Raw genomic sequence first — 121,896 nt, forward strand, 5'->3', positions numbered from 1 at the left:
TCGGCCATCAAATTTTTCGCGCAAAAGACCCATTCTTTCGATAGCTGTGTGACAAATGGCACTGCCCTGTTGAAACCACATATCATTCATATCCATATCTTCTAATTCGGGCCACAAAAAGTTCGTTATCATCTCACGATAGCGAACACTATTCACAGTAACTGCCTGACTGGCCTCATTTTGGAAAAAATACAGCCCAATGAGGCCGCCGGCCCATAAACCGCATCAAACAGTCACTCTTTGTGGGTGCGGAACCATGGTGGCGGGTTTTTGATGATTTGGACCACTTTCGGACATGGTGGAAAGTCTCCAATTTGTTTTTTTCCGACAAGTACCAATACAGAATTTTATGTTGAAGTATTAGAGGATGTTCTCATTGAGTTTGCGGGAAACATATACGGAGACGACTGGATTTTCCAGCAAGGTTAGGTTAGGTTGGTATGGTTGCCCAGGGAATGAGTACACTTGGACGAGGAAAAACGGATTCGTCCTTTGTGATACCATTATGAAGGAGGTGAGGTGAGAGAGGAAGACCGATTTTCCAGCAAGACAACGCCCCAGTCCATATGGCTCGTTTAACTAAAGCCTTCCTATTGTCAGGAAAAATTTAAGTTCAGGATTGGCCAACACTAAGTTCCGATTTAAACCCGATGGAGGACCTCTGGGGAATATTGTCGGCCATCACTAAGTTCCGATTTAAGCCCGATGGAGGACCTCTGGGGAATGGTCCGCAATTTGAGACAATCAAAGACCTGAAAGGTGCCCTAGTGAAAAAGTGGGATAAGGTAGTTGATTCCACTTTTCAAAACTTGGCAGACTCCATGCCTAAACGTAATATATAAATGCTGTCCTTTCTCAAAATGAAAAACATATGAATTATTAGAAAATCGAAAGTTAGAGAAACGTTGAAAAAGGTGCAAAGAAAGGCAAATGCACATTTACTTATTTCATATGAAGTTGATTTAATTTCTTTTTTAATTTGATAATTTTAGTCAAGTTGAATTTTTTTTTGTATAATTTTTTGTTCGTATTTTTCCTAAATATCAGGTCAGTCCATAAGTTCGTGCGTATTTTACCCATAATTTCACTTTTGTACGATTTTTGCATACAAAAAATTATTCGCGGAATATAACGGAACTATTTATATTTTTTTGATATATTATGCATTCAACAAGTGATTTTAATCGCGGATAGAAGCACTTGTTGTTAAAAAATAAAATGAAACCTCGAACGCGTATTCGAGGCATATTTTGTATTTTTTTTATAAAAGTGGTAAAAATGCAAGAACTGCTGCTGCAGAAATAAACACTGTTCACGGAGAGGACACCGTGAGTGTAAGGACTGCGCAAAAGTGATTTTCAAAATTCCAAAGTGGTAACTGCGACGTGGAGAATGCCCCGCGCGCTGGTCGTCCTGAAGTCTTTAACTTCAACGCCTCGTGGAAGCTCGAACTCGTGGAAGCTGAGCCAAATTTAACAGTCGATATGATAGCTCAGACAGGCACCTGGTTCAGTTGGAAAAGCTTTCAAAGGTGGGGAAATGGGTTCCGCACAGACTTTTCGTCGCCAACCTTCAGCAGAAAGTGAATGTGTGTTCTCAGTTGCTGCAACGGCTTGAAAATAAAAGTTTTTGAACCGTATCGTTACTGGTGATGAAAAATGGGTCCTTTACAATAATCCTGCTCGCAGACGCCAATGGTTAGATAAAGATGAAAGACTAGAACCGACCCCTAGAGATGGCCTTCACCCCAAGAAGATTCTCCTGTCTATTTGGTGGGATATGACCGGTATTGTTTATTATGAACTTCTGGAACCAAACCAGACGATAACTGCTGATTATTATTCGCACCAGCTATCAAACCTGAATGAGGCACTTAAAAAAAATCGACCGTCTTTAGTGAATAGACGCAAAGTTTTGTTTCACCACGACAACGCAAGACCTCATACCGCAAGGCAAACATTAAGAAAGCTGAACGAGCTCGGATGGGAGCTAATGCCGCCTCGACCATACTCTCCAAATATTGCACCTTGTGATCATCACCTTTTCTGTGGACTTCAATCCCATATGAGCAACAAGAACTACTCCTCAAAAGAAGCTATAAAATGGGATATCGAAGCGTATTTTGGCTCCAAGAACAAACAATTTTTTGAGCAGGGAATTAAAAACTTGCCTAAAATTTGAGAAGACATTGTAAATAATGAAGGAAAATTTATTTTTGATTAATAAATACTATAAAATTTTTTTTTAATAATTTTAAAACCACCTTTAAAAAACGCACGAGCTTATGGACTGACCTGATATATATTAAAATTATTGGTTGAACCTTTCTTCTGCTTCTTTATAGTTTTTCATTTGAAAATACCGTTGCACATGTACTTATTTCTGTGAGGTATTTGAAGTAAAATTTGAACTATTTATATATATATATATATAATTGGTGCGTACACCCTTTTTGGGTGTTTAGCCGAGCTCATCCTCGTATTTGTGGTGTGCGCCTTGATGTTGTTCCACAAATGGAGGGACCTACAGTTTCAAGGCGACTCCGATATTTTTATGAGGCGATTTTTCATGGCAGAAATACACTCGGATGTTTGCCATTGCCTCCCGAGGGGCGACCGTTATTAGAAAAATATTTTTCTTAATTTTGGTGCTTTCACCGAGATTCGAACCTACATTCTCTCTGTGAATTCCGAATGGTAGTCACGCACCCACCCATTCTGCTACGGCGGCCGCCTAAAATTAAACTATTTACTCGTATGAGAAATATTCAAAACTTTTAGAGGGTTTTTTTTGAAAATCAAAAATCTATCTCAACAAATTTAGTGATTTTATTAAACTCAATTAATGCGCTAGTAATATGAGCATTTAGAGCATAAAGATATTTTGGAGAACAACATAGAATACCTCCGAACTATGCAGAGCTCTGGCCGGAACATAAAAAAAATCCTCGGAAGAAGCACTGGTCAGTTAATAGCCCCACGAATCAAGTTAAAAATGAGAGAAAAAGAAGGGATTATTCTGCTGTTCTGAAATTATTTTAGACAAAAAAATGTGCTAATAAAACATGCGCAGCACACAAAGAGAGTGCAGAAAGTGTTTCAATAGGCCTTTGAAGGAGATTAGTGAAAGCCGTTAAGGGATATATACAGTTAGAAGGCGAAAAAAGGGAATTTTCCAGAATTTTTTTGAGAAAACTTTTAAATTTATTGATTTATGTATATGCTATTTTTGAATTATATTTTAAAACTTACCATTAGCAAAAATATTTATTTGGAAAGAAGCTACAGTTGATCTCCGGGAGCTTCTCTCAAAAAAGACGTTTTGGGGTGACCACTATATCTCTGAACTGGATCCTCGGAAATTAAAAAACCAAAAGGATCTCGTTGAAGTGGTCTTAAATCTAGTAATTAATCGAAGAAATAAGGAAAATACATTTTTTTGACAAAATGGCGGTTTCTCAAAAAACAAAAAAAAAAATCGATTTTTGATCAAAATTTCGGCCTCAAATTTGTGAGAAAAAATTTTCGATTAATTAATAAAAAATGTAACTCAATTAGTCTTATTTACCTGCTTCAGTTCTTTGACTACACGATTTATATTTTGTTTAGTTAAATAATAATTGTTATTGCAGTCGCAGTGTTTCGAAAACTCAGGACAGCAAAATGTGAAATAAAATGCACTCTTAAAATTTGCTTATCACTTTTTTGTTAACTTTTCCCAAAAATATAAAAAAAAAAAAATCTCTACCTGATTTCATTCATCTGGTTTTGATATTCTTACATACAAAATACTATTGAAAAATTCATAAAATTACCAAAACTGTTGGTTAGTTAGTTTTGCATTCTTTCTGAATGGTAACCCAATAGGCACATAGCTGCAATTTATTTGCTTGGCAGGTGGGCGATTTGAGTGAATTCACAAGGAAAATTTTTTTCTTTTGTAGAAATTCATATAAAAAACTGAAATTTTTGAAAATATTTTTCAGTCCATAGAAATCATATAATTTCGCCTCTTAATTTCGGATCCATTCACTATTTTGAAAAAAAAAACAAATTAGTGCGCGAATAAGCATTTTTTTATGCATTGCTTTGAAAGTAGCCCAATGAAATTTTTTTTTGTGAAATTTTTGAATTTGCTAATCTGAATTTGAGCTTACAAAATAAAAATACGAAAACTTAATATTTGGAGGACAATCAAAAAGCTTTAGTTATTTTAAAGAGATTTTGTTGCATTCAAATCTGAAGAAAGCATCTGTTTGTCTATATATCATTGGCCATATGGCCACGAAAAGCTTAAATTAGGAATTTGACGCCTTAGGATAGGCTATACTCTTCTCTTTCCTTGAGTTCAGGGGACGTGCATTTAAATAAATACATTTTTTCAAATAGTTAGGCTTCTGCGAATATTTTATAAGTTGTTGTTGTTGTTGAAGTGGTTGAGTATTTCCACTGAAATAATCCTAATTAGTGATCAGCATCGTTTTACTACCACCGTCCTCGTAGAATGATGTTTGTTTTTTGTTTTGTTTTTTTTTTTTTTTGTTCTAAGTCAAATCCATTTAGTGAGGTCCAAGTATAGCAGCAAATTCTTTACCTTGATGTCTGAGATCTCATTAATTTGCTGCAAGAAAGGCTTACGCAGTTTAATTTGTAGTCAATATCAATTTTTTTGGGAGGGGATTTAAATTCTGCTAAAAAAATGGGAACAAATTCTAAACGGTCTAAATAACTTCGGGTCATAAGTTTGAATATTCAGAATTCGGTAAAGAAAAATTAAAGTAGATAATTTATGTATACCCAAAGTAGGTACTGAAATTCTGTAAATTTATTCCCACATTTTCGGATTTTCAAAGTAGTTTAAAGAAAAAAAAAATTTAAGTTTTCATTCAGAGACACAGTTTTTTTATAAATAAATAAAAATTTAATAAAATAAATTTTTTTTTCACTTATTTTAAGGTGAAATATTAATATTTACAGGGTGGCGTAAAATTAATAGGCCTATCGGTCGATTTATAATTTTTGCAAATGTCGTCGTAAGCCAATAATATTTGAAACCTGTGAAAAAGACAGCTGCAGCATACAAACATACAAGCAGTTGAGTGAGTAAAGGTCAAAATAGAGATTTCCATCACTCAAAAATTTTATTTTTTATTTAGTCAAAAAGTTATTCAAACCAATATTGGATGATTAATTTTGCGCCATCATCAAGCACACTGAAAAAGGGTGTGGCGCCAATTACATATATATATATATGTATATATGTAATCTCTAGTATATATATACATACACCGCACCATGCGCTCCCCACATAAAATACCGGGCGTAAAAAAAACACTTCTTCTTCTTCTTTGCCCTCTTCTTCGCAGTAAATTTCTTCGGCAAGTGAGTAATCATTCTGCTTTGATAGCTCTTTCGGACTCTCAAATATGTGCTAATAAAAACTTCACTGAAAAAGCACATAAAATGTACTTTCGCTGAGCGCAGCAGTTGAAATTAGTTTACTCATGAGCACAAAATAAAAGCAGCTCAAGCAAAAACCTATCAAATTGATTGGAAGTCCTTGGCGAAGTGAAAGTAAAGTAAAATAATGGAGTAGTTCTTCATATTCATTGCAGGCTACTTAGATATGCTCTTTCATGACAGCAGTTAAATCAAAAATAACAAAAACAAAAATAAAATAAAATTTTCAACACTTACTTCGCATCGCAATTCTGCTTAAATTCGAAATTTCTTTACCTGCAAGAGATTTTGGTCCGCATTAATGGCAGATGGTTTTTATGGCAAAGTTGCAATCTCAAGTGATTCGATTGTGGTGTGATGTCCTTTTTATGCTGCAGTTTAAACTTTTTCTCTTTGAAGATGCAGTTTTGGAGGGGCTCTTATCTTTAAAATTCGAAGTGTTTTTGTTTTGGAGTTAAATTAGTTATAGCCAGTGTCATTTTTCGACATGAACTGGTAACAATGTATTTATTAAATACTAGCAACCATCCCAGCTTCGCACGGGTATAAAATATATATCCTATGTCACTCACTGAAAAAATGATTAAAATCGATCCAGTAGTTTTGGCTTATTCATTATTGCCCGTGGCCCGCACGCGTTAAATTTGGAGTAAAACAATTCTCCTTTCTTTATAGCATGAAGATTTCCTGCTATCTTTGGGATATCTAAATGCATACCCTACATTTTTGCATATTAACTTTTTGCATTTTTACATATGTATTTATTTTATTTTTACAACAATTACTATATTACAGAATGTCTTTATATACAACGTTCATAGCCTTCTTGTCATTAGACAATACAAACATGTTTTCTCTAGAGGTTACTCTTGAAAGAGCGACATACAGTTGGCCATGTGAAAAACAGTCAACACTCAAATCTAAGCCTGCAACGTTGAAGGTTTGACCCTGAGATTTATTAATGGTCATTGCAAAAGATGTCTTTACCGGAAATTGTAAGCGTTTAAATTGGAATGGTAGATCCGATGGTATCAGAGGGATTCGGGGAATCAATACATCTTCTCCGGTACCACATCCTGTGAGTATTGTGCACTCTATTATGAAAGTTTTCAGTGATTTTACCAGCAAACGCGTGCCATTGCAAAGTTTAGGTGGACTTAGGTTTCTTAATAAAATAACAGGACAACCTATTTTCAGCTCCATTTTGTGAGGAGGGAGTCCAGACGGTTTCAAAGAATTTAGAAATTCTGTAGGAAATTGAACAGCTTCTTCCAAATCGAGAACAGTATCGACCGAGTAGTATATTTTCGTCGGCGCATCAATCTTTGAAATAATCAAGCTATTTACTTTATCTACTTGTTCGTTAGTTGGTGACAGAATAGCTCTTTCTTTAAACCAAGATATTGTCTTATACCTTATGTTATCAATGTCTGGATAGACATTGTTGACTAACTCTTGGATGTTTTCTATCAAAACACAAAGGTTTTCTAGGTTAATCCTTCCCTCACTTTGTGTAAATTCTCCATTGCCAACTTTTAGCAGCATCTTTGGAAATAGCCTGTTCTCACGTGAAGATGACGAAATCCTCATATTAGTTTTAAGCTCTAATTTATTGACATACGACTAAAGGTGGGATCTTTTTAGCGAAGCATTTATTTCGTCAGCACGTGTTCCTCGAGTCACAACTGGTAGGATTTGACGGAAATCTCCTGAGAACAGAATTATATATCCACCCATAGGTGCATTTTTGTTGCGCAAATCGCGCATACAATAAAAACTATTCAAAAACTGTATTTTAATTATGTGCGATTTACTAATATAGAACCTGAAAATAGCGTTTTATTTCGCTGTAAAATTGTATGTACATATAATTACATGGAATTCAGTACATACATAGATACATATGTACATATGTCCGAAATGAAACAATGCGAGCGATTCGTAAATACATACATACATACGTCACCATACGATGTAATTCAACATTAATGAGGTGTGGTGAGATTATCGCTTAACGCCTGTTGCTTCATTCGGTTGACAGCGAACACACACACAAACAGCTTTTTTTGGAAAAAGAGCTGCTTTTGTTTAAACAATTTTGGTTAAATAACAAATAAATCAATTATTTTTTTTGATGCAGAACGAAAGTAAATATTTTAAAGTTAAACTTCAAGAAAGTTTCATTTTAATTGGTTGATTCGTTTATGATTTATGGCCGTGAAAACAAAAAAATTATGTTTTTTTGCCACATTTTGACCGATTGCCACGCCCCCTTTATATATTTCTTCACATTATATAGATATAAACCTTCCTCTTCAATCAATCTATCTTTAAAAAAAAACCGCATCAAAATCCGTTGCGTAGTTTTAAAGATTTAAGCGTATAAGGGGACATAGGGACAGAAAAAGCGACTTTGTTTTATAATATGTAGTGATTAGCCATGGGAATGTAGAGGAGCTAAAGAGGCAGTGCTGAGATGATTCTTTTTCATACTCCAGGAAGCTGAAGCTACTATACTTTGCCAGAAAATACTAGTCGACCACCACCTATTAAAGGGGTTGCACTTTGAGTATCTCACATATCCTTGAAAATAAGACGAACTGCTTTTGATACGTCTTTTAGGGAGTAACTCTGAAACGTCGTATAACCATGTCGGTGGATGGAAATATGTAAAAGGGAAACAGCAGCCAATGGAAACAGCAACTCACACAATGAAGAGTTGGTCTCAAACGTAAGGCAAAAGGAAATAAGTAAACTCAAAGAATAATGCAAATTTCTTCTTGAAAAAATTATCCTAAAATAGAGCCTTTTAAGTAAAGGCAAAAGTGTGGACAGCCGGCTCTAACAAAGTTTTGCTTGAATGCTGGAAGGACGTTTTCTGTGTGCCTCTCAGAAATTTGTGATAATACGATGAGTTTAATACCTTTTTCCTCCAAAATCAATCGATAGCCAACGTAGTCACTGAGTGGGTATATGCGTCACTACAATTCGATTGTTCCGGGCTTGATGCCCTTTGAAAACATGAAGCTTGTTCACCAATGATAGAAAAAAATTGTCTGCTAGTAATGGTAAATCTCTGAGAAACTCTATAATACAAAACAAAAAAGCAATGACAAGTAAAGAGGGCAAAAAAGATGCTGAGCGGTATTACTTTTAGAAAAGCTGATTGAGCAGCGCTTTTTGGGTTAAAAAGATTCCACTGATAGAGATCTTCAAGAAGCAGAGGTCGAAAGGAACTCATGCGGTTGGACCCGATACTACTTTAATGTGAGCTTAGGTGAGGTGATATGAGATGAGATGCGATGAGATGAGCTAAGGTGGGGTGAGATGAGATGCGATAAAATGAGATGAGCTGAGATGAGATGAGTTGAGATGAGATGCGATGAGATGCGATGTGATGAGATGCGATGCGAGGAGATGAGATGAGATGAGATGAGATGAGATGAGATAAGATGAGATGAGATGAGATGAGATGAGATGAGATGAGATGAGATGAGATGAGATGAGATGAGATGAGATGCGATGAGATGAGAGGAGATGAGATGAGTTGAGATGAGTTGAGATGAGATGAGATGAGATGCGATGCAATGCGATGAGGTGAGATGAATTCAAGTGACGTGACTTGAAGTAGATTCAGGTGAAGTTAGGTAGAGTCATCTAAAAATATATTTTTCTAAGCTGCTCTGCATTCGCGAAGCCAAGATTTAAACACTTTGACTCAAAATTTTTTGCGCGATAGACCCGCCAGCAAAACTTGCCTTACGGCGCGCAGCTTTTCTGCTGTTGAAGCTTCAGCCGACGTTCAAAGATTTCTCTAACCGACAAACTTTCATTCTTCTTTTCCCACTATAGGGATAGCTCAATGGGCAGTGTATTAATGCTTAAAAGGAACTATTTGGATGAGGTCACCTAAATCTAATCTAAGCTAATTTATCATTTGATGATATACTCAGTGTGCATCAAAGATTCGTTAATGGCTCCACGGGGCCACCAACTGTTTTTATTCAATATTTTATTCGAGTCTCTAACACTAAACCTACCGATACTTTATGTATTCCTATTCCTACCAAAGTGGGTCAAATGACCCGCCTTTAAAATGTTATATATATTACTAAGTCTAGCGAAAAATATATCAATTAGGCCAATTTGGTACATGAATGAAACAATTGTTTTCAATTAATGATTCAAAATAGTTTATATATTAAATTTAAAAAACATAAAAATAGTTTATTCTTTGCTTTGTTTTTGCTCCTGTTGAAAATCTTCTTTCGGCAAGTTCTAAAGCTAATTAAAATAAAAATTGTTATCTAGAGGTGTTTTTGCCGATTGTTTCTCTATATGAAACTCTTGAGTTGATTCCAGCCAGGTCAAGAATATTGAAGAAAATCTGCGCAGGCCGGTCTTTTTCTCGTCTTCGCTTTCTTTACCTTCGCTTTCTTTACCTGAGGACTCACATTCATCTGTACTGTCAAATGAATTATTATATTGTAATATGTTATCTACTTTACTTTCAGACAGTTGCTCCTCACTGAATTCCAAACACTCTTTATCTATGTTATTTATAACATCCAATGATTTCAAATATCTTGAATGTTTTGACATTTTTGGGATAAGAATTATATGTAAAATTATCAAATAAGAATTTTTGATTCACAAAATAGCACTATAACTTGAAATTTTTACTGTAACGCTCGCTTGTAGTAGAACGAAAAACGGTAAAACAATTAGCAAGAGTGGAGTAAATTTTGAAAAATACATTCGATGTATTTTTTAATAAAAGTCGTGAAAGAAAACGGCGATTTAATAATGTTATTTCCAAAATCTTCTGAAAAAAAGTTTAAAATGGGTCATTTGACCCGTCATGGTTGGTTTAGTGCTAATGCAGTGAAATTATTGAAAAAAAGTCCAATCACCAAACATCAACCGCCCGATCATTTAGGGGACATGCTTGAAGTTTTGATATACAGATCCAATTTTTATATCAATTTTCCGCCAAATACTTGACAGTCAAATTAAATTGGCCAATTACAAGAATTTGAATAGTTGAATATTTGTGTTTGTATGTGTGTGAGTGTGAGGTAAACTTGTTGACAAAACAAGTGAATAAACAAACATTTAGGAAAAATCTGAAGAATAAGGGTGATGGCTAGCATGAAAGAAAATACGGAAAAAATTAGTGGCAGGGAATACTGCAATGAAAAAAAAAAATTAACAAATTTCAGAGCTTGCAGTGCAAAATGTAAAATGAAATAAAAGAGAAATCGGAAATATGAAAAAATAAACCGAGCTGAATAATTAATGAAAAATACAGCAAACAAAATAGTGAACACAAATAAGAAGTGAAGGCACACAAATGAATGTCAATGTTAATGGGGGAAAAGGGCAAATATGCCATTAAAAGGCATTGAGAGAGAGAGAGAGAGAGAGAGAGAAAAGAGGGTTTGGCGTATCGTTTTTTTGTCGTCGAAGTGACCGCAGCATGAAACAATTTTTCGCGAATATTTCATTTGCTACCATAGAAATTGTTCATATGCAGCTGTCACACTGTCGACAAGCTTTCGAATTAGTCACACTAACAAATACCAATGCATATCGAGGTATGTATGCACTTACATAAATAAAATCTCATGAACTTGCTGGCAGACAATTGATTTTGTAAAGATATTTTCATACTTGTTTTTTGTTTTGCAATAGCATGGATGTTGCTGAGGTTGTTGTTATTGTGCGATAGTTGGATAAAAATGGCTTGTCATGTTCGTGTTATTATTGGCAATCAACAAAGGCTGACATGGTGAGCCGAGCAGCAGAACATATGTAAATGAATGAATGTGAGTTATAGAAAAGAAACTAAAAAGTTCGACCCATATTGGGGGACATCAGAAATCGTTTTAGAGGTATGGTTCCTTCGGCAAAATTTCTTATTCTGATCCCTAGAATATGATTTTCACAGAGCAATGGGCGATTTTTTTGCCTTCCCACAAATCGACCCGGTATAATGTACAGTAACCTTGAACAGGCAGCTGCGGTTGTCGAGCATTTAGAAACATATATTTACATACATATATGGGTGCAAACATATTTACGGAGCCGCGGGCACTCGACTTGACAAAAATTGAATGTTGGCAAATAATTCTACGCGAAATATTCCAATATTGACTATTTTCGAATTGTCGAGAAAATTAGCATATGGGCGGCTCGTTTTATGAATGAAAGTATTTGCTCTTAGAACTATGAGCTCGAATTTATAAATCAATTTTTTGATGATGAGTTTTTGTTGCACAGTACAATAGTTGAAACTGTTCGGCGCCGCCGCGACTGTTCAGCGCTATGGCAACTAGGATGATGGCCGCTACGCCTGCGCCTATTAATGCATTTTGTTCTTGTAGTCGCTAGGCATAGAATTTTAGCTTTGGACGACATACGCATTTACAGGAATAAAGTGAGTGGCCTGTGTGTGCGGTTGTATGTAGATGCATATGTGTATATTAATAAGCATTGTTTTGCTGGAAGTTCAGAACACAAATATGTATGTACGTACATAGGCTAGGCCATAGTATAGCATACATACATATGTATTGTATAAAAAATTCAAACCAAGCGTCCTACGAATGTTTGCGTGTATGTTAGTACGTCTGTGTATTATACGCATTACGACGCTCATAATAGCAACCGCGTGTGCTGTATTGCGTCCGTATTTTTATATTCGTAAATATTTTCATTTTTAAATATTTAGCGCAATTATGCCGAAAAATAATGCAGAAAAGTGTCGTGAATATCGACAGAAAAAAAACAAAAAGAAAATAAAACTAAAAAAACCGCAAAGACTTCAACAGAACGTGTACGTGAATTTCGTGCACGCCGAAAAACATTACGAAATGCGCAACCACTGTGCAAAATAGTGAAAACGATCATCGTAAGTACTTTAATATTTTCTAATTAACAAATTTTTGTGTATATGCTCATAGTTTAAATGCATAACCTACATGCACCATGTGTATAACCTTATTTGTCATTGTCTTTTCAGACGATTTCCGAGTGGATGTATCACATGTGCAAGGCAATGCTCCAAATGAACATGATATTGAAAATGTTCATTGACCGCTCCTAATGCTGCTTTCGTCTCATTCTCTCTCAGTTTGTTTTACGGAAGGTTTCACTTCTATCGCGTCTAACCGTTAGACTGGTATTTTTTTTATCAAAATTAATTTAATGAAAATTTCAAAAATTTAAGGGGCCAAATATAGTTTTGGAAATCAAATATATTTAATGGATTTTATATATATTTCTATATACTTGAATCGCTAAATAACGTAACTTGCAAAATAATTTTCTTTTGCCAAAAATTTTAAAAATGTCAAAATATTTTGACAGAGGAAAATGTTTTTGCAAGTTATGGTATTTAGACATTCAAGTATTTAGGCGGCTAGGAGAGTAGAATTTTCCCATTTCATATTTTGGCGAGTTTAATCAACTTTTTCAACTAGACAAAGTCGCTATCCAAAAAAAATTTTTTTTTTATTTATTTTTTTATAACTTTTATTTAAATTTGATATATACTTACATATATCATTTGATGTGCACAACGCTGCCGAAGTCACCCGAGTGCAAGTAACGCATAAGCCCATGAAATAATCAGACCTTTTCCGCTCTTACCTTTTCCTTTTTTATTGCTTAAACTTGATTTTTTGATGTTGAGCCAAATTTGAAGTTTTTCAATTTTTTTTTTGTATTTGTTGTGTTAACATTTCCGATCTTGGTGATGCAATTCAAATCTTTTTTTTTCACATACCAAAAAAAAAAAACAATAATATTTGTTTACCTGATTTTGACAGATTCTTTTCTGTTCCTCTTTAGTGCTGTCAGCTATTTGCTAGTGTTAAATAAAGTTGAATTTAGCAGATCGTTAAATTTGACTGCCTCTTTTATGGTTCCCACATTAGCAGGCAATCGAGAAAACGATTCTTAGTGTCCGATGTTGAGGTGTTTAATTTTGTTTCTTCGCCACTTTCTGGGTACGCAGCCATGTAGATAAAAAAAAAAAGAAAAAATAAAAATAAAATATGGAGAAAGATAATTTGCGTTTGGCCGACTTCATTGATCTCACTTCATGCAGCGTCTTCTACTTTTATATCTGTATGAATTTATTTATGTTGATCAAATACACAGATATTCAGACCGCAATTCTAAAAGTGACAAAGTATGGTAAAATTTTCTACGATACGTGCAAAATACGCAAATTAAAAAAAAAAGAAATTAACAGACAAAATAATTCTAAATATATACAAATACATATACATATGTATGAATATACCTTAAAGCGTCTTTGCTCTATTATTGTTCCGAGCTAAACAGGAAGTGGTAATTGTAAAAAAATATATAAAATCAAAATATTTCATTGTTGCTCGAATTAAATTCAATAATACGGGTATCATACAAAGAATCATTTTGTGGCACATTTCAAGTGGCAATAGAAAATACAAACTAGTAAACAAATTTACTAATTGGTTCTTGACTGGCAAAACAAAAGAGATACAAATTGATGTGCAGTTGCAGAGCACACTAGGGATGTCACTACCGAAAACACGGGATTCATAGATTGCGGGATCACGAAATTATGTTGAGTCTAAATTTTTTAAATCAGAAGTAATTAATAAAATTTGCATCACAAAAATTTTATAATTTTCGGGATCCCGAAAGCAGTTTATTTAAATTCCGAGTGAAATAAGTAGTGAATGCATTTCTTTCCATCAGAAGAAATTAGAATTTTCATAACAAAAAACCCACAATTTTCGGGATCCCGGCACTAATCTACTCAAACCCCGAAATTGTTGAGAATACTTTTTTAAATCAGAAGTAATTAATAAAATTTGCATCACAAAAATTCCACATTTTTCGGTATCTCGAAATAAGTTTATTTAAATCCCGAGTGAAATAAGTGTTGAATGCATTTGTTCCATCATAGGGAATTAGTAGAATTTTCAACACAAAAAACCCACAATTTTCGAGATCGCGGCGCTAATCTACTCAAATCCAGAAATTATTGAGAATAACTTTTTTATATCAGATGCTAAGTAAAATTTTCATCAAACAAATGCCCCAATTTTTGGAATCCAGGGACAAGTTTGTTTAAATCCCGAGTGAAATAATTGCTGAATGCATTTTTTTACATCAAATGCAATTCGTAAAATTTTCATCACATTGATGCACTGGCTTTCGGGATCCCGATACTAGATTTTTTAAATTCCGAATGAAATAATAGTTGTGTATATAACATTTTTTCGCATCAGATGTAATAAGTAGAATTTTCATCAAAAAGGTTCGAAGATTTTCGGGATCCCGGAACTAATCTATTTACATTCCGAAATTTTGAGTATAACTTTTATACATCAGAGGAAATTAGTAGATTTTCATCACAAAAATTCCACGATTTTCGAGATCCTTGGATTAATCTATTCAAATTCCGAAATTGTGAAATATGTAAAGGGTGGTTAAATTTCAAGGGCCGATATTGAATGTAAACTGCACCTAAACGTTAAGCATTTTATTGCATTGCATTTGACATTTTTCAATCTAAGACTAATTAAATTTGAACCATGGAAAGATACACAATCAAGCAACGCGTTAAAGTTATTCAGGTTTATTATGAAAACAGGCGCTCAAATCAAAATGCATTTCTCGCACTTCGGGATTTTTTCGGTCAATTTAATCGTCCAAATTTGCATACAATCGGAAAAATTGTGCAAAAGTTTGAGCAAACCGGGTCTGTAGGAGATGTGGAAACACCAGTGCATGCTCGTACAGCTCGTACAGCAGAAAATATTGCTGCTGTTCGCGATAGTGGGGTCGAAGAGCCGTCGACCTCAACTCGTCGTCGTGCCCAACAATTGTACCTCTCACGCTCGTCGTTGATGAACATTATGCATAAAGACTTGCATTTACACGCTTACAAGGTGCATTTGACTCAAGAACTAAAGCCTCTTGACCATTTCAAGCGTCGTCAATGGTCAGAATGGTGGCAGGAAATGGCAACAGTGAATGACCAATTTTCGAAGAAAATCATCTTCAGTGATGAGGCACATTTTCACCTCAATGGATTCGTCAATAAGCAGAATTGCCGCATTTGGGCGAATGATAATCCAAAAGAGTTTGCCGAAAAACTAATGCACCCACAAAGAGTGACTGTTTGGTGCGGTTTATGGGCCGGCGGCATCATTGGGCTGTATTTTTTCCAAAATGAGGCCGGTCAGGCAGTTACTGTGAATAGTGTTCGCTATCGTGAGATGATAACGAACTTTTTATGGTCCGAATTGAAAGATATGGATGTGGACGATATGTGTATTCAACATGATGGTGCCACTTCTCACACAGCTAACGAAACAATGGCTCTTTTGCGCGAAACTTTTGATGCCCGAATAATCTCACGTCGCGGCGATGTCAATTGGCCCCCAAGATCATCTGATTTGACACCGTTGGTCGTTGGGGTTATTTAAAAGAAAAGAAAAGGTGTACGTCGATAAGCCAGCAACAATTCAAGAGCTAAAGGATGAGATAATTAGGCACATTAACGGCATAGAACCTCAATTATGCCTCAGCGTCATCGAAAATTTGGACCATAGGATGGAGGTGTACGTAATTGAACTATACCAATATTATCATAATAATGAGAAATTACAATAATTTCCTAAAAAAATTGTAGTTTATTCAAAATCAACACCAGGCCTTGAAACTTGACCACTGTTTATAGTTTTTTTACATCAGATGCATTAGTAAAACTTTCATTATAAAAATCTTTCATAATTCACCACATTGCATTGAGTAACAAAACTCACAGCGCACTCTGCCAAGTTTGTGGCGAGGAGGATGAGACGGTGTACCACTTTCTATGCGTCTACGCGGCCTTCGCTCGAATCGGGCTGGAAGTCTCTGGCACAGATGTGTTAAGAAGCGATCACCTTGGCTCCTTGATCTGGGATCTACTCAGCTTTCTTCAGAGGTCGGGTAGATTTAAAGACCATTAAAAAGGAAACACCCGAGTCCAATACAATGTACGTTTAATTTGTCTGAATGCTGTAGTTCCAAGTTGTCCTTGTCCCGACAAAAACAAAAGTCTTCATTTTGGATCTTAGAATTACAAAATAACATCCTAAAATTCTCGGGATCAGTAAAATCCCAAAAATTTACATCCTTGTTACATACAAAAGTAACTGCATGAGTTGAATTTGCAAAAAGCGCATCAAGTAAACAAAACAAAAAAAAACCTTAAAATTTGAAGAGCTCCAAGGAAGCCACTGCCGGTTTGATAAAATACGTGCGTATTAACTTTTTTATTGTAATCGACAATTGAACTAAGTGTTATTTTGTGGTAAACATGAAAGCAGTTTTCAATTAAAACAATCGCCTGTATTTGGTTTTTATGTATACAATATTTTTTTTTACCTAGAAACTCTATGCAAATTTCAACTAAGTTGTAAAGATTTGAATTTGCATGTTTTCATTTAACAGGAGCTAACATTTTTCGCACAGAGCCATTTTTAACACATACCTACAAGGCTCTTTTTACACAAAAACACAAACAAATAAAAAAAAAAGAAGAGACAACACATTTTATTCAATTACTTCATATTTTATTGCATTATTTTGAGACTCTGTAGTTAATTAAGGTAGAGTACTTTGAGCCCTATTGTATTATTGTATCGTGCAATGCCTTCTTGATTTTCTCGTGATATTATTTTCGATAATTCAATTGTACTTGTTTTACCCAGATTGAAGCAATTGAGATTAAATTAATCTAAGGTAAATAAGCGTAATTGAATTTTTGTATTATTTTTGCCACCAAAATTTGGTATGCTTACAAACACAAAAAAGATTTCAGCTGAATATATCTCTGAATAGGTGGGGAGAGTCGAATATATTTGCATAAGATTTCAATAACACTGCAGTGCAAAAGTTAAGCCACTCAACAAGTGTTATAGTTCGTGAACTGGTATTTGATGGCAGAAGTTAAACTAGGCCGAGAGTGGCTAGAATAGTACCAGTTGAAAAATGTACAATTAGAGGTGAGTACAAAGCAGTTGTTTTTCGATAGCAATAAATGAAAATGCGCTTTAAACGTTACGTATGCACAAAATTAGGAGACAATTAGTATAAATGTTAAAGTAAAGGGTGGTTAAGTTTCAGGGGCCGGTATTGATTTTGAATAAAATACAATTTGTTTAAAAAATTATTGTCATTTTTCTTCATTATGATAATACTGGTATGGCTCAATTACGTATAAAGCAAAATATCGGCCAAATGACCGCTCTGGCCTTGGCGGTACACCTCCATCCGATGGTCCAAATTCTCGATGACGCTGATGTATAATTGAGGTTCTATGCCGTTAAGGTGGGAGCCTGCTTAAGAGGCTTCAAAAAATTGATGTTTTTTTTTGAATAAATGTCTTCCCAAACTATTCAAGAATGTGTCCTCAAAGTTTCAGAAGCAAATTCAAAATATTTTCGGAGTTACAAAATTTTTTTGGGTTTTTGGTTTCAGATGAAAATTGCGACCTGCATCTTTCCCGCCGCACGACACATGCACACTCGAGGCGCCTCGGCAAAATGCTTGTAACAGACATAATATGACATATATTTTAATGAAAAAGATTGAGAAGACTGTTGAGAAATATTGCAATAAAACCTGAGAGTTTTGTTTCAATCGAATATTTCTTTCCTTCCCAAAAAAATCCACGAAAAAATCGATGTTTTGAAGCCTCTAAAGCAGGCTCCCCACTTAATGCGCCGAATTATCTCATCCTTTACCTCTTGAATTGCTGCTGGCTTATCGACGTACACCTTTTCTTTCAAAGAATCCCGAAGAAAGAAGTCACGGTGTCGTTGACGTTTAGGTATGGTTCACATTCAACATCGGCCCTTGTAATTTAACCACCCTTTAGTTAACTAACTCCTCTTTTGTCTATTGTGAACCAGTTCAGTAACTAGTATCACATCAATGCGTGGAGTAAGTAGTTCGCTAAAAGCTATGATGTATACCCATAGGCTGATAATTGTCGTAATTTCTACAGCATCCTCTTGTTGAAATACCTGTTGCTGGCATTGAAAGAAGGTATAAACTGTACAGCTTCAGCTGTTCAGCAAACTAGTAGTGAGGTAGGTTTGACTACAGGGTATACCTACTTGTAGCTGTACTTTTATATGGGTATAAATGTTTGAGTGCGCTGATACACTAAAATGGGATGAGGCATTTCTACTGAGGTATTTTATAAATATTTGCTACCACACGCCATTTCATAAGTTCGCAACCGTGCGCTTATATTGTGGGCATGCGATAAGAGCAGATAAAATTGTAAGTAGCTATCTCGCATATGTGTTTCTGTTAGAGCAGAACAGTGAATAAAGACTAAAAACGAGATCAGCAATTTTTTTTCGCGCTAGGAGCTCTGGTCAATATGGATACTGCGTCCTTTCGAAGTGCAGCTTTTTTTCAGAATTAAAATTTTTTTACAGAATTTTCGAAAAATTGCTCGTTTAATTTTAGCTGAATAAATTTTAAATTATATTCATGGATTTCTGTTGCACAAAAGAGACATCGTATGGAGTTTCACCACACATCTTGAGGACCTTAACTTCGCCGAAGACTTCTGTCTTCTGTCTCCTGTCTCACAAACTCACTGACATGCAAGCAAAGGCGGACAGACTACATAGTTACGCTGGCATGCATTGTTGGACTGGTGGTCAACATTGCCAAGACCAAGGCTATGAGAGTTAACTACAAGCAAGCAAGACCTATAATGAATGACGGGTGTCCGGTGGAATTTGTCGAAAGCGTCTGCTACCTCGGCTGCATAAACACGACAGAAGGTGGAGCAGATAAATATGTTAACTGCAGGCTAAACAAAGCAAGCGCGGCGTTCAAGTCAATGCATACAGCATCGGCGAGCTCGGAAATCTCCAGGCGCACTAAATTGCAAATATTCAGCTCAGATGTGAAGTCTGTACTGTTGTACGGAAGTGAAATATGCCTGGTCTCCAACACCATCACCCAGAGGCTACAATCCTTCGTTAACAAATGTCTCCGCATCATCTGCAGAATATTCTGGCCGAACATTAGCAACGACCCGCTGTGGGGAGCAACGAATGAGGAGCCCATTCATAGGCAAATCAAATGCAGAAAGTGGCGATGGATAAGTCACAGCTTAGAAAACCACCAGATAGCATCGCGAGAATGACACTGGACTGAAACCGCAGAGGTCGCGGTCGGCCACGAACCACTTGGCGAAGGTCGATTCTATACGACAATCTGCAAGGTTTGAAACACTCCGGATGACTTTTGGGCTCTTACAACCGAAAACGATTTGAGGATTGTATAAGCTCATCTAAGACCAACTTAATACTTTTCGTCAGAACTTAGGCTAAATCATCACCTGAGTAAACTGGAAATTTATATGCGTGAAATCGGCAGATTCTCCAGAATGGGCTGAGAAATTGCAAAGCAAATACTCGATCGAGCAATGCCATGCGAAATAATCTTAAATTTCAAAGACTTAGCACAAAAATATATACTAAGTAATTCCTAATTCCTAAACCCGAAAGAATTAAAATCATTAAAAAATCAAAAAAATGCCGGTTTTGAGAGCTTAAGCTAGACAATTTTCGAAAATAACTATTTCGACTTGGGAGACACACTTTTCACTGAAGGTGAATCGCGCATTGAGGATTTTTCAGCAATGCCGTAGAGCCTTTGGTAAGACTTAGGGTCTGAAACCTGCTGTGGTCCTATGGATATACACAGCACTTATCAGACCAATCATCACTTACGCTTCTGTGGTCTGGTGGCGACGGAGCATGGTTAAGTCCACAATCCGGGAACTATACAGGCTGCAAAGAAGTGTATGCTTATGCATCACGGGTGCCATGAGTACAACCTCTGGTGATGCCCTAAATGCTATGCTTGATTTGCTCCCCCTGGATCTTAAGACTCAACAGGAAGCAATAAAAGCAATGCGTAGACTCCATAAATATGGTTTCTGGCTCGAAGACGGAACTTCGTGACACAGAGAAATCTTTAAGTTGCTATCTGAGCAGTATCCACTGTTTCTATCACCTAAAGACGACCTGATACCCACAGTTTTATTTGGTAGGAAATTTGTTGTCAGATTTCCATTGCGTGAGCAAAACAGGAAACACTTCGGTGTTCAAGGAAACGAAATCACCGACGAAGTGGCCAACCGTGGATCAGCGGTGCCTCCACAGAGGCCAGAGCCAATAATCGGAATCAATTCCGCAGGAATCATGAATTGGATCAGCGATTATGTATGCAATCTGCATAAAGAGCGATGGTCCGGTCTAGAGCGCTGTAGAACTGGAAAGGGTTTGGTGACAAGTCCGAACGGAAACTGTCAAACTTTCTACTAAAACTTGGAAGGAAAGACATTCGGTTGATGGTCGATATCATTACAGGATACAAACCAATGGGGTCAGCATATGACCACTATTGGAATCATTAGGAACCCAACGTGCCTGTCATGCTTGGAGGAGGTGGATAGCACTGAGCACTTTCTCTGTGAGTGTCCTGCCTTTACTAGAGCACGGCTACGAGTTTTGGGTTCTGATGTCGTGAGAATGAGTAATATTCGATCTCTAAAACTGGAGGATATTTACAGATTTGCCAAAGAATCTGGAAAATTCTCACAGGACTAACTATCTCTACCTCTGTCTCTATTCTTTTATATCTATTTCTCTGATACTTTTCTCCTTCCCTCCTTGACTATTCACCCCCTTTCCAGAGTTTTAAATACAATGGGCTTTTTAGCCTGAGTGTTTTAGGAGCCACCAAATCTCCTGGTGCTCCTTGTCTCGACCTTTTCAAATTTCATTTTCAACTATTTTGCCTATCACTTTTATGCTCAAAGCCCCTTCGAGTATATTTTCCACTAATCTATCCAACATATTTGCCGAAAGTCATTTTCTATTAAAATTACACATCATTTGTTGGCATAAAAGTGTTTCAAAAAAAGTTGTGTATTTTGCAAGTGAATAAAAATCCAACACTTTCTTGTCAACTCTGATGCAACATCCTAGTTATAGCGGAAAATTAGTTGTTGTTATTCCCGCAACATTTACAGAAAAGTATCGACATTTTTTTTTACACGTGTACCACTTATTTATGTGAGCGCCACTATTTTTTCTATTTAATTCGTCTGCCAAAAAAACTGCGATTTCTACAGCTTTACAAACTCAAAAGCCAAGTTGTTAAAGGCAACAAAGGGCTGTCTTTTAGAAAAGCAATGGCAAAAAATAATAAACCTCATGCTCATTCCGTAGTTCATTTTCCCTGTTATAGTCTTTAGTGGCTTCAGACCCATTGTCATTGGGTCATTGCCCAAATAAATTCTTCATACCAAAAAGTTGAGTTCGTGCCAAATGAATGTTCAGGCTTGCTATTACTACTGAAGCTGCACTCTGTAAATTTCACTCTCACACATTTTTTCAATATTTTTGCAATTCAATCGCATGCTTTGCTGTTTTTTGTTTCAGGTGCATCAGTCAACAAATTAACGAAAGTTTTGCCATTACATTTGTTAGCTAAAAAAATTCAATCACTACCAGCAAATTTCGGCACATTTTACATGTCAACAAATTACCACTACTTGTTTTCTGCGCTGCCTCTGCCTGGGTAATAAGCACCAAACGCCAACATCAATAACAATAACAACAATAGCAAGAATTGTGAGCATTGCAAAAGCATCATCAACCTTATCATTGTCATCATTGTCAAATGTCACTCATACGCCACGTCGGCAATAAATCAAAATTCTGTTTATTTGACATGAAAGACGGTGGAGTAACAAATTTTCATAAACTCACACGCACGCACACACACAAACACAAATATTTGCATAATATTAGCAAAGTGCAAATTGGAAATACGCGAATGTAGATTTGCGAGCGAGGACGGGGGCGTGTCAGGGCATTTACATATGGCAAACAACAAATTAATGCCGGACACTATAGCAAATTTGCATAAAGCAAATGCAAGTCCATACAATGAACGCTGAAGAATTTCCAAATTGCTATTTAGAATAACAAATTATGCTTTTGTTTATGTTGCTGCTTCGAGTTTATGTTGTTTGTGGCGTTCAACGTCAATGATGTGACACAATTTGGCATTTTGTTTATTTGCTGCAAATGATGAATTGCCCACAGGCTAAAAGTGCACTAAATGCATTTGCTGCGGGAGGCTAGCGAATATATGTGTATGTAAATATGTGTAAGTGTACAAATGTATGCACATTATCATTCTACTGGGTAACTGGGTACATACATACATACAAGAGCGGTTCTACTGTGGGCAGCCTTTGGGGAAATTGAAATTTTCGATTCGAATAAAAATTTCGCAAGTTCTAGTAGACTTTCTTTCCATCATTTACAAATTGGGTAGGCATTTTCAATTTTTAAAGGATACGAGATGGCTTGTAAGGGGATATACTTCATGGGGATATGCCTCAGCCTGTATATGAGGAACCATAGCGGTGCCAGTGAGGCAGAACTAACGGCAGTGAAGAAAGTCGTTTTTTGACTCATAGAATCCAACATAGAAAAATAGACTTTTTCCATTTATTTCGATCCTCAGGCTACCATCAAACATCTACTTTCTAAAACAGTGCTTTTCATAATTATAGTACAGGGAATTATTGACAAGTTCTCAGATTTAGCATGTTTCTTATTTAATTTAAATACTTTTTCAAAGCAAATATTTTTAATTCTTTTTTCCATATAAAAAAACAAAAAGATTGCCAAGTTAAAGTTGTTAGGTCTGTATAGATGTGAAAACTTCAATGGCCAGGCTTGATGCCTTTGTGCCATCCCTTCTCTTCAATTGTAGTGCGAAACCTTCTCTCCCAACTAAAGTACGGAGTCATGTAGTCTGTGCAACCTGAGCTCCACTTTCCTATTGAGTTGTTTAAAGTTGTTAAAAATCAACACAAAATTTGAGCCACTCTAATCTTACACTTTATTATGTTGACCTTAAATTCATTAGACAACTGCGTACCTGAAATTTTTCTTAGAATACAGATGAAAAAGTGTGAAAGTTTGATGAACATTTTTTGAATACGCGCAGAGTTTCAAACCCGAATTTTTACTCGAATAGTTACGGGAATTCCATTAAAAAGTTTGGAGGGTTACATAGCAAAAATCTGAGCTATTAATAAAAAATTAAGAGCAAAATCTATTGACGACTGTTTTCTAAGTATAACAAACAAACTTTTCGCCGAAAAATAATGCTCAAAAAATATAAAAAAATGAACAAATTAATATAATTCTTACTCAAAAAAAGGCTCCTTCAAATGGTATATTTGAACTTAAAAATTATAAAAAAAAAATGTAAGGAAATGTTTGTAAGAATCGAAGATATTTCACTTTAAAAAACACTATGCCAAAATTTTTAACATTGAATAAATCTGAAAATTAAAACAAATGTTCTAAAATTTTTTCAGTTGACTTCTTATAAACTCTAGAGCTCTCAAATAAACAAAATCTGAGAAAAATTGGTAAAACATCTGAATCGATTGACATGGCATCGCTCCAATGATAAATTGAAAGCGCAATAGGTGCTAGACTATGTTCTTTCCTCTTTAGTGAGTTGCTGGATCCACCACTGTCTGTTCGCTATATTTGTCTACGCACTAGCCAGTGTTTGCTCTTCCTTTTTCAATGCGCTTCATTTTGTTTTTGTAATGCACATAGTGAAAATTAGATTGAAGCGTATTTAATGAGTTTTATGGTAATTTTCACAATGCGAATGCCAATCATAGATATGAATGGGGAGCAAATTCGAATTAGACTTCAAATTCGTAGAAAGTTTAAAAATGTAGAAATTAATTTTCCAAAGAGGTGTCAGTAAAAAAATTTCCCAACGTCCTATGCCAATGGATGGTGTTATTCTGTGATGAGAAAATACTTTTTGGAAAGCAGGAAAATTGGTATCAGGTAAATGTTGGGAAAAAATGGTATTTTGTATCTCAGATAGTGAGTGCGATTTTGTGTCTTATAGGCTGAATAAAAAATTGTTAATATTTGGGCGTTTGACGTTGTAAAATGCAAACAAAAAATAAGATAAAATATATGTAATACAAATAAATTCAATAATAAAAATAAAAAAAAAATCTGATTTTCCCGCTGTTTGTCAATAGATACCGCCAGCAGTGTGCGCTAGTGCGATTCTAACATAACCTAAATGTCATAAACCAAGCTTAGACATATGGTAAACAAACTGCGTCGATACATTAGTGATTTTTTTTTTGGTATTATATACTTTTGGTTTTGTGAAAATGTCTGATTTTGTGCCGAATAATCGTCATTTGCGGGAAGTGTTGATTTTCCTCTTTCATTCGAAAATAACGGCTGCTGAAGCGCATCGAGAGCTACAAAAAGTTTATGGAAATGCTGCTTTAAGTGAAACAACGTGCCGAGATTGGTTCCGTCGCCTCAAAGACGGTGATTTTAATGTTGACGACCGCTCGCATGGAAGAGGGCCAAAAACCTTCGAAGACGCTGCATTGGAGGCATTGCTCGATGGGCAATGAGCATCCGTGTCGAACGCAGGAAGAGCTTTAATCAGTACTAGGAGTTACCCGCCAATCCATTTCCAAGCGATTGCATGCTTTGGAAAAGATTCAGAAACAGAGGACTTGGGTTCCTTATGAATTAAAACCAAGGGATGTTGAACGTCGTTTTTTTGCCTGTGAACAACTGCTCCAGCGGCAAAAAGGCAGGGAGGAAGGCTTTTCTTCATCGCATCGTGACGGGTGATGAAAAATGGATTCATTAAAGAAAACCAAAGAAAAGAAAGTCATGGGAACTGCCCGGTCATGCTTCTACGTCATCGGCTCAGCCGAATATTCACGCTGCGAAGGCTATGCTATGTATTTGGTGGGGCCAAGTTGGTGTTATTCATTATGAACTGTTAAAACCAAGCGAAGCCATCACTGGGGATCGGTGCCCACTTCAATAGATGCGATTGAGCCGAGCACTGCGCGAGAAGCGGCCGCAATACGCGGAGAGGCATGAAAAAGTTATTTTACAGCATGACAAAAATTGGCCTCACGTTGCCAAACCCGTTAAAACCTACCTGGAAACACTAAAACGGGAAATTCTACCCTACCCGCCATATTCGATCAATGGCACATGGCCCAGCTGACCAGCAATTCCATTCATATGAAGACATCAAAAATGGCTTGAACCGTGGATAGCCTCAAAAGATGAACAGCTTTTCCGTGACGGTATAACAGATCTACCAGAAAGAGGGGAGAAAAGAGTAGCCAGCGATGGGAAATACTTTCAATGATTAACTTGCAACCATTTTTTCAGAATAAAGCTGTATTTTTATCAAAAAGAAAAACAACTAGAACTTAGTTGCACATTAGTAATGCAATTTTTTGCAAGATATTTGAATAAAGCAGCTAAATCAATGCGGAGGGATGTGACTGGTCTTCATCTCTATCAATTTATTGTGGCAAAGGTTTGAATGATCAAACAATCTCAAAAACTTCCTACCTGTCAGTTGGCTTTCTATAATTTGCAATTTAATAAATTGGGGCTACTTTTTATTGGGACTAAGTCGAGAATCTTATAAGGAAACATTTGAAATGTTCTTAGAGAGATAAGGCCGGTTAAGCTAAAAACTTCATAGAACGCTTCATAGGAATGACCAGATGGGCCCAAGGAAGTGCAATCGCGGTAGCCATACAACTGAAATTATTTGTAAATAAATAAAATTTTAAATAAAATAATGTAAATTTAAAAAATAAGAAATGAAATAAAATTTATAAACAAAAAAAAAAAACAAAAAAGTTATAAAAATTAAAAATTAAGAAACTTAAATAAAATAAAGTTACATTGCATTCGAAAAAATGAAATTCTTTTAGTTTTAAAATTTATTATAGGACTATGAATAAGTTCGTGCGGTTTTTTTTTCGAAATTTGAAACTTTATTGACGTAAAATGGTTACAAATTTAATATTCAAAATATTGTCCATCGCTTACTACTACTTTTTCCCATCTTTCTGGCAATTCACGGATTCCCTTTGTGAAAAATTCGGTCGGTTTTGCCGCAATCCACGAATCGATCCATTTTTTGACTTCATCGTAATTACGGAAGTGCTGGTCAGCCAGGCCATGTTGCATCGATCGGAAGAGATAGTAATCGGATGGCGCAAGGTCTGGACTATACGGCGGGTGGGGTAGGACATCCCATTTGAGCGTTTCTAAGTATGTTTTGACCACTTGTGCAACATGTGGCCGAGCATTGTCATGTTGCAAAATAACTTTGTCGTGTCTATCGGCGTATTGCGGCCGTTTTTCTCGCAGTGCTCGGCTCAAACGCATCAATTGTCGTCGGTAGACATCCCCCGTAATCGTTTCATTCGGTTTCAGTAGCTCATAATACACAACACCCAGCTGGTCCCACCAGATACACAGCATAACCTTCAGGCCATGAATATTCTGCGCCGACGTCGATGTTGAAGCATGGCCAGGGTATCCATACGTTGCCCGACGTTTTGGATTGTCGTAATGGACCCACTTTTCATCGCCAGTCACAATTCGATGCAAAAAACCCTTTCTTTTGTGCCGTTGAAGCAGTTGTTCGCATGCCATAAAACGGCGTTCAACGTCTCTTGGCTTCAATTCATACGGCACCCAATGGCCTACCTTTCGGATCATTCCCATGGCTTTTAAACGTTTGGAAATGGTTGATTGATCAACTCCCAAAGTTTTTGCAACCTCTTCTTGCGTTTGAGCCGGATCTTGATCGAGCAATTCCTCCAATTCGGTATCCATGAACTTTGGCGGCGCACCCTCGCGTTCTTCGTCTTCCAAGCCAACATCACCACTTTTAAAGCGTGCAAACCACTTCTGGCACGTTCGCTCAGATAGAGCATGCTCACCATAAACTTCCACCAAGATACGATGACTTTCGGCTGCTTTTTTCTTCATATTAAAATAATGAAGAAGAATTCCCCGCAAAAACACATTATTTGGCACGAAATTCGACATTTTCAAGTGTGGTAAAAATATTGTTGTTTACGCTTCAAATAAAAAACTTATACTGACGTTTGTGCCTTACGACAGTAGCTCTCCAATGAATGTTTGGAAATGTGGATCGATGGAATAATAATCAAGTTACGCCATCTGTTGTAAAACCGCACGAACTTATAAATAGACCTATTACCTTGTTATTAGATTTTATTAATATAATTTAATTAATTTTAAAAAATTAAGTGTGAACCGATGTGAAATAAAAAATTAAAAAGAGACTCAAATATAGTAAAGATTCACAAAAAAATAAATTAATAAAAACAAAACAAATTAATATAATATAACAAAGGAATAAATTTAAAACTAAAAAATGTTAACTAAATAAAATTTCATAAATACGTAAAAATTAGCGCATGCAGTTGCGCCACCTATTTGAGTCGTTCGCCTTGATGTTGATCCGCAAATGGAAGGACCCTACAGTTTTAAGCCGACTCCGAATGACTGATGGTTTCTTATGAGGAGCTGTTTCATGGTAGAAATACGCTTGGAAGCTTGCCTGCGGAGGGGCGACCACTATTAAAAAATTTTTTCTTTTATTTTTGTTCCGTCATGTACGAAGATTCCAACCTATGAAATCCCGAAGGGTAGTCACGCACCATTCCATTCGGCTACGGTGGCCGCTAGGGTGATTAAATTTGCGCCACCTTGTACATATGCTTCCACGGTTAAGATAAATTATTAGGCAACAGTAGAACAAAGCGATATAATTACTCCCCTACCCCAATGAACACTAAAAGGTCCAAGGTCGCTGCTGTCCTAACCGTTGAACTATTAGCTACACGTACATGTTCCCTTCTCGAGGAATATTGAGCTGGATACGGAGGTTAACGTCTCCGTGTACGAAGACCAGGTGATGTAGGCTGAGCTTCGGTGAGATATCTTCTCAGTAGATCTCTCTGAAAACCTGAGCACAGGTTTGAAGGGTGTTTCCATTCACTCCTCTCGTAGATTCTTGTGTAGAACCTTTCTTCGAAACAAAAAGTTCGGATGGTGTTTAACAAAATTTGCCGGAAAGGTGTGTAGAACTTTAGCATAATCAAATCTAAGATCCCTCCGGATCTGAATAATAGTTTTACCTATCTTGCTGTCGCTATGTGCCAGATATGAGTCTATTGGAAGATTAGTTTAGGTTAACCTGTCTGGCTGAAACCCATCACATAGACCTATTGATCGTTACTGGTACCAGATGGTAAGTTCTTGTAATAAGTCTGCGTCTTTTGCGAATCTAAGTAAGCTCTGAAGCTCTAACCCCGAGAGACATTCTAACCTCTCATATTGTAGAGCTCCTAAACATTTAATTCGGGTCATTGCGAGTCTATAGGAAGAATATCTAGAATAACTACTAGAATCTTAGTTTGAATTAGTTTGCAGTTTGCAGTTTGCAGTTTGCAGTTTGCAGTTTGCATGGAGAGTAGTGCAACTCTGGCCAAAGTGGCTGGCTGCTCTCTTTCCATTTCACTCCAGATGTAGTTTTCTATACCAGTGTGCCATACGTTTTTTAGCTACTTGTGACGTTACTTCAATACCAATTTTAGAATATCCATTTTCCAAATAATATAGAATATCCATTTTCCAAAAAAAATATGCATAAAATTCGAGGCCTACATTTGGTTTGCACATTCCAATGGAAAAGCTCATAAATAATAATAATTAGAGCAGGGTTGGCAGGGTTGGCAGTGATGGCCAAATGGAAAAAATTTAAATAAAAATTTATATAAATACCAAAAATTTGTAAATAAAACTATAAGCTTAAGTAAACATATCCACATACGCACATACAATTTTCAAGTGCAACAAATTGTGACGCCATGTAAAATAAAATTAGAATAGCAAAGTCGGCGGAATGTTTGCTGACTCATTTTGTGAAGAACACTAATCGCAACAATTATGAGTAATCAGGTGTGAGGTATGAAGATTTTGTTTTTATATTTAGAAGATTCGCTTATATTTTGTCTGCTCTGCTATGCGTCCCAATATATGTACAGAGTTATAGAGGCAATGAAATGGGTAATGACACGCGAATAAAATATTTTACGGAATTAACAATGAGTCTGCTTGAGAAATTCTAAAAGGTGGTATAAATGTTTCAAACAAATATGAGTAAATATCAGTACAGGATGCAAAATGTGCTCAAAATTTGCTTTACTATTATAAGAAAATTATTATTGTTATTAAAAACACTTACTTTTGGTACTCAAGTTGTATTCTGAGCATTGGAGTATTAAAGGGCTTATCATAGAAGTTAATGACAAATATTTTTGTGGTACACTTTAACCCATTATAAAGGGTGGTTAAGTTTTATAAGCCGGTGTTCATTTTGAATAAAATACACTTTTTTATGAAATGATTGCCATTTCTCTTTATTATGATAATATTGGTATGGCTCAATTACGTATGGAACAAAACATCGGCGGCACACCTCCATCCGATGGTCCAAATTTTCGATGACGCTGAGGCATATTTGAGGTTCTATGCCGTTAATGTGCCGAATTATCTCATCCTTTAGCGCTTGAATTGTTGCTGGTTTATCGACGTACACCTTTTCTTTCAAATAACCCCAAAGAAAGAAGTCCACCGGTGTCAAATCACATGATCTTGGCAGTAACTGCCTGACCAGCCTCATTTTGGAAAAATACGGCCCAATAATGCCGCCGGCCCATAAACCGCAACAAACAGTCACTCTTTGTGGGTGCATTGGTTTTTCGGCAATCACTCTTGGATTAACATTCGCCCAAATGCGGCAATTCTGCTTATTGACGAATCCACTGAGGTGAAAATATGCCTCATCACTGAAGATGATTTTCTTCGAAAATTGGTCATTCACTGTTGCCATTTCCTGCCACCATTCTGACCATTGACGACGCTTGAAATGGTCAAGAGGCTTTAGTTCTTGAGTCATTTGACCTTGTAAGCATGTAAATGCAAGTCTTTATGCATAATGTGCAACAACGACGAGCGTGAGAGGTGCAATTGTAGGGCACGATGACGAGTTGAGGTGGATGGTTCTACAACCACACTATCGCGAACAGCAGCAATATTTTCTGCTGTACGAGCTGTAATAGCATGTACTGGTGTTTTCCCAACTCCAACAGACCCGGTCTGCTCAAACTTTTGAACAATTTTTCCGATTCTACGCACATTTGGACTTTTAAATTGACCGAAAAAATCACGAAGTGCGCGATATGCATTTTGATTTGAACGCCCGTTTTCATAATAAGCCTGAATAACTTTAACGCGTTGCTCGATTGTGTATCTTTCCATGGTTCAAATTGAGTTGGTCTGAAATTGTAAAATGTTAAATGAAATGTAGAAAAAAAATTGAAGTTTAGGTGTGGTTTACATTCAAGATCGGCCTTTTAAATTTAACCACCCTTTATATCTCGGTTATGAGTACTTTTAGCGCGTTTCAGCAAAAGATACACTAAACAGCCATCTGTTGAGGAGTTAGAGGGTTAAAATGTTGCAAAAAAATATTTGTCCTTACAATTCCTGAGAGTTAAAATTTTGGTATAAGAATTGAAAGGTTTGCCCTTTCTTTTACAACGGACTAAACAACGTTCAAGTAGCCAAATAGTCTAGAAAATTTCTAACAGAAAAGTTAGCTGGTTCAAAAATTATTTTTAAACTGCATAAAATTTTTATAATTTTTTTGTTTTTTGGCTCCCAGTTTTTTCACCATAATCTTGAACCCAAGTCTCCAGGGATAGCTATTTAGGTATTCCCGGAGTTCCGCCTATTTTTCTTTCTTGTTATTTACAATAGCGGTCTTAGCTGCCTCTTTCCACTCTTGTTGCTGCTGCGTTCACACTATGAACGTCAGGCTCTCGTATATTTCGGTCTAAGGCGAAGACAGTCACGTCTCAGTTCAGCTATTTTCTCCGTCCACCGTTTTTTTCGTTGTCATAGTCGACATCGCTTTATTACAAGGTTGTTTGATGCGACGCATTTCAGCTCCCAGCTCCCACCACTTGTGTGACGCTTTTAAGGGTTGTGTCTTCGTGGTAATGTGCATCAACGGTGGCTATTAGCACTTTGCGATTAAGCTTTGATACATTCTACTTCCGTATACCACTTTTCCTTATATTTGCCCGGAGTGCTCCCTTATGTTCTACTCTGAACGAAATATATTGGTGGTCGCTGCGTGTGAAGTCCTCGAGGACCTTCCATGCCATGTGATGTCTGGTGTTGTTTCTTTTGCAACCGGGTCTTTTAAACATGGTTACATCTCCTGTGTTCGTGATCGTAAATACGAGCCTGGCCGCAATATCCAGAACCCTCCTGCTTCTTAAATTCATAGTTGGCATTCCCCCACTCGATGACTTTGCAGTTGAAATCTCTGGCTTGTCAGCTTCCTCTTTTGTTAAAGTCACGTAAACACGAACCTGTTCTCTACTGTTTGGTGCTGACAAGTTTACGCCTACCTCTTCCGTGGTTATAGTGAGGGTCGTCTTTAGAGCCTATACTACTTCCTCCTTTGTAGTAAGAGAATTTAGGTCTCGTATCTCTACCGTACTTTTCGGTTAAAGTCTTTAATAACAGCCGATCCCTGCAGAGTGGCTTTTAGTGCCTCGCAGAAGGTGAATTTGATCTGCTCACCTTCATTTATATGTGAACACTTATGTATGAACCACATTGCATAGGAATGATTTATCATTTTTATATAAATAAAGGGTGGTTAAATTTCAAGGGCCGATGTAGAATGTGAACCACACCTAAACGTCAAGGACTCCGTTGGACTTGTTTCTTTGGGGTTATTTGAAAGAAAAGGTGTACATCGATAAGCCAGCAACAATTCAAGAGCAAAAGAATGAGATAATTCGGCACATTAACGGCATAGAACCTCAATTATGCCTCAGCGTCATCGAAAATTTGGACCATCGGATGGAGGTGTGCCGCCGAAGCCGCGGCGGCCATTTGGCCGATATTTTGTTCCATGCGTAATTGAAGTATACAAATATTATCAGAATAAAGAGAAATGACAATAATATGCTAAAAACATTTTAGTTAATTGAAAATCAACACCGGGCCTTGAAACTTAACCCCCCTTTATATCTATCATTCAATTTATATACTTTAATTTCTTGTTCGTAAGCAAAAATTTGTTGGTTCGCATTTCCTTTCATAATGAACTACTTCCTTAATACCTCTTTTGTACAAAAAAGGCACTTAAAAAAAGACCAAAAAAAAAAAGAAACAAGCCACAAGCGCCCACTGGCCTGAGTAATTAACCAGCCAACCCGCTACCACAGCAGCAAAAAATTCCATACTTGTAAAAAACTATAAAAAGTTTAACCGCAAAGTCTGCGCCATTGAACTTTTGCCAATTAATGTTACATATTGGTGGTATCGCTTACTTTCGTTTTGTGGCAGTTCACACGCTCTTACAGGAACTCACACCCGTCGCCCTGCTTCTCTAACCTTTGCCATCTTTGTGCAGTAATTTAATTGTCGCCGCCACAGTAACCGCATTAAAAAGAATTAATGAGCAATTCGAGAGCGTGTGGCGAGGCATGTAAAATTTTATTAGCTGCCCGCAAAGCGAGTAGTGCATGCAAGTTTGTATGTGTGGCTATGGTGCTTTGGACCCCTTCCCGTTCTCATCATTCCCGTGCTCCTCCAGCATAGCAACTGAGTAGAAATATGCGGTTTATGGTTGCTCTTTTTTTCGGTTGCCTCATTTCCGTTTGAAAGCTTGCGAGCTGGCAAAATGTGAGTTGGCGAAAGGTAGCGGTATTTGGCGCCCTATTACAACAACACAATGTACACAAAGTGGACAACACAAGCGATGAAATTGAGAAATCGAAAAGAGCAATACAAACAACAATGAAACTATTACATTATGAGTGCCGCGAATGGCCGGAAATTGTTGTTGGAAGTTTGCAACGCCTTTGCAATTAAGTGGCGCTGGAGCGCTTTTCAATGAGTTTGGAATTGCTATTAACTTTTAGTAGATGGACCTATGCATTTGATCGGAAGGCGTGCAACTGGCTACTTGCAACTTGTACAACTCATTTCATTTAGTGTGGTTATGGCGAAAAATTAAAATGCAGTAGACGAAAAAAAATGGCAGAGGAGCTCAAGAGAGGAACTTGTTATAGTTTAATTTGCTATATCTGCTAGGAAGTTTCTTCGATTTCATAGTACACGAGTGTATGTTACAGTTTATTTTGATTTGTAAGGTGCAGGGTAACATAGAAATTGCAGAAGTAGTGAAAAAACTAGTATTTTGTCAACGGTTATTTTATGTTATGCTATGTAGTGTCAAGTTGTGTTGTGTTAAGTGTTGTTTTTTTATGGTTTGTTACGTTATGCTACATTGTGTTATGCTAAGCTATTTTATAATGTGGTAAGTTATGTTATGTTATGCTATGCTATGTTATGTTATGTTATGTTATGTTATGTTATGTTATGTTATGTTATGTTATGTTATGTTATGTTATGTTATGTTATGTTATGTTATGTTATGTTATGTTATGTTATGTTATGTTATGTTATGTTATGTTATGTTGTGTTATGTTATGTTATGTTATGTTATGTTATGTTATGTTATGTTATGTTATGTTATGTTATGTTATGTTATGTTATGTTATGTTATGTTATGTTATGTTATGTTATGTTATGTTATGTTATGTTATGTTATGTTATGTTATGTTATGTTATGTTATGTTATGTTATGTTACGTTATGATATGTTATGTTATGTTATGTTATGTTATGTTATGTTATGTTATGTTATGTTATGTTATGTTATGTTATGTTATGTTATGTTATGTTATGTTATGTTATGTTATGTTATGTTATGTTATGTTATGTTATGTTATGTTATGTTATGTTATGTTATGTTATGTTATGTTATGTTATGTTATGTTATGTTATGTTATGTTATGTTATGTTATGTTATGTTATGTTATGTTATGTTATGTTATGTTATGTTATGTTATGTTATGTTATGTTATGTTATGTTATGTTATGTTATGTTATGTTATGCTATGTTATGCTATGTTATGCTATGTTATGCTATGTTATGTTATGTTATGTTATGTTATGTTATGTTATGTTATGTTATGTTATGTTATGTTATGTTATGTTATGTTATGTTATGTTATGTTATGTTATGTTATGTTATGTTATGTTATGTTATGTTATGTTATGTTATGTTATGTTATGTTATGTTATGTTATGTTATGTTATGTTATGTTATGTTATGTTATGTTATGTTATGTTATGTTATGTTATGTTATGTTAATATATGTTATGTTATGTTATGTTATGTTATGTTATGTTATGTTATGTTATGTTATGCTATGCTATGTTATGTTATGTTATTTTATATTTTGTTATGTCATATAATGTTCTGTTATGTTTGATATATTTTGTTATGTCATATAATGTTCTGTTATGTTTGATATGTTTTATTATGTTTTATGCTTATCTATCTCCAATTAAGTATACGCTTTTGAAAAATATATGGCTCCTTTGCTGGAAGAGTGTCGAAATCAAAAAAACAATTTTTTCTTATGCAAGTTTTCAGAAATAATTACCAGCTCTCCTTTATGTCATGTAAAAAATGTATGGCTACATCTATTGATAGTATCTTAGTAGATGAAAATATGTATTTACTTTTACTTAGGGATGCGTAAGGAACTGGCAACCTTACGTCCGCGCTGCTCGCCAATTAGTTTTTTTGGATTATGGCACTCAAATATAAGATATTCGAACGCCTTAGTGCCCGTAAGATTATAAGATATTCTTATATGTTTATTATAACTACGTAAGGAGGCCGGCATAGTCACACGAATTTGGCTGTGGGTATTAAATATTTGTGAAATATCAGCTGATTAAAGCAATATTTTCTAATTACTAGTTCCGCGGAATAGCATTGTAAGCCACTGAGCGCAGTTCTGCAACGAAAAAGCTTCGTGTAACACAAAACATAATCTGAAATTCTGTCATTTGTAGAGCAACAATCCTAAATTGAAGGATAAGCGCAAGTAAAAACTTAAAAAAGTAATGTACAGTAGGTTCTGTTTTTATGCGGTAGATACGTTCCGCAAGAAACAGCATAAAAAAACAGCATAAAAAAAACAGCATAAAAAAGCTACTAGTTCTATAGTAAAACTATAGATACGTTTCAAAAGTGCTAAAACCGCATAAATCTGAAATAATGTAATAAAATCGCATAAAAAAGGGTACTAGTCCCATATTATAACTATAGATACGTTCCATAGACCGCATGAATCTGAAATAATTAAATAAAATCGCATAAACAAAATATTGTATTTTTGAAAAGTATATCTTTATTTAAGAAACGTCAGAATCGAAAAATAAATTTAAGTCAGAAATAGAATCAGACAATACCCACATGTTGCGCGTTCTTTTAGGATTTGGCGTAAAATCACTTTCGTCACTTGAGGAAATGTACACGTCTGATCTAGATAGTTATGCAGGCGGTTCCATACTTGTAGGGTTAGCATTTCTGATGTAATCTGTGATGAGTTTTTCTTAGCTGGTTTAGAATCTTGTTTATACGTACAATTCCCGATAGGTCGACATGCATTTTGTAATTTAAAAAAAAAACCGCACTATTTCAAAACCGCATAAAAAAAAGCCGCATAAAAACAGAACCTACTGTACACGACATTTCCATGCATATAGCCGTACGAGATATTCATTCAAAAAAATAGTTTTAGCCAAAATGTGATAAAAAGTCAAGCACTCATATCTGCAAGCTTGAAAATCGGCGATGGGAAGATAAAACTAAATGCCACCAAGAGTGGCACGCACAACTATACTAACCACACCATACGTACAAACATGCAAACATAAAAATTGCTGGCGTAAATTCAAGCAAATACTGATATGCATATATATTATATGATATATACTTACTTGTGTATGTTGCAAACTTTCTGCCATGGCGTATGAGTAACCTTCAAAGCGCAAGTGTCACTCAGAACAATTTAATGCAAATTGAGCATTTTCGCTATTAGCGCTAATTTAAGCTAAATGCGTGTGTGTGTGCTTGTGTGTGCACAGCGACAAAAGGTAATGGGATCCGACAGTAGTAATAACAACAACAATGTAGTGCGTTCACCAAATTAAATTCAAATTTCCTACAATGAAGGAGAGCCACGACCAAAAGCGAAGGCAGTAAGTGGCAATGCAATTTAAAAGGCATATAAAAAGTGAAAATAGAAAAAAGTGTATCAAAAAAAGTATATAAAGCAACGAGATGGAAAGAAGATCTAGCGGTTTGCAGTTTTTCGACAAGGCAGAAGACAGTGAAAAAATGAATTTAGATCTCTTGAAAATAGATATCTTCCTTCCTTCATCCATCGCGTTGCTCTTACGACTACAGCTTCTCACACACATGCATACCAATAAAGCGACATACCGGCAGGTGCGCAGCGCAAATAATAACACTAGTGGGGGCAGCAGCTATAGCTGGTGGCAGAGCAGCTGCTTATAGCTTCATTAACATCATCGACACCAGCAGCACCAACAAGCAATTCACCTCAGTCAACTTAAATGCGCTCGCACACTAAATAACCTAATTTTTACGTTGTTTGCCATCACTACAGCAAACCACAAAAAAAACACCTACAACATTGTTATTAGCATTTCAAATGAGAGCAGGAAATGCAAAATTAAAAAAAAAAAAAATTATTTTTGAATGCGAAATTTCAGCGCGTACACCAGCAAAACCATCCAACCAGAGCAATGACGAGCGAATATAACCAAATGCGCATTAAGTGCATAAATTGCAGATATAAAAATTTCGCGCATAAACCAACTACTTGCCGGCATTTCATTTGAGGTGCACATAAATACATACATTAGATTTTATTATGCACTCAACTTAAAGCGCGTCTACCCGCTAAGCACATTCCGAGTGCATATAAGCTGCTAGTGGCATACGTATATATGTATATGTGTATATATGTGTAACATAGTATAAAATACACTTACAAATATTTTTATGTGCATACATTGCTATAAATGGCGAATATATATTCACTTGTAAACTCATTTAGAGGTGTTGGCAAATTAATTTTATACCCGAATTATTTACGTTTTCCTCAGTTCAGCGCATTTTCGCTATCTTCTGCATCTTAATGCTACTTGCCATTTGAATTTTATTTTATAGTTAATTTAATTTTTGCATAATACATAGAAATTCATATGCGCGTTTTTGCAAGGGAAATTAAAGCTTTGAATTTCGTTTTCATGCAAATTTATATTTTTTATTCCTCAGTTATGTTTTCTTTTATTAGACTGTGTGTAGCTAAAAAGCTGGTAGTAGTGCCACTTTTGGCATACAATAGAAATTTGGTTAAAATATGTGCTGTTTTTCACTCGTAAGTCGCGCATATTTGCACCTTGCAAAAATTTTAATTTTCATAAAAAAAGTGCTGCAGCAATTCAAAAATATATTCATAGGGAAGGGGAAGGACCAAATAATATTAGCAGGAAGAAAAGGAAATAAAACGGAGTATAATGTATGGTAAATAGTATTAAAATTTGCAGAGTAGCTTTATATAGGGTGCTCCAATTATCGTTTGGAATTTGAACTATACATTTTTTTTCATTTTGGCTGCTAAGCGAACATTCATGATGTGCCAGAAATTTAGTTTATGGTTAAATGAATGAATGAAATGGAGCTTAGCACTTCACCTTTAACATTCACTGCAACCTCTACTCTGTGATGAGGAAAGAGCACAAACGGCCATGAGGTCGAGGTGCTAGCCTCAAATCAATCTAGTCTAACTTCTACTCTTCACATTAACTCATTTCCGTTCCCACTTCTTTCAATAAACCAAAGAGCTGGGCTGAGCGTATGTGCCTCTTTTGTGGGCCTACCAAGCCAAGAGGCTCACTTCTTCTTTTCTATAGGGCATTGCCATCGAGAAGCAAATCTGAGGCAGGTTGTGCTCCATATCTCCGACCCGTTCCTTGATGATGTATAGTTTAGGGCAAAACATTCACAAAATGGTTTGCTTTTCGTTTGATCTAAGTTGAGATATACATATGAAGATTGAATATCGAAAATCCTGAAAATAATAAGCTGGCCGCCTAGAAGCTGCAACTTGCCTCCATTACACAATTTTTTATTAGGTATAAATAGGAATAGAATAGAACAGATTACTGTTCACTGGCGAAATAGGTATGAAAAATAATTGAAATAATATAAACATTTTATCAAATGGAAAATATTTAAAAATATTTTAATCCAGAAACATTTTTAATTAAGGTTAACGTCTATCGAAAAAACAAGTTTATGAAGTATAGTTGTTAAGTGGTTTATTAGAAGTAAAGCTCTAATCTAGACATAATTGAAAGCAAGGTTGCCACCTATTAAAAAATATAAATTAAGTAAATATAAAATTTAACTACAAGATATAATATTATGAATTTATACCAAACGCAACTTATTTAAGGATTCCTTAGTATAGGAAAATGTTTGAGCTTGCCACCTATCTAAAAAATAGTTTTATAAAATAAAAGTGTTAAACTGCTATCAAAAGCTTTAATTTAGACATAACTAATAAAGTGGTGACCTATAAAAAATCGGAATTAATTATAAATAAGGTTGTCACCTATCTAAAAAAATGAGTTTAAAAAATACGATTGTTAAATGATACATTCTAATATTAATACTAAGTAAAAGCTTGAATATAAAGATATTTTTGAATAAGGTTGCCACCGACTAAAAATCTAAAGTAATTAAATATAAAATCTAAGTAAAATATAAGGTATTAAAAATTTATACCAAACGGAAGTTATTTAAGAACACTTAAGGTAGTAGACCGGTGTGACGGGTTCAAAAAACCAATTTTTTTTTACATTTTTCGGAAGAAAAACATCTTAAAAACGTACTATAAAAATTTCAGACAGAAATTTTAATTATTTTTAAAGTTATAGCTAAAATAAGAGAGCGCGCCGTAGTGTGTATGAAAGCGTGTGACACGCCAGCAGCAGCTGTTGTCGAAACTTTAAACGCGTTTTTCGCAAAACCATGTTTTCGAAATTTCGGGGAATCACTGACTCAAAACTATTCAACCGATTTGGCTAAAAATTTAACCCGTTATTCTAGACACACATATCTAGATCCCGGACCTTTAAAACGTTTTTAATAATAAACTATTTAATTTAAACAATTTATGAAGAAAAAAAATTAGATTTTGAGAACTTTTTTCACAAGTCCGCCATTTTGTTTTTGCTTTTTAATTTTTATGTATATTTTAGATTCGGGACCTAAAGTAATAACTACAGAATAATAATCTCTTAGTATTTTTTGTTTCAGATGACTTTGGAAGGCTGCGTGTTTCCCCGAACCCACTCATCCTTTTATTTAAGGACTCCACTTTGACGTAAAAAATTTTAGCAAATTAATATAAAATTAACTTTAAAACATTTTTTTATATACTTCAAAACACCATTAAAAACATGTAAAAACTTTAAAACGATCGCATTTTATTTTCTTTTTAAAAAAGATTCATGAAAAAACGTCGAAATTTCGGTCGTTATACCGGACTACTACCTTAAGTATAGACAATTTTTTATGTAATGTTGCCACCCGTTTAAAAATGAGCTTAAAACACATTATTATTAATTGGTGATACCAAAAAAAGGAAGATAGACACAATTTTAAATAAGGTTGCCACCAATTTTAAAAGTTAACTTACTTAGATATAAAATCTAACTAAAAAATTAAAAGATTCATATCAAACAAATGTTATTTAAGAACACTTTAATATAGAAAATTCTTTAGAGAAGGTTGCCACCTGTTGGTACCAAAAAAAAGCTTGATTATAGACACAGTTTTAAATAAGGTTGCCACTTATTTGAAATTTAAAATATTCTTACCAAACAAATGTTATTTAAGAACACTTTAATATAGAAGATTCTTTAGAGAAGGTTAGAAGAAACGTGATTATTAGATGGTAAACAAAGGCTTGAATATAGACACAATTTTAAATAAGGTTGTTACCTATCTAAAAAAATAATTTTACAACCTATAATTGCTAAGTTGTATATTCTAATATGGGTACCCATAGAAAAATCTTTAATATAAGTATAACAGACATAAGACTGCCATCTATTTAAAACAAATAAAATAAATTAAATATGCAATCACACCAATTACAATATTAAAATGTTGGGATACATTGCAATACTGGTATTAAACTAAAGCTTGGGAGTAGAAAATTTTTAAAAGAGCATTGCCTACTATTTACGAAAATAATAAAATAAATAATAAAGATAATGATGATCATTTTCATTCAGGAAAATTGTAAAGTAAGCTACTTTAATTAAATTTTTCTAATAACTGGTTTTTGTTTAATCATTAATCCATTAAAAAATGAGCTATCAATAAAATATACTTCAAGAATCTTTATTGTAACCTCTTGACAGGCGGTATCTATGTTTGTAGGAAATAAAGTATTTCTTAATGCAGTGCTAAGCTTATCCAAAAAACAAAAAGAAAAATTCAATTCCAATTCACTAGCGCCCCTAGGCACTAGTGCTGCTGTTGTAGAAAGTGGCGGCACTGCAAATAATTCAATTCCGCGTTGGCAGTCATTGCAGACGACCTCAAAATTCAATTTTCGATTGTGTAAAGCAAGGCAGACGAGCAAAAAATTATGCAGATGCAAACAAAAATATTTACATTTACACCTATACTCACACAATTGCAGATAGCACATTCACACTCAATTATTGTGGCACACTTGTTAGCGAGAGGCAGCTGTTTTTTGCTTTGGGTTGCGTATTTATGATACGGATTATGCTTTGTTTTCCTTTGCGTAAATTTTACTTGCAGCGGTGAATGCACGCAACGACCCAATTTTAGAGTCGCGTCTGTGGAAAAATGCAACAATTTGTTGCAAGTGCAGATAAAAACCAAAAAAAAAAAATAAATTGCTGTTAAACAAATGCAAGCATGCAGGCATGGATTTATTCTCATGCACGTGTGTATATGTATATATATGTATATTTATGTATGTATGTACATACATATGCACGCATATAAAGGCAACAGTGTATGCGTTTTGTACATATTTGTTGCGAGACAGCAAATGGCGTCAACATTTTGAGTGCGTCGAAATGCAGACAAGTGGATGTGTCTCAGTTTGTATTAATGTATATGTATGTATGAGTGTGTGTGCAAGCGGCGAGTGCACAATTATTATACGTGGTATGGTAACTAGTGTATGAATCGAGCAACTTAATGAGCTTGTATTCATGGTTTTTCATCACTGACGCCAACTAATACAAGAGATACCAGGTTCACGGTGGCGTATGAGTAACCGAGAGGTGTTTCGCTGGTTTAGAAATTATTTAAGATTATTTTAGTTTCAGAAATTAACCACGAAACTATTATTTGTTATTTAAATTGTTGGAGATAGTGTACTGCAATTTCTAGGATCTATTGGGCCCCCTTCAAGGATTTAGAGAACGTCTTTTAATTCTACCTCAGATTGGAGCTGTAATATGGATCCTGAGACATCGGAACAACGCAGCGAATATTTTGTTACTGAAATAATTGTGTCTGACGTAAATAAGTATTAGTGCAAGTATGATGTTCGATAGTCTTTCTGGCATCTACTAACTCTGGCAATTGACGCCCCTTTGATTTGGCATCGGTTTAGCATTTAAGTGGTTGCCGATCAACATGAATTGCGTAGCATAACTATAGTACATGGACGTATTGACAAGCTTTGGCATTTTTTTTATTTAATTTTAATTTTTAATATTTATGAAAATATAGTTTTCCTAATACAAAAACCATATAATTTAAGTTTTGCATTTTGTGTACATTAAAAAAAATGTAGTAAATTTCTATTAAAATTTCAAATTTATTAATAAAAGTTTGTAGAAAAATGTTGGGTTTTCAGTTTTATAGTAAATTCTGATATAAAAAAGTGTAGCCTCGGTAGCCTAGCGTAAGTGCACTAGCCTGCCACCCCAGAGGTGGTGGGTTCGAATCCCACGTAAAGCACAGTACTCGCACTTTTGCTGTTTCTAAAAAACAAAAACTCATTCCTCAAACCCAAAAACTAGTCAGCGCCTTATTTTCATTGTGGCTGCTAAAACAAGCAAAAACAAAGAAAACTACACAGTTACACATTGCATCAGTGGCGGTAGCAAGAGGAAGCGGGCAATCGCGGACACACCAAATTTAGAGAAGTTCTCAACCATCTGTGCGATCCTTCTGCCAGAAAAATGTGAGACACAGATGGGGCTTCAAGCAGTAAGAAGGCGTTGTTCCTAAGCAACGACAGGTGGGCATTCCCACTACTTAGGACTGGTAGCGGCAGGCTAATTACCTACCCTGTCAGAAATCAAATAGATTAAAGAAACCAACACAAGACAAGCCTTGTTGAGGAATGAAGGAGGAAAAAATGACGTAGCTGAAAAATCGCACTGATTTTTGATATTTGTTTTCTGAAAGAAAGGGAGCATAGTACCTCGCGGAACCATAGGAAAATAAATAAATTTAACATAAATAAATTTGTATTTCTATGTGACTTTCATAGATGTAGAGTTGTAAGACCACGACAACAGCATTCCACTATGCTGGAACAATAAAGCAGAAACCAAAAATTGCCCAGGGCTTTCCAAAAAATCGCTAAGGACGAGGTAATCGAATTTTGACAAAATGTCGCGAAGGAGTTGAATAGTGTGGCCCACCGACCAAAGATGTAACAACTGCGAAAGGGTAATAAATGGCTGTATACATTACCCGTTTGCATAGCAGATTATTATTTCAGATGTGGTTAGATTGGAAGGCTCATATGAAGCAAAAATTGACCGAAAATAAGAGGGAGCAGCATTTAGCGGATTCTCATTTTATGTGCAGTTTAAAAAGTAGCAAGCAAATTAATTCGAAATTTATAGTCTAACTATTTCGCACTACAGGGTTGCCCATATTCGACGGACCCATTTGGCAACCCTGTATCTTTTGACAGAGACGTCAGATCGCTTAATGACATACAGCGTTGGAAGCGTCAGTTCAATCAGATTTTTACCATGGAAGAGTACACGCCACGCGAGCGCTTCCAAATTGTTGAGATTTACATTCAACAAAAGAAGTCAAAAGAAGAAGAAGAAGAACAAAATCATCATGTCCGATGAGGCTCATTTCTTATTGAATGGGACGGTAAACAAACAAAATTGCCGTATTTACGCCACTGAAAATCCCCAGGAAATTCAAGAGGTACCTCTTTACGACGAAAAAGTCACTGTTTGATGCGGCGTTAGTGCGAAAACGATTAGTGGGCCGTTTTTCTTCGAAAATGAAGATGGTCAAGCTGTTACTGTCAATCAGGAGCGTTGTCGCGATATGATAACCACTTTTGTGATGCCAATTATTCGTCGAAAGCGTATGAGCCTGTTCTGGTTTCAACAAGACGGCGCTCCACCACACACAGCTCGCACCACAATCGATTTTTTGAAGAAATTGTCTCCTCGTCATTTGATGTCGAAAAATGGCGACTTTGACTGGCCACCGCGTTCGCCCGATTTAACGCCACCGGACTTCTTCTTGTGGGGATGTTTAAAATCAAAGGTTTATATTAATAAACCAAAGACCATAGAAGAGCTCAAGAACAACCTCCGTGAGGAAATAGTCGCTATTTCAGCCGAAATGTTAGCTAAAACTAAGGAAAATGCTGAAAACCGGGCACAATACGCCGTACAGGCTCAAGGCGGCCATTTGAGAGATATCATATTCAAAAAGTGATGTCAACAAATTTACTTGAACCAAATAAAATGATTATTATCGTCAACATCAAAAAAATTGTGTTTTTCTTTGATTTAAAAAAAAACCACATGGATCCGTCGAATATGGGCAACCCTGTACTTTCAATCATGGCGTTGATACTATAGTTAGTATTCTTTCCGGTTGCAGTAACAGAGTTAATTTTTAGTGGGTGAAATTATTTTTATATGCTAGAAAATCGGTATTTTTGGTAGAATTCTATTTTGCTTTGCCGTTTTTCATGTCGAGAATGCCAAGGAAAAACGGCAAAGCAAAATGGAGTTCTACCAAAAATACCGATTTCCTACTATTATTTTGTGTGTGGATGGACCGCATATACAAATAATTTCGCCCACTTAAGATAAATTCTTTTATTGCAAATGGAAAGAATTCGAACTGTAGTATCCCACTGAGGGCTAATCTCGACATGAGTGCCAAGGAAATTTTCGACCGCATATAAATACAACGTGTGTGTCCTCTAAGACACACCTAATTATAAACTGATCCATTGGTATGTTGAAATCTTTGCCAACCCCGTGCTGATACTTCCTATCTTCGTAAACAGAAGATAATTGGAGCACTGGAGTTATTTACACCGACCTTGCTGAGCTTGCGCTGTCTTCAATAAAACTTAGAAAGTATGTGAAAGTAGCTCTATTTAGATTGAGATTTGTAATAAACTAGTTTTAAATCGTATTTTAGTAAACTTTAACGAAAAGGCAGATATCTATGCACATTCGTTCGCCCATATCGAGAGAGTTCCTTTCTTCTCAATTCTGAACGCCCGTTTGCTGTGTTCACTTTCCGCTTCCATTAAGATAATCGCACACATAAGCAATTGCATTTAAATTTGGAAATTTAGCTGAATTGGTTAAATATATAAAAAAAATCAAAGACTCTGTTGTAAAAATATCAAAATATGACACTTGTGTTTGACAGCACTTTTTTGAGTTCACATCGAAATCAGGATTGCAATTTTTTCATATTCGTGGTAGACGTCCACGATTCGAAGGTTTTCTGGGACGGATACTTTGGTAGTAGTCCTGAATGTCTCACTTGGTTTAAGTGCCCTCATTGTTTGCAAATTTGTAACTATATTATATAACATTTTTTAATCCCGCTCTTCACCTTTTCACACTGCGCTAAGTATCGACAACTGACCGTTGGCTCTAAAATTTACATGCGTTCATTTTCAACTTAAATTTTCCTTTGCTTTTGCTGCTTAATTTGCTAGCCGCTGCGTCATAAGTCGCCGACATCACAGCATGCACAGTTGCACACATATACACACATGCAAATGTGTGAATATTTATGTATATGCATAGGTATTTATGATAATCAAAATGCTCGCTTACCTTTTATGCTTGCTTTTGGCTGCACATGTGCGCTTATTTGTTGTGGCTTCATTAAAATTACAAAAACAAATACAAAAACATACGTGAAAAAAAATGATCTCCCCTGATGTTTATATACCAAATACGAGTAGTTTTGCGCATCCAATTTAATGCTGAATTTGCGTATATAAAATGCGTGAAATGCGTATAGCGAAAGCAGGTGGTGGGAATATATGCAACATTCACACATACAAGAACACACCTACAGTCCAACATGGTAGCACAAAAGCATAAATGCAAAAATCATAACTTACATGTTTTGCTATAGTAAATCATAAATAAGGTACATGCGGGCGCCAGGATCTGCAGCAAGAGAATTAGTAGCAGGGTGATACTATGAAATGGCAACAGCAACAACGAATGATTTGCTTGCATGCTGCTGCCAGCTATATTAATTAAATTAATGAGCAGCTGTAGCTGTGTGTGTGAGTTGAGTTGTGTTGAGTCACTAATGCCTGTCTGGGCTTGCCTGCCTAGCTGGGTAGCTGGGTGGCTGATTGGGTGGTACATGGCGTATGATTAACATGCTTGCAATTTGGTGGCTGGTGCACTTGCGTCTCAGCTACTCAGCTGCTGCTGCTTTGATGGCAATCTCTCTTACACAATTTTGTGGCACACATTTGGCACACAACAACAACAACAAGCGCACAAACTGAATCATACCAGGCGTGGTCAGACTGACTTTAAAGCATTTGCCTTTTTCCACCTCTTCCTCCGTTTCCTTTCACTCGCCCATTTCGCTGTTTGTATGTCACTTACTTAGTGTTTTGTGTCATATGATAGATGCTGATTATGTGGCTGCCGCAGCAGCTGCTGGCAGTTGTGTACAAAAATAAATAATGGCAACAACAACAACAGTGTAAAAGCAACCAACAGCTTACCAAAAGGTGCTTTTACTCAGTTGCTGCTGCAACCAAAAAATTTTTGAATTTTCCCATACTTTCTAATTTTTGCCTTTTTTTATCCTTTCTTTATATTCACTTGCAGTTTTGCTTACTAAATACTATTGAAAAGCGAAAACATAACTACTTACTATCTTTTCAAATCAGCAAAAAATATTTAATATGAAGATCCATTGAAGAAATCTACTCCAATTTTCCCTTTTGTCAGCATTTTTGCATCAAAGGCCTTTTGCTGTTTTGACACGCGCTTATCATTCGACTTTTACGTAGGAAATTTTCTATGAACATAAATATTTGCATGCGAAGGTAAGTTTATAGGAAGGCTTGGAAAGGCAGTTAAAACACGTGCACTGATTTTGTGTGTCAGCAGGACATTTTTCTGGCTTTTAAGCCGTTTGCCTAACTGCTCAGCTCTGCCTCTCTCCACCTCTTAAGACTTTTGTTACTCACACAAACTACTGCTCTGCGCCACCTTTCAATCCTACTTCTGCTGTTCTCCTGTACTGCTTTTGACATAATTGTGCTTCAGTTTTACTTTTCAAGTTACTTGGCAGCTGATGAGATAGATCACTAAATGCATCGTACTTTGTTTACTTCAGCTTCGCCTATGCAATTAAATGTGCTTTTCATTAACAGTTGTTTGCGCTTATCTGTCAGGTGAGTTTTTGTTCCACTTCTGGTAACAACTTGGCTTAAGAAGAAGCTTTCAGTTGGGAAAATATTTTAATGAGTATTTTGCTTAACAATTTTTATAAAAATGCTGTCGTTAAGAGAAAATTGTATGAAAGTAAAGAGTGAATATAATAATAAAATAGTAAAATATAATAATATCAAATAAAATTATAAAATAATATCCGAAAATATAATATAAACCTATTTCCGCTAATAACTATGCGCTGAATGCCTGGAATTGCACTGAGTCTGTGGCATTTTGAAGTCAACCTCTCCTGAAAGATTCTTTTTGACTTCAATTGCATAAAATTACAAACGAAGTATGCCTGTGAGCCAAAACGTATTGAGGGGACAGGTACCTGTAAAATTTCAAAAACAATTTTTTTCGCAATTTTGTTTTTCATTTTTGTTCTATTCATATTGAAATTATGACAGTAATAAACCAAAAAAATATTGATTTTTTGTATTCAGGTCTCTGACGCCAATGCTACAATGCCCGCCGCTTGAGAAGCCCCGCTGCGACCTTCCTGAAAGAATTGAGTGTACATCCGCCATTTTAAATGATTAAAATAAAAAAAAAATTTATATTATTTTAATATATAAATGAACTGTTTGTCAATTTTGAAAAAAATGTATTGACTTCTTTATTTCAAATAATTTTAATGAAAATCAGTGCAAATATGGCCGTTTCTAGGTATCTGCCCCCTTAAGGAACCTTTCTGGTATAGGGACGTGAAAATTAAAGGAGTTGAAAATTGAAGAAAAACAATCGGTATGAATCGAAAAACATTTTTATGCATTACATCAATTCTTTATTTATAAAAAAAAATATTTTTTCAATGACAATAATAAAAAAAATTGAGGACGCAACTGATTGAGCTGTTCAGGTACGCCAAAAAAAAAAAAAAAATCGGCCGATTATTCATCAGGACATAGGTATGTCGCTATGGTGGGTAGCAGATTTCCAAAAAAAAAATTGGTCTAGATATTTTATCTGTTTATTGGAAAAACAAAAAAAAAAAAGATTTCTTTCACGTTCTCGCTTTAAAAAAAAAAGAAAAATTGATTATAAAATTATAATTCTGCTACACGCGAGAGCCACAACTCTGCTCAATATTATATTGAAAATTCAAATCAATCATTACTTTTTGAGAAATTACCAACACCAACTCGGAAAAAACAGTTTCAAGAAAAACATGACGCGCTTATACCTGGGCGTCGTACTCCGAACCGGTCTCGTTTCAAAGGACTGTAACGTCTAAGCTACAACGAATTTCAATATAAAAATTTGCTAGTATATTTTTGAAAGCATAAACTATTTTCTAACTGTACCCAATCAAAAATTACTAGTTGAGCTTAAGATTCATCTCACAATTTCGAACTTAAGCTAGATTTAATGTGAGTCCATTTCTGAGCCGATTTGAAAATCCCATCTCTTTACTTGCATTGAAATGTTAAACAAATATTATGAGCTTGAGCTCTAAGGCATAACCTTAAAAACGAAAATTTGATTTATTTTCTTAGCGTGAGCTCCCACTTTATAAAGAAATACAGTAAATAAAAAGAAAAAATCAATAATTGGCGCTACGCCCGTTTTGGGTGTTTAGTCGTGCTCGTCCTCCTACTTGCTGCGTGCGTCTTGATGTTGTTCCATAAATAGAAGGACATACAGTCTTAAGCCGATCTTGAACGGTAGATGATTTTTATGTGTAGCTTTTTCATTAAAATACATTTTCAGAAATACACTCGGAGGTTTGCCATTGTCTGCCGAGGGATGGCCTCTATTAGAAAAAATTTGTTTCATCATTTTGGGATTTAATGTACGGAGGTTCGAGACTGTGCACACCCAATCGGCTATGACGGTCTCCTGATTTCAATTAGCTAATAATTCAGTATCTGCAGTATCTGAGGGAGTTTGGCCTCTGGAGACAACTCCCTGTTGGGCATAGCAGCATCTTGAAGCAGATCTCCCCTTCCTTCTCAGATATTCGCACCGACCTCTCCATCCGCAAACTGTGCTTTGAGGGTTGTGCTAGGGCTATCTTTCCGAGCAGGCAAGATTGGAAAGAGGGGAGAGTTGTTGCAGATATAGAGGCCTCTGTTTTCACTGACGGATCCAAAATGGAGTCTGGAGTGGGAGCGGGGGTCTACTCCAAATCAGCCAACATCTCGGTCTCCTATAAATTGCCGGAGACAAGCAGCGTCTTTCAAGCAGAGGTCTTCGCGATCCTGCAGGCATGCAAAATGCTTCGGGATCGCTGTTGGGAGGGAGACATAAATATTTTTTCCGATAGCCAAGCTGCAATCAAGGCACTGTCGTCGCCGCACTGCAGCTCTCTTCTCGTAAACTCCTGCAAGGAGGAACTTAAACGCCTCGAACGGGCAGGAAACATCTCCCTCATCTGGGTTCCTGGGCACAGGAATATAGAGGGAAATGAAATTGCCGATGAACTTGCCAGGAAGGGGGCGGCAGAACCGAGTCCAGCTGCCCTCTTCTCCGACATCGGTATCCCCTTGGCCGTCGTTAAAGGGAAACTACACAACTTCTTTCTAAGAAAAGCGCAAGACAGATGGAGGTCTGTCTCATCGTGTGCCATTTCAAAAGCACTATGGCCTCAATACGACATAAACAGAACGCTTAAGGTGATGGGAACCCCCCGCCATTCAATTTCCAAACTCATCGCGGTGATCACTGGCCACTGGGTGATCGGCACTCACGCGGAGAAGCTTGGAATTCCGTACAACCCCCATTGCAGAAGCTGTGGGGATCCTACAGAGAAAGAGACTGTGGTACACTTTCTCTGCAGATGTCCGGCTTTGGCGGCTAGGCGCTTGAGATTCCTCAGCGTTCCCTTTGGGGATGACTTGACGAAATTCTCCAGCCTAGATCCCTTTTCTCTCCTCCGCTACATCAACAGCACTGGATGGCTGTAGACGGTCTTATCTCCTCCATTAATCCTTTCACAGGTAGTGGTCCACTCTATGGTATCAAAACGGCACGTAAGTGCTACTTGTAGCGTACCTGGGGTACTCTTGCCATCTTACCTACCTACCTACCTACCAGTATCTGCACAGTTTGACGTAACAGTAACAGAGGAAATGACAACCTTTAATTTCTCCTTATCGGTTTGCAGCTTATACAGCGAGTAGGGAAAGGCACGTTCACTTTTTTTGGCTTGCTCGGCTATTAGGTTTTGTATACTGAGCATTCCGATGGCAATAGAAGTTTGTATATAACTGGAATGAAATGAGCGAAAAATTTAATTATATAAATTTGCTCCAGAATCTCATAGAATCCAAAAAGATCACACGAAAAAAATAAGCAAATAAGAAAAAAAAATATTCTAAATGCTTATTTCCACTAAAAAATTAACTGCAATGAACTACTGTGTTAAATTTTAGAGATAGCAAAGGCACAAAATAAATTCAAAGAGCTGCTGTTCGCTTACATTTGAGGCCTGCTGACAACATACAGTTAACAGCGCCGGCGACATTTCTATGTAAAGAGGATGTTTCTAAAAAATGGGGGTATTTACTTCGCTTATTATAAAAATATATATAAATAATGGAAAGAATAATTTCTTGTACAAAAATTCAATCAAAAACTTCAATTATGATTTCCTGCTCATTTGCATAGCTACGGCTATGGTTTCTCCTAACATTTGTATTGCAGCTATCACTGTAGCATAACATTTTCTGTTTAGCTGCGAGTATCAAAGAGAGTGGATGATATTCTGAAAGTGAATATGGAGACGCAATATACTGTTAAGGTTTGGTGAAAAGAAAAAGAAGCAAGGTTTATTTTAATAAAAAGTTTTAGGTAAACCTCAGCCACAACATCGCTATCCAACTAATTGCTGGAATTCCGTACATTCTCGCTTAGGGTCATTCTGTCTTTGTACTTTTTAATTGATTTATGACGTATTTTTATTATTACTTAGGTTTGACTTTGCACAACTTAAATCTCAGCAGCAAAAGGCAAGCAAAATTATGTTTTAAGTATTTCAGTTTTTCAGAAGGGCGTCTCTCCCAAGGAAAGCAAACAAAAATACTTCGCAAGTAGTAAATTCAAAGATGTATTTTAAAGATTAAAAAATATTGAAGAGCAAGAAAAAATATCTTAGATTAATCATCTACCAATACACACAAAGAGAGAAACGAAAATTCGTTTGGGTATAAAAAAAAATAAAAGAAATTTTGTCTTTTTCATGTTTTACATTCACCTTGAACGCGCACTAAAGACATTTCGAGCAAAGTAACAAAAAAGTGGAAGAATGAAGACAAGAATAATGCAGAGTTCGAAGAATCGAGAGAAACGAGGAGAGAACTAAGTTGTGAATGATGGCATGCAGGCGGTCAATGACGGCGTTGCGATGTTCATTAACAGCATAATCAACAACAACAGCAAAAAAACTAAAAAAAATACAAAGCTCGACAACGGACAATGGAAGCAAATAAAAGCAATAAAAATACAAAAAATAAACATTTTTGGCGACAAGACAAATAACGAAAGGCAACAGTTGGCAGCTACAGCAGAAATGGAAATAAAAAAGAGAGAAAGAGCAAGAAAGCAAGAAAAGCAGAGTGAGTTAGATGAAAAGAGTGAGTGTGAGTTGTGGTGAAAGTGGAGAGGGAAGTGAAGAGTAGAAATGTCATTAAATTTGCATGTAGACAGCGCTTATGGCTTTGTGGTTTAATAGGGCGTATGAGTTATTTATTTACGTTTTTATTTTATGCATCTTCATAACATTTAAACGTTAATGCATAAATGTTAAGTGTTAATGCATACTGGTGATATCAATATTAACAGTAATAATGTACCGGCATCATGGGATAATTTTATGCAGTTCCGGACACTCCTGAACGAAAATTGATTGAATTTGTACCAAATTGAGTAAACTATAACTATAACAAATTATAAATTTCTTAAATCTAGTGAAGATTTTATAAGCCGATTTCGGAACGATAACTTACTTATATCCCGTAAAAGTGTAATACACATTCACTTTATAAAAATTTAAGGCATTTTGCCTCAGTGGAAAATACATTTCCTATCTGCATACTTCAATTTGAGTGTAGCCATTTCGGTAAGATTGAAAAATTTACTATTATTGGCAGAATTTCAGCCTAAAGATCGGAAGTTTGTGATTCACTTCATTTAAAATGCGTCTGTAGGAATATCAAAGTGCCAATCGCAAGCCAAATATATTGCAGAAAGTGAAAGGTATATGCGCTCCGATTCTCAGTCGAGTAAAGATTTTTGCTTGGTGACATAGTGCAGATGGAGGGTAGATATTTTTTTCCCCAAAGGGGTTAAAGTTTTTATAAGGATGCTGATAAATGTTCCATTTAGTTGCTGCGTTATCTGCGGCAAGTTCTTTCGCTAGTATCTTTATGTCATTGCAAGTGATATAGTCAAATGTGTGTAGAGGTTTCTTATTCGCCTCTTTCGCTCTCTTGTCAGCTTTTTCGTTACCATTTATCCCAGAGTGCCCAGGAATCCACATAATTTTGATTGCACCTGTGTGTATTGAAATTATATTGCGGATTTTTGTTATCATCGGGGTGTCATTTGTGGGGTTTAAGATAGCTTCGATTGAGGATTTGCTATCGGTGCAAATTAAGTGCTTGCTACATTTCTGGGAGGCAAAGATTACTGCTTGAAGTATCGCAGCTGCTTCAGCTGTAAATATTGAAGTGAATCTTGGCAAAGTTCCGGCATAGATGGTAACACCTTCTGCGTTTGTCACTGCAAACCACTCCCAATCTTTCTTTAATGGGGAAATGGTTTCGAGAAAAATCTGGTTGTATTCGTTTGTATTAGTGGAATCTTTTAAATGTTTGGATAGATTGTTCAATATCATCGAGTTGGGAACGACCCACGGTGGATGTATTGCAGGTTCAACAAGTACTGGCTGAGCAATGATATCCAGTTTTTCGGCTTCTTTTAGAATGATGGAGATTGTTGATTCCCGGCTCTTTCTGTTTAATTTTTGAGTACTCGAGTTGATGTGTTTTAACAAAAGTCTGTTTCTACATTGAATTATCTTCAAAATACTTGTCCTTGTATTGTTGACCACCCTTTCCGAGATGGTGGGAAGTCCAGCTTCCGCTAAGGTAACGTTTATGGGGGAAGTGGGGAAGGCTCTGATGCTTCTCCTGAATGCAGCATGGTAAGGTGCTTCTAGGCGCTTTAGATGAGTTTTAGCGCAGTGTCCGTATATAACCAGTCCGAAGTCAATTTTAGATACGATTAGAGATTTAGTGATACTTAATAATGTACTTGTATGTATCAAACAGTGCATTGATAATAATTATTTAACTACGTTTAGTCTAGATAATAGGCTTAACCTAACGTATTCACAATGTTGCTTATAAGTTAGTCGCTTATCAAAGATAATGCCTAATATTTTAAGTGTGTTGGTGTGGGGGATTATGTTATTGGAGAAGGATATAGGTGGGAATATGCATTTATGCTTGCGACATATATGGAATGTAGAACTTTTATTCATAGAAATACTGGCTCCCGAAGCTTGTGACCAAACTTCGAGGTCCGCAAGGATACCGCTAAATGTACTTTTAACTTCTGATAAATTTTTGGTATTTGAAAAAATTACCACATCATTAAATTATTGTTTCAAATTGTTCTTATGCATTAAAATAAATACAGTAGTCTAGAAGTCATATCAACTCATTTCGGGATTTTCCATATTTGTTTATCGGGATCCCGTCATTTCGGGGCAAATGTCTCTAGTGCTTAGCTTTTTATTAAGTTTTTTTTTACATAGCCTTTAACTACATATAGTTTTTAAGTTTATTTTGGAATTTATTTTTTTACGCATGCCAATGAACACTGCTAAAAGCTGCTCCCAAGTGAACTCTTTCGAAAAAAAACAAATCCCACAAGCTTTAACAAACGAAACAAATAGAACTTTGCAGCAAAATAACAAATTAATGCAAAGAAATGATTTAGTGCTGGCCTCAATGGCGTGTGCATGGAATTTGGGGGTCAGTCGGACAAAGTGCTTTCGATCATAAAATATATATTTATTTTTTTTATAAATATATATTGGAAAGTGTGATAGGAAAACAATACAAATAAGAAATGGAAAAAATAGTCAAAATTTGAGAATAGCAATAATTTTGATATTATTGTACTTAGTTAGGCGCAAAAGGCTGCCGGCCTTGATGTTAAATATTATAAGAATTGGAAATAAAAGTAGTGGCAAAAAAGTGTTCCATATGACAAGGAAGAGAAGGGAATAGATGAAAACGGAGTAGAAGAACACAAGAGCATAAGTTGTTCAGAGAAGAAAAAAAAACGAAAATGCTTACAGAAAAGTGAAAAAAAATTGTGGCAAAAAATTGCAATAAAATGAGTTTTAGCAAATTTTTGAGCAGAAGGTTAGTTAGGTATTTTCAAATTTAATAAAAAAAAGCATAGCTAAATTCACTAAGTACGTGAAGTAAAATCTGTAAATTATTTATACAGATATTAATTACGAATTACTAAGATGAACTTCGTTATGTTAGACTAGGTTAGGTTCGCCCATTTGCTCTCCAATCATGAGTTTACTCATGCGTAAAGGCCCATTGTGATGCTCAGAAAAACAGTTCCCTGTGGCCTATCTTTATATGTCCTTAGTCTAACCCAACCTTTTCGCAAATGCAATCAGCCCTTTCAACAGAGCAATGCCTAAACGGCTAAATTCCCTAAGGAATGGCTTCCCATAAATATGAAGCCCTTTGTTTGAAGTGCGAGGCATTTACACAAGAAATGCTGAATGGATTCTGCATCTTACTCAGTTCTACATCTTCTTTAGAAATCGTTACGTGGGGCTTCGAATATGGTGACCGTATTGCTTATAGTCCAGTGCTTTACTATTATTAAACAGTACGTTTGGTTCAGGGAGCCTAAGAGCAAGTCTGTTGATCGAGCGTTGGTCAAAATGAATGCGATGCTCTGCAGCCTTCTTCCCAACCTATGAGGATGGTTATGTCACGAGAAGCTTATATGAATGGATTTATTTCCGTCAGATCCTTAATTCCGTGTCAGATCCTTGCGAATTCGTCGTTTGTTGTTGCTATAGTAAATAATTCATAAAGCCTTTATAAGGTGGTATAGTCAGCGGTCTTCATTGTCTATCTCATCTCACGACAAGCCCAGGAAACATACTGTTTCGTCGGGTTGGGTCTAAAAGGACAGCGGCGTTGGGTGAGTTGGTTTAAGGGTCATATACTAAAAATAAATGGTTGGTGTCGAGCTGCGTATCTTCATATGCCGAACTATATTGAGTATGGCGGGATCAATTCTGGATAGGTACGAGTTTAATCTACTATAATATCCTGAACGCGATTATGCCAAGATAACGCGGGTTTAACGAGGCAGTTAAAACTCTTCGTCCGCGATAGGTGGTGGGTGCACTTCAATGACGGCGGGGCCAGGAGTCTACGATGATGGGAAGAGACTCTCGATAAATACCGTTCAATACCTGTCTGGAGGATGTCCAGTCTTACATCTCGCAGTGTAGTTGAAGTGATGCTTCCTGTACATTAGTAGATTCCTTTATTTCTCGGCATATCACTGTATGGAACGGCGGTGTGTTGTGGAAGAGATTACAGAAGTCTTCGATATTGTCGAATGCACAGCAAGTTAGACGTTGTGGACCAAAAAGTCAATTGCATAGATACCAGTTTGAGAAGTAGTGTAGCAACCGGGAAGCCAGTAAGCTTCTATCAATAGGATTTGCTAGTAGAAGTGGATAGACTGCTCCATCTGTGGAGTTTTAATAGAAATCTCGTAATTGTTTAGGCTGATATCAGATTTTAATCTTTCACTTCTGCTCGGTTACCGCTCTTTATTAGACGCCTTCGGGCTTGGGGTACTTTTAGCTGAGTCGTTAAGCAGACTGCTCATATACCTATGCCTACAAATATACCGTTGTGACATTTTTCTAATTTTATTTTAATTTTTTAGGACAAAATATAAAATAATAATGAACAAACTTTTTTTCTTTCTGATTGTTTTTATTAAAAATATTGTTTTGTTAGTAATTTTGCTTTTCGAATTTTTTTAACTTTTCAAAAAATATGTTGTTTTGGAAGAAATTTATATATATTTTTAAAGTTAAAAAAAGTTTTATTTGGAAAAAATATATATTGTTTTAATTTCCACAAAAAAACAAAAAAATGAAATTTATTCTATGTTGACAATTTGGTTATGGAGTTTTTTAAATTGAAACATCTTCGGTTCTTTTTGACCTTTTTCAAATTTCGTTTTGATCTTTTAGGACAAAATATAATAAACAAAAATTTTATTGAAAAACAACTATTTATAATAAAATTTTTGTTTGTTTTTTCCTTTTCTTTATAAAATTTTTTTTTTTGATAATTTTGTTTTTCGAACATTTTCTTTTTAATTTCCAAAAAATATGTTGTTGCGGAATAAATTTATGTATATTTTTTAAGTTAAAAAAAAAAAATTATTTGGAAAACAGAATATATTTTGTTTTAGCTTTCAAAAATAAAAAATTTAAATTTATTCTATGTTGACAATTTGGTTATGGAGTTTTTTAAATTGAAACATCTTCGGTTCTTTTTGACCTTTTTCAAATTTCGTTTTGATCTTTTAGGACAAAGTATAATAAACAAAAATTTTATTGAAAAAAGAAGTTTTGTTTTTTTGTTTTCTTTATTAAAAATATTTTTTTGATAATTTGGTTTTTGGAATTTTTTTTTAAATTTTTCAAAAACAATTTTTTTTATTAAAAATATGTTGTTGATTTTTTCTGGAAGTTTTTGTTTTTTGTTATTATTTGTTAATTTTTTTTTGGTTACCTTCAACCGTCGAAGACCCGGAAAAGATTATGAAGCTCATTCGGGTCTGCAATCCGGACATCCCAACGCAGGAATGGAGGTATGTCAAAACTCTCACCAACAAAAATAGCGCGGAAGAATCGAAAGAGCAGAAGCGCGCCACCATGCAGGCTCTCCTGCTCCTCACAGAGAACTCAATCGAACCATTAGCGAAATGCGATGGGCAACTGAGATACGGTTTTGTAAAGGTGAAGCTTCACATTTACAAAACCGACACAGATGCAATTGAGTTCCTCGCCACTAAAGAAGGTGAAAAGCACATGGGCGAACTAGAACCCATGAGCGAAACCGAGCCAATGAGCGAAGACGACCGGCCCACCGAAGAAGAATACGCCTCTTCAGGCTCAGAAATGGGCTTAGGGAGGCTGTACTTCGAACGGGAGGGTAAGTACCACACACAACAGCGTAAGTATTCCGAAAGGGAACTTTTATGCGAAAGCAAAGAAGACCCAGACATAACGTTAACAGCTGATGCATCTTCTACAGATAAACCTACACCACTGTAAAGAAGCCTGCCTTGCCCTCCTGGATCGTCTGGCAGAAGATCAGCCGGATGTAGTCCTCATCCAGGAACCCTGGGTACGGAATGGTGAAATCTGCGGTCTGAGGACATCAGGTTATAAAGTATACCAGACCAATTGTGAAGGTACTAAAAGAGCTTGCATAATGGCAAAAGCACATCTTAATATATTTATGATTCAAAATTTCAGTAACGCAGATACTACGACGGTTAGCTGGGAAGTGAGTGGAAGCAACATCTGGCTAACCTCGTTCTATTTTGCCGGAGACGACACAGGTCCACTGCCGTCGCCGCTAATAAGAAGCCTTGTGGAAGACTGCAAAGCACACAACCGCAAACTAGCCCTAGGAGGTGATGCCAATGCCCACCATACCGTATGGGGGAGCTCGGATACAAACGAACGAGGTGAGTCTCTCTTTAATTATATTATATGTAGTAAGCTTTTAGTGTGTAACAAAGGCAACGAACCTACATTTATTACGCGCAATAGACAAGAAGTTCTTGATATTACGCTAGTTTGTCAAACCTTCTACGAAAAGATGAGGCAGTGGAGGGTTCTGAATGAACACTCTTACTCCGATCATCGTTACATAGAAATAAAATTTGGGGGAAACAACCCACGGGCTCCACCCGCCAGCAGGAACTTGAAAAAGACCAACTGGCATATATATAAACGGGAACTTAAGGAACGACTTCCAAATTCCCAAAATATTACTATTGAAGACAGAGAATCATTGAACGAACACGTACAAATCCTTACGGAGGTCTGTAAAACTGCGCTAAACAAGGCTTGCCCCTTAATTAAGTATAAGGGGAAGAAAAAGCCGCCGGTGGTCAGAAGACCTGTCTACACTAAGAAACGACAGCAGAAGACAGTTTAATAGAGTTTAATAGAGCGAAAGCGACACGAGAGAGTAAAGACTGGGACTGCTACTACAGTAAGCTAAAAATTTACAAAAAAGAAGTTAGGAAAGCGAAAAGGTCTGGTTGGAGAACGTTCTGTGGAGAAATCGAAGGAACCACAGAGGCCTCCAGACTGCGTAAAATCCTTTCAAAAAACACTATACCACCGGATACCTCCAAAAACCGGACAGGAGTTGGACTACTTCGAGTGACGAAACTCTAAAGTTGCTAATGGACACACACTTTCCCAGCAACGAATCATCTAACGTGTTAATCAACAATGGTACAGAAAGACCAAACTCTGACATTGAAGAAATAATCACTGAAACTAGGATAACCTGGGCAGTGAACACGTTCAAACCATTTAAATCACCGGGCCCAGATGGATTATTCCCGGCTCAAATACAACATTCACTCAACTACATCATGGAGTGGCTGACGGCCATATTTAAGGCTGCTCTGAAACTGAAAAGTGTCCCATCAGTATGGAAAGAGGTAAAAGTGGTCTTTATCCCTAAAGCGGGAAAAAGTTCACACACACCACCTAAAGATTTCAGGCCAATTAGCCTATCCTCCTTTCTGTTAAAAACATTAGAAAGAATTTTAGAAGATCATATTAAGGCTAACATCAGCCCTAATAAGCTCAGCATCTCACAACATGCGTACTGTAAAGGGAAATCAACTGAAACAGCACTTAACTCACTTGTTACAGAAATCGAGAAGTCAATGGATAATAAAGAATTCACACTGGTAGCCTTTCTAGATATCGAGGGCGCATTCAACAACATCCTACCGGATACCATAATAATGGCACTGACGGATTTCGGGATCTCTGGCGCTCTGGTTGAGTTCATCAAAAACATGCTCTTGAGCAGATTTGTGATCGCAACCCTAGGGGCCTCAGAGATCAAGAAAAAAGTTAGCAGAGGAACACCTCAAGACGGTGTGCTGTCCCCTCTCCTATGGGTGCTGGCACTAAACTCATTGCTAAAGAGCCTAGAGGAGAGAGGACAACACGTCGTAGCATATGCGGACGATGTTGCAATGGTAGTAAGAGGGAAATTCCCCAATACACTTAGAGAAGTCATGCAAGATTTACTAAACATGGTTGAAAACTGGTCAAAAGAGTCAACCCCAATAAAACTGAACTCATCCTATTTACCAGGAAGCATAAAATTCCAAATATAGCTCCTCCGACCCTAGGTGGAACGGCACTGTCATTTAGTGATGAGGCCCACTACTTAGGTCTAATACTAGACCGAAAGCTAACTTGGAAGGCAAATGTCGAAGATAGAGTAAAAAGGGCGACAATAGCACTATACTCTTGTAAACAGCTAATAGGACTAAGTTGGGGTCTCTCCCCATCTATCGTATACTGGCTTTACTCGGCAATTGTCAGACCAATCCTAACATACGGCATATTAGTATGGTGGCCAGCTTTAGATAAATTGTACATCAAAAGAACCATGGCACACGTACAAAGAATGTCCAGTCTTTGCATCTGCGGGGCCCTCAGAACACACCCACAGATGCACTAAATATTATGCTTAACATTTTACCAATAGAGCAGTACGGTAAGCAAACAGCTGCCAAAGCAACTTTCAGACTAAGAGAAATCGGCCTACTCAGAACGTACCAAAGAGGGCACTCCTCAATTTTAGAACGATTCCCCTACATTCCCAGCACAACGGATTTCTGTAGGACCAAGGACATCAATTTCGATAAATCCTTTGTCACAGTATTTCCCTCCAAAGAGGAATGGATAACGGGCTCATTGTTAAGATAAATGACTTAAACATCTACACAGATGGCTCAAAACTGGACAACCAAGTAGGTGGAGGGGTCTACTCCGACAAACTCGGAGTAAGCCAATCATTTCGCTTACCTAATCATTGCAGTGTATTTCAGGCGGAAGTCACTGCCATAAAAGAGGGACTTAAAGAAATAAAAAGGAGAGTATTATCCGCAAATGAAGTCTTCATTTACTCGGACAGTCAAGCAGCAATAAAAGTGCTGGAATCAAAAACACACTCGTCAAAAACAGTTCTAGAATGTTTTAAACTACTAGATGACGTATCTAAGTGCTACAAGGTGCACCTTATCTGGGTACCAGGCCACAGGAAATTGTAAGGCGGATGAACTTGAAACAACCGGTACAACGCTCGATCTCGAACCGGATAAGGCGCTGATACCCATGCCCATAGCCACTTGTAAATTACTTATAGACAGGTAAATATAATCTGGCAAAACCTCACAACATGCGAACTAAGCAGACAGACATGGCCGAACTGGAACAGCGGTCGATCGAAGATCTTGCTAAGATTCAACAGAGAATCTAATATATAAGAAAAATGATAGGTGTTTTAACTGGTCATTGTTTAATAGGCAGCCATGCTAGAAGGTTAGGACTCCCTTACTTCGATTTCTGTAGAAGCTGTCTTAATACAGAAGAAGAGGACACAGTCAGACACCTTTTATGTGAGTGTGAAAGCATAGCTATGAGAAGGCTGCGCACTCTCGATACAGCATTTCTAATCGATGTAGCGGACATAGCCCATCTAAAACTAACGAAGCTCTGCTCGATTATTAAAGCAACCAGATGGTTTGAAAAGGAACACGTAGAGTAAGGATAAGCTCCAGTGGTATCACAATGGACCTGCCGAAGGTCTAAGTGTGTCTTACGACAACCACCCTACCTACCTACCTACCTAATTTTTTTTTGAATTTTTTTCTTTATAAAAAATATTTTTTTGATAATTTTCATAAAATATTTTTTATTAAAAATATGTTGTTAATTTTTTCTGGAAGTTTTTGTTTTTACTTTTGAAAAAAAAATTTCGTTTGGAAAAAACGTATATCTATTGTTTAAGTTTAAAAAAATTGTTTTTTGGAAAAATACTATATTTAAAAAAAAAAATTTTTTTGTCATTTTTGCAAAAAAAAATTTTTCAATAGTTTCTTTTATTAATAGTTGAGACTATACTCAGTAATCCCTTCAAGTCACAAAATGGGCTTCTAAGAATTTTCTGGGATTTATATTCAAATACGTACAAAAATCCTGTGAGAAATACCGGATGCCTGCCTACCAAAGTAAGTAGTAATTTCAAAAATTTTCAAAAAAATTCAAAAAGATTAAAAAAATACATTCTTCTGTTATTAAAAACTTCACAGATCAAAACGAAAAACTAATTTAAAAAATTTGGTTTTTATTTTTAAGTATTTCACCATTTTTTTACTATCCTACTAAGAAGTGATATTTGCTATCAGCTTGATTGGGTTTGCTGAATCTGTTGGAAGTAAGATAGTCCCTAGTCTGCAGGCCCACTATCCTCTTTATCACTTCGAATAGAAGCGATAAGAGTTTGATCGATCGGTAATATTTCGAAGCGTTATGATCCGTCTGACGGAAGGATTTAACAATCCATGCCAACTAATTTGAAGGAAAGAGAATAGTTTTCCCAAGTATTATAATTTTAATACCATTCAAATATAAAGTCGATATGTGCCGAATAAAAAAAATATTTTCCTTTTCCTCGAAATATATTTTACACTTTCCATCAACTATCACATTTCACATTTGGAAAATTTCTTCTTTTCATAATTCACTTCTATTTACTTGAACTTTTCATTTTTCGATTTCTCATCGAATTTCCGTCAGCTATAAATTAAACAACCTGTCGGTTAGTGAATAAATTAGCCGTAAAATGGCGAAGTGAAAATCATTTTCTATGACGTACTATGCACACATATATACACAATGCAAGCTAAAATTTAGAATTTTGCAATTTTCGCATTTCATTAACATTTCACAATGAATTTTCGTGTAAATAATATTTGGACGCTGCAAGTGGGAAGTAAAATGCCTGCCACGTGGCATCAAAGAATTTCGTAAGTAATTTTTTTGATTTGCCTGTTACGCTGTTTGTTATGATTGTCTTAGCCGAGCGGCAAGCGGGGGATTTCATTAAAACAATTTGAATGAGCTCAAATGATTTGGATTTTATTGTAGTTTCTGGTTGGTTTTTCGTTTTTGTTTTTTGTTTTTATGGGTTTCTTTGTTGGCGCAAACAGCAAGTTTTTGTTTGTTAAAATGTTTCCTGCTGAAAGCATTTGATTTTTAATGGCCTTGTTGAGGCTGCTTGTTAGTGATCTCTTGAAGATTTTGTTTACTGTTTGCGTGGTGAATGATGGATTAATAGTAAAAATGATGAGGCAGATATTCGTAGAGTTCAATCAGTTGTGGGTAGCGCAAACTGGGTTGAATGGTAAAGGGTGTGTACAGCCTTTCTAGGATATGTCGCTGCTTGCTGTGTGAGTAGGAACAGTTCAATGGTTAATAAAAAATTGGTTCAAAAAAGCTGTTTCGATTGCTTAAGTTGAGGAGTTAGGTCAATCAATAAATTAAAATTTTAGAAAAAACGTTTTCTTGAAAGTACCATAAGCTATATAAATCACGTTGCAGGTAAAATTACCTTCAAGTTCTGAAATGATAAAAAAACGCTGAGAATCGAAAGTTTGGCGAATCCTTCGTGATATATTTTTCCGCATCAAGCCATTTTCTCAAAATATTTCTAGTTTTAGTTTTTATTTTTTACTCATCTGTTCTGTCTTCTACAACTTCCACTAAAAAAATTGTTTTCATCTCATGCGCTTTAGTTCTAATTATGCAGTACATGTCTGAGTAGAGAGCTCACTTCGAGAACTAAATGCGATTTCTAATTCTTTTACTTTCGACTATGCTTTGTGAAATTGTGCATTTTTTAAATATTAAAGTTAATATTAGTATGACCCTTTTCTCAAAATGTTTGCCTGGATTATTGTTTGAGTTAAAGAGAATTTTAGCTTATTGACTTTTCCAATAAGGCAGAACAAACAAAAAAACAAAAACAAAAAACAAACTGGCATTGAGAAATCTTTTCGATGGAAGGTAAGGTAAGTCTATCTTAAATTAAAATCAAATAAAAAAAAAAAATCTTCTCAAAAAAGATTTTTTTAAATAACAAAAAAAAAAAAAAAAAAAATTTAATAAAAAATGAAAAAAATTTACAAGAGTATGTTGTTCAACGCAGCCAATGCAGAATATTACTTTTTCGAAAAATGAAATACAAAATATAAAAAATTTAAAACTCTGTGTCCGAAACCAAACTTTTATGTCACAAAACAAAAAGTTGGCATTCACAAATCTTTTCGGTGAAAGGAGAATTGAGTCTGTCCTGAATTAAAATTAAATAAAAACAAATTACAGAATTTCTTTAAACAATAACAAAAACTAAAACAAAAAAAAAAAAAGTTCAAAAAAATTAAAAATGTCTGTCTTGAGTTATATATAATTGGCGCGTACACCCCTCTTGGGTGTTTGGCCGAGCTCCTCCTCTTGATGTTGCTCCACAAATGGAGGGACCTACAGTTTCAAGCCGACTCCAAACGGCAGATATTGTATTTTTAGCTCTTTCATGGCAGAAATACACTCGAAGGTTTGCCTTTGCCTGCCGAGGGGCGATCGCTATTAGAAAAATGTTTTTCTTAATTTTTGTGTTTCGCCGAGATTCGAACCTACGTTCTCTCTGTAAATTTCGAATGGTAGTCACGCACGTCTTGAATTAAAATTACATAAAAAAAATTACAAAATTTCTTTAAAAAATAACAAAAATTAAAAAAAAACTAAAAAAATTGGTAAAATTTACATTAAAAAAATCTAAAAATTTCTTTAAGAAATAACAAAAACTAAAAAAAGTCCCCAAAAAATTAAAAAAAAATAAAAATTAAAAAAAATATGATTCTCAAACGCCGCCAATTCAAAATATTATTTAGATTTATATAGAAATAGGCTTAAAAAAATAAAAAGAAAAAAAAATTATAAGAGAGGCTGCGTCTGCCTTTATTCAAACGAAAATATAAATTTATCAAGCGAGACACTTAAAGCAAGAAAACTACCAGATCAAGAAAACCGGAAAACAGATCCATAATCGGCGATCGAAAATCAAGTTTCCATATATTGGAGTTTATATGTATCAGCTAGCGCTCGCACAAAGTTATTAAAATTATTATTCCTTTTTTCAAGTTAATATGAAAAAATGGTGGTTGCGCAGCTTTCCTTTGATGAAGGATTTTTTTAAGGGCGTAAAGGTGAAAACCATTTGTTTTTCGATTGTAAATATGAGTAATTATAGAGACTCGTAAGATTTTTTTGACATACCGATTTGTGCAAAAAAAAAAAAAATTTTTTAGAAAATTTTAAAAATTACCAAAAAACTTCTCAGCATCGGAATCATGTTTTAGTGCTTCCATGTGGAATTTAATTGTAAATACACGGTTTAAACATTAAGACAGTAATTTAAGATTTATTTGTGTTAGAAGTCCTTTCGACTTCAAAGAAGATTTTTCAGATATTCAAATACAAAAAAAAAAAAATTTTATATTGTAAATTTATAATTTTTAATAATACATCGGAAAATTCTTTTAGTGCTTCGATGTGGAATTTAAGTGTAAGTACACGGTTCAAACGTAAAGTCAGGAATTTAAGATTTATTTGAGTTAGAATTCCTTGAAAGATTTTTTACAGAAATAAAAAAAAATTATATTATATTTTGTGGTGAAAAATGTATCCTTAATTATACATTTTTTTCTAATATATCAAAAAAAATCTATTCATCCTTCCAAGCAGAATGTAAGTGTAAACATGAGCTAAAATTTAACGCCAGTCATTGCAGATTTCTTTCATTTAGAAGTCCGTCTAACTTATAAAATGTACGTTCTAGAAAATTCGGATTTTCCGTGTGTGTGTTAAAGAGCTTAGCAGAAAGAAAAATTAAGATGGCAGGAAAAATGCTGTAATGCCTTTTGTATGCCTTTTTAATGTGTAAGGCAGACTTAAAAAAAATTAATTTTTCACAGAGGTTCCTAAGAAAATACGTCACTCAAGGTCTGCCTAATAAGCGAGATTTCTCTTAATAAAAAATCTAAGACAAGCATTTTAAGAAAATATCTGGTTAGAAAGGCAAAGATTTTCTGACTAATTGACTAGGGAAATCCGTTTACGCAGACATTTCGAAGTCGGAATTCCGTATAATTGCTTTATTATTGTTAGCCATATTATGTGCTGATTTTTGTTTACGCTGGCACTTATGGTCGGCTATAGACAATTTTTGGCCCTTCTGGTCTTTTTTTGTAATCTTCTGGTGCTTACTGGTCTACGCGGGTACTGTAACTGGCTTACTTTCTGTCACCTTTTTGACGTCCTTACTATAAATTGTTTTGCACCTCAAATATATGTATGTACATATGTATATATTTCATGAAGTGGCATTAAAAACCAATGATCAATTCATCAAATAACACCAACCTTTTTCTTCAAAAAAAAAAAAAAAAATAAATTAAATAATTTTGAATGGAATTTCTTAATAGCGTACCAACAGATGGTCCACTGCTTGCCCAGAAAACTAGCCTCTTTGTTGTACTCGCATAGCCTTCACGCTGTTGAAGGTCCCTTTTAATGCATTTATTTACCCTTAGGTGCTAACAAATCAAACAAATTAGCCAATAAATCCCATAAATGTTACGACCCCGCAATCCAGTAGCCTCCGAATTTCCATGCTAAATGACACAAATTTCGAATTGAATAATTCCCATGTTGATATTAAATCATCCGCATTATCATCAGCAGCCTTGATGCACTCTCACCACGTTTTTGGCTGTCCATCTCGGATTGCAAAACTTTATTGTTTGTATTTATTACCAGCAAACGGCCATTAGGTACCGAAAGAAAAGGATGCGTGACCTCCAACTTATTTCTAAAGCCTGTTTAGAAAGCAAGCCTACAAAGTAAGTAGATAAACAACAAAAACAAAAGGGGGACAATAACAAGTAATTGTTAATATTTTAGTAGAAAAACCTGTAATGCAATGCTTTGAATGCGAAGTCACGTGCGCCACACAGAGAGTCACTTTGTCAAGGATAACCGACGTGAACAAAGGGCCGAACAAAAGAGTGAATAAGTGCAGGAACAACAATAACAGCGCAAATAACAATAGTCACAGGAGAAGACAGACCTCGACCAAAGCGATAAATTTCTATTGAAAAAACTGAAAGTGTTTGCGACAAAATTTCACCAAACAACACCTTTGACACCATTAGCACTTAATTTAGGCGTCGCGCGCAATACAATAAAAAATAAAATGCCAAGGCAACACGAAGCAAATAGTGAAAGCCAGCGACAATGAAGTCGGTATAATAAGGCAAACTAAAATTGGCGAAGTTAAATGGATTTTTTTTTTCCAGTTACTGCGACAGCAAATGTTGCTAAATCGAAGCATAAGTTAAGGCGTCGGAGCGGGCAAATGAATTAAGGTCAACTGGGTAGTTTTGTACAAAAAATGACAATGGAAGTTTTAAGCGAAAAAAAAAACAATTTCTGCTGCTTGTTTTCTGTTAATGTTTGACAACTTAGTGGTTGGAATGTCGGGTTCAGCCGTATTTTTGACCCAACTGGTAATAGAGTGAAAATTTGATGTTAGAAGGAGAAAAATGGAAGAATTTGACAGAATAGTATTGGAAACTGTTAGGTGGGCTTCACAGGCACGCATTCCTAGTAGGAATTTGATTGAATATTTATAATTTTTTGATAAAACTTTATTGCCTCACAAATTCTCTCTTCATTGTCAATTGAAATATGACTCCTTGTATGCAGGATGGCTCACCGTGCCACAGTCTAAAGTACGGAAATGGTTTGCAAAGTTTAAAAATGGCGACTTTGACGTCAATGACACGTCCCTTCCGAGTTCGATGAAGATCGTTTCAAACCCCTTTTGAAGGAGAAAGGTCGCCAAAACAGTCGTGAATTGGCGGAAAAAGAACTGCGCTCATAAAATGATTCTCAACCACCCTCATTCGAAGGAATTTACCGAAAAATTGGGACCCTGAGCGCGTCAAAACAAAGGAAGTCACCTTCAAATTGCTTCTCAGCATCTCGCCCGCCATCGAGCAACATGCGGTTATAAACAATGCTTCATGTACCGCATCGTCACGGGAGATGAGAAATGGTGTCTATAAGTCACTCAAGCACAGAAAATAGTGGGTGGCTTCAGTAGATACGACAAAGCCGAGAGTCAAGGCGGATCTTTAAACAAAAAAGATTATGATATGTGTTTGGTAGGACTGGGTTGGCATGGTGCACTGGAAAATGCTCGAAATGAATGTAACGGTCAGCAAAGAGCTCTAAATCGCCCAATTACACCACGTGAATGAGGCTATTCGACTGAAAAGACCTGACCGACATGGTCAAACCATACTCCGAACCTTGCACCGATCGATTACCATCTTTTCCGCTCCCAACCAAACTATGTGAAGGGCGTAACCTTCGATAACAAAGAGGTCCTTAGAAACTAGTTCAACGACTTCTTTGTCTCCAGCTAGGCGATTTTTTTGAAAATATTTTCCAGAAAGATATTTGGTAAGCAGTTTTATAGCTTATTAAATTCTAGTGCAATAAAGTTTAGAAGTGAAGATGCTAGAAAATCGCACGTATTTGTCATAAGTTTTTTTCTTTGATTTGTTATAATTTTTTTCCTTCACGGTGTTGCCAATTTTCTCAATATAAAAAAAATTTCGTGTATTGCAAAACAGTACGACACATTCTTACAAATAACCAAATATCCTGTTTTCTATTTCTAACTAGCTTAATTTTTATAAAAAAATTTTCAATTCTTTCCATCGGTCATACGTCAATGGCCAGTTGCGGTACGTACCTGCCATGAGAGTGAGCTGAAACTTAACGTAAACGCAGTTACTAAGCTAAGATATATTTCAAAATATGGCATTACCATAAATTCATAATTACCGCCTAACTTCTTCTGTTGGAGAAAGTGCTCAGCTAAATGTCTTACTCGTACTACTTTCTTCGGAATGAAACTCTCCACTGCAGCATTTGCTGCAATTCAAAAACGTTTAAAATTAAATTTTCAAAATTTCCAAATATTTTGTAGATACAAAAGAAGTACTTTTAAGGCTTTTGTTTGGATTGCTCATAAGCATTTTATTCTAAAAATAAACAAACTAAATGAGGTAATTTGTAAGCAAAACAACAGGAAGTAGGCCATTGCGAGCCCATCCGCTTTGGAGTTAAATGAAAAAAAAAAAAAAAAAATATACTTTGCAAAGTCTGCAAAGAAATGATTAACCGACTATTACAACCTAAATTGTAGAGAAAATATTTTTGTTGCTGATACTTCATACTTCTGCTCTTCTTCCACTTTTCTTGGCGTTCTGTACGCCTGCCACTTACACCGCACCTCCGCCTTTACTATTCAACTTAGCATTGTTTATGCTGTTGCTTATGCCATTTCCGGTGCAGACTAATGCTGCTTGTACTGCCTCTTGCAAAATTTTCAGCCTAAGCTGTCTGGCACAGTTTTGAAAGTTTCACATTTGCATAAACCATCTTCAAAGAACAGTTTTGCTTTCCCTTCACAAAATTCAGCCTGCATAGCTCAAGCTCTCATCAAGTGGACTATTCTGAGAAGGCAGAGATTTTAGCAAAATCATACTAAGGCGTATAGATCCACATAGGCATATACATACAACCTGATGGCGTATACACACACACACACACTCTACCACAGCTGTTTGTGCCTATATGCTTTTCATCGTTTCACTACTCACTGCTTAACCAACTTTTTTCTTGCACTTCTTTTCAACTTTACAATTTCACTACTTCTGGTATTTGCTGCCTTGGCCTTGCGCCTGCCCTTTTTAAATGGGTTTGTTTCACTTTGCTTTTGATTTTGTTTTCATGTTTTTTTTCCGCGAAAATGCGTAAAATTTATTAACGGCTTTGCCTTTTCTCTGCGTTTCCTTTTTGAATTTTCCATTTGTGTGGGCGTGGAGATTCAAATGTCTCGCGTGGCATTTATCTGCCTTTTCCGTTCGTTTTGCAAGTATTTTTCTTTTATCCTTTTTACTTACTGCTGTCTTATCTTAATTTGTAAATTGGCTTTAGTTAAACACTTTATTAAAATTTATGTCCTTCCGGCGTTGAGTGGGGGCCGCCATTTTCGGGTAATGCATTTTTAATACATTTTCAGGCATTGATAATTTTTAAAGCGCAGATTTAAGCAACATTTTTTTAAAATCATAAATCCCTTCTTAGGTATTTGCCTAATCTTCCGCTTCAATGTACGTAATGCGGCCTGATGGTGCCCCAAAAATAATTTTTATGCTGATGGTCTAATGTGAAATGTGTTTCAGAACAGAAATGTACTTGGATGGTGGGCATTACCTGTAGGGAGGCAACTGCTATGAGAGAAAACTTTACTACGGGACCATCCGAAGGCATTCATGCGCCCAAGACAGATACGTATGTATTTTTTATATTAAGTATCAATTGTGTATATTTTATTTTATAGGCGGAAAGTTCACCTATTTTTTTATGATTTGATGAAACAGCAAGAGTGTGGGTCCAAGAAGAACGAAGTTGAAAAGTAAACTGCAATTTTTTTAATAGCTGGATATATCGTCTTTGGTTTGAAATTCATGTCATTATCATTTTTTGAAAATTTATTCATTTGAAAATTCATTAAGTACTTTAAACTTTAATTTAATGAAAAATTAAATCGTGAGTATGAAGCTTTTCTACTTTTATGAAATCTATAGTCTCACGTGCATATTTAATTTTTCTTGACATAGTTCGTTCGAAATAAATTATGTATATGCATATTTTACGCACTATGTGCTGTATTAATTCACCGAATTTGTGCTTTGAAATAAACACATGTAAAGATTATACTCTTTCGTCGTTGAAATATCGATAAAAGGTATACATTTCCCCTACTTAATTCGTACTTTAGTAATTTGCACATCTCCAAAAAAATCGGAGTTACTCCGAAAATTATTAAATTTCAAATAAGGATTATATTATTTAGAACTAGCTGATGCAGATAAGAATGATACATTTCGCATGCTCTCATAATTTTTACAACTCCTAAAAATTCGGAGTTACTCCGAAAATAGACAATTTTAGTCAGATAATATTCCTCTGACTTGTTATTGTATTGCTTTTGTTTCGTTAAATGTTAAAGCTTTAATCCATCAAATTTTATATTATCCATTAATGGATTGAAGAATAATATCGAATAATTCAAAATTTGAAACAAAAAAATATTACTTTATTTATTAAATTTATTGAAAAATAACACTAAAGCTTGGGTTTTGGTAGTTATTTCTTAGCGAATCGTGTGCATCTACTCCGAAAACGCCGGAAACGGAAATTTTTAATCGAAAATTTATTATTTTATTAATTAAATTTGTCGACAAATAACAATAATGTTTTTATTCTTGTGGTTGAGTAAAAGCGTGAAAAAATACTTTTATTGAATTTATACTTTTATTGATTTATATTTTAATTGTGGACTGCTAATATTATATTAATTTGTACAATTAATTAAAAATGTTACAAGGAAAGCTTTATCGCTACTGGGAGTAGTGCTGAACAACACAATGAATGCTCAACTATTTGCTACTCCACTTTGCCACTTTTTGCCATCCAACGCTATGGAGAAATTCTACATGTAATATGAAACAAAGAGGAAATATCCCATCATAAAATATCGAAATTTTGCTTAGCCACTTGTATAGTGCCATAATTTCCTTATACCATTTAACGATTTAGTCGCAAGCGCACCCCTCACACTACCACTGCATTTCTAGCCTCTTATCAAGGCCCGTTGATAAAGTACTAATGAAGTACATTTAACAGAAAATATTAACAACTAACGTGGAATAACAAAGGAAAAAGTGAGAATAATAAAACTGAAGATGTCAAGAAATCGTTATCAGCGAAGTGGTTTTCTAGAGGCAATAAATATTAAAAAAAAGTGCAAATAAAAATAGAAGCACTCAATCTAAGTGCCACTCAAACGGTCTTGAGCCCGTATAAATGTGCAATATTAGAATGTAAGTATCTTTAAGTTGCTTTATCGCTTGTTGTACTTACCACCTTCTGGCTCTGAGTCATCTATATATATCATATTGTTGTTGTCTTTGTCGGGATTATTTTCACGCAGTCGAGTACCTATTTTGATGCCTTGTTTATGAAAAGAGTTTCCAAGAAATTTTTTTTATTTTATTCTTTATTTTGATATTTGTATGACCTTGCACTTCCTTGCGGACAACTTATTCAAGGTGGTTGGTTGGCTGTGCGAAGTGCAGTGGGTGTTTGCTCTAATCAGTTAAAAATAATCGACAAGCCGTTGAGTAACGACTCTATTAATTTATTTTGCACGTTTAATAGACTTTCAGCACTGCACATTTATCTTCTTTTATATTTTTATAACACTCTTGAATTCATTTTTTTTCTTCTTTAATATAATATTTTTTGCTGATAGAGGTCGTGTTGTTGTTTGACTGATTTTGTTGTATTGTATTTATTTAAAAATTAGTACAGCAGGTTGCTGATTTTTGTACGTGTGTGCGTGCGGATGTGTATTATGTGAAGTAGGGTACCAACGACGTGGTTGCTGTGTTGTTGTACTCGTATTGTTGGTTGGTTGCTTGACGCACAAGGAATTGCGTTGTTGAAAATCGTTGCTAAAATGAAATTATTGCGGTTGATGTTGATGTTTTTTGTTTCACTGAATTTATATATCTATTTTTTTATTTTTTATTTTCGCGTCGATATATTAAGATGTTGAACTGAAATTGCTAAGGAAGAAAATAAAATAATATTTATTTACCCAACTCATTGAATTTTCAGTTACTTTTTAATAATTTTGTGAAAATTTAATACTGATTTCAATTTTCTCTAGACATTTTAGAAAAAAGTCACTGTTTTATATTTGTTGGACAATATTCGAAATTAATTATCTCTATTATTTCTGCAATAGTTTTAATTATAATAAATAAACAGACAGCAAATTTCGGACGCACCGAAAACGAACACCTCCGAATCACTTTGAGTTTTTTTCCGTCGATACTTTTGCAAAAAGGCAGTTTAAATTTTAATAAATAAATTGAAAAATAATTTTATGCTCTCCGAAATTTTCGGAACGCTCCGAGTTTCTAAACTACTTCGATCGTTTCGCAAAAAAGTAGTTTTAATGTTTATAAATAAACTGAAACATATTTTTATGCATCCCGAAAATTTTTCAGATTTTCGGAATACTCCGAATATTTAAACCATCTCGATCCTTTTACTAAAAAGTAGCGGCTACGTTGGCTGCGTAATGTCGTCTGAATGGATACAAACGCTCCGGCTCTGAAAGTATTTGATGCGGAATCAGCTGGTGGTAGAAGAGGAAGAGGAAGGCCTACTTTGCGTTGGAAAGATCAGGTGGAGAAGGAGTTGGCTTTACTTGGTGTGTCCAACTGGCGCCGAATGGCACGAGAAAGAAACGACTGGCATGCTTTGTTAAACTCGGCCAAAATCGAATAAGCAGTTATCGCGCCAATTAAGAAGAAGAAGAGTTATAATTTTTATAAAACGATTGGATAATCGGGATACTCCGAATTTCTAACCTACTCTAATTACTCCGTACATTCAAACTATTTTGTATTCAGCAGTTTTAATTGTCAAAGATGAATTGAGAATTAATTGAGTTTGTTCACTACGTTGAAACTTTCATAAAAAAACAGTTTTAATTTTAATAAATAAATTCAAAAATAGTTCTATGCACATCGAAATTTTCGGAACATTGAAACTATGTATGTCTTATTCGACAGGTTTAATTGTAATATTGTAAAAAAAATTATAACTAATTTAATATTAATCCAAACTCTTTAACTGTTTTGATATTTTTATTAAAAGGTATTTTCAATTTTTACGTATAAATTGAAAAATAATTTTATGAAAAATGTTTGCGAACACTCCGAATTTGTGAACTTTTTTGATACTTTTACTAAAAAGTAGTTTTGATTTTTATAAATTGAATAGTAAATTTGTGTACACCGAAATGTTAAAAATATAGTTTAAGTTCTTTATAGATAATTTGACACGCAATTTTAGGTCGTGCTCAGTTTTCCGACTTCGCAATAACTAACTTTAATTATAATACATGAATTGGAAAGCAAATTTGATCAAACGAAAATTACTCAGAATAACTCCGAAAATGGTTTCACAGCGGTTTTGGACTAAATTTAATTTCTCAACCGTAATAGGTACGTGCATGTTCTTGTTTTTCTTCAGAATTTTAAATTGTGAACACTCCGAAAAATGTAAGTAATTCCGCAATATGCGAGTCGTTGCAGCGGAATTTCGGATTAAAAGGAAATGTCTTTTATTAAGGAAATCTTTATATTTTATTGGCTTTCACGGGTTCCGAAATATATTCAATTTTCCAAGAGAACACTCAAAATTCTGATGTCATTTTTAAAGAGCACAAAAAGGTTTGTTATATTTTAAGTACACTTGGAAGATTTTTTATTTAGTTATTTATTATTTATTTACTTCGAATGTTTCGGTTGAAACTAAATAAACGCTATTTTTTATATGATCGAAGGGATATTTTTTATTTCAGTTTGTTTTAATTGTTTTTATAAAGCTCAGTGAGTCGCTCTTATTGGAGCAACTTGTTGTGATGCGAACGTTAAAAAGTTTTCCGAATTTCTAAATAATTTCAACTTCATCTAATCACTGAAGATTTTATTTTGTATTTTTGTCTTTTGCTCTTTGATTTTTGTTTTGTGTTATTTTTTTTCGTAGCTACCGGAACACTTTCTCTGTCGGAAGACCTTTCCTATTAATTTAAAAATTTGATGAATTTTTATAAGCCATTTGAATGACAAATTAGGCCTAGTTTCGAAGAATTGGCGTTGGTTTCGTTAATCTATTTTGCTTTCTGACAGGGTAGGTGATTAGGCTGCCGCTATCTTTCCTAAGTGGTGGAAATGCCCATCTGTCGTTGCTTAGGAACAACACCTTCTTACTGCTTGAAGCGCCATCTGTGTGTGACATTTTTCTGGCAGAAGGATCACACAGATGGTTGAGGACTTCGCTAAATTTGGTATGTCCTCGATTGCTGGCGCCACTGATGCAATATTTAACTGTGTCCTTTTCTTTGTTATTTTGCTTATCTTATATACACCTATGTATATTTCTTCTTTTGTTAAAATTTATTTGATTTATTTGAAATTATTCTGAAAAGTCATGCTCTAAGCAGAGTTTGGTATTGCGTCGGTTTTTAATTTTTTGTTTTTGTTTATTACATTTATTAATTTCAGTTATGATATTTTTCTAAAAATTAGCGCTAAAATTTTTTTAAGATTTTTTTAAGTTAATTTTTTATTTTAACACAGAAACGCGAACAAAAGGATAAAAGCTCAACGGGATTCTTATACAACTTAAAACTTGCACTTTATTTTTTTATTTACTTCTATATATTTTTCATTTTTATTAAATTTAATAAGCTATAAAACAGCATACCAATTTTTTCTAGAAATTCTGAAAAAAAACATATAGAAAAAATTCTAGAAATTATAATAAAAAATTACGCGGGATTGAAAATTTTGTGAAAAATTTGTTATAAAATTTTAATAAAATTTAAAAAAAAATTTATTTGGATTCTGTTGCACAATGAACTATAATTCAAATAAAAAGTAAGTAACGGTAAAAAATAAAAAAATAATTATCATTCATGAACAAAAAAGAGAAAAAAAAACAAAAAATCAACAAAAATATTCAAAGCGAAAAAAAAACTGAAAATATTCGTGTGGTATTATTTACCGTTGCCTGTATACTTATAGGTTTATTTATTGTATTTTCGCATTGTAAATACAAGGTGGCGTAAAATTAATTATCCAATTAAAAAAAAAAAATGATTTTGTGCTATGGAAATCTTTATTTTGACCTATACGCTTGTTTGTTTGTATACTGCAACTGTCTAGTTCACAAGTGTCCCACATTATTGATTAACGCCAATATACGACAGAAACTATAAAGCTTTTTGGAAAAATTCTACTTGAAAACCGTAGCATCGGGTTGAAAAGAGAAAAAAAGAAAATTTCAAATTTTTGTATAGAGTTTAATTTGAATTTTTATGGATTTTGTTAGACACTGAACTTATAATTTTTTATGAAAGTAAGCAACATTCAAGAACCACAAAAAAAAGGAAAAAAAATTAGGTGCTTAAGCGCGAAAAAAAAAGTTCATCCCCAGAGAAATTTTATTCATGACACAAAACACTTTCTTCATTTGCAACTGCATTTTAAATAATTAAAACTCTTTTTTATGTATAAAAGTGATCAACATTGAAGACCCAGAAAAAACAGGATAAATAGCCGCTAAAGGGTGAAAAGAAAATTTGCATCCCTAGAAATTTTTTATTTGTGACAAAATACACTTTTTCCACTAGCTTCTGTCTTATATGTAGTTAAAACATTTTTTTTTATGTTCGTGGATTTTTTTGTAATTTGAAAATAGAAATAAGCACTGTGAATTTAATGTATTTTACAGCTGTAGAACAATTTTTTAATAGTTATTTTTCATTTTATGATAATTTTTTTTTTTGCTATGCAGGTTTTTTTATTTCATATTTTTTTCTCGTAACTGAATAATTCTCAGTGTTTTGCGTTCCTTCTGTAATTTTTGCCTTAAACAATTTTTACTTTATGATTTATTTTGAAATATTACCGGATTTTACGTTCAACTAAAAACGCGCGTATTTTTTTGTATTTTTCTTAAATAATCGCCTTTACTTTTTTTTTTATTTTTAGTCCAATTCTAATGTTTTTTTACCTTTAAAAGCTCACACGCCATATTTCTGTATTTCATAGCTACTCAATTAGCAGCTGTGGTACTGGCGAAAATTTTGAGAACTAATTTTTCACATCTGAGTTGATGCTTTAGATTTGATTTTTGTATGTAATTATCTGTTTAATTCACATTTCAATACATGTGTTACAATTATTTAAATTTACACATTTCTTTTTTTGTAATTCTATATTTTATCGTAAAATGATTTATAATAATGCGCTATCACATTTACTTAATATTTTTTAAGCAACTTCACATCAAAGCCATTTCAATTCGTGAGCGTATTTCCGATCTTCGTTGACCTTAATTTTTCATTATTCAGAAAATTCAATTCATTTTCTGAATCCTATTGCAGGCCTTTAGTTTATATTCAATTTTTTTTCAATTTTCCTCACGGCGTACTTTCGCAGCACTTACTTCAAATTACTCCCCATACACTTTACCATACATTTGAAGTAACTGCTCTAAATTATTTGAATCACAAAATCTTCTTGCACAGTAGAAAACCGAAAAAAATTTAAAAATTTTCCTCACTATTACTTCATCAACTTCCACACGTTGCGAACGCGTACTGAAAAATTAGCGCTTCTTCGCCAAAAAATAAGAACACGAATTTAATTTTCACCCGTTTATCGCGTGCTTTTCTTTGTATTATTACCGCGTCAGCTCGCTAGCGAAATACAATTACATATAGAGCGCGTTTTGTATCTTTTCGGCTAATGGGAATGAGTGAGCGAGCGTGTCGATCAACAGCTGAGCACTGGCAGGCGAGGTGTGCATTGCACACAGCAAGTCTCAGTAGCGCCGGCAATGCCAGCATTACTCCCAAATCGAATCAAACGCGCTCGCGGCTGCTAGCTGGCCTGCTTGCTTGCTGGCTGGCTGCCTGTCTGCCGGCTGCCTCTTTTTGCATTTATTGTTGCCGTACTTTGTGTCGCCGTTGCTTTTGTTGCAGTCGTTGCTGTTGTTGTATGTTTGTGCAAATGGTTTTGCTGTTGTTTTTCAGTTTTTCACTTCGCGCGCGACACAATTTGTTGACTGTTTTGGTGGGTTGTTGGCTGTTGGCTGCTTGCTTATTGCCGTTTTGGTAGTTGCTTGCTGGGTTTTGCTGTGCGCCTATTCATCTTAGCCACGGCCAACGACACACGATTGCGTTAGGTTGTTGGCTTGAATTTTATTTTGTTGGTAGTCGCTTGGCTTTCAAATTGCGCCTTTCTGGTGTGGCCGGTAGCTCTACCAGCGCTAAAAATAAACAAAAATGTATAGACCAAGCGTCAGCACATGTGAACAGACATCAAATTTGTTTGATTGTACATATGTGCGTGTGTATGTATGTATGTATAATTCATATAATAACATATATGCAGCTGCATGCATTCATACGAATTTTTGCTTGATTGAAAAGTTTATATTCAATTTGGAAAATGTATGCATTGATTTGGGGAGTAAGTAGAGACATCGTACAACTCAAAACTCAAAAAGCAGGCAATAAAATAAAACAAATAAATTCAATTTGTCCCTCAATTAAATATGAGCTAAAAAAGGTGCATTTTTACTTTTATTCGAAAATATTCTTTTAATCGCGCCTTTTAGTATGACCTTCAGCTCTCTTGCTAAACGCTAAGAAACCTGCTGAGCCTTTTTAGCTTCGAGTACGGAAAACTTGCCGAAGACCAAGCACATTGAATACTGAGGCTGAGACATGATTACGGGGTTATTATTCTCCAAAAAATCTCGAATACGCTCTCACACGTCATAGCGCACGAGCTGGCGTATTATCTTAAAACAATATCCACGAGCGGTTATTCCACGATTGCGGGTGCTTTTTCGTATTTCTTTCTGGTATATATCACTCGACCTGCTAATTGTTTTTTTAGAATGAAGTTAATAAAAAAAATTACCAACAAATGTTCGTGAAAACTATCAGTTGAAATTGCAAGATCACCCGAACCCGTTCGCACGTCAACTCCTGAGTACACAACATACGACCAGGCTTCGAAGAAATGACCTACCACCCCGATGAGTAGAGGGCCATTTGATAATTATTTATTGTAGAAAATGAGATAAAAAAAAAATTTTTCCTTTAGTTCTAAGATTTGAATACTTATTGTGAGGCCTTTGAAGGCAGATTCAATAAACAAATAAAAAGTAAAATAAAATAAATAACTTTAAAAAAAAAAAAAAAAAAAAAAAAAATGTTGGAAAATGCACTACAAATTATTTTTATATTTATTTTCTAATTAAAAATAAATATCGGATTTTTATTTTTTGTGCCTAAAAACCTTTAGTTACACCATTTCAGTAAGTTTCACAACATGAAACATAATTTTTATGTTCGTAACTACAAATTGTCCTGTTTAAAATTTAGTGAGCAAAGAAGTCAAATAGAAAAATTTTAAATAAAATTATTTCAAATACATTTTTTGTGTTCTAGTAAGTTTAGGTTGAATAAAAATTATTTTTTGAAGTTGATAAAAAAATGACCTACCAAAGTTGGAAAATGCACTAAAAATGTTTTTTTTTTACCATAGCGCCATCTGTTTGGAGTAACCGAAAGTAAATATCGGATTCTGATTTTTGGTACTGCAGCGAAAACCTAGTATGACTTCAAAATTCTGACTTCAGATTCGGATTCAGCGAATTTAAGAACTTCAGAAATCATTGAGAAATCCGGTGATTTTTTTTTTTTTGACCATGACACAGTGCATTTGCTGCTAAATATTCTCAAGAATTTTAGCGAACTCTTTAAATTCAACTAAAGCCTTTTAAATTTAGAGGTGAAATACTTTTGCAGGTAATAAACTTTGAAAGTAAAATACTAGTATATCAGATAAGAGTATCAATTTACAAATTGTTGATTGAAAAAGTTGATAAGCAGCTGAAAAATAAAAGAAGAAGAAGAGGAGCGGCAGCACTAGCACTGATAAGTAAGCACCTACAGACGAATCAAATAATGCTATAAAAATAATTAAATGACATCTTCCAGTGAATTTCAAAATTAGCAGACACCTAAACGTAAAAGGCACATATACACACACACACTTAAGTATATGGAGGTATATACACATTTGTATATAAACAAATATACATTCAGAGTACAATTGATAAGTGCCTGCATACAAAGATAAAGCGAACACAACTCAATTTGCAAGCAAGCCAACGTCAGAGAAGCCGGGAATGGAGGAAGCAGGTGGGCGCGCATACCAAAGCAGTGATTCGTAAATATTCGCATTATACACACATTTACTTATTATTGTATTTGTTTATCGGAACGCTTATCCACCTCTTTCCGCACAGGTTGTGACGTTTCACTTAACTGCGCTTATCTTACTAATTACTCAGCTATTTAGGGAGGTTTACGATAATTTTGCGAATTATTTTGGAAATGCAATGCAGAATAGTCATGTCTGTGCAGAGAGTGGGATAGTTGCTAGGAGGAATGTTTATTGAATTTAAATTTGTGATGGAGTGGGCGGTACTTTTTCGGAGGCCGTTTTATAACATTCAATTACAGTAGGCAATATGAATGGAAAATTTGTTGAAATCCGCAAAAAAAATTTATATAAATGGAACTGATGAAGAAATGTTGGGTTTAAAAATCACATATTTTTATGGATTTAAATGTTTTTGTATTTATTAAGCGATTCACATACATTTTATGAGTATTAAATACAAATTATAAAAAAATTTCATTCCTAAAAATTCGATTACGCCAAAGTGACTAAAATGGGTACAGATACTAATTTTTTTAATTTCAAAATCATTGATCAGCGCGAAACAGCGCATTAGGAGTTACTCCGAAAAAGTCCGAAATTTTTAATACCTCCGTGATGTCGAGCTGAGCAACGTTTGGTCGCTTTCTGCTTTATAAGTCTTTCAATTTCATTTTAGTTAGTCTTTTAAAACCCTAATTTATACATTTAACACAAAATCTTTCAACACCGCAAAGTCCTTTAATTTTTTCTTTTGAACTTTAGTAAAAAAGGCACATTAGGAGTTACTCCGAAATACTCCGAAATTGTTGAAACCTCCGTGACGTCTAGCTGGGTAACGTTTGGTCACTTTCTGCTTTATTAGTCTTTAAGTTTGACTTTAGTAAACCTTTTAATATGTAATTCCTAAATTTATTATTCACAAAATCTTTCAAATCTTTCACGCAGCGCAGTCCTTTAATTTTTTATTTTCAATTTAATAAATTTAAATGAGAAATGCAAAATATTTACTTAACCTCCATTGAAAAATCGAAAATAAAAAAAGTTAGCAAACAGGTTGACAGCAAAAACTATGCCATTAACCTTACCCGCTGTGTTGTTTGGGGAGCAAGGGACATCGCGTGTATTCATTAATTCGGAAAAACGAGAGAAATTGAAAGTGTAAAAAAATGCGCGCAAAAAATAGGAACATTTTCCATGAATGAGCGAAAGCGTAAATGCGCATAAAAATCAAAATGTATGCCTATTTTTCCCAAAGGGCATATTTTTGCGGTTCAACTTTATGCTGCTTATCCCCTCACCTCATGTTTTGTGTTTTGCCATTTTTTCCCGAAAGCTTTGAAAAGATTGTGGAATGCGGCAAAATTAAGACAAATGAAGGGCTTGACGAAAAGGGAGATGCTTTTTATTGTGATCATTTGTTTTTTCTTTTCTCGCCTAAAAGATTTCATGTCATTGCTGCCTTTTAGAGTGCTTTATTATGTAATAATTTTAATATATTTCAAATAATTTCTGTTTGACACTTTTTTGCCTCCTCAGCGGGGATACATTTTTTGGTAAATGCTTCTTGTGGCTAATATGTTTGAGTAGTTCATTATGTTTGTTAGAAAAAATTAAATTTAAAAAAATTAATGAACTTGAATGTGAAACAGTTTTTGCATTAATATTTTCTATAAAAATTATATGAAAAATTCTTAAAACAAACTATGTTCTTTTGTTTGTCAAAATTTCATAGCATCTGCAGGTACCAAGAATTTAAAGCGAGTGTGAGTACACGAATAATGTAGATCATTTTACTATAAAAAATGGCCAAATTCGGTTCATATTTAACAACGGTTCATATTTTTCAAAAAACCCTCTTTATTGGGTGTTTGACCGAGCTTCTCCTCCTGACTGGGGTGTGAGTCTTAATGTTGTTTCACAAATGGAGCAACGTACAATACAATTTAAAGCCGTGTCCGCACCGAGAAATGGTTTTTTGTGAGGAGGGTTTTCGTTGCAAAAATACACTCGGAGGCTTGCCATTGCTAGCCGGGGGGCGACCGCTTTGAGAAAAAACCGTTTTTATCATTTGTTGTTTTATTACGGAGATTCGAGTCGGTGTACTTCCGAATGGTAGTCATGCAGCAATCCATTCGGCTATAGTTCAAGTTCTGGGCGCATCTGTTTGTAATTATAACACTACATTTATGGTGAAAGTTTTTTTTATGCTCCAGTTTGAAATTTTCAGAAATTTTATTTATCCGAAAATTCAGAATTAATCCAACTTTTTTATAAGCATTTTAGCTGCCAAATATTAGTTTATTTATTTACTCCGAAAATTCTACAGTACTCCGAAAAAGTTAGAAACCTAATTACATCTTTTTCATAAGCATTTTAAGGTTTTAGCTGCCAATTTTTAGTTTATTTATTTACTCCGAAAAGTACGATTTAATAAAACTCATTGAAAAGCTGACCACTACATTTTAAGAAAATTTTTCGTGTTCTTTTTGAATACACCGAATTATTCCGAAAATACTAAAAAACCATAAAAGGTATTTTCATAGCGAAGGTTTCATTCTATAACACCATTTTTATTCTCCGAAAATTCGTGATTACTCCGAAAATTTTAAAAAGCAACCAGAAATTTTTTACAAAGCTTCCAGTGTTTAATTAACTATGAACGAAGCTCTAAACAAAATAATGATGTACAGATTGAACATAATAATACTTGTTATTTTTCTACCAGAAAGCGTGCGAATTAGTTCAATTTATTTTTAACTGTTTAATAAACGAAAAGCTACATAGATTTTAAGAAAAATTTGGAGTCCAATTTTATGTATTACATATTTCAAAAAATGATCGATGCTCATTTTTATGGACAATCCAGCGACTATTTTTTTTTATAAAATTTAAATTTCAATATATATTATTCATCTACCAATATTTTGAAAACTATTTAATGGTCCAAAAACTTTTTTTCATAAACTCCGAAAACTCCGAATTACTCCGAAACCCTCGAGTTACTCCGCAAAAATTAAAAGGCTCTTAAACTATTCCAAATAACCTTTACACCCTAATATATGACAACAGAAACTCCATTACATGTCAGTTTAGCGTTAACAGCATACAAGAATCCAAAAACAACAAAGCCTAATTAATTTTTAGTGCAATAAAAATAACCGTCCATAAAAACAGTGCTTCATTTTACACATTTTCATAAATTCATTGCTTCTGTATTTGTTTTTCCCTATTTACTCTACGTTTTTTAGATATTTACACTCATTGCTTCGTTCTCACAACTTCTTTTTTGGAAATATATTTTATGCTTTCAAATGTTTTTTCGTAAGCGCTTGACGTGTTTGACTGCAATACGACAACTCAATAACGAATTTATTTGCAGCACATTTGCCAAGTTGCTCCTTCCGGTTTTTCATGTTTTTCTTGTGATGCAAGAAGCCAGCCACTGGGATGAACACAAAAACTGCAGGACGAAAGAGTTACGGTAGGTGCCACAAAAAATGGGTTTACATATAATAAATCCCAATTTAAGTACATCCAGATTATAGTTAGTGTTACAATGTTGCATTGCAGCAACAACAAAAGTGTCGATTGTTTTCGTAAGATTTTTTGACTCCACTGGGCATGAATGAAATGTGAACAAAGGAAAATGTTCGTAAATAATTATTGAGAAGTTGCTCTTTTTTAATGTAGTCTTATTATTAGTGAACTTTACCTTTTTTTGCTTATATTGGTAGTTAGTTAGTACTTTTATAAAAATGTTAACAACAAAAGTTTTTACGAGGAGTCTGTCTGAGTCATAGAACTTTTAAATATAATTGAATCACTGAAAGGAGTCATCAAGAAGGACTTGCAATATGCTACGAAAAAAATTTTTGAACACATTTTACAAGGATTTGAACTGATTGTGCAAATATGAGACTCTCAACGGAGCCAACCTCGGAAATTGGAGCTAAACTGATTAAACGGGGTACACCATTGAATTTATGAGGCCCCCATTAAGTACGTTCAATCAACTGAAACCTTCGCCCAAACTTCGAACTTTCAAAGTGTGATTGAATACGAGGGCTGGCTTTTAATAGGATCGCCTTTACAAACTTACGTATGGAGAGCTGTTTTCATTACCTTCGGTTCAATTGACTATTGCAGAAGCGGCAAGAATAAGGAGAAGGAGCAGTCTGTCCCACATTTTCTTTGTTACTGTCCTACGGGGCATGCCATTAGCTTATCAAACTTTGGCTCATCGTTTTTGAATGATGCTGTTGACCTTAGGGATGTCTAGCTGAAATCAATAGGCTTTGACTTAAGGTAAAATGGTTTAAGGAGGAGTAGAAAGCAAATTGCTACTGTAGTATCACAATGGATCGGCGAGGGTCTAAGTGAGTTGGATTAAAGATCTCCTGTCACTTCTACCTAGCCACCTATTTAGTACTTCATGGCCGTGCTTGCGTAAACATCTTAATAAAAATTGAATAAATTTCAAAATGTTTCTATGCAGGATCGGAATCTATAGACCTTAGAGCAGTCACATAAGCTGCTTTTACTAAAGCACTGCTCCAGGCTGTCGAATAAAGGAGCGCCCAATACGTCTAGCTGCAAAACCCGGACATTTACAGAGAAAGTCTCAACAGTCTCCTTATCTGAAAGGTCCCACAGCTTCTGCAAGGGGGATTAAATGTAACTCTAGCTTGTGCCGATCGTCCAGTGACCGGTAAATACGACTACGAGTTTGGAAATTGAATGGCGAGGAGTCCAAAAGATTTTCTGAGTTCTTCGTATATTGTGCTGGGGTCAAAGGGTTTTCGAAATAGCACATGAAGAAATGGAGATCCATCTTTTCAGCGCTTTCGTAAGAAATAGATTGTGCAGTTGCCCTTCAACAACTGTCAGGGGGTTGCCGATGACCGGGTAGGAGGTTCCTGCTATAATAAATTAAACACAACATTTACATTAAAGGATCGAGTAAAATTGTATATGCCCCCGATTGTGGCCAACTTTTTCACTTGAGTCTATGAACGTCAATTGCAGATCCTTCCGCAGCGTACGACTATGTAAAGCCAAATATTGCTGCAAATGCATACACACCTATACGCGTGTGTGTAGGTATTCGGTTATATCTGTGCGCTTTTAACGCCACTCAGAAGTGCACAACAACGCAAAGGAATCAATCACCTGGAAAAATTCTTTGCATACCTTGCCGTAAAACTTTTCACCGTCACTACATTACACACAACCCTTTTGCAGTAAAAAGTAAAATACGAAATTCGTTGTTTTTGGCAAATTGTTGAGTGCAGTTTTGTTTCGTATTGTTTTTGCTGCTTTATAGCACATTTGTTTGCCGGGCGATTTAGTGCATACGCCAATTATATCCATTCGAGTGTTAGACTCTTTCCCCGCCTGAGTGTCTGCTGCACGTTTTCCACATCTACATACATACAATACATGCAAATACTTTCGTGCTCCTTTTGGCGCCGAACGCAGTGCAATGCTCATAACACTCACACTTGCTCAGCTAATACAGTTTGTAGGTGTATGTATGTGCATCTGACTGCATCACTTCATTTCGTATTAACGGCTGTTTGTTACTTTTTCTTTGACGGTGCGCGTGTGTGCGAATGTGTACATTGTATTTGATGTTGTTTTTGTGTGTGTGCAAGTATGCGTGAATTGCACTCAATTGCACATTTCTTGATTTCATGTGCGAAAATTTTATTTTGAGTGTTTTAACATTTTCACACTTCCGATGAGGGTAGTTAATATATATATATATATATATATATATATAAGTAAATATGCATGTAAGTATTTTCATTTATTGTGGCACACAACATTCCTGTATTGAATAATGATGCTTTTGCAAAATGCAGTTTACATATTTATTATGGCGATTATAGATTTATTGCAAGCAGCATATTTTTAAAGATTTTTCAGTTCAAATCGTGTGGGAAATTGAGAATTTGCAGATAACTTCACGAACTCATTATGTCCTGGAACTATGGATTCTCAATATGCTTAGGAGATATTTTCTTGTTAACTTCTCTTAAAATACTTTCAAATACTGTTAGCGTTGCAGTTTCTGTACCAAAATCATCCTGTTATTAAGTAATCGATGGCATAAGAAATGGACATGGCTGTAATTCACATCAGCAATTTCACTGCGAGAATCGACAGTTGAAGCTCGCAGTGCCTACTTGTATTCACTTTTTAAAAATAAGCAATTCAAGGTCAATGAAAAATACGTATTAAGTGCTAGAGAGTTTTAGTGGTTAGGCAGGTGAAATGGTTGAAGTACCAGACAGGCACTCCCCAAGTAGCTCTAAATCGCATATTAATACCATTATGAGAACTCCAGCGGACACACACCTACAGCCAACCAAAGCTGTTGATGCTCGGAGAAAGACGGGACTTATGTTGGTGCTCTGCCCCAGGCTGTCGAAGAAAGGCGCATCCAGTTACCTTAATAATGTGGCTGTCAAACCCGGACATTTACAGAGGGCAATCCTGAATAGTCTGCTTATCTGCAAGGTCCCTCAGCTTCTGCAGTGGGGATTAAATAGTATACCCAGGTATTTCGAAATTTTTTTTTGGAGCAATTTATAGGCGCATGCGTATTATACATAAAATTATAAATGGTTTCCAAAACAAGAACTTTAAATAAAAAATTCGGATTCAACACCGAAAACACGGTAGCTCGATTTTATTGCGAATTGATCCGAATGTTTTAAGAATAATTTATAAGTTCATGAATTATCAAGAAAGCTTTAGGTGAGAATTTCATTCTAAAAAATTCGGAATCAACTCCGAAAGTTTTTCCGCGCAATATACTTGTAAAACATGCATATTATAAACATTTTTGTGGTTAGTTTTCAAAACTAGAACTACATATAAAAATTCGGAAACAACTCCGAAAATACGGTAAGTCGATTTTTCTCCGAAGTACTACAAATGTTCTTAAGCATAATTTATTCATAGGACGCATAAATTTTTATAATAAGCTTCCAACACGAAAGTTTCATATAAAAGGGTCGGAGTCAACACTGAAAACACGTTAAGCCGATTTTATTGAACGCCAAGTTTTTTCAAATAATTTATTTGTAAGTTGTATAAATCTGTATGTTTAGTTTGCAAAATGAAAGCCTCATATAAGAAATTCGGAGTCAACTCCGAACACGCGTTAAGCCGATGTAATTGAACGTCAATAATTGAGTGAAGCGAAAACATCGGAATTTGCTACATACTAAGACAATATCAGGCTTACTATTTGTCTTAGTTTGTATATCAGGCTTACTATTTATACTTTAGAGTAAAAACTTCAAGTTATATGCAGATTATCTAGCTGATATTTTTACACCTCATGAGGCAACATCCGAAAGCCAGTCTACATCCGTGCTCCAAGAGTTTGAAGAAATTCCACGAGTCACGAGCGCCGAACTAAAAAGAGAAAATAAAATGCTACAATAAAAAATCCCCTGGTTTCGATATAATCACTGCAGAAATACTCAAGCAGCTTCCCCCTAAAAGCATCCAAATTCTCACTAGCATAATGAATGCATCTTTTAAGTTTCATTACTTTCTTATTCTCTGGAAAACTGCGGAGGTTATTATGCTCCAAAAACCAGGCAAACCTGGACACGAAGTTTCATAGTATAGACCTATATCACTCCTACCAGTGATCTCAAAGCTGTTTGAAAAGCTGTTGATTAAAAGACGCAATAAAATAATAGAACGAAAAAAAATAATTCCAACACATCAGTTTGGTTTTCGAAATAAACATTCTACAATCGACCAGGTACACAGGATCACGCACGAAATAGAAAAATCACTCGAAAATAAAGAAGTATGTTCTGGCGTATTCCTCGATGTGGCAAAGGCATTCGATAAAGTTTGTCACACAGGTTTGCTTTTTAAACTAAAATTAATACTTCCTAAGCAATACTACGAAATCTTGGAGTCGTACTTATCAGATCGCTATTTTCGAGTCAAGCAAGATGATGCTTATTCAAGCCTTCGACAAATAAATGCAGGAGTACCTCAAGGCAGCGTTCTTGGGCCTCTGCTGTACCTTATCTTTACACATGACCTACCATCTGATCCTAATTACGTCACAGCAACGTTTCCAGATGACACCGCCTTGATTGCAGTTGGTGAAACTGAAAACGAATCGACAGCCACATTACAAACCGCGTTAAATAAGATCTGCCAGTATACTAATACGTGGAAAATTAAACTTAACCAAACTAAATCTGTACACGTAGTTTTCACAAACACTAAAATACAACATATACCACTATACATAGATGATCAACAGGTTTCATACTCAAACTATGCGAAGTACCTAGGTATGACACTTGACTGCAAACTTCGATGGAAAGAGCATGTCAAGAAAAAGAGGCAAGAATTGGACATCAAACTCAAAAACATGCAATGGCTCATGGGTAGCAGATCAGCTCTCACGATAGAAAACAAACTGTTAATTTACAAGCAGATACTAAGGCCAGTATGGAGTTATGGTGCGCAGCTATGGGGGTGCGCCAGTCAAAGCACGAAAAACGAAATCCAACACTTCCAAAATAAGGTCCTTGGGTGCATTGTCAAAGCACCATGGTACTGCAGAAGTTCCGACATTGAGCGCGACCTTAAAATAAACTCCGTTAACACTGAAATCGCAAAGATTGCAGTTGCCCACAAAAAAAGACTATTAAACCACATCAATGAAGAAGCACTTAATTTAATTGAAACCAACGGATTAATACGAAGGCTCAGACGCACTAAACCCAGCGATTTCATACCTCCATAGAAATACTTTATGTCATGTAGAGTGAAAATTGTGTAATGTTATCATAAGTCATTTGTGAATATTTATAAAAAAGTCATTCAATGCAAATTTTCGAAATTTGAGACACGCTCAACAAAAAAAAATGTATAACCAAAAGAAATACATATATCTAATATATATATAATTACGAGTATTTATATCAATCCCTAGAAGCTTACCGCCCTCACAACATTCGAAAAGGAAAATCAAAAATTAAAATCACCTGCAAATCAACAAAATAATGTCGAAAAAAACTGCTGTACGAACATCAAAATGACTCAACCCAGGTACGTAGAGCTGCCAAGCGCAAAGTGACAAGCGGAAATACAAACTTGCATTTTGTTAAAATTTCTATTTTGTATATTATATTTTTTGCGAATTATTTTTCATTGAAATTTTTTCACTTGTTTGCAAAAGGCACACTACACGACGTCATCGGTGAATATGGCTGAAAAATATTTGCGACGCGCCAAATCAATTCACGAGAACGCAATTTTTGACAAATTAAAAATGCGCTAAAATATCGTATTATAGAAATACCAGTGAAATTTCGCTTGGCTAGATTTTTCACATTTGCATTTTATTGCGATCAGAAAATATTCGAAAATTCATGAAGAGCATTAATTTTTGTATTTTTCTCGTTACAGAATTCAGTAAATTTTATTAACAGGAAAATTATTCAAATAACCGTTTGGTTTGAAACATCTGCTGCAAAGGCCAGGGGCGGTTATTGTTTGTTGGTTTGGCGCAGAAAATACAAAACAAAATATAAAAAGTAACAGACCAATTAAAATCCAAAATATTTTATTTGAAACGTATTAAAATAACATCTGTACATGCACATAAATATACTGAATAATATGTTAGCTTAGCGAATTTGCCAAATATGCGCAATTTTATTAGTGAATGATGCAATATACAATTCGTACATATGTGACGTTTTAAATTTCGTATTTCCGAAGCTCAAAATATTTGTTATTTAAATAGAAGAATAAATAATGCAATTTTTCGCTACCTCTTGGTGGGTTGAAAGTAGCGAAAAATTTCAACAAGATTTGTATGTATGAGAGATTACAATTGTTTTTCGACATTTTTCGGAGCGCTGATACAGTTAGTATACTTGTTACTATATATTTTTCTTATCATATTTCTTTAAAGATAATTATTACTAATTGAAAACACTTATAGTATGTTTATATATGGTTTATATTTTTTCCTATATATACTTTTCGGAGTACTTCGGAGTCAAAGAAAAGAAAGAAAAAATAATGGTTTACTGTAAAATAATTTAGGTGTAGTTGTAATAAATGGAAATCACATTTGGTTCAGGTAGTGGGTACTTAGAGTTTTTCGGAGTTAAAAAATCAGTCAAGAATATTTGGTTTCTAACACATAATGAATATAAATCTCATATTATGTATACACATTTTTTCCGTGGTTCCTAGGGGGAATAAATGACATCATTTTGTTGACCTAATAAATGTTCGGAGTGTTTCGGAGTTCATGAAAATGGACTTCTAAATCTTGATAATTCGAAGTAAATTCAGGGAAAATAAAAAAATACACTTTTGCGATGCTAAGTAAATTTTAGGAACATTTCGGAGTTAGAAAATTAAACAAAAATCACTATGTTCTTATACCAGAACCTTGGTGGTGGAGCATAGAAATTTAATTTTTTGGCCTAGTATATTTTCGGAGTATTTTGGAGTTACTAAAATTGTTTGTTTTATTCTGATTTTTTTACTAATGAACCATGGTTTAATAAATGGATTTTAAAATTAGAAACAAATATTGGTTCTTTTCGTAGCAGATTTAAAATTAAGTCAAAGTGAATAAATAGTGGAAGTATTCCAGGGATCATAAAATTGTAATTATTTATTTTGTCTGCTTTTTTGTAATCCAATAATTTTCGGAGTATTTCGGATCTCATAAATGTGAAAACAAATATTTTGTATTTATTCTGCTGAAAATTATGTACATAGAATCATAAAAGCTTCTAACAATATACATATAAATTTTTCGGAGTAATTCGGAGATTTGTTCTTCTTGCATTACACAAGTAACTTCTGGTTCAGTATTCTAACTAATTGGCTAAATAATGAGCATCAACAAGTTTTAAAATGCTGCCATAATTCAGCGTGGGATAGATTTTTTTCGGAGTTACTAAACACTTCTTTATTTAAGAAAAATTATAAAGGATTATTTTTACTAAGAATATTTATTTGAACTAAGAATAAATAAATTAATGTATTACATTAAAAAGGCGGCCACCGTAGCCTAAGGGTTTTTTGTATGACTATCATTTGGTAGATCCCGGTTTTGAAACGCATTGGCTGCTTGTTGAAAATCACACCACCAAGGAAAGCAGATGGCAGCTGAAATAATTTATTTCGTGAAACTCTGATTTTTCTAAATAATCATTGCATAATCATTGCTTGCGTTATTTTTACAGATGGGCAATTAGAAGGAAATATTCGAATGAATTTGTAATATTTTTTTTACTTACAACTTTCATTTTTAAATATTTATTATGCTGATGTGAGGGTTCTTTGAATTTTTGGCCCCAAACTAAATTGGGGATTCTTTGATAAAACAGGCTTGAGTAAAATGAAGAAAAAGTAGATTTAGTATCTAGTGTTTCTTTAGACTTTGTGCAAAATTGATTCGTTATTTTCATAGAAACGAGAAGTCTCTATCAAACTAGTTGTGGTTGTGACTTCACTAGATAAGCAACAGTGTGAGAAGAGTGTTTTTTTCTACAAGGTTTGGTACATATTATTGAAAAATTACATACGTATTAAGAAAAGAAACATATTTTCTTGCATCATAATATTTACTACGCTTCATGAAGTTTTCTAAAGAAAACAATTTTAATACATCATACTTTAGTCCGCAAACAGCGACGCCCACCAGTCAACGTTTATTCAAAAACAAACAACAAATGAGCAAATTAATAATATATTAATAAAACAGTACGAAAATTTTCCCATTGAGATTTTACGTACTTATATATAAATAATTGGCACATACATAACCACATCCTCTGTTAGGTGTTTGGTCGAGCTCCAATTTTTGGTTGATATTTTGATGTTGTTCCCCATATGCGGGGACCTCTGTTTTATGCCACCACCGAACAGCAGATAGTTTTGTTTTTAATGAAAGCCTTTTCATGCCAGAAAGTTGTATATTCCGAGACATAACAGATATAAGAAATAAAGGGTGGTTAAGTTTTAAGGGCCGGTATTGATTTTGAATAAAATAAAATTTTTTTAAGAAATTATTGTCATTTCTCTTTACCATGATAATACTGGTAGGGCTCAATTACGTATTAAATAAAATATTGGCCAAATGACCGCCGCAGCCTCGGCGGCACACCTCCATCCGATGGTCCAAATTTTCGATGACGCTGAGGCATAATTGAGGCTCCATGCCATTAATGTGCCGAATTATCTCATCCTTTAGCTCTTGAATTGTTGCTGGCTTATCGACGTACACCTTTTCTTTCAAATAACCCCAAAGAAAGAAGTCCAACGGTGTCAAATCACATGATCTTGGCGACTAATTGACATCGCCACGACGTGAGATTATTCGGCCATCAAATTTTTCGCGCAAAAGAGCCATTGTTTCGTTAGCTGTGTAACAAGTGGCACCGTCCTGTTGAAATCATATATCGTCCACATCCATATCTTCCAATTCGGGTCATGAAAATTTCGTTATCATCTCACGATAGCGAACACTATTCACAGTAACTGCCCGACCGACCTCATTTGGAAAAAATACGGCCCAATGATGCCGCCGGCCCATAAACCGCACCGAACAGTCACTGTTTGTGGGTGCATTGGTTTCTCGGCAATCACTCTTAGGTTATCATTCCCCCAAATGCGGCAATTCTGCTTATTGACGAATCCACTGAGGTGAAAATGTGTCTCATCACTTAAGATGATTTTCTTCGAAAGCCCGCTTTGATTTGAACGCCCGTTTTCATAATAAGCCTGAATAACTTTAACGCGTTGATCGATTGTGTATCTTTCATGGTTCAAATTGAATTAGTCTAAAATTGAAAAAATGGCAAATGAAATGCAGAAAAAATTTGACGTTTAGGTGTGGTTTACTTTCAACATCGGCTCTTGAAATTTAATCACCCTTTATAAGAAATATTTAAGAAAATTTTGCCTTTATTGCTGAATTGTATGTTCGTTAGATGGCAAGAGTACCCCAGGTACACTACAAGTAGCACTTACGTGCCGTTTTGATACCATAGTGGGGACCACTACCTGCGAAAAATTTAGGGAAGAGAAACTATGTACAGCCATTCAGTACTGTGGATATAGTGGAGGAGAGAAAAGGGATCTAGGTTGGAGAATTTCCTCAAGTCTGTAGTTTCCCTTTAAAATGGATCAAAGGGACACCGATGCCTGAGAAGGGGACAACTGAAACCGGTTCTGTCGACCCTTTCCTGGCCAGCTCGTCGAAAATTTCATTTCCCTCTATGTGCAAAGGAACCCAGGTAAGGGAAATGTTTCCTGCACGTTCGAGACGTTTGAATTCCTCCTTACAAGAGTTAACCAGAAGTGAGTTGCACGACAGTGCCGTGATTGCAGCTTGGCTATCGGAAGAAATATGAATGTCTCCCTCTCAACAGCGATCCCGAAGCATTTTGTACGCTTGCAGGATCGCGAAGACCTCTGCTAGAAAAACGCTGCTCGTTTCCGGCAGTTTAAAGGAGACCGAAATGCTGGCTGATTTAGAGAAAACCCCCGCTCGCACTGCAGATTCCATTTTTGATCCGTCAGTGAAAACAGAGGTACCTATGTCCGCGCCGACTCTCCCCTCTTTGCAATCTAGTCTGCTTGGAAAGATAGCCCTAGCACAACCCTCAAATCCCAGTTTGCGGATAGAGAGATCAGTGCGAAGTACATAGAAGGAAGGGGAGATCTGCTTTAAGATGCTACTATGTTCTACAGGAAGTTGCCTATTGGTGTATTGTAGAAATAAAAGTTTATTCCTTGAACTTATAGTTATTTTCAATGAGAGAAACATTTTGGTGCCATCTAAATGTTATTCAGAATATATTTTTTTCTTTTCTCAAAACTTTTATTTTCAATATTTTTTTCATGTGGCCTGGATCTTAAACTAATTTTGTTGCAATTTAAACATAAGTTTCAAAGCACACCTATCAACAGAAAGCCCACGCTCTTCTTGTGATTACTTAGTTTTTGTTTTTTTTTTCGACTTATTTTGCTCTGTTTATTTTTGACTAATTTTCTATCAAAACATAGTTCATTCTTCAAAAATGCCATATGAATCCTTTGGACTCGGTCATTAAAATTTCCAACTTTTTAATAAGTAGTTTTAGAGCACCTTGAGTATGTCTATAGCCCATTGAAATTTAGCACAAAAACGTGAAAGTTTGAAGGGCCTCGAAAAACGCGCTGATTTTTAAAGAAAATTTGTTGAGGGTATTGTGAATTTTCTTCCATATACAACACAATTTTATATGGAAAGTTAAACAGCTGAGGTAAAAAAATTATTCCAAAATCAACGCGATTTTGGAGCCGCATCGAATCTTCACTTCAGTGAAGAAGGAGACCCTTGAAATCTGTCTAAAATTCAATAGGCTATAAAAGTGTGTACTCAAAAATTGTCCAGAAATTCTGACTATAAGTTGGTTCGTGATAGTTTTTTTTTTTAATTTTCCTGAATTTTGTGTACTGGTATATATTAGTTTTCTTAAAAAAATGAGTTATGATGTCACTGCTGATACTATTTTTGTGCTCGCCCTAGTGATATACTGGTGATAGTCATATATGTGAGGGCTCGAGGCAGTGGTTGACATTCGTTTGAAGCGTAAAGATTCTTTTTTATCTGACGTCAAAAATGTGTACGTGCGTCCCGAAAAAACAGCATTTGCGGGAAGTCATGCTTCATTATTACCTTTTAAAGAAAAGTGCAGCTGAAACATGTTCGTAATATTTACGGTAATCACGCTCCATAAAATACAAGTTGTAAAGAGTTGACAAGAGTTGTTGTGAAGAGTTGTTTTTGCCGAGTAGTGCGTACATTTAATACTAATAATAATATATAAAATGCAGGTAAGGAACGAAGGAATTTTTGTTTTAAATATTTCGCTTTAGGCAAACTAAGGATACTTTTTTTTAATTAATGTTATGAGAAACTAAAAACAATTCTTATTTAAAAACTTAAAATGAGGTTTTGATCTGTGATAAATTTCCTCTGACAGTTTTGACTATTTTACTTCTTCTTTTCTGAATATTCATTATTTTTTTTTTTATAAAAGTAAAGGTTATTGTTAAAAAAACCATATAAATGCAAGTGTAAAACTTTATATAAAAATTAGAAAAATTCCACAAATATTTCATCACAATTAGAATTATAAATATAGAAGAAAGTCATGTTAGTTACACTATTTATAACTCGAGAACGGCTGAACCGATTTGGCTGAAAATTGGTGGAGAGGTAGCTTAGAACCACGTGATGGGCATAGAATACTTTATCCCAATCGAACGCGTTTCCGTGAAGTCACTATAAAATGTGGTATAACAAAAACGCATCTGATATGGAATAACAAAACGCAAATGACAGGTAAACATAATTTTGTGTATGGTTAACGGTAGGACATATACCCAACTTTGTAATGGTAGGACATATACCCAACTTTTACTACGACTTCTTATACCCGGGTACAGGTGTGGCCAGTAGCCTGTTTTACCCGTATTTTCTCATTTTTTCTGAGAAACAAGTTATTTTTTTTAATGCAATGTTGTAGCTGACTGTCTTACGAACATTTTAAGTAGTTATAAACATATATTTGTAGCCTGCTTCTAAGAATTGCGCGCAGTCTAAGTTATTTCTAAGAAGTCAATAATTTCGATTGCTGTTAGAATTTTTAGAATACAACCTTTTTCGCGCACTCTTAATTATTTAGAAGAGGACATTATATTGTACCCTTGCTAGAATTTGCTGACAAACAACATTTGATATAATCGAACTACCTGGCAGGTAAGAAATGCTTCCAGAAACTTAAGGGTTGCTATATATAAAGTTTTGCGAGTTTATATTCATTGTAAAGCGTTCTTTTGAAGTGTGAAGTTGATTTATATTTGTGAAAATAACAAGTCAGAAAAAATTTAAAATATTACAACCTGGTCTGCTATCCATGGAACATGGAATATTTGTCTTCGAATCAATATATGAGGTAAATACAAATAACTCAAATATAATTTCATAAGTGGGATAAAAATTAATTATTTTTATATAGATTATCTGACGCTGAAAAAGAGCAGTACATACAAAACCTGTTTGACGAAATCTCAGATGATGAATTATTTGAATTTTCCGACCCTGAAGGGGATGAAAGCGAACAAGTAGCAGTAGCAGATGGCGTGGTTGAATCGGATGTAGAAGACCCTGATTACACAATTGACAATGCCCAGGTAGATGAGGCTGATTACGTAGAATCTGACAATGAATCCGATGCTGCAGATGATTCTGAGGAGATTAATTTGCGTGCAGCTGAATTCGTAGCACGTGATGGTACCATATGGAGCTCACAGCCACGACTTGCACGCCAAACTAGGCAACAAAATATTTTGCGACGGCGAAGTGGGCCCGCAAGATCAACTACTATGATGTCAATAGTCAATACATATAAATGTTTTATGACTCCGGAAATGGTGGATATTATAGTACGCTGCACCAACAAAAAAGCAAAAGCTACATATGCGGAATTAAACGCAAAACATCCAGAGGCGGAACCAAAAACATGGAAGAACGTTACTGTGAGCGAAATGTATGCGTTCATTGGAGTGCTTATTATGACTGGCGCTAACCGCAGCAATGCTGAATGTGCGCCGGACTTGTGGTCGATGGAAAATTGTCCATTATATCGTGCGTCAATGGGCATTAATGGGCATTAATGGGCATAAGGTTTGACGATGGCAACACACGGGCACAACGTTTGGTAACTGACAAACCTGCACCAATATCCGAGCTGTGGACCTTGATGAACTACAACTTTGAGCAGTCATATAAGCCAAGTGAATATCTAACGGTAGACGAGCAGCTCTTTCCATATCGTGGCCGCACCCGTTTCACGCAATACATCCCATCGAAACCGGTAAAATATGGCATCAAAGTGTGGTGGGTATGTGATGCCAAAAACGCATATTCACTGTATGGACAAATATATACTTGCCAAGCACCTATGGGACGGGAAACTAACCAGGGTGAACGCGTGGTGAAGGATTTAGTAAGCCGCTTTCATGGAACCGGCCGAAATATAACGATGGACAATTTTTTTACATCCCTAAATCTACTGGAAAGCTTGCCATCCATGAATTTGACGGCAGTTGGAACTCTGCGGAAAAATAAGCCCTACATACCAAAGGAGATGTTGGCACACAAAGATCGTGCAGAGAGGTCAAGTACATTCGGTTGTAGGCCCAACATACCCATATGCTCCTATGTGCCGAAAAAAAACAAGGCAGTTATATTACTATCATCAATGCATGACGATTATCACATTGGCGAAAGCGGCAAACCAGAAATGATCGAGTTTTATAACAAGACAAAAGGAGGAGTGGACGTGATGGACCAATTGCTTGGAGAATATACTTGCCAAAGGATGACAAAGCGTTGGCCGTTGTCCCTATTCCTCAATATGATTGATTTGACGGCATTGGCAGCGTACATCATATATTATGAGAATAATCCCAACATCAGATGCACCAATATGAAGCGTAAGAGATTTCTTCGCCAGGTCGCCAAGGAACTGTCTATGCCCATAATTGAAGAGCGGTCGGTGAATCAGCAAGTGATGCGGAACTTCAACACAAAAATTGCAGTCGCGAGTTTCATAAGTACGGCCTTGCAAGGAAGTACTGACAATAGGCCATCAACGTCTGCAGCTGCTGGTGCAAAACCAAAGAAACAGCATTCTTCAAATACATTAACAAGTAATAATTGTGAAAATAATGAAGAGAATTGAATAATTTAAATTTGTTTGCATATTTAGTTATAAGAAATTTACGCCTAGAAGTTGGCTCCGTAGTAGTTATGCTTCGAAACATAAGCCCACCAAAACTTTGCAACAGTACGCGTTTGGTGGTAAATAAATTGATGAACAACGCGACGATACTCAAAGGAAAATTCGAAGGTGAAGAAGTTCTCATTCCGAGGATCCCGATGATCCCAACCGATCTTCCGTTTGAGTTTAAAAGACTTCAATTTCCGATCCGTCTTGCATTCGCCATGACCATTAACAAATCACAAGGCCAATCCTTGAAAGTTTGTGGGTCGGAAACCATCTACGTTCATGGGTCGGAAAACCATCTGCGTTGTTTGGTCTTGCACCTGATAATAAAACAAAAAATGTCGTGTATCGCAAGGTGCTTAACTGAAGAGTACAATCTATTAAAGCTTCATTGAAATACTTGATTAATAAAAAAATTAACTTAATAAAATCAAAAATCTGCTTTTTTATTGCCTCTAGGGCGGAACAAAGTTCGCCGGGTCAGCTAGTTATTAATAAGAGCTCTTAGACAAATTTCTGGTACACAATTTTATAGCTTATTAAATTGTAGTCCAACAAAATTCTCGTGTGGTGCATTTTCTTCAAAGAACAAATAAATGGTACCCACATCCTATTCATGTGCATTTTTATTGAATTTTCGTTTGTATATTTTTTGGTAGACATTTTTTCTCTTACATTTCATTTATCTGCCACAATTTCGTTGCTGTTCAACCCAACTTATCCTTTTTGATTTATTAGCACACAATCACATTTAAACTCAAATTTTTCTTAATTGTTTGCTTTTGTATTTTTATGCAGAGCTGAATAAAAGCTTTGAAATACTTCGCTTGCAAAAACAAAAGGAAAAAAGTAACAGTTTATCTGGTTAAATCCTAGTGGAGAATTATTACTTTTGGTCATTCCACCTCATTCTTCCCTTTTCACGCTTCCCTCTTCCTTCTGTTTTTCGTTTTTTTGTGCCTCAAAAGGATTGCTAAGCTTCCGCATTGCGCGCAGCTGGCGTATAAATTATTATCTTTAAGCGCTGTTGAATTTATAGAATTTAAATTTCCATATTGCGCTACATTTAGTTACAAAAAAGGTGGAAATGTGACAAAGCCATTTTTTCGAAGAGTTTTAAAACACATTTTAATCTGCATATGAGGGCAGTTGAAGGTTCGTTCTCGCTGTGGCTTATAATTTCAGCATTAAATATTAAAAAAAAATCTAAGTTTTTACTTTTTTGGATTGTTTTGTTAGTTTTTTGTTCCTGTGAATTTCATTATCCCCATTAATGTCTTGCAAATACGAGCTTACTGAGATTTGAAATTCATTTATGAGTGTTTCAGGTAGAACTCCGTCCATAAATAATGGTAGCTTATAAATATGATATAAGTAAGTAAATAAAAATAGTGACATAAATTGTGACAGCGCCCCAAACTCTAAAAAAGATTTAAGAAAGTTCAAAATATTTGTAAAGTACTGCTGAAATGCTGAATCTGCAATCAAAGCTGAAAAATTTCTAAATCGCGAATCCCATATAGTAATGATGAAAAGTCTCGAGTACTTTTGGGAATCGAACAATGCGATATCTATTTTTTTAAGAATTGAGTTTTTTAAAAATTTCGCAGTGAAGATGTGATGGTTTAGTTAGATTTAGAGGCGTCTAAGGTGGGTAGGTGAAATGGTTGAAATTCCAGTCTGGCACTCCCCAAGTGGCATTAACCCATTTTCGGCAGCTGGTCGATTTTTCGACCACCAACTTCGGACTCCAATATCTTAGAAACTAAATGTAAATTTTCACAAGTTTTAAATTTGGAATTTAGTTAATTTCTAGAGCATACTTTTTTAAGAAAAAAAGGTTCAGGGCAGATTTTTGTAAAAGAATGAAATTATCACTATTTTTACGTGTTTTTTGTTCAGATGAAAAAATTATGAAAAACAAAAAAATAAATAATTGTTACTAATTTATTGTGAAGAGAAAAGATGAAATTAAGAGAATCAAAAAAGTAACATATCGATATTGCAATAATTTTTACTGTTTCATGGACGTAAACTTTAGTGGTCGAGAAATCGACCGCGGGGCAGGAACTGTCATGTAGGATAGAACAAAATCTAGCAATATTTTTTTCTTATTGAAAGAGATGGAAGTGAGTATCTTTGTGGTATAGGAAAGGTACTGCCCCTGCAGGGAAAAGTGAACCAAAATTCTAGTTCAGCACTAGTACCTTACCTCCAAAATTAAGCAGTTTTTCCATCTCGCTGACAACACGAATTTAAACATAGCAGACCGTTTTGCGAAGGTTCGTCCTATTACTGACGCTCTCAACAAAAAGTTTACGCAGTTTGGAGTCTTTAGCCATAATCTCTCTATAGACGAACAGATGATTCCATACTTTGGACGCCACTCCTGCAAAATGTTTATTAAGGGAAGGCCAATCCGGTTTGGGTTTAAAACATGGTGCTTATGCTCTGAAAGTGGGTACTTATTTTCTAGTTCATTGTACGGGGGAGCAGCAGCTCCTCACGATAAAACTATTGGTCTAGGCGCACAAAAAGTCTTAGACTTGCTTGCCAACGTATCTGACCCTGAGTGCCACATCATTTTCTTTGATAATTTTTTCTCTTCATACCATCTAATGTGCCTTCTGAACGAACGTCGATTTTTTGCAACTGGTACTATACGCGAAAATAGAATGGGCGATTCTCCTTTGAGAAATTTAAAAAAAGAAATACGAGGAACATTTGACCAACTACGTGATCATCAGCAAGAAATATTGACTCTTCGGTGGAATGATAATGCTGTAGTCAATGTTATAACTATATTAATAACTCCACAGTCAATCCAATTATTAGCACTAAAAGATATTGTCGGAAGAAAAAACAAACTATCACTATCCCGCAGCCATGATAATGCGGTGGCAAATTATAGAATATGTATGAGAGGAAAAAAATGGTGGTGGCCAATATGGACAAATGCTCTTGGTAACGCAATGGTCAATGCATGGAAACTTCATTGTATGATGGCAAAAATTGAAAAGATAAAACCACTGTCACAAATTGATTTTCGTTCCAAAGTCACAACAGAATTATTGAATTACGACAAGGACGAGGACGAGTATGAAAACGAACATGGAGATGAAGGTCGATCGAACCTTCCTCGGATCAATGAAAGGGTACACGCCGTCATGAGAAGCATTGAAAAGAAATTTCAGCGGTCTAAATTTTGCAAGAAACATACTATTTTTACTTGCAAAAAATGCAATATTCATTTACATACTTAATGTTTTGATGATTATCATAAAAATTTGTAAGCTGACTTTTCTATCAATAAAACAACATAAAAATATTTGTATTTGAAATAAAATGAAATAAATTGACTTCGTGTGCTAAATTTTTTTCATAAATGTTGTATTTTTTTTTTAATATATTTGACGGTTTTTGGCCAGTTGGTAATTTTTTTTTTTTTAATTTTTCTTGATTATGGTCCTATAAGCACTGACTAAAAAGGAAATGGAAAAGATATGTCGAGTTCTTGTAGCGGCCGAAGATGGGCTAAACGCCGTTTGGAAACTATTGAGAGACCTCCAACAGGCAGATATCTAAAGAGAACTGTCGATGTAATGGAGAAGGTTGGTGGGATTTAAGTTGGCGCACTGCTCCAGGCTATCGAAGAATTGAGTAACCAATTCTTTTAAAAATTGATTTATTTGTAGGCTTGCCTATAAAAAATGTGAACTCAAAAAATTTTGAAAAGAAATTTTATAATTTTATGATTTATTCAGCTGAAAAATCTTGTTTTAATTTAAGATTTGGGTTTTGGTGTGGAAAATAACATATAATATATTTAAAAGAAAAACAGTGTTTTCTGGGGAAAATTGAATTTCTTTATTTAAAAGTTTAGGAAAAAATCTCAACTTTTTCTTATTTCTTATTATTTTTTTCACAAAAAAAGGAAAAAAAAATTTGTACCAGCCGGAAAAAACAATTCATCAACAAACACATGTTTTCGAGAAAAATATTACTTTTTTCGAGAAAAAAATTCCATGTATCCCCAAACTCTTTTTTAAGTATATTTGATATTAAAAATAAACTTGAGATGTATTAAAAATAATCACCTTAAAAACTGTATGCCAAAATTATAAAATTTTTCTCAAAATATTTTCGTTTTACTTATTAATGAAACAAATTAATTGAGATTTCTATTTTTTCCAAAACAAAAAAAAAAAAAATTACTTTTATCCAATTATTCTATCTCAAAAAAGTAAAAAAAAATAATATTTTCAGTTTACATATTAACCAAACTGAATTGAATTAAAAAAAACTAGTTTTCCAAAAAAAAAAAAAAAAAAAATATGTATTTTTTCCAAAAAAATTATGTATTTTTTCCAAAAAAATTATGTGTTTTTTCCAAAAAAATTATGTATTTTTTTCCAAAAACATTATGTAATTTTTTCCAAAAAAATTATGTTTTTTTCCAAAAAAATTAATTTTTTTTAAGTTATTTTTTTGTTTTGGAAAAATTTAATAATATTTAAAATTTACAGTTTTTAAAGTGAAATATTTTCGGCCCTCTTTAATATTTTTCAAATTTTTCCTAATAATGCGATAAGATATACATACTTAAAAAAACTTGTTTTTCAAAAAGAAAATAATATTTCCAAACAAATAGTTTTCTTTTAAAGAATATTTTGTTGCAACATATTATGAAAAATTTGAAAAATGTTAAAATGGGCCGAAGATATTTCGCCTTAAAAACTATACCGAAACTGTACAAATTTTGCAAAAAAAAAAGGAATTTCAAAAAAAAAAATTTATTGTCTTGCAAAAAAAATGTTCTGTTATAAGTATATTTAAAAAATGTTAAAAACAGCAGACGGTGTTTCACTTTAAAAACTGTCCACGAAAATTTTCAAAAGTATTAAAAGTAAACTTAATTTTTTTCGAAAAAAATGTGTTTTGTCAAAAACTAAAAACAACAATAAATAAAGGTTTTGCGTATTAATCAAACTTAATTTCATTTTTCCAAGAAAAAAAAATTTCCAAAAAAAATTAATTGTTTTCCAAAAAAATTTTTTGGTTTATATACTTATTTTACCCCAAAAAATTAGAGCAAATTTGAAAAATGCTAAAAAGAGCAGACGGTATTTCATTTTAAAAACTCTCTACAAAAATTTTCAAAAATATTAAATTTTTTAAAAGTTTTCTGTTAACTTATTTAGTAATCTTAGTTTAATTCTTCAAAACAAAAAAAAGGTTGTATTTTTTTCAAAAAAAAAATAAAAAATTTGTTTTGCACAAATTTGTTTTTTGATAAATTGGAGGAAATTTGAAAAATGTTAAAAAGAGCCGATGGTATTTCTCTTTAAAAACTCTATACCTAAAATTTTAAAATTTAAAAAATTTTTCAAAACATTTTCTGTTAACTTATTAATTAAACTTAATTTAATTTTCTAAAAGAAATTTCAGTTTTTCCAAAAGAAACAATATTTTTCAAAAATTAGTTTTTTTGATAAGTAGGTTTTAATCCAAAAAATTACAAAAAAATTTTTTAAAAAGTTAAAAAGAGCAGGAGATATTTCACTTTAAAAATCTATATTAAAATTTTTAAAAGTATTAAGTGTTTTCGAAATATTTTCAGCTTACTTCTTGTTTTACTCAAGCTTACAAATAATCCAATTTTCAGAAAAATTTACGAAAAATGTTTGTCCAAAATGCGTCAAACACTGGAATGCTTCCATGGTTTTAATATGCTGACACTTAACCTTGCTATAGCTTTATAAGCATTTAAGTGATCTGACGACCTTCGCAAAAACGCCTATGATCGGCCATGAAGCGTAATGAATATTCCAAGTAATTTTTGACAAATACGCGAAACCTTCACAAGTTCAATTTAGTAAAATTTGGACCATTGTCGTGCTAGCTAATTATTAGAATTTTTTTAATAATTGTATTTTTTTGGTATAATTATTAGAACAAATATTTTTCGCAATTTTTGCGTAGGTATCATAGTTTCCACGGAAATTGCCAATCAACTTATTCATTCATTCATTAATACATTCATTCATTGTTCACTGCTTAATATTAACAACAATGGAATCACCGACGATTTACGTAAGTAATTAATATTTATTTATAGCTAACGTAACAATAGCTAACTAAACAATAGCGAATATGCAAAATGAAAGAAAAAGTTGAAATAAAAGGTAAATAATAATATAAAAAAATCAAATACCGAAAAAAAGCAAATATTATATACGTAAGACTTTGTGAATTAAATTTACGCATTACCTTTTTTCGCCATGAAGACAACAGCAACAATTTCGGCGCTCAAGTGCAGCCACAAATATCAGCAACAGCTACACACATACATATGTACATACTTGTATATCAGCGGCGCATATGAATGTGTGTTTGTAGTTTACCAAGGAGGTGGTTGAGCGAAAACTTTTGGTACGTGAAACATCTTGTAAACACTTCAATCAGTGGAGGCGAGCAGAGCACGCGACGCGAGTGGAGCAGACAATAACAAATTGCCGCATACCAAAAAATAGACAATTTACAAGCAATAATGTGGAAAGTAGAAGACAGAGAAAGCGAGAAAGCGGAAGAAATAGGGAAAACTGTAAAAGTGGAAAATTGGAGTGCACCAAATGAAAGTGTGCTTGCTTCTAGGTAGATGGGCAGCCGGCAGCGACAGATAAAGACTGCAGAGATGGCAGCGCAGGCAGTGTACCGAGGCTGCCAACGCAGTGCTATAATAAATTTTGGGTTCCAGCGTTTTAAGAGCTAATTTATAGCTAACGTGCAGAGCAAACGACAGACAGAACGGGGTGAGCGCAGCAGCAGCGAACCGAAAAACAGTGATGAAATTGCAGTTAGAGCCGGAAGAAGCATTGCATTAGAAATGTGTGTGTAATTGCAATTACAATTAGGGCAAAACTGAACTTAACAAATACACACAAAAACACGCGCGCGTCCATGTATGCACTTAATCAGCGGACGACGGCGAAGGACGTTGGCGAAGGCAGCTGTTTCGGTAACTGTGGCTTAGCGCCGGACGCGACGCGAGGAGCATAGACGATCGACCGTCCGTTCGTCCGTCCAACCAACTTAGTAACCGACCGATAAACAAACCGTTGAGGCAACGAAGTATTTGTTTTTGCAGACGATGAGCGAAAAATGTCACAAAACTAGATACAGGCGACACTGAACTTTTCCGTGGTTACACTAACTACACTAACTACACTACACTACAAAGGAAAACTGGCAAATTGTAGAATTGTAGAAAATGCCACGCATAGCTATGCAATAGCAACAATAAAAATCAACAACTTGGCAGCACTATGCGCATGCACGTGCCACACACAGGCAGTCAGTTGCAATTGTGGCAAAGCTGTGTGTGTGAATGTGTGGGTGCATGCTGATGGCGCCACTAGCACCAGCAAATGGCCAGCAAACGTATGATGCGCTTTTGCAGTTTTTGTTTTAGTTCTCTTTTTTTGGTTTTTTGTTTTGTTTTTTGGGTGCTTATACGCCCCGACGTCTGCTGGCCTGCGTGGGTAGTAATTCTTCGCCTTGTCGTTACTCTTGCCGACCACAATTGCTGCTTGTTACGGTTGTGCGTAGTTGATTTTGTGTTTTAAAAAATTTAGAATCCTTTTAAAAAATTAATTTTTTTTTTCTTTTTTTCTTCTATACTTTCCGCACTACCAGCGCAACGCGAGTCCACTCTCACGTTCATTAGGCGTACAACTAACTTGAAAATTCGAAATTTCGAAAATAATGCGAAAAGTGATTTTGTTGACTGCCAACTGAATGTGGCGTGTATGCGCGTGTGTGTATAGCTGTGTGTGCATGGCTGTTAGCTGTGATCTCTCATTGCATTGCCTGCGGTTGTGGCAGTTGCAGGCTCATATATGTATAGTTTGGTGTTTTTGATGCAGCAACTGCTGCTCTTATTTTTGGGCTATACAGGGTGGTCCAGGTAGCGTTTGGAATTTAATTGAATTTGACGCATGAACATTACTCAGCGACTTTTGTTTATATTTATTTCGTGCTTACTCTCTTTGTTGGCTGTTTGGGCGAGCTCCTTCTCCTGTTTGCGGTGAGGGTCTTGATATGGTTCCATAAATGAGAGATCTACAGCTTTGTGAGTAGCTTTTTGAATGCGGAAATTCTGTTGTAAAAACGTTTTCTATTATTTGATGTTCATTCACGGAGATTCGAGCCTACGCAGTCCCAACAGGTAGTCAGAGTTGCAGTTTTATGTATTATTAAATTCCCCTTATTGTACGCAAGTTTGAAGGTACCGGAAAGTTTTATTGATTTGTTATAATATTCTTCCTATTTGGTGTTGCCAATTTTCTGCATAAAAAACTTGTTCTATCATTTGCTGGTTCGTGCCCGATGTTTTAAACCCAGACTCATCCCTATGGTATTAACCACTCGGCAACCCGGCCGTCGGTGGTAAAAAGTATCACTAGTTATGAGTGTAAATGTATATTAACCCTTACATGTGACCTTTCTAACTTTTTTCTAGCGCTTAAGTGCAATTTTGAGCCATTTTTGTTTGCAAATAATTCTAGAATAATTTTATGAAAAAAATTTGTATGCGCGCTTTTATTATTTTTTATTACTCTGCTACAAGTAATTACTTTTTGCACTTTTCAAAAAAAAGAGACAAAAATACCTCTCTGTTGAAAAGTTAGAGGGTTAAAATGTTCCAAAAAATTTCTTCCGCTATTTTTTCTGTAGAACTGCTGAACATACCTTATGTCTAAAACGTAAGAATCCCAAAAGAATGTGGAAATAAAATTCAAATTTAAACTTTCAACTATTTTTTTTTTTGCCCCATTTACCAGCATCAATGGCCGGAACTCGGAACAGAAAAAGGTTGATTTTGTTGTACAGTGTTAGGGAGAAAAACTTCAATCAAACGATTTGCAACTCTGACTTTACTAAACTTCATTGTTTCAACCCAATTTTTCAACACATTTTCACGAGCTTCTTAACTTATCCCACCAATGGCAACTTCGCTTTCGTGTTTCAACTCTTGAATGGTCGTTGGCTGGTAGGCATTACCATAACAAAAAAAAATAATTCGATGTAACCGAAGAGGAAGAAACAGTCGAGCACTTCCTTTGCAATTGTCCAGCCCTAGCTAAAATCAGAGCAGGTTGTCTAGGCAAATACTTTTTTAATTCTCTTACAGAACTGTCTGGCGTGGGGTTGGGTTCAATACTACGTTTCATAAGAGCCACAAAATGGTTCTACGAAGGAAGACAAATAAGGTTCCCATGTAGAACAGTGGTATCACAACGGACCTGTAAGGTCTAAGTGAGTTGGTCGTGCTGACCGACTACCACCGTAACTTAACCTTACCTAACCGATATCACCGTTTCGGCAAATTATACCATTTTTGATTTTAAATCTTGAATTAAAAAATTTCCCAACTGCGTTCAAGCGAAAATCGACGTATTTTGCAAATTTTAGCCATAAACTAAATTTCTGCCACATCCCATATTTTACTTGTCAAAGTCCAAAAAACTTTTAGTTTAAATTTCAAAAGCTAGTGGGATCACCCTGTTCTAAAATATTTCTGTATTTTTCCTCTCAGTTTTTGGCTGTCGCTTTTCTTGTAGTTGCTAGGCAGCTCTTTTTTGGCATAGCCGCACGTGTAGTTATTTTTTTTTTGCTCGTATCAAAAAGTGGTTAAAAGTTTCCTTATTCTGGCATTTTGCAATGTCAGCCAAAAAGACTTTTATTACTTTTACTGTTGCATATCTTTCGTTTTGCCATTGACATTTAGAGGTGAAGGACGAAATCATAATCAGTTGTCTGGTCTAAGTTTAAGGTTTCCAAGCTTATGGTTGAGGTAGAAGGCCATTGCACATTTTTCGTATGCTTTTTAAAGTTTTTTTTTTGGATATATGAAGAATCGATCTAATAAAAATTATTTCTTGCGTTCTGTTTGAAGGGTTTTTGCCAACTTTTGGCATCTCTAAGTGAGCTTTATGCTATCTAATTCGTAAAAGGATCTATCCCTACTGGAAAAATCTGGATTTAAACCAACTGAATGAAAATCTCTCTTGGCAATTAGTGTAGGCAACTGAGTAGAGAACTCCTCTCTCCACGAAAACAAAACTAACAGGTAATAAGACTCTTATCATGCCCGTTCTATCGTATTTCGCAAAAGCTTGGACGATCACAATATCCGATGAGGCGGCCTTTGGAGTATTCGAGAGAAAGATTTTACGCAAGATTATTGAACCTTTGCTTGTTGGCGATTATCGTAGACGATGGAAAATTATTTGTATGAACTTTACGACGGCATGGAAAGGTGCGGCGAATAATGATCTTACGGCTACTGTCGCTTGTGCTACTGTTTTAACATTCTGAGATTTTTCATAGATGTGAATGTTAATATGCAGTACCACCCTAAAAAATAGGTTGCTTGCATATTTTAAATTCAAAATTTCGTCTTACTTTCTAATCATAGTCGGAAGTTATTAAACAAGTACATTAATTAGGTTGCTACTCATCTTTCTTAACTTTCAGCTGTTGGTTTTGAGCTACTTGGTGCTGTTATTTATTTAGCTTTTATATGTTGCTATACTAACAACTTCTACTTCTTTTATTTAATGGCAATTTGCATATTCCAGTTTTTCCAGAGAAGCATTGACGAAGCATTTTCTTTTTCACCTTAATAGCACCTGTAAGGAAAGACTTCATTGACACGTAGGAGTCATACACAGATTATCATTGCTATTGGACTTGGGCGGATTTCAATGTTGGTGTTATGCAAAATACTTGACGGCAGTTGATTCCAATATTTAACACTGCGGCAGTAAGCAATTAAGGGCAAATAACCAGGCATCACTAGAATCAAATATACAGTCCGCGAAGTAACTATAATCCCTTAAAATTTAGACAAGTTTTGACTTTTTTCTTATTTTTTTAGTGTAGTCTAACAAAATCATATCGATCCAAGATAAAAAATTTATAAAAATTCAATTTATACCAAAAATTCCTGAAATTTCATCAAAGTTTGAACCTCTTAAATCAAAATTAAGTAAAAAATTGTGTTCGCAGTTCTATAGTCCAATAAATTTTAATATAATAAAGTGCAAGTTTGAAGTTTCTCAAAATACTTATTAATTTCTCCTAATTTGTTCCCTGTCGATGTTGTCTATTTTCTCTATATAAAAAAATTCGTTTGGTATTATGTAGAGAAAATGAGCAACATTGTTAAGGAAAAAATCAAAAAAATTCAACGGATCCACATTATATTAAAATTTAATAAGCTATAATTCTGCCATATTATTTTTTCGGAAATTCAAATTAAATAGTTTGAAAATTTTTTGCAAATTCGTGGAAAGTTTAAAATTTTTGTATGAACCTCCTCGATTCCATATGTATAGAAATAGACAAAAGGAGTCAAAATTTTGGGTTAGTACAGTTTTTTCGGCAGGCAAATTTACGTTTGTCATGATGCAGGACCAGTTGCATATCATTGTGAATTCCCCAGTTATAATAAATTTTTAATAAATATTAAAACAAAAAAATTTTTACAAATTGGGCAGCATCATACAAAAGAAGAACGCGCTGAAGAGGCAGTCAAATTTAGAGAACCACTCAAGAGCCGAACAAAAGGGTAGTCTTTGACTTTTGAGGTGCTCGAATTTCTGCTTGAAAAACACTTAATAAAATAGAATTTTTTTAATTTATAAAAAATAAATATAAAAAAACGTTGTCTGTGAGAAAAAATTTTTTGTAAAAAAAAAATTGCCTGCCATACTCGCTGTCGGCGATGTGTAAAGGTTCGCAAATCTTCGTCAGAATCTTTCTCTAAATTTTTTAGAAAACAATAATTTGAGATAAAAAATTTGGAAAAAAATTTTTCTTGTAAAAATATTATATATTATATAAAAATTTTTTGTAATAAAATGAAAAAAAATAAAAACATAAAAATTAAAAAAAAAATTTTTAGTGAAAAAAAAAAATTATTTGAGCTTGCCAGCTAAAAACAAATAATAGCGAGAATACCGCATATTCTTTGCTTTCGCCTCGTAAGCGAATATTTCAGCCCTATTAAGTTGAAAACAACTACAACTGGGTAGGTACCTACTTGATCTACAATTTCGAACACATGCACACTCGTTTATTCTTCTTCTTTTATTTTAGAAAAGCTTCGAACACATGCTCGGCGGCGTCTAACTGCCTCAAACGATTTTCGATTTGTTTTGCATAATAAAACTTAAAGGAAAATTTTTATGTTTACGTATATACTTGTACATACGTACATACATACATACACACATCCAGGCGTACATTATATACAGAACATAAAAGAATTTGTGCAGCTATTTTTACATGAAAATGAATTTACTAGATGGAGAGATGGAGTATTGGTTGGAGAAATTGTGCGAGATTTAGAGGGTGAGAGAGTAGAGAAAGAAAAAGAGAGAGAGAGACCGAAAGAAAGAGCGAGAAAGAGAGAGAAAAATATAGAGAGAGCCAGAAAGAAAGACCAAGAGAGAGAGAAAGAGAGAGAGAGAGAGAGTAAAAAAGAGAGATGTTGATCATAAGAGAGCGGTGCTGGGAAGGCAGAACTTCGAGAAGCAGAGTAAAATATTGAATAAAATAAAATAAAATAATTAATAAATAATGAAAAAGAAAAAAAATCAAACTGTGTGTTTTCTGTTAGTTAAATATTAGTGTTAAATATCAGCAAGAAGCATGCACGCAAAATTCTTTTAATGGATGCTAGCTGAAAATAAATAAATAAATAATAAAAAAATAATAAATAAAATATTTTTAATTTGCTAATATATTCAGTAGTAAGCAAAATGCGCAAAATCCGTATTTCCAATCTTGCATATATCCATATTTTCTAATCCAATAAAAAAACAGTTAAGCTTCATAACAGAAACAGCCAAGCATTTTTGAAAATCTTCGCAAATAATACTGTGGGACCGTAAAAGTTATCCAGGGAAAACTTCATATTCACGTAAAATATAGATTGTCTGCGCTCATTCACTTTTTATTTTTTTGTCAGAAAATAATATATTTAAAGGACTTTAAAATTTCAAAGGACTAAATTTTCAAAAAATAGTTTTAGGTACTTATACGAACTCTGTGATATTAATATGTATATCAAACGAATGAGGACATATTCAGCTATTAAACAATTTTTGCTCACTTTTCGCCAGACCTATTAATGTACAAAATTTATCTCTCATGTTTCTCCATCGATCGCATATGCATTTATAATTAATTTGCACATAAATTTGGTTAAAAATAGTTTTCATATACCAATCAGTGATACCTCTGCGACCCTCTAGAAAAAGCGCGTAATCAAGATGCGCCTCTGAGGAAGTTCAATTATTTTTTATACGTTTTTATAAAACAGCAAAAAGTAGGAAGTTGGGATATGTGTTAATAGATATTTAAATTTTTTAAATATTAATTTTTTTTATTTAGTAATTTTTTTAATAATTCCTTTTAAGGGTTTTCAAGTAATTTTGAGAATATCTAAGCATACGTTTTTTAAAGAACACTATTATTTTTTTTTAAAACAGCATATCGTTTTTTTAAATTGGTACCGGAGAGGTAACCACAGCTGATAACTTCAAATATTTTGAATCCACTGTAAGCGGTGATTGCACACGAGCTCGCGAAGTGACGAAGCGCATACAAGCCGGCTAGCATAGTTGGGGCGCAATGTCAAGAGTTCTGTGTGACAAAGAGATGCCAATGAAATAAAAAGCAAAATTTATAAAACTGTGGTCCTACCCGCAGTGGCGTATGCCTCTGAATGCTGGGCGCTGTCCGTTAAACAGAAGCAAGAGATCCATTTGGTGGGGACGAGAATGCTGCGTTGGGGTTAGGGTGTAGCAAAACTGAACAAAATAAGCATTAGCTACCATACGATTCCAAATAATTGAGGTATGGGCACATCATAAAAAGACCAATTCAGCATGTAATTACGAAATTGGTAACTCGGCCGCTTCTATCAATGGGATGTGACAAACCCGTCAACCCCGGCTAAGCACCATTCAGATTGATACAAAAGGATAACCCAGGACCGTTTAACTTGAAGATTACCTACGAGGAGGGCCGACTGCAACTAAGGGAGGCCATGGCGAAGAAGAAGCAGGAGGAGAAGAAGAATAAGAAAAAGAAGCAGAATAAGAAGCAGAAGCAGAAGAAGAAGAAGAAGAAGAGAAGGAGATGAAGAAGGAGAAGTAGTAGAAGAAGAAGAAGAAGAAGAAGAAGAAGAAGAAGAAGAAGAAGAAGAAGAAGAAGAAAATAAGAACAATTGGATTTTTCGTCTTTCTTTTAACATCCATATTAATACCATAAATTGAGTGTAAGTATTTAAAGCATTTTTTTTGCAAATTTTGTACTTTGCAACTTTGAAGTTTTAAAAATTTTTTTTATGAAAAAAATTAGAACTAAGTATACAGCATTACTATATCAACTCTTTAGCTTCACATGCGTAAGAAAATTTTCCTATATCACAAAGAAACCTAATTTTTGTGGTACAGTGTAATATGTGTACCAAGTAATTTTATAGGTCAATCGGATATCAATTCACCTCAGCAATTATTCTTGATGAAATTTTAATTTCTTCTTCTTGTTATTCTTCCAAGCTAAAATGGATAATTCACGACTTCAATCAAGATTTTTATAATTCTGTAAAATTTGCGTAAATGTCAACAGAATTTTTAAAAATGGTCAGTGGGAAGTTTATGGAGGAGTTTAGAGATTTGTAAAATAAAAAAAAAATAAAAAATGGAGAAAGTTTTAAAAGTGTTGAGAAGTTCATGGAGGAGATTAAACATTTGTAAAATAAAAAAAAAATAAAAAAAATTAATAAACATTATTCTTAAGTATTTTTTTAAACTGATTTTTCCTATCGATAATTTCATTTGTCTATAAATAGCGCTGCTTAATCGATAGGATAAATGATTCCTCGAATAGTCAGGCATAATCGCATTTACTGTGCCATATACGCAGAGATGGCGCAAAATTTTTATTTTTTATGTACATATATCCCCCCTTTATTTCTTACAGTCTGTTATAGGTATATTAGCAAATTGTAATTTTTGTACAATTAGGGCCTATAATGTTCTTTTACCAATATAAGAAGAGTCAGTTATTATTATTATTGTTTTCTTTTTGTTTATGTTTTTTGTAATTACACTGTAAATCTTATAGTTAGATCGGTTGGTGTGAGTCGTTTTAATCTTCGTTTGATATTTTCTGCCGGTATTATTTTACGCATTTGTTCGTTTTGGTGGACTGACAGTCGTGATTGTTCTTGGATTGTGTCTACGATTGTGTCTACGTTTAGGTCGAGATGTATGGCTTCATTGGAAATAAGCCAACCAGCATTTGTTATATTTCGTAGTATTTTGGATTGTGTTCGCTGTATGAGCTGAAGATTGATACCCTTTTAGAAGATTTAATTTTTTTGCAAATTGCGCCGCACGCCAATCATATTTGACACTTCTTGAACTAGACAACTGCAGCATACAAACAGACAGCCATGGAGCGCATAAAGGTTAAAATAAAGATATCCATCACTCAAAATCGTTTTTGCTTTTTAATTTTTATTCAAAAACTAAATGTGGGTGCCTTAATACGATATGCAAGCCAAGTTGGATTGCGAGTCAACTTCAAAAAAACGAAGCTTATACGTATCGAAACTCCAAACCAGGACGCACTGACGCTTGAAGTGGGTTACAATTGAGGGTATCGAAAACTTCTGCTACCTTGGCAGCATAGTGTCAAAAAATGGTGGAGCGGAAGCTGATGTAAGTTCCCGCATAAACAAAGCTCGCCACACTTTCCACAGGATGAATCGAATCTGATCATCAAGACATATCAGAACAAAAACAAAATTGCGAATTTTTAATACAAGTATCAAAGCAGTGTTACTTTATGCGTGCGAAACATGGAAAGTCAAAGATACCACATGCAATAGCCTACAAACATTTATCAACAGATGTCTGCACAATATCCACCGCACATTTTGGCCAAGAGTTATCACCAACGAAAATCTTTTAAATATTTAAATGTGCAAGCCCATCGCAGCTGATATCAAAGAAAAGAAATGGCGTTGGATTGGGCACACCTTACGCAAAGAAGACAATGACATCGCAAAGATGACCCTAGAATGGAATGCACAAGGCTTCAGAAGAAGAGGACGACCACGAACAACTTGGATGCGAAATTCGAAAAATTGCACAAGATCGCCCACGTTGGTCTGAGTTTGTTTCCGCCCTATGCTCTGATTAAGTGCTATATTTCTTCATATAACTATATAAATAATTTCATGTACAAACTATTTATTGTTAATTTGACAAGAGATATCAAGCAATAAAAAAAGAAATTTTTACACCACCTTTTATTAGCTCCAACCCCGTTCAGCTATATTTTTGTCTGACCTCGAATAGACTCTTATCATTGCCAAGTCCATCTGGTTATGTGTGGCAGAGCCTGAGGTAATCACTTTTCTCCAATTATTTGTTGTTTAAGTTTGGCGTGGTTTAGCGCAATGGAGGCATCGGAGGACTTGCCAAATTTCACCTTTTCTTACAAAAATTTGCTCTTATTAGTTGCGGTAATATATTTTTGAAATCGCTTAGAACTTTCAATGTAATTGCGAATCTAATAACTTTTCACATTTATATACATACATACTTATGTATATACTCGTATGTATTCCTCTTAAATAGTAGTTTATCTGTAACGCGCCAAGGGCAGGCTTACCACTTGTCGTCCGCAACTGTATATGCTTTTAAAGAAATAAAATAAATATCTCTTTTTATCATTTAATCGTGCATTACGCTTACACAAAAGCAAGCTCAGTCGGATTAAATCACTGTAGATAAATTAAAGGAGACAAACTTAAAATCATATGAAAGGCATCAAGTAAATGAATGTAAGGATTCACTGCAAATAAAATGTACTTAAGTGTCGACGTAAGTAGGTGTTGAATACACACTTGGAGTAAAAAGATTGAGAATAAATTTTTACTAACGCAGTCAAAATGAGAATTTTATTCAGTGAGTACGTATCTTAACTGGTTGCAGACTGGTCGGAAAAGGTATAGCTAGATACAAAGTGCACTGATGCTCGAATTTTTTTATAAAATATTAAAAAATAATAATTTCCCTTTAAGCTGATGGCCTAGCTGCTAATGCTTTTAAAATCATTGTGATTGTAATTCATTACGTTTCCAATTTTTTAATAAAAAGAGTTCAGAAAACGAATTATATGGTCAAATTGGCCACTTTGTGTCTGTGGAATTTAGTATCTTAACTGATTTCATCTAAATTTGCTAGAAAATCCTTCCTCAAAACAATATTCAATTTTAGACTTAAGACATACTAGTTTTCAAAGTAATTTGAGGTTAGTTTTCATATCATTTTTTTTTTAAGATGGGGATTAGGAAATTTGTAGTGAAGAATCTACTTTTAACTGTCAGTGCTTGGTTAAAATTTTATTTCTGATTTTTTTAAGTGATACTACCATGGGCAAAAAGTAAGGTGAATTTGGTTGTAAAATGAAAAATCTTTATATATTCTTGTAAATCAATTTCATTCCCTTCAAAATAATCCCCTCTCGATGAAATACACTTATGCCAACGATTTTTCCAATCCCCGAAACATGCCAAATAGTCCATTTCCGGTATAGCCGTCAGCACCTTCTTCGATTCACTTTTTGCCCACAGTAGTATGTAGGCTTTCTAGTGTTCGGTACCTTGGTCAAGGTGTTGAGGTCTTCGCATATATCTGGGCGCACGAAACTAAGAATATTTGACTCCAATATCACGTCAATTGTCGAGTCGTCAAGGAGCGCCGACCCAGTTGGCTGTTGTCTTATACGGATGCATGTCTTAGAACACGTCTATACGTGACATGATACATGACTTATAAGTTTTTATGAACCACAGCCTTTGTAGAATCAAGGGCATTTTTTGGCCTAACTTTGGCGCCAACAAAAATCTCTGGGCTATGACAAAACAAATACCTGCCCACCTAGAAATTCGACGTCGGAATTGGCCATACTTTTCGCAGACCCAATGGAAACATCTCCAAAGTAGCTCTAGACTGGAGCCCACAAAGAAGTCTCAGATGCGGTAGACCATCGAACACGTGGTGGCCACCAGTCGAAGCAAAAGCGCAACTAGCAGGTCACTCTTTGCGGCAAGTGAAGTTTCTTCCTGTAAATAAATTTAATTTTAAATTGTTTAATGAGGCTCCTTTGTAATGGATTTAGGTGTTGTTAGCAACAAAAGACATGCCAGGCCATCACACTTTGTTTTATTCAAGAATTTCAAGTGAATTCTGCTACATCTTTCGAGGTTCTAAAGACAGTAGGAAGCCCTGGAATGATCCCAGATATCTTTCAGCAAGATTCTGCTGCTTGCCACAAAGCGATGGCGGTGCAAGGTTGTGTAGTTGAAAATTTGCATGACCAGATAACACCGAACTTATGGCCGGCCGTCTTGCTTCTCAGATCCTATTCTCTTGGATTACTACGTAAAGTGCGTGTTTGATAGCGATTTAAATTTAATAGATAGTTGCTTTTCCTTTTGAAACTTTAAAAATTCTGCACCTCTGTCAGTTTCTGCTGGGCAACATATATCTTTTGTGAAGTCTAATAAGTCTTTAAGTACAGCTGCACCTAATTACAATAATGCTGTCACAAGCATTGAAGGCTGCTTACAGGATTAAGTGCCAACAAAACCATGCACACACATACACTCCCCCATACACAACACATATCACTCGCGGCAAGGATAATGCAATTTTCATACTTCCCAATTCTTGGAACTCTTTTTAATTTTCTCGCAACTACTTAGTGGCACTATATGGCACATTGCCGGAAATTTAAATTTAACCCGAACAAAAATCCATCAAAAAGAAAATACGTATTTTTAATATTTTCATTCAAAGTTATGAGGTTAAGTGAGTGTCAATGAAAGAGTGTATGTGAGCGTCAATGAAAGAGTGTATGAGTAAATAAATTGCGGGTTTAATCTGTACAATTGCCGAAAAATATTTTACAACCTTGCAGGGAAATCCATCAGTACCAATCTGGTTAATTTCTAGTTAATTTAGGCAGGCGAATTCATTTCTTTATAGCTGGACTTTTTCTGACGATGGCATAAAATTTCTTAGTTCTAAAAAATGTAAGGAAAAATTATTTCTTAAATAACGAAATTTCTATTTTAGCTTGAGCTTTCTTTTATGTTTCAGTTTTGTTAAAAAAACTCTCCAACGAAATTATTTATTTAAACACTCCATTAAACACATTTTATATTTTGTCTTATTTCTGGAATTTAATTTGAATTTTAAGCTTTGGTGAGTTAAGAGACTTGTAATAAAATTCAATGGCAAATATTTTTGTGGCGCAATTTATCCGTTTTATTACTCTGTTATGAGTATTTTCTACCCTATTCCGCAAAATGGGCAAAAAAGACCTATCTAGTGAGGAGTTAGAGGGTTAAGAAGTTCCACAAAAATATGCGCCGTTATTTTTTACACAAAAATGCTGAACATGCCATACATCGGTGGGTTAACATAGTTTGCCATGCTGATTTATCATAAGAATGTGCAAAAGGGTGAACATTTTGATGCTCCCTAAAATAAAATAACGTAAGCTTTGTTGTGTGTATATTTTGTTGTGTATGTACTCTATGAGAATCCATTAGTAGAATCTTTTTATTTGGGAAAACGTTTGATCTGTCGTACATTGTAATTTACAGTTTTATTAAAATTCAAGTGCGGCAGCTCAATTTAATTTTATTGAACTCAACCAATCACATCGCCTTTTAGACCGGCTTTAACCAGAAGCGTAGTGAACTTTAGTGAGTCTGAGTCAATTCCTAGCAACATGGACCTTTTTAACAAAAATAGTTATCCTTGAGCATTTACTTTTCTGCTTTGATAGCCCCACACTGAGGCGAGTTAACATGAGTAGCGAAGTGGTCAGTAATGAGTGAAATTGTGCCAGTCCTGAACCAGAAATGAGTTTCATTATATCCTTACAGGGCAGATACTAAAACATGTTATACGCATAAATATATATAAACATACACAATTGCATGTGTTGAAGTGTGTGTGCAGAAGTTCCTTTCTTTAAAACCAGTGAATTTGCGTGCATGCAACGGAGTGAGTACCAAAGTTAAAACGTATAAAGTTGCGACAAACTCCAGCAAGCCCTCAAACAGGTGCAAGTTAAGTGAACAGAGTGAAACGCATTCAGCACCAAATTGTAGTAAAAGTAAGTGGATAATATGAAAATTAAAAATAAATTATAAAAATATCCCACAAATGAAGCGTAGATACTCTCAGTTGTAAGCGCAAGGTGGCTGGAGATTGAAGACTGGTGTTGTAAAGAGGTGCCAAAACGAGGAGGAAAATGTTGAGAAAACGTGTAAGAGCTGAATTTGTAATGTTGAAGGGATATGAGAATCTTATTTTTATAAGTTGTGTCTGTATGATGAAACGAAAAAGTAATGTATTTCTAGTGCCTGGAGAATAATGAATATACCTTTATATACACCTGTGTTCACAAGAATAGGAGCACGTCATAGGTGTTGACTATTTATTTATTTTTCGATTTTTTTTATAAATATATAGTTTACAATTTAACAAGATCATGTTATTTAAAGTTTCAGACTTTGTATAAAATTAAAAAAGAAAATTTAAGAAATGTTCATCAAAACTTAAAATTTTTTTTTTAATTCTAGATATGTAATTTTGTTGCCCAACAATTTGGGTATAATATTGTGTCAGCCTAAAGAAGGCGAACACTCTAGTTGATTTTTGACAATTTTTTTGCTGCCGGTCTTGTGCATTTTCGCTCTATCACGAATGCTCTAAATTTTTTTCTGCTGAGGAATTGTGTGAGACCGCCATCAAAAAACAAAAAAAAAAAAAAGAATTATAAAAAATCAATGCAATTTTTGAGCCACATGAAACTCATTTTAAAGATTATACTTAAAAATTTCTATTGCCAATGACACCTAATATCTGAGTTCTAACAAAATTGCTTAGCTAATTTAATGGTTTTCGATTTTTGGCTTTAAAAGGGAAACCAGAGGAGGAGGCTGATTTTGATGCTTTGTTGGTGAATTTTTTGAAATAAACAAAAAGGTTTTGATTTGGTTGGAGTATAGACATTATTTCTACAAAGTTGAGGGGTACGTATTGCACAACTAATAACTTTTTATAAGTATGTTTTTTATCGAAATCTTCAAATTTATGAATCGTAGTGGGAGTTTTTGTAGCTTTTGAAGTTCAATTTCTGAGTGAAATGGAAAGCAGCAATTAAGCCTTTAGATCGGTCCGTCAAAGACAGTAGGTTTGGCTATGAAACAGAAGTTTTATGCGCCGCCACCCGAACCAAATCCTCGTATGTTACTGTGTTCGAAAGTCCTAGTGCTTTCAGTTTAAATGCTTACTTTTCCGCAGACTTCTTTCAAATCAAGTCTGTCGCATGCGGGTGCAATATCCTTTGTACTATTGGGAGAGTAGCATAAGAATATTGCACCTAAAGGCGTACGAGTCTCTGTACACTCTCAAGCATCTCGGCATACATTTTTTTTTTACTTTTTTTATCAAATATAAGATGCCATTGAGAATTTGAAGTCTCATATAGGCCAATATCCAATGTGACAGTCATGTGGATAAGTTTCATATCACCTCACGTTTTTCTGCATACATTCAAGGCTTTGGAGACTTTCCTTACACTTTCCTCTATATTCAATGAAAAAGATGAAGATAGGGAGAGAGATAGAGATAAAGATAGAGGTTATTTCATGTTTTAAATCTTGATTGAAAGCGACAGATGCAGAGATAGAGATAGAGATAGAGAAAGCGACAGATACAGATACAGATATAGATATAGAGATAGAGGTAGTGAGTTAGTTATTTCAAGTGTTAAATCTTGTTTGGCTGCTCATATTAAAAAAATATGTACAAGATCAGAAAATCATTTATTATATGGCAGAAGATTGCTATTTTTTTTGGTGTTGTGTACTAATATTACACAATTTTTGTTTTTAAGTGAAACTACTCAGGTGTCGATGAACGAGCTGAGTTTTTCCTTGTGGTTGCTAATTTCTAGTGAGAAATAACATTGCCCACTTTTTGGCGCTTGTTTTTGGTGCAAACTTGTAGGAAATATATTTTTGGTGCCTACTTTTTGGCGTCATATTTCCTTGGTGCCTACTGTTTGGGGCGTTTTTTTCTCCCAATTTTTCTGGCGTTTTTTGGTGCCTACTTTTTGGCGCTTAGTTCCGTTTCGTGGCTAGTGCTTGTGCGTACCATAAAGTGCTATCCATTCCGGCGTCGGATTTATTGGAATTGCCTTGCGGTAATTTGTGCCGTTGCTGCGGTCCTGGAATCGCTGCGTTTGTGCGGGTGATAAACGCTCGGAGTAGTGCGCGTTGTTGCCACGGTTTGTGTCCGGCGTTTACCTACACCGGTCGACCCTTCTCCGTTTTTTATAAATTTTGTCTATTTGTATTCTCTGCAAATGTTGTGAATTTATTTAGATATATATTCTTTCTCTCTCTCTCATTCTCTCTCGGGTCTCTTCCTCTTTCTTTGTCTGCCTTGAAAGTTTCACTTCTGTTATGTGCACTACGCTACACGCACATTTTTTTATAAATCCCTTTCTTTATTGTGATCTGTTTTTTAAACCTGAAATTATTTTTTTACTTAAAGCTACATATTTAATTAAGATTAAGCAAGTAAATCTATAAGTGTGAATAATAAACTTCTGGGTCGAGCTTTTCTGCCACTTTGTGGTCTGTATCTTAATGCTGTTTTACAAATGGAGAGGCTTACAATTCTATGCCGCTTCCAAATAGGCGATACTTTTTTATGGGAACATTTTTCATATCACGAATACAAACGGAATTGTGCAGCTGCTGGGCGGTGAACGATATTCGAAAAAATTAGTTCTTTTTAGAATTTGTTGTTTCAGAGCAACAGTGAGCTTCGTATCCAGGACCAACCGTTTGATAGTCAGGCACAAATACAGATGGCTACTGTGTTCGTCAAATTATTGAACTCCATTTTGGGAAGTTGGGAAAATACGTCAAAATATTCTTCTTTTTACACCGAAAACCAATTGAAATATATTTATTGTTGTTTTTGCTGCTGCCAAGTGAAATGCGGCAGACAATTTACCTGAGTTTCCGATACGATATGGATGGGAAGTTGCAGTGGAGAGATTTTTGCAGCGCAATATTCAACAAATGGCTCGCTAGTATGTGTGTATTACTGTGTTGTAGTTGCAAGCTGGAAATCAGAATACCTCACTTTTTTGAGTTATTAGTTTTTTGTTTTTTGCAATTTTCGTTGTTGCAACAAAACTTGTGAATAGCATGCAACAAGGCGATAAATAATAATATATTCAGATGCGAAAATATTGCAGACAAAATCACGTGAATTTTGTATTAATTTTTTGTAAAGTTTTGTTTTTTGGTTTTGCAGACGAATCCCTGTTGTTTGCTGAAAACTTGCTAACTACCTGACGCACATGAAATTGAATCTTGAGCATTTTTTCCCGATTAAATTTAAAACGTGATTGCGTGCAAATTTATGTGAAAACTTTTTGCTTTGTTCACACCAAAGAAATTTGAAAGCAAAATTCTACTTGAAATTTAAGTTATTCAACCACAACCCCAACTGTTGTACAGTTGGATCACTGCGACATTCAGCGCGCGGGATTAAGTGGCAAGTGCAGGTATTAAGGCGAGTGCAAGTGTAAGAAATGCGAAGGGGTACAAAAAGTGAAATAAAGCCGCGCAAATATCGAATAACCTGCGGGGCAGAAGAGTTCATAAAATTCCCGCAGTCTCAGATCATTTTCAAAGGTCGCGCATTTTAAATATTTAACAATGAAATGTATATCCTTGTACTCAAGCTAAATTTCTGAGATGTAAAGAAATTATTGCTATAATAACAACAATAAAGATAATAGAAAAATATGACCAAAACAATTTATGCTTATTGCCATTGCCCAACATTGCTCAAGGCGGCGCTACAAATAGCAGAAAAAAGGGGGAAAAATAAAATAAACAGCAAAACATAAAAGGTACATCGCTTATAAAATTATAACCAATAAATTGTAACCAAGAATGGCATGAAAGGATTTTGTTTTTCGCCTGCCACTGGCATAGACAAAGGAATTTCTAATTTCGTGAATTTCGCGTTTGTGGTAGTGGCTGTGCGTTGGCGTTCACCGGAATCATATTTGCAGTGGGTGGATTAAAATGATTTGTGATTTTGATTGAAATTTGGAAAATAACTTTGTTGTTAGTGGTTACAATATGCAGTTTTGTTACACTACACCGACTGCCATTATTTATTACACGAAAAAGCAAAGTTCGCTCAGATGCAGCGGTCAAAGTGCGATATCATATTTTTGAGGCTCAATTTAGGCGCGTCTATTGTCTTTGAATTTGACGGGATTTATTTAT

The 121,896-nt window shown here is 34.9% G+C and overlaps 1 long non-coding RNA gene across 3 annotated transcripts; it reads right to left on the reverse strand.

The window, feature by feature from the left end:
* Positions 1-65,993: 65,993 nt before the first annotated feature.
* LOC128868461 (uncharacterized) lies at positions 65,994-104,510 on the reverse strand. 3 transcript variants are annotated; one of them, XR_008455119.1, is made up of 3 exons: positions 103,671-104,510; positions 72,502-77,563; positions 65,994-72,276 (listed from the first exon to the last, which is right to left on the reverse strand). It is a non-coding gene; the product is annotated as an uncharacterized LOC128868461 (long non-coding RNA). The 3 variants fall into 3 exon arrangements; XR_008455121.1 differs by having other exon boundaries at positions 65,999-72,276; positions 76,739-77,563; XR_008455120.1 differs by having other exon boundaries at positions 65,999-72,276; positions 76,304-77,563.
* Between the last annotated feature and the right edge of the window lie 17,386 nt (positions 104,511-121,896).

The sequence above is a fragment of the Anastrepha ludens genome, chromosome 6, assembly GCF_028408465.1.
Source record: "Anastrepha ludens isolate Willacy chromosome 6, idAnaLude1.1, whole genome shotgun sequence".
Lineage (NCBI taxonomy): Eukaryota > Metazoa > Arthropoda > Insecta > Diptera > Tephritidae > Anastrepha > Anastrepha ludens.